The following is a 142,952-nucleotide window of genomic DNA, read 5'->3' on the forward strand; positions in this document are numbered from 1 at the left end:
GAGGATCTGATGTCACCCTGAAGGGATTTAGTGCTTCTCTAGATATGAGGAGATGCAAGGACTGAGATCATAAAATCTGTTCCTAAAAACATCCAACTATCTAAAGACCTGTCCCACCAGATTCCCTGGAGCACAGAGTGCCTCACTCTGCCCTGAGCTCCCTCAGGGAGTGTTAGGGTCGCCAGCTAGCAGCATGGGGTTCGATCTCCGTGGGGGCAGATGGCAAACGCCTTTGTTGCTGAGTCGTTGGCAATGCTCTTGGTAAGTGCCAATTTGCCGTTGACACTGGTGACATGACCTGTCTTGAATCCCCTTCTGCTGAAGACGTGTTTGTAGAGCCCTCAGCTCTTCACACACGTGCTGTACGTATGTCCACTGCCCAGGATGAAGGAAATATCTACTGTTTTAAATGGCTATTGCAGTTATTTTATATAATCTTATGTCATGTAATTCAATATTGAGATTGCTTTTTACATTTTCATTTCATTTTAAAAGCAGTTTAATTATTTAGACCATCTCTACTTAGACTGATTCAGGGCTAACAGGTTTTATAATACCATCATTTCTCATTCTTGAAAATTTTTATTTTCTCTATTTGTTGAACTGTTGACATGCCATGTCGTTAAAAAAAAAAAAAAAAATTGGAGTTCCTGGGTGGCGTCTGAGTCCTGAGTCTGGCGTTTTCTGAGCATTTATGTCTTTTCCTGCCTTTACACATGAAGAGATCTGGCTGGGTATAAATCTGATGTCTAGGTTTGTAGAGAAATCTGACAGTGGCTTGATTTTCAGCCTTTATTTGTTTCAATGTTTGTAGAAGATTTTTAAATTACAAAAAAGTCAAAATATAACTTAGAAGAATAATTTGAAGCTCAATTACTACTGCCACACATACCTCCCACATACTTTGAATCTGAATTATCACAAAATCCACTTAATGGAAATCTGAGTTACATTATGGAGGCTTAGCCCTTTAGTTAATGAGCTTCCCAGGGGACTCAGTGGTAAAGAATCTGCCTGCAATGCAAGAAACATGGGAGACACAGGTTCAATCCCTGGGCCGGGAAGATCCCCTGGAGAAGGAAATACCAACCTACTCCAGCTTTCCTGCCTGGAGAATCCAATGGACAGAGGAGTCTGGTGGACCACAGTCCATGGGGTCACAAAGAGTCGGACACAAGTGAGCACGTACTCACTTAGGTCTTTCAATTCCGTTCAGTTCAGTCACTCAGTCATGTCCAGCTCTTCGTGACTCCATAAACTGCATCACGCCAGGCCTCCCTGTCCATCACCAACTCCCAGAGTTTACCCAAACTCATGTCCATTGAGTCAGTGATGCCATCTCACCATCTCATCCTCTGTCATCCCCTTCTCCTCCTGCCTTTAATCTTTCCCAGCATCAGGGTCTTTTCAAATGAGTCAGCTCTTCGCATCAGGTGGCCAAAATATTGGAGTTTCAGCTTCAACATCACTCCTTCCAATGAACACCCAGGACTGATCTCCTTTAGGATGGACTGGTTGGATCTCCTTGCAGTCCAAGGGACTCTCAAGAGTCTTCTCCAACACCACAGTTCAAAAGCATCAATTCTTCTGTGCTCAGCTTTCTTTATAGTCCAACTCTCATATCCATACATGACCACTGGAAAAACCATAGCCTAAAGACTTCTTTAGGTAATAGAATAAGATGCTTTCCTCTTTTAAAGACATGTGCCCACAGTTCTACATGAAATTTAATATAAACAAAGTATTGCAAATAAAAAGCAGAAGTAAATACAGACATCATCGCTTCTAAAATCAGTGGAGAGCTTGTCCCTCTTTCCCCACTGAGCCTCTGCTGTGCGGGGCTCCCCTTATGCCTGGAGAAGGCCTCACACCCAGGGTGGAGGGGGGCTGCCCGGGACCCCAAGGCTCAGACAGAGGGCTGGTCCTGGCGAGGGTGGAGGACGCAGCCCGGGAAGGAATGTGTGGTTGTGTTAAAAAGCCAGCGCCTGGGGTGGAGCGCAGGTTCTGATGAATAAACTGTCTCAAGCCTTCGTGTGTGTGGTGTCTGACTGCTGGAGCTGCACCTCAGGGTGGTATGCTGACCTCAAAGGGCGGAGGCCCACAGCACACGGCAGGAGCGTGCTTAAGTGAGAAGGAACTGCCCGCAAGCCAGGTTTGTGGGGTCTCTGTTTCCACTGTTTCCTTCTCATCATAACGTCAGTGTTGGGTACCTCTGTCTTCACCCGCCGATGCTCCTGAGCCCCGAGACTGTGCAGAGACTGTGCATGGCATGACGGACCATCCACCTTCCTGACTGGAGTGCGAGTCCTGGGGAGGCAGGGGTCCGATCCATGCACACGTGTTCCCAGAGCCCCACTGCGTGCAGTGCATGTCACACATGCTGGTGACGGGAAGGAAGGACAAGCTGATGAGAACGAGTGACTAGTGGCCCTGGGAGTCACCACTTTAATATTTTGTGTTTTTAATGCCTATCATATGAATTAAGGGCAGGAGGAGAAGGGGGCAACAGAGGACGAGATGGTTGGATGACATCACTCACTCAACAGACACGAGTTTAAGTAAACTCCAGGAGTCAGTGAAGGACAGAGGAGCCTGGCGGGCTTCGGTTCATGGGGTCACAAAGAGTTGGACACAACTTAGTGACTGAACAACACTAACAATATGCATTGAGGCTTCTACATACAGTTTAGGGTTTCTGTTTTCTCCTAACATCCTAAGCATTATCTTTCATCATTTCATCATCTGTATCCAGTGGTCAAATTATATCCCAGGGAACGGCACACTGCTATCTAGTCACGGCCTCAGGGCCCAGTTTTGTCCTGTGGGCATCCTTGTGCATAACAGTTGCTTAAAACCTTTGCCCCTTTTCTTGCTTAGGGTCGACTCCTGTGAAGAAGCCGTCTTTATTCGGCCGCCCCGGGGGGCACACAGCACCTTTACTACAGGTGCGGGGTTCAGTGCCCTGACCAGGGTGGCACTCGGGCCTCCTGCACTGGAGCCGAGAGTCCTCGCCTCAGGACCGCTAGGCAAGTGCCCCAGGATACAGTCTTCAGAAGTTAAGCTGTCAAAGTTTGTGAACATTTTTAAAGTTACTGCTGTCTTTACCAAATCGTTTTCTACAAGTTTTGGGTCAATTTAATCCTATCACTCACATTCCAGGTCCTGCCTCACATGGGCAGAGTTGAACCTCATTTGTTTCACAAGTTATTGTTAAGTGTCAGGAAATAAAAATGCGTCCCTTCACTCTCTTGTGAGACTGAACAAGCTCTGTACGTTTATCAGTCATTTTCATTCGTACTTGGCTTTTTATGTAACCCGCCTACATATTTCTTGGTGTCTTGGCAGGTTTCTTACTGATTGAACCTTAGGAATACTAACTGCTGTTTATAGTTCTTGCAAATATTTTTGTTTGCCTTTTAATTTAGTTTTCGGCTTTTTTGTTTTTTTGATGTGCAGAACTTTAAAATGTTTATGTGGTAAAATGGGGCATGTTTCTTTGTACTTAGGAAGAGTTTTCTCAATTAGTGATAAAAAAATTCACCCATATATTCTTTTTTTATGGACCTATATATTCTTGTACTATCTTTTGGTTTGGATTTTTAATACGTTATTAACTGTTTTATCTTTCCGAGGTTCATATTCATCCATAACGTGAAGTACTAGCATATGTTTTTCTTTTCTGGTTTTAAAATGAACCTTTTTTTTTTTTTTCCTATTCTGAAAGGGCCCTTGAGAACCCCTGGTCGGGTGAGGTGTCTCTAGCTCCTGGATGCTGGTGGGACATGCGTGGTTCACGAGGAGCCCACAGGCACCTAGCCTCCAGAGTGGCTCAGACTTGCCCTCCCAGAGCTGTGGATGGGCAGGGCTGTGGGTGGGCCTGGCCCAGACCCTGGCCAGTGCGATGCCAGCCCAGGTCTCCAGCCCGGGCCTGGCTCGTGACCCTGGGGACAGCAAGCGTGTTCTCAGCACAGGGCGGCTGGGCTGCTGGAGGGAAACGTGGTCTGACCGTGAGGCTGGGAAACCTTTGCTTCGTTGACCTTGGCACCAAACCAGGTCCATCTGCTATTTGAGAACAGAACTGTCTTAATGAAAAGATCCTATCAAAACAAACCCAAAAATTTTCTGAGGAAGAACTCTGAAATTTCTGGACTGGTTACTTCTCATTCCACACTCGTTACTATGACAACAAGTATCTTTTGGTAAGGCAGATAGCTGGAGACAAAGCGACTACTTGAGAAAATCAGTTACTTTATTTAAATTTTTTTTTTTTTTCCTCACAGAAATAAATGCTGTCAAATGTAGTCCTAGGAAAATAAAGTGAAGGCCTATTCAGTCCTCGTCTCATCAGTCCAGGGCACCCCTGTCTGCTGACCAGGCCAGGCCGTGGGTGGGTTGGTTGCTGGGACGGCCATGTTCTCCCAGGCGCCTCAGCGCCACAGCCACCCTCCAGCCCTCCTGGGGCTGCCTGCGACCTATCCTATCACCAGGGAAATTTTTAACGAAGTCCTGAATCTCTCACAGACCTCTTTCTTAAGTTACTACATCTGTGATCAACAAGCCTAAGGAGTGCCCAGGGGCTCCATGCTCTCTCTCTGCAGCTCGTCAGCTGCCTGCCTGGGGGAAGGACCATGGTTCATGCTGGTCCCCGGGGCCTGGGGCAGGGACCTCGGGGCCCGAGTGGAGGGCGTCCTTCTGTTTCAGGTGCCGCCGCCCAGCCCCTGATCACAGGTGCTGAGACCACGTCCCGCAGCCCCGGGGGCCCCGGCTGCTCTTCTTCAGCCACCTGCTCTACTCACCGCCGTGTGCAGATGAGCAGCACCAGATGCGCCTCGACGTGATGGATCCGTAGGAGCTGGCTTGAGAATCACCTGATCTTTACTCCCTGGAGAGATCTAACACGGCAGCTCTCCAGGAATTCTAAGTTGAGGTTTTCTGCTTCCAAGCATGGAGGAAAGTCAGCAGGATAACGTCTAAGCAGTCTTTGGATGTTGCTGTCCATTGGAAGCACAGGAGACCCTCGCCCATTTGATTCTTTATGTCCAGAAAATCTGCCTCCTGAGTTCACAAGTTCCAGGGATGTGGGCCAGAGGAACGACTTCTGCCCTGGGCCAGATCCCTGCAAGGAACACTTCTGTAGGCAGCATGCCCACCTCGGCCATCACCATTAATGCGGAGTGAGTGAACAGGACCTGCTTTCTGCAGTGACGCCTCAGTCCTGGGGGGCAGAGGCGACCAAGACACCATTTGTCTTAAGAGACTTAGAGTCCAGATGAGAACCGGCACGAGCGTGTTCACGGTGAGGCTGGTGCCAAGGGAAAGGTGGTGCCTCAGGCCCCTGGGGGAGTCCTCACTCTCAGCCACAGATGGGCACCTGCCACCCACCTCAGCAAGGATTGAACCAGGCGCCGCTGCAGCTGCCGACCCTCAACACCCCCTGAAAGGAGCTCAGGGTGGGGAGAGGAACGAGGCACTCTGTGCTCCAGGAAAAACTGGCAGGTCATCAGATAGGTATTTTAGGAGCTGACTTTATGAGTCCAGTTCTTGTTATCGCCTATCTAGAACACTAAAATCCTTCACGGTGATGACTGTTCCTCGTGACTAGCAGAAACCTTCTGCACAAAAAACATATGCCTGATTGTATGTACGCCCCCTTCACTGAAATCATATGTATACTGACCTTCCCTCCTACTTCTTACGAACATTCTCAGAACTATCGGAAATGCTGTCTCCTGGGCTATAGTCCTCTTTTTGCCCCCAGTAAAACTTAACCTGCAACTCTCATGTTCTGCATTTCTGGTTAGCCCAGTCTGCCGGCAGGGAGTGCAACTGCTTTGTGGGGTGGGCTGAGAACTGGGGATCACGGTGGTGAGGGTCCCCCAGAGCACAGTGTGACCTGAAGTGCACATCAGGAAGGTCATCCTGTGGATGACTTGGGGAGAATTCGGGTGAGGAGCAGCACCAAGAGCCCAGCTAAGAAGCTGTTGGTTAACACCAACAAAATGAGGTCATAGAGGAGGGGGTGGGGGTGGCCCCCCGCTTTCCTCCAGCTTCTCCATCACAAAGTCCTAAGCCTGTCTGATGAGGAGCAACCCTCCTCAGAGGGACGGAAGAGGAGGACGCTTTGCAAAGGCCCTGGGGAGGCAGCTGGGGGTGCCTCCCCGGAAATACTCCCTGACCGGCATTCACGAGTGTGTTTTGCGTGCGCACACACACACAGAACCTGGAACTATGCTTCCAGAGATGGGCCTTCTACAGTGCCAAGAACAGAGAGTCCTTGGGTTTCAGAGCAGGCTGACAGTTTTGGGAACATGCATTGACCCAAGCCCGGGAAAGTCTGCAGGGTGACGAGTCACCTTATCACGGGGTCTTACTATATTGTGTGACTTAAACCTGAAAGGGTTGTGATTGTATGAAGATCAGAAAACCACAAATTTTGCATATTCTGGATGCATGATCGCAATGACTGAATGATTAATACGAAAGCTTGTGTCATTAGGCGTCCTGGGTTTACACGCCGCTTCTCATACTTTGTCGCCCATGGCATCCAGCACACAAGGATTTGCAAAACCCTAAATCGCCAAAGGTTTACCGCATGATTGCACTCATCTCACACGCTAGTAAAGTCATGCTCAAAATTCTCCAAGCCAGGCTTCAGTAATATGTGAAGAACTTCCAGATGTTCAAGCTGGTTTTAGAAAAGGCAGAGGAACCAGAGATCAAATTGCCAACATCCACTGGATCATCGAAAAAGCAAGAGAGTTCCAGAGAAACATCTATTTCTGCTTTATTGACTATGCCAAAGCCTTTGACTGTGTGGATCACAATAAACTGTGGAAAATTCTTCTATGGATGGGAATACCAGACCACCTGATCTGCCTCTTGAGAAACCTATATTCAGGTCAGGAAGCAACAGTTAGAACTGGACATGGAACAACAGACTGGTTCCAAATAGGAAAAGGAGTACGTCAAGGCTGTATATTGTCACCCTGCTTATTTAACTTTATGCAGAGTACATCATGAGAAATGCTAGGCTGGATGAAGCACAAGCTGGAATCAAGATTTCCGGGAGAAATACCAATAACCTCAGATATGCAGATGACACCACCCTTATGGCAGAAAGTGAAGAGGAACTCAAATGCCTCTTGATGAAAGTGAAAGTGGAGAGTGAAAAAGTTGGCTTACAGCTCAACATTCAGAAAACGAAGATCATGGCATCTGGTCCCATCACTTCATGGGAAATAGATGGGGAAACAGTGGAAACAGTGTCAGACTATTTTTTTGGGCTCCAAAATCACTGCAGATGGTGATTGCAGCCATGAAATTAAAAGACGCTTACTCCTTGGAAGAAAAGTTATGACCAACTTGGACAGCATATTCAAAAGCAGAGACATTACTTTGCCAACAAAGGTTCGTCTAGTCAAGGCTATGGTTTTTCCAGTAGTCATGTATGGATATGAGAGTTGGACTGTGAAGAAAGTTGAGCGCCGAAGAATTGATGCTTTTGATCTGTGGTGTTGGAGAAGACTCTTGAGAGTCCCTTGGACTGCAGGGAGATCCAACCAGTCCATTCTGAAGGAGATCAGTCCTGGGTGTTCATTGGAAGGACTGATGCAGAAGCTGAAACTTCAATATTTTGGCCGCCTCATGTGAAGAGTTGACTCATTGGAAAGGATGCTGATGCTGGGAGGGATTGGGGGCAGAAGGAGAAGGGGAGGCCAGAGGATGAGATGGCTGGATGGCATCATCGACTCGATGGACATGAGTTTGAGTGAATTCTGGGAGTTGGTGATGGACAGGGAAGCCTGGCGTGCTGCAATTCATGGGGTCGCGAAGAATCAGACACGACTGAGCCACTGAACTAAACTGAACTGAAATCTCCCAAGGAGAGACTGGAACTGCTCAGCCTCCTTTTTTTGTGATCATATTCCAATAGTTTGCATCCCCTGTGGTGCAGTGCCAGTGGTTGAATATAAGCAGCTTTAACAACGATACCAGTGACAGCTCTGGGTCAGTGTTGGCACTGAGGCCTGTTGTCCCGGGCTCCAGTCAGGACGCCCCGGGGGGTGGGACTGCTGTCAGGAGCAAGGGGACCTCCGGCCACCTCTGCCCACTCCCCTGTCCTCATTAAAGCTTTAGAGAGGAGAGGAAGTGACAGGCTCTTTTCCTTCCATCTTCCAAAGAGCATGCTTCTGTATAAAAGATGCCCTAAATCCTTTGTTGATGTACACAAGCTGAGCGCGCTTCTTGGAGGGCTCATGGCCAGTGATGCAAACAGGTGACAGATGCACATCGTCCACAGTCTATGCTGAGTCTCGCCCCCGTTTCCAAGAATAAACACATTAATCTGTAAACTTTCAGCAGGGCCTGAGTCAGGTAGGCCGGCCACCTGGAGCAGCGGCTGGCTCCCTGACGCCTGCATCAGTGGGTCGGGCTGAGGCTCAGGACCAAAGGAAAAGCTTTCCGTAAAGAAGAGATGCTCACCGTCCTCAAGACTGAGGACAGGCAGATTGGAGTGAAGAGAGAAGGGAAGCCCAGCGATGCGTCAACCACAGCTCGGCCAGAGCGGTACTGCTCCCACCTCTTCCTGGGCCACGCCTGCCGGGAGCCCAGCGCATGCGCAGGGCCCCCGACTTCCGGGCCGGGTGTGCGGGAGTGCTGGCGCAGACGCAGAGGCGCTCAGACGCTCATGAGCGGGGTGGGGCGGGGTGGAATAAACCTGGCGTGTGTGCAACGGAGACTCACGCAGCTGTTAGGGGTGAGTCCGCACACATCTAGACAGGCAAGATCCACACACGTCTGACCCAATGGAAAGGCAAGTTACAGAAATGTCTGTACAATATAACGTACTCTCCACGAGGAAGAGAAGAAAGAGTGTGAGAGAGGGAGAGAAGTTTGCATGGGCCCAGAAGAAAATGTCGGGAAAACACCACGCACTCATGATGGTAATATTGAGTTCCCGAGCGGTGAGAGGCAGATGGCGGATGGAATTCACAGCTTTTTCACTTTTTAGCTAATATCTGCCTCTGATGTTTGAGCTTTGGTAGCTCCTCTGAATAGCTTCTCTAGTCTGAAAATGGCACCACCGGAAAAAACTGCCGTTCTTGATACGAAAGGAAGGCGCTGGCTGTTTCCGTCTATAGAGGTGGCGTCTTCTGCAAAGTGGCCCCTGGGCACACACCCGCCCCCACGGTGTGCGTTCACTTCAGTTCCCCAAGTCTGGGACAGACCTGATGCGAGTCCTCACGAAGGTCCTTCCACCAGCAGACATCTGACAGAGTCCTGTCACCTGGAGCCTGGGGCTCTTAGAAACCACCCGAGGAGGGTCTCCGCTCGTTTCTAAGTCTTCTCTAGCTCTGCCTCTGGAGATCGCAGGTGCGATGCCTTGGCACTGTGCGATATTCCCCTTGGAATGAGGCGGTTTGACTGAGCATGGGGTTTATTAGAAATAGATTTTGTCTATCTGTGGCACAAATGCCACAGTTAGGAGTTTGCTCGCAGAAGGCACGCACACACGCACGCACACACACGAGAGCACGTGTGTGCTCAGCCCTGCCCTGGTGAGCAGGTCCCCAGGTTCCATGGAGCGGGGGTGTGTGTCTTGGGAGCGGCAGCCCCCTCCCCACGTCCAGGGGTGCCAGGAGCCCCCGCATGGACCAGGCCTGTAAGGAGCAGTCCCAACTGGTGCCAGTGTCCCGGAGGCGATGGCGTCCAGAGGCCTGAGCTGCCGTCCGCCCGCCCCCACCAGCCCACCCTCCGCCGGAGCTCCTCTTCACAGGCGGGAAGGCTTCCTCCGAACGTCCTCAGGATGTTGATGCTATCAGAGTCAGCCAGCAACAGACACGAAATGGGTTTTATTCAAGCGGCCACTCACGGCGGCTGGGGCACACTCCAGGCACACGTTTACAGCACTTTGCAATGACACGTTGGGCGCTTCGGTCACCTCTGTCCTGCTAACGGGGAGTGACAGGCAGTCTCCCCCCTGCTCCCATTGGGCCGGACCACCAGTCCTAGGCTCGTGGCCTTGGCTCCGGCAGCTGACAGACCCCCGGGTGCTCATCCAGCACCCCCGCCATACGGCGGCCCTGAGAGGCTTGCTCGCTGTCTGAGCTGGGATTCCGCTGCCGGGCCCCCCGCGGCTGCCCCAGGCTCTGGGCCAGGCTCCTCTCACCGGGGGCCGGGCACACCCCCAGGGGGCCTCTGCTGGGTGACAAGCCTCCCAGTCTTGCCCAGGCTGTCCAGCCTACTCCTCAGTCCAGCCCTGCGCCCCGGCCCCGCTGCCCAGCGCCGGCCATCCTGACGACAGGCACCCACGCTCAGGTCTGTGATGCCCCAAGACAAAGGCTCCATGGCCTTGTTGGTAAGGGGGGCCTGATGTCACAGAGCGGCTGGAGAACTGAGCGCAGCAGCAGAGAGGCGAGAGTCCCGATGTGGCGTGAGCAGGGCGGGGCCGCGGGGCACCCAGGGGTGCGAGGCAAGGGGCCCAGCTGGGCTTGCAGGAGGCTCCCTGGAAGCCTCGGAGGGGGTGGAGGCCCACATGTCCCGCACCCAGCGGGGTGGACCGCCCCTGTGACTAGGGGTGGGAGACCAGCGCTGGAGGTCATGCAGAGACGGGGTAACCACATCCCTGAGGGCCAGCGCCCCAGCTCAGGCCTGCGCCCCCCGAGAACTGGCGCTGAGATCAGAAACCCCTTCCTTCTTCCACAGTCGCTGGACCCAAGTCCTGGGTTCCACCACTGTGGTCTTTGTTAGTCTCTTTGGAAATGGGCGTGTCTGCCAAACGTGTGAAGTACAAAGTGCCCGGCTGCTGGCGTTTGACAATCGTGAGCTTTAAGTCCCGGGTGTTTTGAGGTCCCCCAGTCCCCCAGGGGCTCAGCTAGGCCCGGCTCCGGGGGGTCAGCGCCAAGTCCGCTCGGGCCCCCACTGAGGCACCCTTAGATGACCGAGGTCTCCGTCTGCAGCAGGGACGGGGCCCGGGAGCCGCGGGGGCCCTGCAGGGCGCCGTCGGAGCCGGTCCTGGAGATGGACGAGCTGTGCAGCCGGTAGTCCCGGGCGGAGGGCCGGCTGGGCCACAGGCCGCGCCACGTGCGTCTCAGCTCGCTCTGCACCTGGAGCGGGGCACGGCCGCACGGGCTCAGCGGGCGGGAGCCAGGGGCCTGCAGCCCCAGAGCAAATCTCCCCCTGTGGCCCGCTTCTGGGTGTGGAAGCTGTGATATCCGTGGACGGAGTCAGGCGGGCTTGGGAACCAGGAGGGGACAGGGACGCGGGGAGTGCCAGAGAAGAGTGCTCTGACCCGGAGCCGGAGGCAGCTGAGATGCACGGGAGGGCTGAGCAGAGAGCTATGAGCACCGGCAGTGGCATTGACCCTGGCAGGGTGACCCCCAGAAGGTGGGCCCACTCCAGATCTTTTCAAGTGAAGTCGGTCAGTTGTGTCCAACTCTTTTGTGACCCCATGGACTGTAGCTCACCAGGCTCCTCCGTCCATGGATTTTCCAGGCAAGAATACTGGAGTGGGTTGCCATGTCCTTCTCCAGGGGAGCTTCCTAACCCAGGGATCGAACCCGGGGCTCCCGCATTGGAGGTGGATTCTTTACTGTCTGAGCCCCCAGGGAAGCAGGTCCTTTAGGGGTGTTTTAAGGAATCCTCCACGAGCCGGGAGCCTATGCTTCCCTGGGAGGCCAAAGGACTCACCTCGCTGTTGAGGAAGCAGTAGAGAACCGCCACCACCAGGCCCTGAAAGGGAGAAGGTACTGGTCAGAGGCCACCAGTCCACCCCCCGCCACCCCCACCCCCGGGACTCGTGGCCCCGCCTGCCGCACCTGAAAGGATCCGAGGCACAACTCGAACAGAATCTGGTACTTGGAGGAGATGCGGATGGGAAAGACAGCGAACACCATGTAGTGGACTCCAAACAGCGGGATGAGCAGCAGGGTGGACTTGGCTAGCCTCCTGCAGCGGAGAGAGTGGTCATGCTCTGGGCAACCGAGGGCCTCCCTACGCAGCCACACCTCTGCCCATCCCAGGAGAGTGTGCAAAAGCAGGGGCAAGCACCACTCTGCCCCACAGAGCAGCAAAGCCCTCTCGGGAATCTTGGCCAATCGGAAAGGGCGGCACTGGTCTGAGCAGGTCAGACAGCCCTGTGTGTCCCTCGTTTAGAAGCAGAGACGGGCAAGCATCCCCAGCATCCAGAGGATGGGGCGAGTTTTAGTTTCAGATCCAAAGAGCAGATGCTGCAAGGCTGCCCCTGGGCACAAGTGAGACCGTGTCCCCCTGACGGCTATGGACAGGTCCTGCGGGCGACCCTGCTGTGGGGCCCAGACATCTGAGGAGTGGGAGAGCTTGGACCCTATTTCACTTCCCTGCCGGGGAGCTCTTACCCTCTTAACCAAAGAGCAGACTTTCTTCTCACTGCAGTGGTGTTGAAAGCAAGACAGCTGAACTCAGTCCTACCTGCCCCCAAGCCTGTCCCACGCCCCAACCAGGTACAGGTCATTTCCGCTAAGTCAGCATTTCCCAGGCCCCAGCACCGGCCCCGGCACCGCCCGAGGCCATGCTGAAGCGGGCCTCCTCCGACTCAGTGTCTGGGTCTCAGTGCTGAGTCCTTCTTCAAGTGCACAGAGGTGCTGCAGCTGCTGAGCGGAACCCCCTCGGAGAAACTGCTGTGAGCCAGGGACTCTCACAGCTGCACACAAGAGTCATCGGGGGGGCTCTTCAGACTTGGAATCCAAACTGCACCCCATCCAGTTACGTCAGGTCTCTTCGGGTGACCTGGCCTCTTCCCGGGGGAGTCCCCGTGGCTGTATCTGATGCAGTGACCCCACCACGGTCTGAGGGTCAGGAGCCCTGGGGTCACCGGGAGGACAGGCAGGCAGGCAGGGGCTGGGCCCCCTCATGACCCCAGCAACCAGCCACCACCCGGATGACCAGCCTCATCCTGGCAACGTGGAGGGAACCAAGGGAGGGGTGCCTCCGGCTCCTCCCCACCTGCTCTGCTGGGTTGGCACCACCCAGTACTTGGGAAGACCCTGATGCTGGGAGAGATCGAAAGCGGGAGGAGAAGGGGATGACAGAGGATGAGATGGTTGGATGGCATCACCAACTCAATGGACATGAGTTTGAGAAAACTCCAGGAGATAGTGAAGGACAGGCAGCCTGGTGTGCTGCAGTCCATGGAGTCACAAACAGTTGGACACAACTGAGTGACTGAATTGAACTGAACCGAATACTCAGAAAGAAGTCACCACTTTGCTGACGTGTTTTGAGACACCTACAGAGTTCACAAGGGGTTTCCTTGTATTGGGTGATCTGCACAAGCTCTGCTCCAGCTGCACGCGTGACCAGGGCCTCGCTGGGCGGGGAGGCCTCAGGACCCCCCAGCAGCATGTACAGGCCTGACCGTCTGACCATAGCACACGGCAGTCTCGCGGGCTTCAGCACCGCGGCCGGTGTCCACCTGGCAAGTGAGGCTGAGGTTCTGCAGGGAGCAGCCCATTAGGCAGATGTCAGAGAGACCTGCCTGGACTCCTGCAGTTGAGACTCTGCTGGTCTCTAGAAAGGGGGCTTAGAGGTGGGACTCCTGTGCCTGGGGATCTGCCACTTCTGTTATGAGATGGAGACAGAAAACACACCAAAATACAGCCAGGCGAGCATCACAGATGTGCTCTGCCTTTTTTGTTATTCTGGAAAAAGAGTAGATTCTATTATCCGCATCTTCGGGGTCTGCAATTCCCGCCCCCGTTTGCCTGAACCCAAGGCTGGACCAGCTGCACCAGCCCCTCCACACTGGACTAGTTTTAGTTACACTCGAGTCGCAGACTTTATTTTTCTTTATAAATTCTTGATAGATTTACAGAGTCTTCCAGTTCCTTTACAGAGTTCTCAGTCCTCGTTAATTAGCTGGATGAGGGTGGGTGATTACTTAAACTCTGCTCTCTTTCTAATGAGGGAGATGATATCCACCTTTCTGTTACCATTCAGGCAACAAACACCAGTTCAGTTCAGTCGCTCAGTCGTGTCCGACTCTTTGCGACCCCATGAATCACAGCACGCCAGGCTTCCCTGTCCATCACCAACGCCCGGAGTTCACTCAGACTAACATCCATCGAGTCGGTGATGCCATCCAGCCATCTCATCCTCTGGTCTCCCCTTCTCCTCCTGCCCCCAATCCCTCCCAGCATCAGAGTCTTTTCCAATGAGTCAACTCTTCACATGAGGTGGCCAAAGTACTGGAGTTTCAGCTTCAGCATCAGTCCTTCCAAAGAACACCCAGGACTGATCTCCTTTAGGATGGCCTGGTTGGATCTCCTTGCAGTCCAAGGGATTCTCAAGAGTCTTCTCCAACACCACAGTTCAAAAGCATCAATTCTTCAGCACTCAGCTTTCTTCACAGTCCAACTCTCACATCCATACATGACCACTGGAAAAATCATAGCCTTGACTAGACAGACCTTTGTTAGCAAAGTGATGTCTCTGCTTTTCAGTATGATGTCTAGGTTGGTCATAACTTTTCTTCCAAGGAGTAAGCATCTTTTAATTTCATGGCTGCAGTCACCATCTGCAGTGATTTTGGAGCCCCCCAAAATAAAGTCTGACACTGTTCCCACTGTTTCCCCACCTATTTCCCATGAAGTGATGGGACCAGATGCCATGGTCTTTGTTTTCTGAATGTTGAGCTTTAAGCCAACTTTTTCATTCTACACTTTCACTTTCATCAAGAGGCTTTTTAGTTCCTCTTCACTTTCTGCCATAAGGGTGGTGTCATTTGCATATCTGAGGTTATTGATAGTTCTCCCAGAAATCTTGATTCCAGCTTGTGCTTCTTCCAGCCCAGCCTTTCTCATGATGTACTCTGCACAGAAGTTAAATAAGCAGGGTGACAATATACAGCCTTGATGTACTCCTTTTCCTATTTGGAACCAGTCTGTTGTTCCATGTCCAGTTCTAACTGTTGCTTCCTGACCTGCATATAGGTTTCTCAAGAGGCAGGTCAGGTGGTCTGGTATTCCCATCTCTCAGAATTATCCACAGTTTATTGTGATCCACACAGTCAAAGGCTTTGGCATAGTCAATAAAGCAGAAATAGATGTTTTTCTGGAACTCTCTTGCTTTTTCGATGATCCAGCGGATGTTGGCAATTTGATCTCTGGTTCTTCTGCCTTTTCTAAAACCAGCTTGAACATTAGGAAGTTCACGGTTCACGTATCGCTGAAGCCTGGCTTGGAGAATTTTGAGCATTACTTTACTAGCATGTGAGATGAGTGCAATTGTGTGGTAGTTTGAGCATTCTTTGGCATTGCTTTTCTTTGGGATTGGAATGAAAACTGACCTTTTTCAGTCCTGTGGCCACTGCTGAGTTTTCCAAATTTGCTGGCATGTTGAGTGCAGCACTTTCACAGCATCATCTTTCAGGATTTGAAATAGCTCAACTGGAATTCCATCACCTCCACTAGCTTTGTTTGTAGTGATGCTTTCTAAGGCCCACTTGACTTCCCATTCCAGGATGTCTGGCTCTAGGTCAGTGATCACACCATCGTGATTATCTTGGTCGTGAAGATAATCTGAGTCGTTATTAAGTACAAGGCCCACATGAGGTGTTGCCTGGACCCTGTGGTCAGACAGGGAAGACAGAACCAAATATAAAATGCAAAGACGTGTGGCCAAGGAGAAAGGTCAGGGTACAAAAGAGGAGAGTGGACAGACACTTCGATACCCAGCTCTCCAGAGGCTGTGCACACTGGCGGCAAGGGAAGCACCCAGCCTGAACAATGGCCTTGGCGACGCTGCCCTTGGACAGGTCACTCCAAGTCTAGGGGTCCCTGTAAATTGGCCCAGGACACACTCCTGTGGCTAAAGGAGATGACGTGGGGTCATGTGTGGGTCCCCAGGCCCCAGTTTCTCTGCTCTGCACACACGTACTCCAAGTTGTCAGGCCGTGTGCGGCTGCTGAGGGTGGTTCGGAGCTGGCTCGAAACACATACTCACTTGTACTGTGACTGGTCGTTGCCACCGACATCTGGGGACGTCAACTTCTGCAGTAAAATTCGTATAATGCTAACAAAAAGGATGAAATTGACCTGCACAAAAAGAGATGACATTTCAGGGTGTGAAGTCCCCCTGCAAGGGAGGCGGCGAGGCCAGGATGTCTGCAGCTCAGCCTCGCCCAAAATGGGGCTCTGGGCCCCACTGGCTCAGGAGCGCCAGTGCCCTGCCCAGTCGGGTCTGCTCCCCCTGCCCGCCCCCCAGGTCAGAGCAGGGCAGTCTGTCTGTGGCGTCACCTATGTGTTGACCCCAGGCTGCAGCAGTTTAGTTGAGAACATTAAGACGTGCATTCCACAGATGGAAATCCAGTTCAGATCCAAGGCTGCACACTTTGGGGAGCTGACTGTGCCCCCCTCCAAAGGTGCATCTCCCTCTTGCCCTCCCCTTCCTCCTGACGGTGGGCCGAGCCACCTGTGGAAGAGCTCAGCCTGGGATTCTTGTCTCGAGAGGCTGAGTGGAACGGGGCCGTCTGTATTCACCACAGGGCTCTCTGCCCAAGTGCAGCCTGGTGGTAACTCAGGTTTCCACACAGAAGTCACTTACTATAATAGAAATTAAAATTGGTGTTCGTATAACCCACCAAGGAACACTGTGGTCATTGGTATCCCAGCAACTATTGAAGAAAGAGAAGGAAAATCACATTATCACGGATTCCATCTACAAACGAAGCATAGGAGGATAACACAGGCCTGTGGCTGCACCCCTTCCGAGGGGCTTGCCAAACCAGCCGGCACCCCCCCACCGCCACGATGAACCCCTGACTCACAGGTTTGTTGGGTGGTCCCTCCTGACCGCCACGCCCTGTCTCCAGGAGGAAGCTGGGACAGCAGGCTTGTACAACGCCCCCCGATTGCCTGTTAACTCACACCCCTCCCAGCAGAACAGACCCACCCTTGTTCTGGAGCCTGGCTGGTTCCGACAGGAGGGTGTGGAGTCCTGGAACTCAGTGTGGCCTGTCTAGACCTGCAGCCCCGGCCTCCCCTGCAGGTAGAGGCCCACGGCAGTGAGTGAGCAAGACTGAGCTGGAGAGCTGCCCAAAGAGCCAGGGACAGAAGCACACCAATAAACTGGACCTGTGTGAGCGCCAAGCTTGGGGTGTTTGTTACTGGCAGGGGGTGGCTGGGAGGGGGCGGCAGGTGGACCCGGGCCCGCACGAGGCACAGCAGCTGCTGGGCTCCACGGTGGGAGCTGGGGTGCCTCAGGCTAGGCACGGCCTGCCCCCATTCAGCTCCACCTGCTCCGTGGCACCTGTCCGAGGTCCCCACCCTGAGTCGCCCCCTGAGCGTCCAGAGGCTGCCTTCTGCCTAGACACAAAGCTGCCCTCCGGCTCGCCAGGCCCTCTGTCAGCGGCGCTCCCCCTCAGCCACAGGCACAGCACTCACCCCGTGTCCTCCAGCAAGAGACGAGCCACAGTCCACGCACCCGTGCAGACAGTGGGGATGCCTGCAGAGAGACACCCGGTCACCCCGGCCCGGCGCTGGCCACCTGGATCAGCCCGATAGGGACGCACACGGGAGCCTTCTTGAGCCCCCTGCCAGCGGGGACAAGGGCTTTCTGATGGACAGATTAATGGAAACTCTTCATAAATATGGAGAAGGCAATGGCACCCCACTCCAGTACTCTTGCCTGGAAAATCCCATGGACAGAGGAGCCTGGTGGGCTGCTGTCTATGGGGTTGCACAGAGTTGGACATGATTGAAGTGACTTGGTGGTGGCGGCAGCAGCTTCATAAATACACACAGGCTTACCCTCATGCCTTACTAAGCAGTGAAGATAATTAAATACGAGTTTGAAGGCTTCACAGGCCTGAAACACATGTGTTTCTGGATGTTGGTACCAACGTGCTGGAGAGGCTGTGTCCCGACTTGGCAGAGACCTGAAGGGGCGCCCCTCACTGAGAAGGTGGGGCCCGCAGCTTCACCCCTTCCCGATTCCAGCTTAGGCAGAGCCCCACTGATGAGCACGTTAGGGGGACCTCGCTGGGGACGGTCTCCCTGCTCCTTCTCCCAGGCCCCTTCTTTCTGGTTCTCCCCCGACCCCCCGCCTCGGTTGGGGTTCACCCCAGGAATGAGAGTCACAGTGATTTTAAACCAGGTTCTAGGGCTTCCCTGGTAGCTCAGCTGGTAAAGAATCCTCCTGCAATGTGGGATACCTGGGTTCAATCCCTGGGTCGGGAAGATACCCTGGAGAAGGGAAAGGCTACCCACTCCAGTAAGAATACTTAGAATTCCATGGACTGTGTAGTCCATGGGGTTGCAATGAGTCCAACACGACTGAGCAACTTTCACTTTCATTTCCTGGCTCCCAAAACATTAAGGTGTTGACTCCCTTCCTCCGGGGCAGCCCAGGGTTTTTCTGAGCGGAGAGCGTCTCTGTGGGTAGGTCCGAGCCAGGGGCACCTGGCAGGCAGGGGGAGTCCTTACCCCATCCGATCAGGAGGTAGGCCCGGAAGCGCCGGCCGGGGGCGAAGATGACGGCGAGCAGGGTGTGGAGGTAGAGCCCCTCCACCAGCAGCCAGTAGAAGTTGGCCATGATGCAGTACTGGAAGAAGACCAGGCTCAGCTTGCAGCCCACCTGCACGGGGAGGGGCCGCGTGAGCGCGCGCCACCACAGGCCCGGCTCCGGGCCCTGCTGTGCAAGGAGCGCGGAGGTGCCTCCCGGAGGCGCGAGCGTGTGCGTGTGCGCGTCCGGCGAGGCCTGCAACCTGCGGAGGGCGACACGGGCCGGGCAGACGCACACCACGCCCGAGGGGACGGTCACCCTGGGTGACGCGTGGGGCCCGGCCCCCCTCCTCCTGCCGCCTCGTCCCCACTAACCCTCCGCTCACTCCCACTTCCCTCCTCTCTCCCTCCTCACTGTGGACTCTTAACAAGAGACAAGAAGTAAAGGAAAAAACAAGAGAAACCACCAAACAAAATATTTCCTCAGGTGTTTAGAAAGGGGAAATTTAGGCTTTAGGTCACTAAGCTTATATAAATGCACCGAAAACAACCCCCCAGCACGTTTAGTATTCTGTATCTTTACAGCCTGCAGCCCAGATACATACTTGTGGACGGATGGGGTGGATACACGGAGACGTGCGGATAGACCCGCGCACGCGCACTTGGTGGGCGGGCAAGAAACGCCTGGCAGCCCTTCAGGCAGGCGCGGCTGCACATCTCCAGGCCGCTCGCTGCCGGTGCCTGGCACTAGGTTTCTCTCGCTCTGTTTCTTTCTAAGGCGGTTAAGCTTTACCAATGCCGAGTGTGGGGCGGGGGTCCGGCATGTGGAGGACAGCAGGGCTGGGCCCAGTAAGTGGAAAGAGGCACGTTAAAACCCATCGATGAGACCCCGGGACTGGCGCCCCTCGCTGGAACACTGACAGAGGCCGGCCTGGGTGTCGGGGAGAAGGAGCCCCCCATCGATGAGACCCCGGGACTGGCGCCCCTCGCTGGAACACTGACAGAGGCCGGCCTGGGTGTCGGGGAGAAGGAGCCCACGCCCGAGGGTGGAGGGGCCCACGGTGAGCCCTGCTGGCCAGGGCAGGGGCATCCTGTACACGGGGCGCCCACGGCGACCAGCTCTGCTTGTTACAACTTAAATACACGTGCCCTTCACTGCCTCCAGTCTCTCTCCAGTCCCCCCTGACCGAGTGGTGGCAGAAAGAGAAACCAAGGTGTGTCTGTTACTGGCGGGATGGTCGCACAGACTACGTCACACCTTCCAGATTCAAAGTAAGAGACCCTGGGACCCTGGTAGACTCAGAGTTTCCAAGATACACTGTTGAAGGAGGAAAAAAGACAAAGTGTGTTTAACACGATTCCAATTCCTTCTTCTTAGTAAAAGGTTTAAAATGCCATGTCTGCACTTCTTCACTGCAGCTCATAAGCCATCAACACACTCCAAGGGCAGAGGCTCTGGGGTGAGGGGCTGTCTGCTGACCTTCAGTCGTGGGAAGGCCGAGAGGCCAGCGGCCAGGACTGCACCCTGCTTGGTTCCCAGCGGGTCCTTGGCCAGTCCTGTGCCGTCTGGGAGCCTCTACCACCCACGGCAGCCAGGCGTGCAGGGCGCTGAGCCCCAGGGCCTGCAGGAGGTCCTGCTGAAGGTCAGCTTCGGGTGGCCCTCGGGTCGCTTCTTTTCTCCAGACTGCAGCCAGTTTCCACGGTTTGGATGGAACCCAAGCCAAGGAGCAGCAGCGAGGCGCCCGTGTGTGGGCTGGCCTTGGTAGGGACGGAAGCCGGGTTCTGTCTCTAGGTCCACTTTATGAGCCAGTACAGCTGGCTTCTTTGAGGGCCAACCCCTTGCAAAGGACGAGAAAACTGCACCCACGTCCATGACTGTCCAAGGCACAATCCGGGGTCACACCTGGGAACGCTTGCCTCTCGGGCCCTATGGGGACATAAGCAACTCCCTACGGTGCTGGGGAGACTTACAGCATCCACAGGTGCTAAGAGCAAGCAAACAGGAGATCTTACTTAAACGTGTGGAAGTGACGGCTGCAGGGCTGGGGAAGGAGGCTTTGTCACCTCTGCGGGCCTGAAGCCTGGAGCCGTCACTGCTCAGCAAGCAGCAGAGGTGAGGGCCACGGCCACGGCCACTTTCGTGGTTTCTGGTGTCTTGTGTGCCAGCTGCCCCACACTCGAGGACGTGGGCTCCCCCAGCACCACTCAAAGCCCCTGTCTTCAGAGCTGTCCTTCCAGGGTTGGAGCCAAACTTTCTTGATGGGACAGAATGTGAAGAGTGTGTGTGTGCCTGGGTGTGGGCACACATGGCTATGTGTCTGCATGCACGTGTGTGAGCACACACTGCCGTGTGTCTGCATGCACATCTCTGAGCACACACATGGCTGCGTGTCTGCATGCACATATGTGAGCACACACTGCTGTGTGTCTGCCTGCACGGGTGCACCTGTGTGTGTTGACAGGCTCTGCTCACTTCCCTTCCTCCTGCTCCCTCTCCCCTCTCTGCCCCTCTATTCTATCCTGGGCTGTGGAGCCCAGGACCCTCGGCAAAGTCAGGCCCCCAGCCCAACCTCCTGCCCTCCTCTCTGGGACTACCCCTGTTCAGATGTTTCAGACCTCTGAGTTTGCCCCTAATGCTCCAGGCAGGTGGGACTCGGGGCAGGGACATCCCAGTTCCCATCCCTCCATCCCCACCTCCCTCAGCCTGGAGCCGGCCAGATCCTCTGTCTACACAGCAGGACAGCATACTGCTCAGGTCAAGGGCCTGGTGTCCATGGGTCCATCAGGGTCACTACATCCTTTAATGAAGGAGGAGCTAAGTAAGGAGGGCTCCTTGGAGCAGAGTTCTGAGTAAGGCAGAGAAGCAGCAGAAGATTTCTCAGCGGGAGGAGAACTGGGTCTCCCAGCTCCTGGCCTCTGGGGGACCCCCGTCTGTGCAGAGGAGACTCCATCCCGGGACAAGAGCCCAGGGCTCGCCTTCCACCTGGGGTGGGACGTCCGGGTGGAGGGCCGTGCTGCTGATTTTACTGTTGCAGTCAGTCCACACGCCTCGCGGAGGGACTGTCCCCAGGGTATATTAACCTGCGGGCCGGGAAGCAACTACTCTAGTGTGGTAAAGGCTTTACTGTCTTAGAAAGACCCTGATTCAGACTTCTTCAGTCCAGAGGAATGGAGTCAGCAGATGGGTCCATCCATGTCGGATGCCGGTGGAAAGCCGGCTCTGGCTCCGCGTGGAAGAGCCGACCTGACCGGGTGACATGAAGAACCCGGGACGAGGGAAGCACTGGACCGCGGCACGCTCCATGAGTGCACCACACTGAGCTTCCTCCTAAAGCCCCACTAAGTCCACCGCATGCCCCGCCTGCACCGCACAAACTCCCAGTCCGGGCGATCCCTGCGCGGCCCATTCACCGCACTGTGTCCCGGGCAGGTGCCAGGGCCACGCTCCCCCAGGTGGTACCAGTCCTGCCAGCTGGAAGCATCCACCGCTCAGAATCCCGGACACAAGGGAGAAAATGGCGTCGCACGTGCCCACACGTGTCCCTTTCTTCCAGCTCCCAGCTGCTGCTGGTCCCTCCGGCGGTGCCCTCGAGCAAGTCTGGTTTTGCCTGCATCAGCGCTCAGGCCGTGACCTCCCAGCGGGCAGCGCCTGTGCCCCCACTCACGGCACCTGCCGCCCTGAGTTGCTCTGAGCACAGGCCGGACCCCACCCCACCTTGACCGGGGCCTCGGTGAAGCCGGCTCTGGACCTCATCACAGACGGAGGTCGGTGGCGGGCTGGAGTAAACAAGGCTGCCTAGAGGGCCCGGCCCCGTACAGCCTTACCCAGGAGGATGGCAGGTCCAGGCAGTGCAGCATCCCGGAGCTGGAGTACAGCACGTCGTCCTTGACCAGCACCGAGACGGCCCGCAGGATGAAGGACAAGAACAGGTTCAGGTGGATGTAGTTCCGGGTGCAGTGCAGCTTCCTGCCGAGGGGAGGTGGGGGGGCGCGTGGGGGAGGGGTGGGGGGCGAGGAGGGCGAAGGGGAGGAAGGATGGGGGGATGGGGGGATGGGGGGGTGAGGGGGTGGGAGGAGGGGTGTTGGGGGCGGGGGGCGAGGAGGGCGAAGGGGAGGAAGGATGGGGGGAGGGGGGTGGGGGGTGGGGGGAGGGGTGTGGGGGGTGGGGGTCGAGGAGGGCGAAGGGGAGGAAGGATGGGGAGGGGTGTGGGGGGGCGGGGGGCGAGGAGGGCGAAGGGGAGGAAGGATGGGGAGGGGAGGGGGGGAGGGGTGTGGGGGGGGCGGGGTCGAGGAGGGTGAAGGGGAGGATGGGGTGGGGGAATGGGAGTCATGGGAAGAGGGAGGAGATGGACAGTTAAACACTTGGACAGATGCCTGTGTGGCTTTAATCTTAAAGCTTCTTTTTTATGGAAGTGAACAATGTTGAAGACTCTTGAGAGTCCCTTGGACTGCAAGAAGATCCAACCAGTCCATCCTAAAGGAAATCAGTCTTGGGTGTTCATTGAAAGGACTGATGTTGAAGCTCCAATCCTTTGGCCACCTGATACAAAGAACTGACTCAGAAAAGACCCTGATGCTGGGAAAGATTGAAAGCGGGAGGAGAAGGGGACCACAGAGGATGAGGTGGTTGGATGGCATCACTGACGCAATAGACATGAGTTTGGGTAGACTCCAGCAGTTGGTGATGGACAGGGAGGCCTGGCATGCTGCAATTCATGGGGTTGCAAAGAGTCAGACACGACTGAGCGACTGAACTGAACTGAACTGAACAATTTAAGTATTCCTTGTGTACTTAAGATGGTTTCTGCTTTGCATTACGGTACACATTTTGGGGTATCAATATTGCCCTTTATTTCTGACTTTGCGCCTTAGAGCAGAGTCCTAGAAACAGGGCTTTGGGATAAATGTGGACAGCACAGCCACGGAGCATCTGAGCCTGCAGAAGCATGCCCCACTTCACAGATGTGAACACCATGTGTCTCTGCAGCAAACTTCCTGCAAGACCACCTCAAAGGACCTGTCTTTGAACAACTTTATGTGGTATTTGCTTCTCTAAAACATGTTAAGAACATTTTGTTTATAATCATTTTACAACACTTAAATTCTGCTTTGGAGAAGACTTAATTAGATATTTGATTTAACTCTGACTTTTAATTGTTTGGAGACAAGCTGTTCCACACAAATGAACTTCCAAGATCATTAAAACATTAACTCCTTAAGTTGAAGTAGAGTTTACAAATTTGAAGGATATTAAAAAATATATTCTAAGCAGACTTCCACCTGTGGCTCCAAAGAGAAACTTATCTGACCTCTCTCCCATGTCATCCGTGATTTAAAAAGTTGTCTACAGAGCTCTGGAGGGCAGCTGAGGCGGCTGGGATCTAAAGGACTGGGGCCCTGGTGAGGAGGGAGCATCAGGCACTGCAGCCTCCTCTCATCTCCTGGCTGAGGGTTAACCCAGGTTTTAGGGCACAGCGCTGATTACAGAGCGGAGGCCCAGAGCTTGTAACAGCGTCACCAGATGGAACGGACGACAAAAGACGTTAAGGGCTTTCAAGGCAACAGAGTGGAAAAAAGGAAGCCACAGGGAGCCTTAAATTCTGCAGGCAGTTACCTAAGAGATTTTCCTTCTCTTTTTTCCCATTTCCCAAGGTGTTCATTTGTTGGATGAGTAGAAGGATTCCTAGGTTTTCATCTGAAACCCCTAAAGGGCTGTGACTTAGGAATAATGACAAACCAGCCTTCAGAGAGCCTAAAATGCGGCCTTAGATTGACTCAGTCCCTGCCTGGCTCAGGCTTGTCTGCCCATCTTGCTAGAAAGAGTAAATCCTCTCTATGGTATGATACCATCTAAAGCCTCTATGATTTAATTATATGTAACTTCAATAATCAATTAATAAATATGCCAGAAATAGTACCAAAAGATCAAATGCAGTTAAAAATGGAAAAACAAAAATAGAATAGATAGAGATCCAGATACTGGTATTTTAAGACATGACTATAAAATGTCTCTGATTAATATATCCAAGAAAATTAGAGGATGGTGCGCTAATAAATATTTCCCTTTACTTCTGACTTAGTGCCGAAGAATTGATCTTTTGAACTGTGGTGCTGGAGAAGACTCTTGAGAGTCCCTTGCACTGCAAGATCAAACCAGTCCATCCTAAAGGAAATCAGTCCTGAATATTCATTGGAAGGACTGATGCTGCACCTGAAGCTCCAATACTTTGACCACCTGATGTGAAGAGCTGACTCACTGGAAAAGACCCTGATGCTGGGAAAGATTGAAGGCGGGAGGAGAAGGGGATGACAGAGGATGAGATGGCTGGATGGCATCACCGACTCGATGGACATGAGTTTGAGCAAGCTCCAGAAGTTGGTGAGGGACAGGGAAGCCCTGTGTGCTGCAGCCCATGCGGTCACAAAGAGTCCGACACAACTGAGTGACTGAACTGATACTGGCTAGAGGATGGAATTAATTGTAAAAATCAAATGGAAAATTGAAAATTTTAAAAAACCCATGAAATTAAGAATTAAATAGCTGGGTTTAAATATTAGATGAGACACAGTAAAATAGAGTATTATTATAAGTTGGAAAACAGATTGGTAGACTGTGTCTAAAGTCCTGCATGCATGTGCACTTAATCGTGTCTGACTCTTTGCAACCCATGGACTGCAGCCTGCCACACTCCTCTGTCGATGGGATTTTCCAGGCAGGAATACTGAGCAGGTTGCCATTTCCTCCGCCAAGGGATCTTTCCAACCCAGGCATCAAATCTGTGTCTCTCGTGTCTCCTGCACTGACAGGATTCTTTACCACTGAGCCAGCTGGGAAGCCCATGTCTAAGGTAGAGAGAAACGAATTAATGGAACATAGAAAGAAATAAGAGGAAGTATACAGGAAATGTTGAAAATATTTATCATGTGAAAATGGTGTTTCAGAAAGAAAGGAGAGAGAGAATAAAGTAGAGGAAATATTTGAAGAGCTGCTGGCCAAGAATTTTTGAAACTGATAAAATATAATAACAGATTAAAGGAATTCCACTAACCCCAAGAAGGAGAACTACACAGAAAACCACACTAAAGCCCATGACAGCAAAAGTGCTAAAAACCAAAGACAAAGAAAAACATCTTCAAAGGACCCAGAGAAAAAGACTCATCCTTCAGCAGCATTATGGTGAGACTGGAAGCTGACTTTTTCAAAAGAAATAACGATGTATATCTTCAAAGTGATGAAAAAGAGTAACTGCCAACAAAGAATTCGGTCCTCTCAAAAATATCCTCAAAAGTGAAGGCAAAATTAAGATGATTTCAGGCAATCAATAGCCATGAGAATTCATTGCTGGGAGGCCTGGTCTCCTAAAAGGAGATCTTCAGGGAGGAAGTTGACCCAGATGGAAACGTGAAGATGCAGGAAGGAAAGACAGACAGATGGGCAATTCTAAACAAATACTGCGTTTGAAAATAACAAAAATAGTGATCACGCATGTGGCATTTAAAATATGTGCACAATTAGAATACATGACAATGACGCAGAAGTCATGAGGCTGAAGGGAAGGCTTGAGTTACCTGGAAGAGATGGAAATAGTAACTGGAGGTTAATGCCTGTGAGACACGGATGCACTTTGTTAACATGAGGTGGAAACCAGAGGAAGAAGCACTGAATATACGACTAACAATCCAAAAGGGAAACACTGGAATAATAAAAACACTTGACAACTTAAAAACAAACACGAATAGAGTGCAGGGGCCACAGAACAGCTGAGACAATAGCGAAGAGATGGAGGCAGACTGAAACTGCAGCTTGCCAGCAAGCAGTCGGAATGTGAGCGGAAGACACTGTGTGCACAACTAAAAACAGACTGGAAGTAAAGAACAAATCTCAATTAAGTGGAGCTTACAGAACACGCAAATGTAAAATAGGGATGAATCTTGCAGATATCAAAGAAAAGAAAGCAGACATAGCTACACTAATGTAGACTTATTTTTAAGGCAAGGCGCGTTACTAAACACGGACAGCTTACAGGAAGACAAAACATGAAACGGGGGTGCCCCTAATAACATAACCTTGAAGTGTGTAAAGCAAACAGTGAAATAAATAAATGGAGATATAGTTAAGTCCACAATTATAGCTGGAGATTTTAATACACGTCTCTCAGTGACTATAGAACACGTGAAAGTGTTAGCTGTCCAGTCGTGTCCGCCACTCTGTGACTCCACGGACCATAGCCGCCGGGGAAGTAGTTAAGCGAAACAGTAAAATTTAGAATATTTAAATAACACGATTGATAAATGATGGAAATGATATATGTAGCACACAAACCAGTAACTGTAGGATTTGCACTGTCTTAAAATGAAAATGAAACTTTGACTAAAAAAGACCAGATTCTGAGTCACAAATCAAATCTTAACAAATTTCAGAGGATTTAATTCATGTGGTATGGTCTCTGATTACCACAAGTTAAGCCAGAAATCATTAGCAAGCTGAATAGAAAACTAATAACAGATTGGAAATTAAACTATAAAATTTTATAGTTAAAAGATAATCAAAAGAAGAGCTTAGAAAAACTATGACTAAATGATAATGAAAAACACATCTTTAAACTTGAAAGATGGGAATGAAGCAGATCTGAGAGGGAAATTTGTAGATATAAATAAAAGCAGTTTAAACAAAGGAAGGCTGAACATCTAACTTAACAAGCTAGAAAAAGAACACCAAATCGAAACCAGAGAACACAAAAGGAAGGAAGTAATGAAGATAAGAGGGCATGTCAGTAAGTTAATAAATAAGCATACAAGAGAAAAAAGTCAAAAGCTGGTTCTTGGAAAACACTGATAAAACTGATAAAACTTTATACAGTATGATTCATCAAGATACAAAGAAGGAAAATAACAACAACCAATGTTGTTCAGTGTCTGACTCTTTGCAACTCCATGAACTGCAGAACACCAGGCTTCCCTGTTCTTCACAATCTCCTGGAGTTTGCTCAAACTCATGTCCATTGAGTCGATGATGCCATCCAACCATCTCATCCTCTTCACCTCTTCTCCTCCTGCCCTCAATCTTTCTGAGCATCCGGGTGTTTAGTCAGCTGTTCTCATCAAGTGGTCAAAGTATTGGAGCATCAGCTTCAGCATCAGTCCTTCAAAAGAATATTCAGTGTTATTTCCTTTAGGATTGACTGGTTTGATCTCCGTGCAGTCCAAGGGACTCTCAAGAATCTTCTCTGACACCACAGCTCAAAAGCATCAATTCTTTGGTGCTCAGCTTTCCTTATAGTCCAACTCTCACATCCATATATGACTACTGGAAAAACCATAGCTTTGACTATACGGACCTTTGTCAGCAAAATAATGTCTCTGCTTTTTAATATGCTGTCTAGGTTTGTCATAGCTTTTCTTCCAAGCAGCAAGCATCTTTTAATTTCATGGTTTGCTGTCACCGGCCACAGTGATTTTGGAGTCCAAGAAAAGAAAACCTGTCACTGTTTCCCCATCTATTTGTCATCAAGTGATGGGACCAGATGCCATGATCTTAATTTCTTGAATGTTGAGTTTTAAGCCAGCTTTTTCACTCTCCTTTTTCACGTTCATCAAGAGGCTCTTTAGTTCCTCTTCACTTTCTACCATTAGAGTGGTATCATCTGCATATCTGAGGTTGTTGATACTTCTCCTGGCAATCTTGATTCCAGCTCGTGATTCATTCATTCCAGCATTTTGCATGATGTACTCTGCATATGAGTTAAATAAGCAGGGTGACCATCTACAGCCATGATGTACTCCTTTCCCAATTTTGAACCAGCCCATTGTTCCATGTGCATTTCTAACTGCTGCTTCTTGACCTGCATACAGGTTTCTCAGGAGGCAGGTAAGGTGGTCTGGTATTCCCATCTCTTTAAGAATTTTCCACAGTTTGTTGTGGTCCACATAGTCAAAAGCTTTATCATAGTCAATGAAGCAGAAGTAGACATTTTTCTGGAATTCTCTTGCTTTTTCTATGAGCCAACAGATGTGGGCAATTTGATGTCTAGTTCCTCTGCCTTTTCTAAATCCAGCTTATACATCTGGAAGTTCTTGGTTCACGTACTGTTGAAGCCTCATTTGAAGGATTTTGAACATTGCCTTGCTAGCATTTGAAATGAGTGAAATTGTGCAGTAGTTTGAACATTCTTTGGCATTTCCTTTCTTTGCGATTGGAATGAAAACTGACCTTTTCCAGTCCTATGGCCATTACTGAATTTTCCACATTTGCTGGCATGTTGATTGCAGCACTTTAAAAGTATCATCTTTTAGGATTTTAAATAGTTCAGCTGGAATTCCATGACCTCCACTAGCTTTGTTTGTAGTACTGACTCCCATGGCTCACTTGACTTCACATTCCAGGAGACGACTCTACACATGGACATCACCAGATTGTCAATAGCAAAATCAGATTGATTATAATCTTTGCAGCTGAAGATGGAAAAGCTCTATACAGTCAGCAAAAACAAGACCTGGAGTTGACTCTGGCTCAGATCATGAGCTCTTTATTGCAAAATTCAGGCTTAAATTGAAGAAAGTAGGGAAAACCACTAGGCCATTCAGGTATGACCTAAATCAAATCCCTTATGATTATACTGTGGAGGTGACGAATAGATTCAAGGGATTAGATCTGGTAGAGAGAGTGCCTGAAGAACTATGGACAGAGGTTTGTAACACTGTACAGGAGGGGGTGATCAAAACCACCCCCAAGAAAAAGAAATGCAAGAAGGCCAAATGGTTGTCTGAGGAGGCCTCACAAACAGCTGAAAGAAGAGAAGCTAAAGGCAAGGTAGAAGGGAATGAAATACCCAAGTGAATGCAGAGTTAAAGCCTTCTTAAGTGAGCAATGCAAAGAAATAGAGGAAAACAATAGAATGGGAAGGACTAGAGATCTCTTCAAGAAAACTGGGCATACCAAGGGAACACTTTATGCAAAGATGGGCACAACGAAGGACAGCAAGGAGCTAACAGAAGCAGAAGAGATTAAGAGGCGATGGCAAGAGTACACAGAACTATAGAAAAAAGATCTTAATGACCCAGATACCCATGATGGTGCGGTTACTCACCTATAGCCAGATATCCTGGAGTATGAAATCACGTGGGCCTTAGGAAGCATTACTACAAACTAAGATGACCAATACCAGGAATGAAAAAGGAGGTATCAGTATAGCTCTTACGCACGTGAAAATATAAGAGATATAGATGAAATGAACAGATTCCTTGAAAAATACAGTTTATAATTAACATAAAGAGAAACAGAGAATTTGAATCATCCTATGTCTGTTTTTAAAAAATTGAACCTAAAAATAAAACCTTCCCACATGACAGTCCTCCACCCAGATGGCTTTCCTGGTGAATTCCACAAACGCTACAGAGGAAGCAGCGCCTTATTCAACCTTCACTATCCCACAGAATAGGAAGGAGGGCACTTGCTCATTCACTTGTGGGCCAGCATAACCGTCAGAGCAGAGCCTGATTTTACAAGAAAGGGAGTTATAGATTAAATTCATGAGTGTAGACACAAAAGCCCTAAAGAAGACATTAGTAAACTAAACCCAGCTACATAGTAAAAGGATAGTACATAGAACAACCAAGTAGGAATGAAAGGGAGATTTAATATCAGAAAATCTCCCTATATAATTTTCACATTAAATGAACTTATGAGAAAAAATCACCTACTTATGTCAATATATGCAGAAAAATTATCACAAAATTCATAACCCATTCATGATTAAAAATTCAGAAAACTGGGAATTGAAAGGAGTGTTCTTAATCTGATAAAGAGTATCATCAAAATATCTGTAGTGAATTTCCTGCTTTACAGTGAAATACCTAAAGCTCCCACTGTGAGCTCAGAAATAAGGGCAGGGGCTCTGCTACCGTCACCTCCAGTCACCAAGACATGAGCCGCACATGGAAGAATCCAGATGGATTTACCTAATAAGTATAAAATTCATAAATTAAGCAAGGCTGCTGAAGCAAGATTAACACACAGAAATCACTTCCTTTTCTGGAAAGTTAATACACACATGTATACAAGAGCATAAACAAGGACTTTGGCGTGACTATCAAAAGACGTCCAAGGTATTTACTCAGAAGACCACAGAAGAGTACTGAAGAAATTAAGAAAGCCCAAACCAAGGGAAGGAGCTCCTAGAGTCACTGGCTGGGTGATTTAAAATGGTGAAGGTGTCCAGTCTGTCCAAGCTGATCTACAGATTCAATGCAATCCAAAATGAAATCTCATCAATTTTTTTTTAATGGCTACTGACAAACTGATCGATTATGGAAGTGCAGATGACCAACCTCTTCGTAATGAGAAACAAGAGTTGACAGGCGTACATTGCTGGAAATCAGGGCTCGTTATAAGGCACAGTGGTTACAGCCACGCAAAAATGGCAGGGGAGAGAGGAAGGGGCAGACAGGACAGTGCGCAGTCCTGCCGCCGCCGCCGCGGTGTCCTGGCGCAGGCTGGCTTTCCAGGCAATGGCCTTGGAGAAGCTGAATACACACACAGAGAAAGCACGTGAATCTCAACCCCTACCTCACACCACCCACAAAAACAAACCACTCGTGGATCATAACCCAAACACAAGAGATTAAACAATAAAATTTCTAGATGGTAACAGGCTTAGGAAGCTCTGACCATAATGACAAATAGTCAACAGACTTGATTAAAATGAAGAACTTTCACTGATCAAAAACCTCATCAGGGGAGTATAAAGTTGAACCACAGTGCTGGAGATACAATCTGTAATTCCCAGGGCTGACAAAAGGCTGCACTTCAGAACTCCTAAAAATTAACTTAAAAAAAAAGAGAGACAGCTGAATAGAAAAATGAGCAAACACTTGAAATGGTACTGCAAAAAAAAAAAAAATTAAAAAGTTTCCAAACATGATATCATGATCCACCAGGGAAATGCAAATTAAAAACACAATTCTATATTATACAGACCCAACTGCATGGCAACAGCTTTTAAAATTGGGATAACAAATGGTGTGGGAGATGGAGTAGAAGGAATCTTCACTCAGCAGGTGTGAGTGTGCAGCACCTGGAGAGAAAGAGTGTGTGCATGGCTATGATCAGGCAAGACGTATAATTATAAAACAGATGGGAATATAAGGGGAGGCGTGCACACACTCACACACCTGAAGAAGTGTGTACATGTGTGCAGGAGACGGCACATGCTGTTCACAGCAGCACTGCCTGTCGTCAAACAGCTGCCCCGAGCTCCATGAACACTGGATGAGTAAGTGAGCTGTGTTATCTTCACACAGGACAACCACACGCAACAACGCGGATCAATCTCCCTGCAAAGTGCTGAGTGAGGAGCCCCGAGACTGCGCATTCCTCCCGTGAGTTCTAAAAGAGTCAAATTAGCGCTGCAGTCAGAGCTCTGAGTCGCGATCACCTGCTGGGAAGTGGGAGCTGACGGACAGGTGGTGTCCCAAGCCCGGCTCTGGGGCTGCTCCTGCTGGGCCGCGGCCTGGGCGCTGAGCTCGTGGGGAGATGGGTCTCAGCGTGGGGAGCCCTACCCAGGCCCTGCTGCAGGCTTCACTCAGGGAAGGCTGTTCTCTGTGTAACAGACCACAGGGGCCTCAGTACTGAGGTGTGCTCTGCGTGTGCAACAGACCCATGGGGCCTCGGTTGTGAAGTCTGTTTCATGCGTGTAACACGCCCACAGGGTCTCAGTCATGAAGTCTGTTCCACATGTGTAACACGCCCGCAGGGCCTCAGTCGTGAAGTCTGTCCCACATGTGTGACACGCCTGCAGGGCCTCGGTGGTGAAGCCTGTTCTGCGTGTGTAGCACGCCCGCAGGGCCTCAGTCATGAAGTCTGTTCTGTGTGTGTAACATGACTTAGTAATGAAGCCTGTTCTGTGTGTGTAACACGCCCACAGGGCCTCAGTAGTGAAGTCTGTTTCACATGTGTGACACACCCGCAGGGCCTCGGTCGTGAAGCCTGTTCTGTGTGTGTAACACACCCGCAGGGCCTCAGTAGTGAAGCCTGTTCTGTGTGTGTAACATGACTCAGTAGTGAAGCCTATTCTGTGTGTGTAACATGACTCAGTAGTGAAGCCTGTTCTGCGTGTGTAACACGCCCGCAGGGCCTCAGTCGTGAAGTCTGTTCCCTGTGTTTGGCACGCCCGTGACTGTGTGAACAGATTCCTGAAGGTGAATGGGGTGCATGTGGCTGTGGATCCGACCCTGCCATCCCCTGTTCAGCAGCAGGGCCTCCTTCTCAAGTTGCTACAACTGGGATCAAGAGCACTCACCTGGTGGAGGTGTTGTAAGGACCAAATTATTAATAACGACCCTGATGAAACGCACAGCACGGGCTGGAGCAATCACCGCAGCTGCTCCTGGGCCCGTGAGTAAAGGCCCGTGAGCACATGCTGGACCCCGGGACAGGAGCACAGCGACCGACCGCCCACGACTCCCGCGCAGAGCTGGGCCCTGCGCCGGCTCCCAAGTCTGCACGCCCCTGGACGAACGAGACGCTCCCTCTCTGTCTGCAAAGTAAGGTCGTGGTGGCTCGGTCCTTTCTCAGCCTCTGGGCTGTTTTGGAGAACAAATGTTTGGTGACCGCAAAGAAGTCTGTTTCTTGGGTGTGATGACCAAGACAATGGGGCGTGTTATTTTTATAACGTGGGTTTTAGACTCAGCTGTCTCACAGCTCTCTGGGGGTGGCGTGACCAGGCGGACAGAAACCCAGACGGAAGGCGGAGCCCAGCCTGCAGCTGTTCCTCACTGAGCCAGCGGCGCAGTGACTGCCACTGCAGGAGTGTGCTGCCCGTAACCAAGCATCTTCTCCTGCAGAGAAGATGGTGTTTGATATGCATAAAGCCACCTGAGATCCTCCTCACGGGTCATGACCGTACTTGCAATAGTTAAATAGGCCGTGAAGGACAAACCCGAGGGAGACTGTTGATGTCAGTGTTAGTCGCTCAGTCGTGTCCGATTCTTCGTGACCCCACGGACTGTAGACCGCCAGGCTCCTCTGTCCATGGAATTCTCCAGGCAAGAAAATCAGAGTGGATAACCATGCCTTTCTCCAGGGGAATGTTCCTGACCCAGGGATTGAATTTTGCCAGCTGAGCCACCACGGAAGCCCCATACTGATATCAAGTATATGGTTTGCTCGAGATAGGAGCTCTGAGTTTTTTCTCATTCAAGTTACCCTGTGCCAGCTTACCTCCTTAAATTTTTTTTTCTGTATTAACAATTTCTATATTTTAAAATGTACAGTTAAATATAGAAGATAGCAGAGCAAATAGTAATAATATTATATCAGTTTCTTAAAAGAGTTTTTTTTATCATATACAACGACAGGTCTTCCCTACACTTTTCAAAGTGCAGTTCTGGATTAAAGGCACTGCCTCATTCTTCTTGAGAATGATCAGCCACCTGTCACACCTGAGATGCCTGAACGGAGAGAAGCACCAGCCAACAGCTGCTGGGATCTCGTCTACATGCTCCGTTGCCTCCACTCACTCATTTTCTTCCAAGAATGGATCTCCTAATTTTTAAAATTCTCCATTTGCTATGCCACTGATGTTATCTGAAGGCTGACCGACACCTGATCTACATTTTAGCAGAGAGAAAGAAGACGTGGTGTGTGGAGGAAAAGGAAAAGGAGGGAGTCTTGCCAAGAGAGCACCCACACGGGGCTGGAGGCCTGGAGGCAGTGGGCCGCCCACGTCTCAGCCGACGGAATCTGAGCTCTGACCACCTACTGTCTGACAAAGGTGCCCAGAAGGTCTGCACAGTGTCCCCGAAATCAGGCGCATGTGGGCCCCCGACCCTGAACAACTCGTCACAGTCTACGCCGTGACGACACCATTTCCCTCTGTGTCAGGGCCAGTCCCAATTCCTGCCGTCTTTAACAACCCGCGGCTTCTGCCTTTACCAGCCTCCAACTCCTTCTCCTCCCTGGAACCCTCTCAGGTTTACCCGAATCTGTGTCTCCCAAGTTGCAATTCCTAAGACCCCCAAATAAAGCTCTTTGTTGTCTACAGATTATTTTTTGACAGGTGATCAAAACCCTTTAAAATAAGCTGGAGAGCACCCATTTTACTAAGGCTAGTGATGCTTAAGACATGGATTTAACCTGAAAGTAAAAGCTTTTCTCAGGTGGAAGCGTCTACACCTCCTTCACACCCCACCACCAGCCACAAGACGTCTGGCGTTAGCTCCAGAGACAGTGAGGGTCCGGGCGCAGGGGAGGAGCAGGCTGAGTAGGGAGCGCCCCCTACATGCGGCGTGCGTCCGTCAGCCTGTGTACTTCAGAGACGCACAGAGAGAAGGCAGTCTGCTCCGCATCACGCCGCTGCTATGAGACCGGCCCGGATTTGAACCTGTCCTCCTGAACACATGACACTGTCTCTCAACAGAGCGCCCCCACAGCTTCAACCCGGGCGGTGTTCTGAGCGGGGAGGGGAAGGCCAGGCTGCGTCTGTTTTCAAAGCGTGGCATCAGTAGGGGCTTCACTGGCGGCTCAGCTGGTAAAAAATTTTGCCTGCAACGCAGATGACTCAGGTTCCATCCCTGGGTCAGGAACATTGCCCTGGAGAAGGGCATGGTTACTCACTCTGATTTTCTTGCCTGGAGAATTCCAGCACTTGAACTGCATTCTTGTCCACGGTCAGCATTGTCTCCTCAAATGAGACGTGCAGATCTCAGCGTCAGCATCCTACTGTACCTTCCAAGGGAGTCTGGCCGGCTCGGCACAGAGGAGGGCGGGGGCGTGGTCTCTGCCCCCCTCACGGGCTGAGACAGCTCAGATGGATGCTTTCCCATCTTGTTTTTGGCAGAATCACTCATTTCTGCTGCTTACCTGAAGAGGCAAAGAATTATGCTTCCTGTTGTAAGGGAGATCAGAGACACGCTGTAGCCCAGGGTGTAAATGGCCTTCACCAGAATGTAGAACGTGATCTGAAAGAGAAGGAGATGCGTCCGTGAGCCGCAGCGGGGCCTCCTCCTCGGGAGGGGCTGGGGGGCTGCTGCTGCGGGCATGACGGAGCAGTAATGTCCTGGAGCTCCACCTCCGCCCTGAGCCAGAAACGACACTCAACGCCCACCTGTTCCCTTCCATGGCACCGTGAACCACTTGGCCTGGTCTCCATAAGGCAAACCTGTCTGGAGGGTGCAGCTGGGGAACCTCAGGAAGCCAGGACGGTGGGCGGCACCTTTGGAGGTCAGCACCAGGCCTGCCCAGAGCAGTCAGCCCTCCAGACGCAGGGACCCATCTCTGCAGCTCGTGCTCGCCTCTGGGGGGAGAAGCCCACCCCGGTGGGTGCTGCGCCCAGCCCGTGGTCTTCCCCGAGGTCACCCTGCCCACGGAAATAGCCACTTTCAAGCAGAACCGGGCGGGTCTGACCCGGGAAGACCAGCCTGAGGCAGGATCCTGCCTCCATGGCGCGTGGCTCCCGGCTCCCACAGCGGACCCCTGGTGTGATCTGGGTTAAGTGAATGGGACGGCAGAGGTAAGCGTGAGAGAAACGGCAGATCCTGCCTCCAGCGACCCCGAGGCCCACGGGTCAGCGTGTGTGGGATGGTCACTCTTTGTGGCCTCGAGCTGCAAGGGAGGAAGCAGGGATGCACTGGCCTTCACAGCATCCTTGGAAACCCGCACTGGAGGTCTGCCCCCTTGTCGCCCTGATGCGGGGTCACAGGCAGGACGGGCCTGTTTGGAGCAGCTGCCACCGTGTCACCTGCAGTTACAGTGCAGGCGGGACCGTTGGAAAATGACATATTTCAAGCCCACGGAAAGCACAGAAAACGAAGTGATGAGCACACACACTTGCAAACAGACCCCAGAAGCGAAGCCACAGCTGAGTAAAACCAGGGGGCGCCCGGGACCCTCCCCAGGCGTGAGGCCCGCAGTGTACCTATAACACACGCGGTCTGTTCTCGGGTCTTGGCGGGGTCGCGGGCGGTCTCCTCTCCTGTAGCCGCCTCCCTGCTGCTCGTCCTCCGCGCCCCATCGCGCTGTTTGCAGTTGCCCCGCCTCCTTTATTATTGTTCAGTCTCTGCTGCGTTTTCCCTTCTCCGCCTTTTTCTCACGTTTCCTGACTCTCAGTGCCCCCTCTGCTTTCTGCGTCCCCGGAAGCACACTCCTCAGGCTCGTCTGATGGGTCTGTGGCCGTGGACCCATCAGGCTTGTTTTCTGGACCGTCTCTTCCCCCTGCGTTTCTGAGCGCACTCTGTGCTGGATCCCGAGGGTCCCAGGCGCGGGCAGAGGCCGCGTCCGCGCGGTCTGCGGTGGGCAGCCTGTCTCAGACTCTCAGTGGCTGGGTGCTTTCCGGGCTCACGGCAGCTGCCTGGCTGGGGATGGCCCTCTGTCCACGGTGCCTGGGTGGCGGGGTCTGTCCCTCCTGCTGGGGCTCCGATCACAGTGACACTGCCGCTCATCCCAGGACCCTCCGCGGCCTGCCCCCTCACCCCTCTGCGGTGTCCTGGCAGTTTCTTTGGACTTTTCTTCCCTGTTCCAGAAATTTCTTTTCATCTGTAACTGATTTTGCTCTTTGATGAATCTACTTGAGTTTCATTTTAAAACTGAAGTGTAATTGATTTACAGTGTTGTCTTGGTTTCAGATGTACTGCACGATGACTCAGTTACACATACATGTTCGTTTCCTTTATAGGTTATTACAGAATACTGGGCATGATTCCCCTGTTGTCTGTTTTACAGACAGTAGTGTGTGTCTTAGTTCCAAGCCTCCCCCCGTCTGCTTTGTTAACCATGTTCGCCTTCTGTGTCTGTAAGTCCGTTTCTGTTTTGTAAATAAGTCCATCTGTATCATATTTTACATTTCACATACAATTAATACCACGTGACTTTCGTCTTTTCTGACTTCACTTAGTATGATCATCTCCAGGCGCCTCCGTGTTGCTGCAAATGGCATTATTCCATGCTCTCTGAGTGGCGTTCCACTGTACGTATGCACCACCTCTTCTTAATCCGTTCACCCACCGGTGCACAAACGTGTTTCCATGCCCTGGCTACTGGAGACGGTGCTGTGATGAACACTGGGATGAATGTTTCTTTTCTAGTCAGAATTTTCTCCACATACATGCCCAGGAGTGGGATTGCTGGATCATATGGTAGCTCTATTTTGGCTTTTAAAGGAACCTCCACAGTGTTCTCCATTGTGGCCGCACCGACTTACACTCCCACCAACAATGTAGGAGGGTTGCTTTTTCCCCACACTGTCTTCAGCATTTATTTTTTGTAGAATTTTTAATGATGGCCATTCTGACCAGGGTGAAGTGATGCCTCGTTGCACTTTTGATTTCCATTTCCTTACTAATTAGCGATGTTGAGCGTGTTTTCATGTGCCTGTTGACCACCCGTATGTCTTCTTTGGAGAAATGTCTAGGTCTCTTGCTCATTTTTTTATTGGGTTGTTTGTCTTACTGTTTTTGGGTTGCATGAAGTATTTATATATTTTGGAAAGTAAGCCTATGTCAGTCTCATCGTTTGCAAATATTCTCTCCCAGCCGTAGGTCATCTTTTCATTTGGTTTATGCTTTCATTCACTGTGCAGAAGCTTATAAGCTCAAGCTCCACTTGTTTATTTTTACTTTTGTTTCTATTGCCTTGGAAGACTGATCTAAGAAAACGCTGCAATGATTTATGTCAGAATGTTTTGCCTATGTTCTCTTCTAGGAGTTTCATAGCATCCTGCCTCATATTTAAGTCTTTAAGTCATTTTGAGTTGATTCTTGTATATAGTATGAGGGAGTGTTCTAACTTCATGATTTATATGCAGCTGTCCAGTTTTCCCAATCCCACTTGCTGAAGAGACTGTTTTTTCTCTGTTGTATATCCTTGTCTCCTTTGTTGAAGATTAATTGGCCATCCATGTGTGGGTCTATTTCAGACTCTCTGCCCTGTCTCATTGATCCATGTGTCTGTCTTTGTGCCAATACCATGCTGTTTTGATTACTGTAGCTTTGTGGTATTGTCTGAAGTCTGGAATGGTTATGCCTCAAGCTTTGTTCTTATTCTTCAATACTGCTTTGGCAATTCTGGGCCATTCATGGCTCTATATAATTTTTAGGGTTATTTGTTCTAGTTCTGTGAAAAATGTCATGGGTAATTTGATAGGGATTGCATTAAATCTGTATATTGCTTTGTGCAGTATGGTCACTTTAATGATAATTTTCCAATCCAAGAGCATGTGGTTTCTTTCCATCTTTAAAATAATGTTCACTTCCTTCGTTAGTGTTTCACAGTTTTCAGCGTGTGAGTGTTTCACCTTCTGGGTCGGTCTTTGTTGCTCTTCAGTCTCTAAGTCATGAATGACTCTTTGCGGCCCCATGGACTGCAGCACACCAGGCTTCCCTGTCCTTCACCATCTCCTGGAGTTTGCTCAAAGTCATGTCCATTAAGTCAGCGATGCCATCCAACCATCTCATCCTCTGTCATCCCCTTCTCCTCTTGTCTTCAATCTTTCCCAGCACCAGGGTCTCTTCCAATGAGTCAGCTCTTTGTATCAGGTGGCCAAAGTATTGGAGCTTCAGCTTTAGAACCAATCCTTCCAGTGAATATTCAGAGTTGATTTCCTTTAGTATTGATGGTTTTAACTCCTTGGTGTCCAAGGGACTCTCATGAGTCTTCTCCAACACCACAGTTTGAAAGCATCAATTCTTTGGCACTCTGCCTTCTTTATAGTCAACTCTCACATCCATACATGACTACTGGAAAAACCATAGCTTTGACCGTATGGGCCTTTAATACACTGTGTAGGTTTGCCATAGCTTTTCTTCCAAGGAGCAAGTGTCTTTTCATTTCATGGCTGCAGTCAATTTCTGCAGTGATTTTGAAGGCCAAGAAAAGAAAATCTGTCACTGTGTCCATTGTTTTCCCATCTATTTGCCAGGAAGTGATGGAACCAGACACCAGGATCTTAGTTTTTGAATGCTGAGTTTTAAGCCAGCTTCTTCACTCCCCTCTTTCACCCTCATCAGGAGGCTCCTTAGTTCTTCTTCACTTTCTGCCATTAGAGTGGTGTCATCCTCATACCTGAGCTGTTGACATTTCTCCTGGCAATCTTGATTCCAGCTTGTGATTTATCTGGCACAGCATTTTGCATGATGTACTCTGCCTAGAAGTTAAATAAGCAGAGTGACAATACACAACCTTGACATACTCCTTTCCCAATGTGGAACCAGGCTGTTGTTCCCTGTCCGGTTCTAACTGTTGCTTCTTGTCCTGCATACAGGTTTCTCAGGAGGCAGTAAGGTGGTCTGGTATTCCCATCTCTTTAAGAATACTCCACAGTTTGCTGTGATCCTCAGAGTCAAAGGCTTTAGTGTAGTCAATGAAGCAGAAGTAGATTTTTTAGAAGAATTCCCTTGCAGTTTCTATGATCCAGCATATGTTTGCAATTTGATCTTTTGTTCCTCTGTCTTTTCTAAATCCAGTTAGTACATCCGGAAGCTCTCAGTTTACATACTGCTGGTTAGTCTTATTCCTCAATATTTTTTTTTTGATGTAATTTTAAAGAGGTCATTTAAAAAATTTCTCTTTCTGATATCAATATTTCATCGTTAGCATAAAGGAATGCAATAGATCTGTACACTTTGCTTTTCATTATTTTAGTTCTATTTTTTCCCCGTCAGAGCAGGTCCTTTTTGGAATATCTTGTCTTTGGTTATTTTCAATTTCCTCTTAAAAAAAAAAACATTTTAAAATGAACTTATTTGTATTCTGTGCTTGATGAATCCACTGTCTCCAATGCTGGGGATATGACTTCACTGTGTGTGACCTGCTGACTGGTTCACAGTGCTTTCTTCTTTGCGTGCGTGCTAAGCCACCTAGTCGTGTCCGACTCTGTGCAGCCCTATGCACTGTAGCTGCCAAACTCCTCTGTCCATGGGATTTCCCAGGTGAGAATACGGGGGTGAGTTGTCATGCTTTCTTCCAGGGGATCTTGCCAACCCAGGGGTCGAACCCGTGTCTCTTGTCTCCTGCGTTGGCAGGTGGGCTCTTCACCACTGGTGCTGCCTGGGAAGCTGCTTTGTGCAGTTTGTACATTTAGGCGTGAGCTCATCTTTGGGGTTGGTTTACGGGAATGTGGGAGGCCTGGGCAAGGATTTCCTTCAGGGAGAACCTGTGTTTGCATCTGCCAGGCCCCTCAGTGCTGCTGGTCAGGAGGGCTCTGCCTGCATGTCTCAGCTCAGAGTCTCCTTAGTGAGCAGCATAACAAGAAACCACCCTGCAGGAAGGCACAGCTGGGGTGACAGATCCCAGGGAAGACGGGCATCCAGGAAGGAGGACAGCCCAACAGCGAAGCTGGCAAAGGAATCCTATGGGGAGCCCGAGTCCACTAGGATCAACCAAGTCCAGTGGAAATAATAAGATAACTTTTTTTGTTTACAAAATTGGTGATAACTAAAAGAATATGAAAGTGCTGGTGAGGGTGTTTGCTAAATCACATCCATTTCCAGTGAAAATGCACATCAGCACATTTCAGGGAAAGCTGTTTGACAACATAATTAAAAACATCCTCTTCATACTTCACATCCTTTAACCAAGAATTTGAGATTGGCACCCAGATTTGTTTCGTTAAAGTAGTAAGATATTAGAAACAACCTAAGCTATGAACTAAACTCAGCATATTTATAAAACAGAATATCACACTCCCTTAACAATCTTGTTTTTGAAGGATGTTGACTGACTTCAGAAAATGTTCATGATATATGATACTTTGTAAAACAGAAGAAGCCGGGTGTACATTAGGTACAATGGCAACTTTGAAGTAAACACATGAGCGCCGGGAAGGCATGGGGGTGGGGACTGCCCACGCCTTCCTCCTGGAGGGCCCCTCCCTGTTCACACTGCCGCACCGTGCAGTAAGACGAGTAGAAACAGGAACGGTTGCACGCTAACCACACGCACAGCAGAGGCTGCTCGGAGGTCGGTAATGGGCCGCCAGTCTTCAGTTCCCAGCAAAACTACCGGCAAGCTCCCAAGGGAGAAAATACCTATTTTCTGTCATCTGTAACACCTATAAAGAAAGACAGTGAAGTCGCTCAGTCGTGTCTGACTCTTTGCAACCCCATAGACTGTAGCCTACTAGGCTCCTCCATCCATGGGATTTTCCAGGCAAGAGTACTCGAGTGGGGTGCCATTTCCTTCTCCAGAGGATCTTCCTGACCCAGGGATCGAACCCAGGTCTCCCGCATTGTAGGCAGACGCTCTACCATCTGAGCCACCTTTTAACACCTATAATCTGCACCGCAAACCTCATGAAACAGAGCTGAGCACAAATACTTGGGGGAAATGCAACGAGTCCAGTGCTCACCCCCCTTCTAATACCTCTGAAATTAGAAGGCCTTGCTCCCCTTCAGGGTGAGGGACCCATCTAAACGCTCCTTTGTAGTAATTTCTTGATACATAAAAGATTCATTCTACATGACTGGCTGAATTTAATATTCATCTGTGACACAGTCAGGATAATAGGATGACACCCTTTCCAAACTCATTCTTATGAACTGTGAATTTATAGAAGTCTTACAACTAGACATCTAGTCTAGTGATGTATGAAAAGGATGTTTTTAATTATATTGTCAGTTAGGACTTGTTTTCCTGAAGCCAATGAAAGGTGATAAAAGAACATGTAGGATACTCTGCAGTTCTTAACTCTTTTCTTTGTAACCCTTTGGGCATCCACTAAGCTTGTGGTCCGTGAAAAGTCAGCTCAGAGAATACACTACTTAGCTGATGTTTGATTGCATGGGGTTTGGAGTCAGACAGGCCACGTCTGGCTACACTGTTGATGAGCCTGGTAGTCTCTGCCAGCTTCTGTCTGCACACACGGCCTTTGCAGACCCTTTCAAGTGTTCAGAATTGTGTATCACCCTAACCTGCGCACTGCACACGTTTGGACCCTTGTGGTGTCATGGGCAAAAAGCCACGGAGGGCATCTGCTGCAGGTTTTGCTGTTTTCCCTGCAGTCCCAGTAAGCTTTTCACTGTCGCCTAGCAGAAAACCTTTACGTGTGACCTGCAACGGTGTTTATGCAATTTTATGCACAAGTTTATGCAATTGAGTTTCAGACTTGACATCACATCCCCTAATCTTGACCAGGGCATCTTAGGGAGGAAGGTGACCTCTGGGGCTTTCTCTGAGGCTTCTCCAAGGGGTGTTGGAGTGAATATTGGGGTGAACAGAGAAAACTCATTAAAAACAGCAGATGACCTTGCACACAAGAGCCGTGGCCTGAGCTGTCCTGTGAAGTGACCGCTCTGTTCCCCTCCATGGGCAGACGTTGCTCACCGTCTCAGGGCATCTCTCGGAGGACCGGTGAGGGGGTCAGGCTGGCCCGGCTGTGGTTCTGCTGCTGACCGTGTCCAGCACGGGGCCCCTTGGGCCCGAGGGAGGCGGGACTGCTGTCCGTCAGCATGTGGGTCAGAGGCCACTTTACCCTGAACCGTTAAAACCCTGTCATCCCGAAACAAGGGCACAAACCTAAAAACCCAGTCAGGCAGCTAATTCAGCCACAGCCCTCGGTCAAGCGGCTGCTCCGCTTTGTTTTCCCTCTGCTGAATGGATGGAGTGCATGTGCTTCTGAAACAAGGGAAGGCCTGAGTTCTGGCTGCCAGTACCGCCCTGGAACAAAGTGACCTCGCCTGGCACAGAGTGGGCGCCAGGGGCCGGGGACCCCCGCATCTCCACCAGTGATGTGACTCAGCCCAGGGAGCCCGGGAGGGCAGGCGGGTCCCTGCTGGGTCAGAGCCAGGGCCCCTCCCGAGTCAGGGTCCCGGTCCCTCCGCTGGAGCATCTCCTAGTGTGCAGACAGTAGGAAGGGAGGCCTCAATGCATCCCATTCGTATTCAATGCTGTATTGTTCTTTTCCCAGAGAGCCCTCAGATTCGCGAAGCTTGAGGCCTACAGGATGATTCCTGGGAGTGGAGAGGGGGGAGAACTTTGCTGGGGGCACCTGATCTTGAGGGGCTGAAGCTGCAAAGATGACTATCAGGGAACAGAAAGGTCAGTCCCAGTGCGGCCGAGGTGCCCCGCAGCAGGACACCCGAGGGCAGGTGGGGGCCACGTTTCCAGGGCCTCAGCATGAGCAGTACACATGTCTGCACGACTCGACCAGGGGAGATGCTCCAGTGTCACATGAAACAGGCACGAGTGTGAGACTTCGATTTACTTGGGAAAACGCTCTACAGCGTGTCACCGTCATCGCATGATCAGGCGGTGGGGGGAACACGCCAGGGAGCTTGCCCTTCTCGAAGCTTCGGGGCCTTGGCGGGGCGGGCTGCAGTGGGCAGCGGGGATGAGACCCTGCACGCTGGGCCGTCGAGGCCCTGCTGGGAGGAGATACCGCCCCTTCCCCCACCGTCACCCGGGGCGGCCTCCCGCCCCCCAAGTGCGTGGGGCCAGGTGGCGAGTGAGTCCCCCGCAGACCCCGCTGTCCATGCGCACCCGCCGCCTGGAGCTGCCGGCAGAGCCCTCCCCAAGGCGCCCCGTGGCCTGGCCTGTGTGTGCAGACGCAGAGCCCTAACTGTGCGACGCAGCCTCTGCTCGACCCGCCAGGCCTGCTGTGCATCTGCTGTCCCTGGGACTATTAATAGCTCTCGTTCTCTCCTGAGAGCCCGGGTTTGGCCAATATTTTATACAGCCACCCTATTTATAACCCAGTCGTGGGTTATGCAATCAATTCCGAAGGTGACAACCAACACTTAAAAGAAGGCAGCACGGAAAACGTGGCTTTGTGGAGTGTCTGTGTTGGCTCACAGTGTGAAACGCATTTCTAACTGTGGATGTCAATCAGCAGTCGAAAGCCCCGTGGCTGCACCAGAGACTTGATTCGGGAAACTTCTGATTACAGCCTGGCCCGGCCCATTGCCTCACCCCGCAGCTGAGGCACAAACACCCTGACGTGTTCTCTTTTGAACCTGCGGAAGCCCCGTGCTTCAGTACCTTTGTAACACAAAAGCTAATTCATTTCCGCAGACCTTTTGGTAATGATTAACCTGTGTACCTGGGGCCCTGGGAATGCAAAGGAAACCACCGTTGATACTCAGTGTCTGTCTGGGACAGGAGCCACTTGATTAGAAGGCACAACCCCTGTCTCTGGGGAACGTAGGACATACAACGTCCTGTTGGATGAACAAGACTAACACAAACCCTGAAAAATGGATGAGTAGGCGCTGACCTGCGCTTCTAGCTGCAAACTCAGACCGAGCGGCCAAGGCACAGCAGGGGCCAGAGGGGCAGGGACCCCTGGTGGCTGGCAGGCGGCAAGGGTGGGTGGGGGGCTCGAGGTGGGGGGCGTGGGGTGCTGGGGACACCGGGATGTTTCTGGATGGGGGCCGGGGCAGTCCAGGCTCCATGCAGAGGCATCAGTAGTGCACGACACTCACTCTGCTTGGCAGCTGCTCCGAACACGCCGGTCCTGCTGGGTCTCCCAGCTCCTCTGAGAAGGCACCGCAGGGACCCACGCACGCCGTCCTGTGGGGCGGCAGGTGGAGGGCGCAGTGGGCAGTGTGTGCTGCCCACGGCAGGACACAGAGTGGGCTGGCCAGCCCGGGCCTTTCTTCGTGGTGGCTTTGGCGCAGGGCAGGATTTTGGAGCCTGTGGACCAGCAGCAGGGCCAGGAGGTAGCCTCTGTCTCCCGCGCAAGGAGGTTCCTATTCTCACGTCAGAGATGGGAGCTGGGGGCTTCTTCATTTTAGAGGCCTCCAGAAACACAGCCCCGCCCGTCTTCAGGGCCTGTGGTCCAGGCTCAGTTCCAGCTCAGGATTCGCTGTGAGGCTCACTGTCACGCTGGTAACAATCTTACCGTTGAGTTTTTCTTCCTGAAGGTTGTTGGCAAATATCTTTTAAGATCCACCCATTCTGATTAGAAGATTCTAACTATAACCTAATCATGATGGTGCTTTGCAATTTACAGAATGTAGCACAGAAGTTAATTCATTCTCTCCTTCCAACGGCCTGTGAAGGAGCAGACGTGTTCTTGCCACCCTTCTCTTACTCAGGTGGGACCTGAGTCCGGGGAACAGTTGTAAAACGCGGGGCCACCGAGGTGCAGGGTTGAGACTCCACTCAGACCCTAGTGTCTTCTCCCTCCAGAGGCTCCTCCCTGAGGGCAAGTTACCCAACTGTTTCAGCTTTTTCCTTTAAGAGGAATCGGTCAGTTCTGCAGATAAGGACGTGGATGTCACCACTCTATCCAAACAAAGAGCAGAACTCTGAACACACAGGAAGTCAACGGCTCTCCTTTGGTCCACAAGAGAAGGGAGGACACAGGACAAACAGCTGTCCCAAGACTGGGGGGGACCAGGCAGCGGCAGGAGCTGGGGGCTCCCCGAACAGAACCGCGAGGCTGCGTGTTAAGCTGCAGGAATCAGACACTGGTGCGGCGGAAAGGACAGAGAAGGACGTCAGCGAGCAGGACAGAGCAGAGTCCAGTCCGCGTGATGGTCACTGGTCTTTGACAAAAACTAAAGGCAGCACCCTGGGGCAAAAGCAGTCTTTCCAACAAACGCTGCTGGGACAACTGGACATCCACATGCAAAAGAACGAGCCTAGGCACACCCATATGCTGCTGCTGCTGCTGCTGTAAGTCGCTGCAGTTGTGTCCGACTCTGTGTGACCCTATAGACAGCGGCCCACCAGGCTCCCCCGTCCCTGGGATTCTCCAGGCAAGAACACTGGAGTGGGTTGCCATTTCCTTCTCCAGGCATACCCTTATATTTTCACAAAAATTAACTCAAAATGGGCTATAGCCATAAAGAAAGTAGGAAGGCGCACAGTCCTATCTAACTCTTTGTGACCCCATGGGCCATAGCCTGCCAGGATCCTCTGTCTGTGGGATTCTCCAGGAAAGAATACTGGCGAGGGTTGCCATTTCCTCCAGGGGATCTTCCTGACCCAGGGATCAAACCCAGGTCTCCTGCATTGCAGACAGATTCTTTAGCATCTGAGCTGTCAGGGAAGCTCCTATAGATGTAAAGGTAAACTGCAAAACCATAACTCCTAGAAAATAACATAGGAGAAAACCCAGATTCCCTTGGGTTGTGATGCTTTTTAAAATACAATGCCTGTATGTATACCTATGGCTGATTCACGTTGAGGTTTGACAGAAAACAACAAAATTCTGTAAAGCAATTATCCTTCAATAAAAAAATAAATTAAAAAAAATACAGTGCCGAAGGCACCCTTCATGAAACAAATCATTGATAAGCTGGACTTGAATAAAATTAAAAAATTTTACCCTGTGAAAGAATTTCAGAGAATGAGAAGATGGGCCACAGACAGGGAGAAAATATTTGCAAAAGACATCTGATAAGGATTGTTATTCAAGACACATAAAGAACTCTTAATACTCAACAATGAGAAAACAAACAACCCAACTAAAAATGGGCCGAAGACCTTAAAAGCTGCCTCTCGAAAGAACGGATCCAGGTGGCAAACAGGCCAATGAGAAGATGCTCCCAGAAAGCACAGGTCAGGGCGTCCAGGTGGACAGAGGCCCCAGGAGCCTGCAGACTCGGTGGCGAGCAAGCGCGTGCGGACTCTGCACTCACCGGGGACCCCGGGGGTGAGCATCCCTTTGCTGTGAAGCGGTGATTAAAGGCAGAGCTCTCCCTCATGGGCTTGTTGGGGGATTTAATGAGCCAATCCATGTGAGAGCTGTAAACACTCTCAGTAAAAGCCCGAGACGTGATTTATGGCGCTTGGTTTGATTTTATAATAAAGACCGTTTTTATTAGGAAAGAGATCCTCGAGGTTGTTAATCCAGCGCCCCTAGTCCTCCTGGGTCAGGCTCCGTTTGCGCTCACTCTGCTTCACGGAGCACCTGGAAACACCCACCGCCTCCCCACGGGCAGCGTGGTCCCGCCTCCCGCACGATCACCAGCATCGTGTAGGAAGGACTGGCCGGCGCGCTCCTGCTGACCGCAGCTCCTCCTCCTGTCTGGGGGGCTCAGAGGCGCCGCACACCCAAAGGGGAGACACAGGTCCCCAGCTTTGTGCTGGGCCCCTCTGGTCTCTGCTGCAGCCTTCGGGGCCTCTGAGGAAGTGGACCTGAGCCCAGCTGGGCATCCTGACAGCACTGTCCTGGGAGGAAATGACCAGGCCCCTGTCCCGGCAAGTCGGGGTCACCTGGGGACATCACGTCGCCCCCGAGGTCACTGTCCTCCTGAGGATGAGCAGAGGCTTCAAGAAGGAGACGGGGGTCCAGACAGTCCCCACGACTAATGCCCCCTCAGCACAGGCAGACTCCCCATGGAGACTGCAACCCTGAGCGGCGGGCAGCCTGACCATGGGTCGGGGGGCAACCCTCCAGAGGCGGGGGCCCTGGGGTCCTGGGATCCTGGGGTCCTGGGGGCCCCATGGCACTCCAGAGACAAGGGTCCTGGTGTCCCGTGACCCTCCAGAGGTGGGGGTCCTGGGGTCCTGGGGTCCCTGTCTGCACAGCTGTCAAGACTGTGGCCCAGCTCCCTGTCTTCAGTCACCGCAGGGACCACTCCTTTGTTGGTATGGACTGGTTACAGGAGAATGCATTTTCTTTTAAAACCCAAATGTGACATTTCTGAGGTTAAAAAAAAAAAGTGGTAGATATTTTTGAATGTTTTCTCCCACTGACACCTATTTTGAGCACAGGGTTTATGCTAAAGAAAAGGCAACAGAAAGAGAGGTCGGGAACCTGTGCTTTGCCACCAAGCACCCTCACGCTCAGTGGGGAACCCGGACCTGACCCTAGAGACACCAGGCAAAGCCCACAGGGAGCCAGGCTGAGGGGCGAGGCCTCCAGCACGACGAGGGAAGGACAGAGAACGGCTGGGGCGGGAGAGGCTGGGTCACTCCACCAGAGCCGCCCTGGCTCCTCGGAGGGACGCGCCCTGGGCATGGGACACAGACAGCAGTCAGGGAGCAGCTTTGCAAAGACGTGCGGTGCTGGGATTACAGCAGGGCTGCTCACTCCTGAGGCAGCGCGTGTGTGTGGCCAGGGGTCTGCTGCTTGCCCCCCAGGCCTCAGAGGCTGCAGGACAACCAGCCAGCCGGGTTCCCTGAACCACTCCTGCAAGAAAGTCGCCTCCAAACAGGCCTCAGGAAATGCTCAACAGCAGGAAATTTGACGGTTGAATCTCCACTTGTCCTGACAGAGTCCGGGTGGAGGCAAATGTCACTGAGAGATGATTTGTCAAACAGCAGAAATTTGTTCTGAGGGGTCTTAAAACTATTTGAATATAGAAATAACGTATTTGCTGACTTCTGAAGAAGTAGAAAATATAACCAAACCACTAAAGGGAACACGCAGCTTCACTGTTTCCGGTCCTTCATCCACATGTTTCCGGGCGTGCAGTCTCTTGCTGCCCTTGTCCAGCTCCTGAAATGCCCACGTCCCACCCCAGTGGCGGGTGGTACCACCCTAACAGTGAGGAGGGGAGCTTCTCCGAAAGCCTGTCCTCTCTTTCTAGGTCTGTAACAGATTGCAAATACCCAGTAAAACAAACATTGCTAATTTCCATATTTTGTTCAATTATCTCTTTGGACTACAGACTTTCAGTCCTGAAATCTGTATGTCATGTGGAGAAACAGACAGGATTATCCAGCGAATATCCTGGTTGCCCCCATCCTACCCTGGAGCAGCGCCTCCCTTCCTGAGGGCCTGGTGGGTAAGGCTGGGGCTGATAGGCACCCAGCCCTGCTGGCAGGGCTCCCCATCCTGAACCCACCCCCCGCCTGCCTCACCTCCCAGACGCAGTGCCGCACCGTCATCTGATGAGCAGTCCATGCACTGAGCGTGCCCTCCCGTGCCCTGAAAAAAACCCTGGGGAGCTTCCTCCCGCCACTTGATGCAAAGTGAAGCACAGACACCACCCTTGGTGCTTGTTTGGAGGCAGAACGGGACCGGCCACCGTAACAGAGCTGAGTGTAGGCCCCCCTGCACCTTTAGGGCTCCAATCCTGGCCTCCGCCCCCTGCAGGCCATCCCTGCCAAGCCCCTCACCCCACCCCACGCGGGGACATCGTGGTCCTGCAGGGCCTAGGAGTGAGAGATGGAAGGCATCTGATGCGGAAGGACCGCGTGCTGGGGACGGGGACCCTGGGGGAGGTAGCACTAGCGGTCAGAGTGAGAGTTGCTGCGTGGTCTGAAAGCTGAGAGGAGGCCGCAGAAATATTTTTAGGAATATGGCATAACATGGAAGAAATGTGTCTGCTTGAAGCATGGGAAGGTTGAAATGCCAAACAGCTCTCTTGGCTAAATTTAGCAGAAGTGCTCTTTATTTAAGACCTATGTTAGCAAATATATAATGTGGGAGATGTATGGAGTGCCTGCCGTGGCGTGTCCACTCAGCACAGGACGCCAGCCTGTCTCTGGGACTGCTGTCCTTGGGAGGGGCCGTGGGCCAGGCACACGCAGTGACTGAGTCACACCTGGTGGCCGAGCGGGGTACAGCCCTGGGGCCCTTCACCTGGGCGGCTCTCGATAACAGGGGAAAGGAGACCTCCTGGGCCCGCAGAGACTCATCACGGCCTCTGACTACAAGCTGCTGGATGTTTTGCCAGCTCGCGGGTGGGACACTGGGCAGGAGGTGGGAACTAGAGGCAGGGAGGCTGGCCAGGACACTCTGACCAGGAGCCTCCAGATGGCCTTCAGCGGAGGAGGGAAGTCAGGAGGACAGGGTCTGCCTGACGTGCTGTGGGGGCACCCCTGGGCCACAAGAGCCCCTGGGTCTGGGGCAGGACTGGTCGGGGGCTTGGTGGGGGGGCAGGTAGGCAGGCAGATGACATGGGGTGGAGTGCCCAGTCCTGGCTGGTCCCTCCTGAGGCTGAGGCTATGGTGCAGGATGAGCTCCTCGGCTCCAGAGACCTTCAGCTCTCAGGGAAACCCTGGGCTCCCATGATAAGGGTGGGACTTCCTTAAACCTTCTTAGTGGTATTAAGCCCTTTATCCAAGGGTTAAAAGAGAAGAAGTTTAAGATGAAGATACGCAGGCCAGGCTGGAGGTGACTTTTGCTGGGAGAGGAACACAGACAGGGGAGACCTCGTTTGTGGAAGCTGGGGCACAGTGAGAGGGTGTCCCAAGATGAGCAGGGCTGGGTCAGGGTTTTGAGGCACCAGGAACGCAGGCTTAGACCACTGAGTGCCCCCCAGCCCCTCGCAGCCTCACAGTCATGGCTCCGGCTGTCATCCAAGGGCTTCTCTGGGGTCTTCAAGCCCGTGTCTCCCGCTCCCCGTTACTTTACCTCCTGATTCCCTCACCATATGTGGCTTATGTGGAGACTGTTTTTCCCCTTGAATTTAATTAACTTTGAAACCAACAAAGGTTGCACGCGTGGCACCCAGGGTGGAGTTTGGCTGCGTGACAGCAGGAAATCCAATTACAACTGTAGAACTGGGGAGAAAGATGGGCTGATGAGACGTGGAGTGATGCATTAGCAGGAGCCCATGGAAGGCCGGTGGGCTGAGGCTCTCGCTCCCCACCGGGAGGGCCCGTCCTGGCCTCGCTCGGGCAGCCCCATGCCTTGAGGCTCTCATCCTCACGGACTCGCTAAACAACCAGGCATCCAAAGCATGCGAGCGTGGGAGCTGCAACCAGGGAGAGAGTTACTCATCCTGGCTTTGTGCCATTATTTCCTTCACTTTCTCATATTAAAGTATTTTGAGTTTCTAATCCATTAGTAGGGAATATGCACTCATGATACTTGCAGAGTCTCTGAAATGTTTAACTGAGAACAAAAATAGCTTTGCACGCTGGATAGAAAGGCACTGGGAAGTCACAGGCGCCCCATCCTCGAGGGGTCTGAGCCGACGCGGTTCCCACAGGGTGTCCTCTACAGCCGTGTCAGTGCTTCGTTGCCTGAAGACAGAGGGGAATGCCGGGGTTCCCGGAACATTCACGTGTGACGTGAGCACAGGCTGTGCTTCCCCCCACGGGGTCCCGAGGCCTGGGAGGTCCACATGCTGGGCTGGCTGCAGCGGCGGGCAGGAGCTGTGGGCAATGGTAGGTGGGTGTTGGAGCCCCACCCGCCCTCCACGCTCAGGAGGCCGGGCGCTCCCCGGCTGCACCCCTGGGCTGTCTGGGAGCACGTGTGAGGTGACAGGGGCCAGGCCACTGTGGGGCTGTCCTCGCTCCTGGTCAGAACAGGGCTGGGACACTCGTCTCTACAGGGACGGTCCTCAAACTGGGGTCAATGCTACGCAGTTTAAGGCTCCCTCGTAGAACACCGACAGGACAGCTCCCAGTTTGGACACGTTACATCATAGAACAGCAGTCTGGGGCGAGTCCGGAACCTGAGATAGCTCACAGGCCTGTGAAGAGGCGGTTGGCCCGAGTTCCCTCGGTGGTCTCTGACCCGCCTGGGGGCCCGGCCTCCAGCGAGCCCACGGGCCGTGGCACCCAGCCTGTCCTGGGTGGCGGGGCTGACAGTGGAGGCGGTGAATGCCACCCAAGCCACAGGCTCAGCACCGGGGCCCCACCTTTGTGCTGCAGCCACGGGGGCCATGGGGGCCTTCCGGCCACCCCTTCTCTGTGGGGTCCCTGCAGAGCGTCCCAGGGCGCAGGTCCAGGTGGGTCTGTGGATGGGTCAGCAGCCCTGGCTTGGCTGCCCAGGTGGGTCCCAGCGCATCTGGGCAGCTGCCCTTGTGTGGGGAGCGGGGGCTCGGGAACTGCCCCCGAGGAAGGGTCAGACGGACTGACTCTCGTCAGAATGGCAGGGTCCCTGGCTATGCCACACTGTTCCTCCAAACCTCAGTTTCTCCGTCTATAAAGTAGGCTGTCACCCGGTAAATGAGGTGCGGGTGGGCAAGTGGCTGACGAGCACACACCTGCAGTGATTGGAGGAGTAGGCTCGGGGCCTCCCCAAGGCGGATGTGAGGGGCTGTGAGCCCCCACGCCCGGCGCACGCAGGAGAACCTCACACCTGTCAGCGAGGCGCACACAGCACGGATGCCCAGCCGCACCCCGGTCACCCTCCCTGACCGCCAGTCACGCCTCACCAGGCTGATCTTCCAGTTAGAGGGGTACACGCAAAAAAGGTGCTTCTTCTCCAGGGTTTCCTGATCCTACAGGAGAGGAACTGGCTTTAAATTACAGACCTTGGTGAAGAGAGCAAAGGAAGCCCCTCGGTCATCCAGGAAAACGACGGGCAGCAATGTTCCCGCGGGTCTCACCTGGGGACTGACATGGGGGACTGGCGGGAGGGGGGCCTCAGCCCACAGACAGGCTTCTGCCAAGGTTCTCTGGGCTCCTGCTTGGGTGGCAGGCAGCCCCCAGGGTCTTTAAATGAGCCCCACACCCAATGCGTGGACTGTGTGGATCACAACAGACTGTCGAAAATTCTGAAGGAGGTGGGAATACCAGAGCACCTGACCTGCCTCCTGAGAAATCTGTATGCAGGTCAGGAGGCAACAGTTAGAACTGGACATGTAACAACAGATTGGTTCCAAATAGGAAAAGGAGTACGTCAAGGCTGTATATTGTCACCCTGCTTATTTAACTTATATGCAGAGTACATCATGAGAAACGCTGGGCTGGAGGAAGCATAGGCTGGAATCAAGATTGCCAGGAGAAATATCAGTAACCTCAGATATGCAGACGACACCACCCTTATGGCAGAAAGTGAAGAAGAACTAAAGAGCCTCTTGATGAATGTGAAGGAGGAGAGTGAAAAAGGTGGCTTAAAACTCAACATTCAAAAAACTAAGATCATGGCATCTGGTCCAATCACTTCATGGCAAACAGATGGGGAAACAATGAAAACAGTGACAGACTTTATTTTCTTGGGCTCCAAAATCACTGTAGATGGTGACTGCAGCCATGAAATTAAAAGATGCTTGCTCCTTGGAGGAAAAGCTATGACCAACCTGGATAGCATATTAAAAAGCAGAGATATTACCTACAAAGGTCCATCTAGTCAAGGCTATGCTTTTTCCAGTAGTCATGTATGGATGTGAGAGTTGGACTATAAAGAAAGCTGAGGGCCGAAGAATTGATGCTTTTGAACTGTGGTGTTGGAGAAGACTCTTGAGAGTCCCTTGGACTGCAAGGAGATCCAACCAGTCCATCCTAAAGGAGATCAGTCCTGGGTGTTCACTGGAAGGACTGGTGCTGAAGCTGAAACTCCAACTTTGGCCACCTGATGCGAAGAACTGACTTACTTGAAAAGACCCTGATGCTGGGAAAGATCGAAGGTGGGAGGAAAAGGGGACGACAGAGGATGAGATGGTTGGATGGCATCACTGACTTGATAGACACGAGTCTGAGTGAACTCAGGGAGTTGGTGATGGACAGGGAGGCCTGGTGTGCTCCTGTCCAAGGGGTCGCAGAAAGTTGGACACGACTGAGTGACGGAACTGAATACCTGAAGCTGGCAGGGAGCACACGTCTGAAGCAGGCCCAGCCTGGGGCTCCTAAGGCTCATCCCTGTCCACACAAGGTCATGGCCTTAGTAGCAGGGCCCAAGGGGAGACAGTGGGCTGGTTTTGGTAGTAAACAAAACAACCCCCGTCACGGGCCACGGCTTGGTGAGTTTACAGAAGGCCCGGGGCAGGCTTCAGCAGAGCCGCGGTCGTTCCTGGAGGGGGGGCTCTTCTCGCCCCTCCCCTGCCCTGGGCCAAGTCTGGACCCAGCCTGAGAGCATCACCAGCAGGCACTGAGCTGGGGCAGCCCCGGCCAGGCACACTGGCTCTATGTCTGCAAAGATGCTCCAAGCTTGGTCCCGTCCCTGCGGCTGGCTCAAGGCTAAGAAAACCGCTTCACAGCTTCTGAAGAGCCTGTATTGTGGCGACATCTCCAAGGGAACAAGAAACCCTCACCGCAGAAAGGACACGCATTACAGCTGGGCTCAGCAAGCACCGCCACTCTGGGGTCACCTTCCAGACACAGCAGGCTGGCGAGGCCTCCCTACCCCAACCTTACAGAACCGTCATGATTCCTAAGCCCATGCAGCTGAGCTGAAATACGGGCCCAGCTGGATTTGACCGGAAGTGGAAGGAGCAGCGAACAAGGTGCTTACCTTACTCTCATCCTCAGGGTCGCTGTAGCCACACGCGTCCATGAAATCCGGGAACGTCTCTGACCACCCGTCATTGGTGCAGTTCTTGCTTATGTTTCCTGGAAAGTGAACGCCACGGGTCTGATCTGCGTGTTCACGGCGTGCACCTGCGCCTCTGGGCCTCTCGCTCCCTCTGCCGGTGAGGGTCAGGGCCTGGACCAGGGCGCTCGCTGCTCAGGGCCTCCTGACCCCTGGAACCCGGGCAGTGGTCCTGCATTTCAGGGGGCCTCGGTGGCTGGAGGGAGCAGGTTCTCAGACAAAGCACGGGCACATGATGGTCGTCACGTGGGATGCAGTTAACCATGTGCTCGGATCACCACAGAGCAGAGTGGAAGTAAACAGGGTGTATCCTGTCAAGTGAGAAGGGTCTGCAGCCAGACCCCGATCACCGTGTTCTGCTCTCCAGACCCCGATCACCCTGTCCTGCGGCTGGAGTCGGGAACAGAGAAGAGCGATGGAGGAGCAGGGTGCGGGGCTCTTTGTAACTCACGCAACCCTGACGTCTCACGAGGAGGCCCTGCGACGATCCCTTGTTGTGGACAAGAAACCTGACGCTTAACGAAGGTGGCCCACCGGCCCAAAGCTCCACAGCCGAGAGCAAGTGGCCCATTTCAGGACGGGGCAGTCAACTCCTCAAGTGCACAGCACGCTTGCGGCCCACCTGCCCTTGGGACAGTACCCTGAGGTCTGGAAGGCCAGGGGGCGGGGCGGTGAGTGGAGGGCGGAACCGCGAGGGGCAGGGCAGGGGGCGGGGCAGAGAGGGGGCGGGGCAGCAAGGGGATGGGCCGTAGTGATGCGGCGGGGCAGAGAGTGAGGGGCGGGGCAGTGGGCGAGGCAGTTGGGGAAGCAGGCGCAGAGTTAGAGGGTCTCCGCACCAGGGTCTGTGAGAACCTTGCTCTCCGGCGGCGTCAATCGCTGTGGGACCTCACCCTGCTGTGGGGCCCCCTTATCTCCAGGCTGCTCCCTACTCTGGCCGTCCTGAGTTGCGGTTCATGGCGGGGGTCTCAGTACAGTGGTGACAGGCCCCCACCATAGTCCCCCCAAAGCTGACTGCACACCCTTCATGGCTCAGAGGGCAAAGAGCCCTCCTTCTGTGCAAGAGACACAGGTTCGGTCCCTGGGTGGGGACGATCCCCCAGAGGAGGGCATGGCAGCCGGCTCCAGCATTCTTGCCTGGAGAATCCCATGGACAGAGGAGCCTGGGGGTCACTACAGTCCTTAGGCTGTAAAGGACTCAGACACGACTGAGCAACTAGCACTTTTCCCACGCTTTTCCTTGCTGCTCAGTGCATGGTTGAGCGTGACTGTCCCGTAGGGGCCATGGTCACAGCGTCTGGTCCTGAGCACTGACAGCTGGGCTCAGACCCTGCTCCGGAGGGTCCTGACTTGGGGGTGAGGCTGGAATGGTGGCGGGCTCCACAAAGAACCAGCCCCCGGGAAGAGCTCTCATCCCGGGTCACGTTCAGGCTCGAGTCAGGGACAGGTCAGAGCCCTGCAGCCCTCTAAGGACCAGCCCCGTGGCTTCTAGAGAGAAGCGGGCAGAATGCAGGGCTGGGCCCTCTTGCTGCTGGATGCAGAGTGCAGCACCTTCCCCGAAGGGGGAGACCCCCTGAGGGCCTTTGTCCATTCATCAGAACAGATCTCAGAGTCCTTGAATCTGGCCCTCCTGCACCTGGAGGTTTGACACCACTCCTTTCAAAGACCTGCCTCAGAGCAAAACCCAGCCCAGCTCCCCACCCAGAGGCAGAGTCTCCTGCGGCTCGTTCCCACCCCCATCCTAGCCCTGCTTGGGGGGACCTTCTGCAGCCCCAGGGCCCACTGGCATGGTTGCTATGACAACGTGCACCAATGTCTGGAGAGACCACCCCCCCAACAATTTCCCACCTACAACTTTTTAAAAAAATAAAAAACAGGTGTATTTCTCACACATCCGGGTTTTCACGGTCTGTGTGCAGAGCAAGCCCCAGGAAGAGGCAGCCCTTGGCCCCATGAGCGCCTCCTGCAGGTGTTCAGGGGCTGAGAACCCAGAGTCGGTCCAGGAAGGGAGACGTTTCCTGTGAGGGAGAGAGTGCGTCCTAGGCCAGCAAGGGACACCCTGGAGGACATGCTCTGAGGGCCATGGGCGCCCAGGTGAGGCAGGTGTTCCTGTTCTCCCCCTGCCTGGTGCCCGTGGCCCCTCGTCTGCACTGGACACCCATGTGCCGGGCTCCTGCTCAGGGTCTCCCGTCTGAGCCCTCCGCGTGTGCTGTGGGTGGACGGCCTGGCAGCAGGCATTCTGTCCTCCCAAGCTCTAAGGTCAGGTCAGCACAGCTGCTCCCTGACCCACCAGGTCGTGGATACCGATGCCCTGCTTCTTGTGCCTCCATGGAGAAGTCAATCCCTCTGACCAAAACCCCCAAAAAGCTAAAAAATGACACAGCGGAACAGTACCTGGTTTGCTGTAAAAATTGCTGAACAGTTTTGGACAGGGCACCGTGACGGTCTCGCCAACATCCGCGGGGCGCCAGCAAGTAATGTTGTCCCAGATGCCGCTGCAGGCTGCAGGGGAGACAGGGGTGAGCGAGGCCTGCGGCCCACCGCAGGCAGCTCCCTCCAGCCCGCACGTGGCACCCAGAGGTGGGGCCAGATCTGCTCTGAAACTTTGCAAATAGAAAGCCTATCAGTTAGATGATTATACTGCAAATCATTCTCCCGTGAAACAAACTTGCACCACGATATTATTGAGAACATGCTTGGCACGGGTTCACTGTGATCAGCTTTGCAGAAGTGAGTGAGTGGGAAGGGACGAACCTGAGGCACCCAGAGTGCACTGTGCACTTTTGAATCTCAGCAGAATCAGTACTTTTTCCTGATGCTATGCTTGCCCCTGTGACACAGTGGGCACCACCCGGTATCTGTGTAAGTCTCGGAGGTGAGGGTCCCCTGAGGCACACACCCTTGTGCTTTTATGGACTCTGACTTCAAGGACAATTTGTAAATTTAAATATTTGATAAGATTTAGTTGATTGCAGCAGTCAAGATGATATACTGGTGGTGAAATTTTAGGCTACCTTCGTGGAGTTATCTAATAACTTAATTAGCACAGTGTTAAAGCCTAAAACATTTTTCAGATCTCCTATTTTGTGTAATAGCCCCCCCATGAGGGTAATTCATGCACGCATTGCATTAATCATCTTACCAGCAAACAGCACTGAGCCTCAAACAGTGCAAGGACCTCTCACGTCAAACAAACAGAAAATGAATCCTTGAACCCAGGGATTTTTTACTACAAGTTCAAGGTGTTTCTACTACGTTTTGTGACCTCTAAAGTTTTGCATTTCAGTTAAACTTCAGTATTGGAGGAGCAGTGTGCTGGCTTCAGTTAAAACAAAGAAACAACACTTCTGCTCTCTGACATGCCATCCAGATCTGTACGATAACTGTGATATAGTTTTGGTTTGACCACAGGAATGTTTTACTTCTATGAAAACAGATAATGAAAAGTTGGCTCCAAACCAAGTTTTGCAAAAAAGTTGAAAATATCTTTCTAAAGGCTTTTATAAATAAAATGAAAATATGTGTGCTTAGTCACTCAGTCTTATCCGATTCTTTGCAACTCGATGGACTGTAGCTCACCAGGCTCCTCTGTTCGTGAAAATCTTCAGGCAAGAATACCACCCCTCATGGGGTGGCTATTACTCAAAATAAGAGATCTGAAAAATGTTTTAGGCTTTAACGTTGCACTAATTAAGTTATTAGATAACTCCATGAAGGTAGCCTAAAATTTCATCACTCATATATCATCTTGACTGCTGCAATCAACTAAATCTTATCAAATATTTAAATCTGCAAATTGTCCTTTAAGTCAGAGTCCATAAAAGCCATTTCCTTCCTTAGGGGATCTTCTTGACCCAGGGATCGACCCCAGATCTTGCATTGTGGGATGATTCTTTACCATCTAAGCTGCCAGGGAAGCCCCAAAATGAAAATACACTCATCTTACAAACTGAATTACATACCAAAGATTGAGCACAGGAACGCACACTACAGTAGCTCACACATGTAAAGAGAATGCTGCTTTCTGAAAAATTAACTAGAGTAAGTCATCAAGGACAAAGACGTCAGTAGAAACACTCTCCCAGTTGGGTGGACAGTGTGGCCTGTGGGCCTGGGGGTGTGTGGGTGAGCAGGGGGCAGTGGTGGTGGGGTTTACCTGGGCAGTGAGTCTGAGCACAAGCCACAGATAACGGGGAACATATGCGCTTCTCTCTCCACCTTCCAAACCTCATGAAAATGACAGTCGAGAAATCAGAAAGGGAAGTTCCTAGAAAACTTTATGGCAGTTCCATAAAACTTTGAAGACAGACAGCACGTGTGTTTTAAAGACTCAGGCAGAGCAAAGGGGGCACAGAAGAGCCTGCAGGAGAAGGGAAGTGGGCAGTGCCCTTGAAGGGCCCTGGACCCCAGGACCCGGGGCTCGGGCCGACTAAATTTGGAAGAATCACACTGAGTGTGAATTCTGAACTCTGGGAACTCCAGCCTCCCCCAGCCTGCCAAGTGTCTGGAAGCTCTGCTTAGGCCACCTGCTGGAGCAGTGCCCAGGGGAGGCCCCAGACAGCCAGGCCACCTGAGACAGGCGGAGTCGCTCTGAGAACTGCAGTTGGGGACCACCCAGTGTTCATCCCGAGAGAAGCTTGTCTTGTTCTGCTGCAAAGTCTGATGCTAACTGTTGAGAGATATGGGGCTTCCCAGGTGGTGTTGATGGTAAAGAGCCCACCTGCCAATGCAGGAGACATAAGAGATGCGGGTTTGGCCCCGGAAGACCCCCTGGAGGAGGGAGTGGCGACCCCCTGCAGTATCCTTGCTTGGAGAACCCCATGGAGACCGGAGCCTGGCGAGACTTTGTTTTGCAAAGCCAGATTTCCAGACATTCCCAGCCATCATTCTCACCTCTAACTCTGTGGCTGCTTAGCAACTCACTTTCCTCGTTTTTCCAAAGCACACCAATTGGTTTTCCCAGAAACAAGTGCCTTTTGGTATCTGTCAGCTTACATACTGTTTAACTAAGCCGGTGGTTGAGTAGCAGATGTGGGCGGTGACGATACATTGTAAGCTTGGCAAAGTGGTCCCAGAGGTTTCAGGGAGGAGGTGGCGGAAAGTCTTGAGCAAAGAGCTTCCCGCCAGGGTCACCAGAAAAGAAAGCATAGGAGCCTAGTGGACACTGGTGCTGGGCTTCCTAAGCTCCTCTTGGGAGGGCAGTTTAGTTCCCTGAAAGCAGCCTTCCAGCCCAAGCGGTTCAGGAAAACTGACCTGACGCAGCGTGCAGCCTCCAGACATCCCCGAAACTTCACGGCATCTCATACAGAACATACTGGAGGCACTGATGAATAGTGTAGGAAGGGCCACGATCGGAACACGTACCTATAAATATGCTGGAGCTCCAAGGGGACGGCGGCAATTCACTCGCAGACAGGAGTCTTAGGCGGGGGGTACCCACCATCACGGAGAGAACCCTAATCCCCTTGTTCCCAAAAACCCACTTTCTCTCCAAGCTATCTCCGGGCAAGTCACGCTACCACAGGTGGGGTACTGGTGTTGTTTTGAGTCCTGGATTTATTTTCTCATTATTTCAATGACATAAGCATCACTTTCCAGAAAACCACGTGAGTCTCATCACTCAGGTCCTGCGGTTCCTCTTGGCAGAGCTTTCACAGGCACCGCGTTCCCTGCCCACGGGTGCACACAGGGCGGTCGGCGCCAGAACCCCATCTGGCCACCACCGCCCCGACCCCTGAAGGCCATGTCCTCACTGGTGGTTTGTGGTCGGAGCCCTGGACACAGAGCCAGAGGTGCGTCCGAGTCCAGGTGAGCATGTGGACAGAGGACGGCCCTGGGCACTCGCCCGGGGGCTGAGGGCTGAAGTCTCAGGTAGGCTCTGACCACACGGACACGGCTGCCCTCTCTGGGTGAGGCTCCTGGGGCGTTCCCAGCAGAGGCCGGGCTCTGCTCCGTCCTTGTTGTCACTGGGAGAGGAATCCATTACCCAGCCAACACCAAGGCAGAGAGAGAGAGCACAGCAGTGGGACCGCGGGTACCCAGGGACCCTGGCAGACCGGAGATGCCCATGCAGCAGGGAGGTGCCCAGCGGGCAGGCAGGCACGGGGTGATGGAGGAGCATCCCAGACCCACCGGGAGCTCCAGGGAGTGGCTACACTCCTGCAGCCTGGCAGACCAGCAGGGGGCAGAGGGCCCAGCACCCCAGCACCCCCGGGTCAGCTTGCTCCAGACGGGGTATGGGGCAGGAGCTGCAGGAGCAGGGACGTGGGAAAAGAAAACGCAACACACCCATTCCAGCACAAAGGCGCGAGGTCTGGCAGCAGCTGGCAGCGCCAGCACCACCTTCCATTTGTAAGTTTAAAGTTGAAGTTGCGAGCGGCCGGAATCAGATGCTGCAGGCATGTGCTGGACGTGCCCCCGGGCTCTGAGGCTGGAGCTGAGCTGGTCGCTGGACCCCAGCCCACAGACGGCAGGGCCCACGAGGCCTGGGGCGTCCCCACGATGCGCTGATCTTGCTCAGGAGAAGCCAGAGAAATGGCAGCCTTGCTCTCTGGCCAGGCCTTGTGTGCAATATACACACGCCTTGCGTGGGACATACTGTGGCCAGAATGACAAGGTCTCCAAGGCTCGCCTGGCCGCCCAGGGAGGAGGCTGCAGCTCTGGGGCTGCCCTGCATGTGCCCACGGATAACACCATCAGAGGGCAGGTCTCCCCTCGGTCAAGGCTGGCAGTGGGGCGGCCGAGGGGCAGTGACAGCATGCCAGGTCCTTCCCAACTCCCCACCCCCACCCACCCCCTGCCCTGGGACCCGCTGTTAATGCCCACACCCAGGGTCCTGCTTTGATTCTCCCTCTGGCGCGGCTCAATTTTTAAGTTTCCTGGAGGTTCTCACAAGTACCCAGGGCTCAGACCCACTGTCTTGCAGGGCAGGCGCCAGGAGGGACCTTGAGGTCATTAGTGTGGGTGTTGATGAAGGTGCTGGGGCTGCTGTCCCTGGGAACTTGTCAGAAAGTTCTTGGGTCCCATCCTAGGCCACCAAGCCAGAGACCCAGGGTGGCCCTGCAGTCCCGAGCTGGTGCTGAGCAGTTCAGGGGCTGAGGCGGCCCCATTCCCGCCCAGCACAGGAAGGGGGTGGGTGTGGAACTCCTGCAGCTCAGCAAGCCTGGTTTCCGCTGTAAACGGTGGGGCGGCGGCAGGCTGGGGGGTGAAGGGGGGAGCCCTGGTGTGCCCACGTGGCAGGTGCCAGGGTCTGTGTGGCCCAGGGAGCCCAGAGTGGCCATGGGGCGCCTCCTGGGGTGACAGCAGTGCTGGAGGGCCATCCCTGCTCCCCAACTTGATGGCCCCCAACACCTCCACAGACCTGGGGGCTGTGCCTGATGACCACCCCCTCACATGAGCCCGCTGGGGAAAGGGCTGCTCAGGAGGAGTTGTGAGAGCAACAGGGGGCAGGATGCCACCCCCAGGGGCCAGCTCTGCCCTCAGGAGCTCATTTTATCCCCAGACCCAGGCAGCAGGGCGGGGGTGGCTCCCCAGTCCCAGCTCATGGATATGGACGTGCAGGCCAACATCTGCTGGATCATCGAAAAAGCAAGAGAGTTCCAGAAAAACATCTACTTCTGCTTTACTGACTATGCCAAAGCCTTTGTGTGGATCACAACAAACTGTGGAAAATCCTTCAAGAAATGGGAATACCAGACCACCTCACCTGCCTCTTGAGAAATCTGTATGCAGGTCAGGAAGCAACAGTTAGAATCGGACATGGAACAACAGACTGGTTCCAAGATGGGAAAGGAGTACGTCAAGGCTGTATATTGTCACCCTGCAGGGCTCCAAAATCACTGCAGATAGTGACTGCAGCCATGAAATTAAAAGACGCTTACTCCTTGGAAGAAAAGTTATGACCAACCTAGACAGCACATTAAAAAGCAGAGACATTACTTTGCCAACAAAAGTCCGTCTAGTCAAAACTTTGGTTTTCCCAGTAGTTATGTATGGATATGGGAGTTGGACTATAAAGAAAGCTGAGCAACGAAGAATTGATGCTTTTGAACTGTGGTGTTGGAGAAGACTCTTGAGCGTCCCTTGGACTGCAAGGAGATCCAACCAGTCCATCCTAAAGGGGATCAGTCCTGAATATTCATTGGAAAGACTGATGCTGAGGCTGAAACTCCAATGCTTTGGCCACCTGATGGGAAGAACTGACTCATTTGAAAAGACCCTGATGTGGGGAAAGACTGAGGGCAGGAGGAGAAGGGGACCACAGAAGATGAGACCATTAGATGGCATCACCAACTCAATGGACATGAGTTTGAGTAAGCTTTGGTAGTTGGTGATGGACAGGGAGGCCTGGCGTGCTGTGGTTCATGGGGTCGCAGAGATTCGGACACGACTAAGTGACTGGACTGAGTGATGTGGCGGGGCCCCCCGGCCCTGCCTGCAGTGCTTCTATGTGACCTGTCTGGGGTGGGGCAGGGTAGACACCCAGCAGGCGTCCAGCTCGGTGAGGCTGCTTTTTCCCTGGCGGTCAGTGGCAGCACCGGGCTGGTGGTCTTAGCCTGGGCCAGATGGAGGGTCGCTGACCCACCTGGGCCTCCTGGGTGGCGAATGGCCCCCAGGGCCCCCGACCCTGGCACTCCTGTGGGGCCACCCCCATGAAGGCCACAAGCCCACCGCCGGGCCGAGGACGGGAGACCGGCAGGCTGGTCGGTGCCGCAAGATGGCTCTGGTGTCGGGGCCCTCTCCTCCCCTGAGTTCTGGTCTGGGTGATTCAGGCCGCACTAATTACTAGACCCCTCCCAGCGGGAACAAAGCACGTTGAGAATGACTGCCACGATTCCTCACTGTGCCTGCCATTCTCCTCGTGAGCCTTTGAAAATCAGTGCCAGGGCTCTGCCTGGAGAACAAGGACTGTGGGGCAGGGCCAGCTGGGGCTCACTAAGGGGACCCGAGGACATCAGAGCTGGGAGGACCTGCTGACCCCTGGAGGCCCTCTGCCTCACACCCGGGGGTCCACGCCTAGAGTCTCAGGAGCTTTGAGGCCCACGGGACGCAGGCCACTTCCCATGACGCCAGCCTCTGTCCACTCAGAACGTCTCAGCCATTCATGGAGACGCCCTTACAATCCTACAAAACCTTCCAGGTGTGCAATCTTAAGCTACGGGCGCTGCACATGTGCTGGGTGTGTGTTTGCACGGGCGTCAGTCCAGGTGCGGGGAGATGTGCGCGGCGCTGGGAGGCCATGCCTGCTCCGGTTAGTTCCTGGCTGACGGCACGTCACGGCCCCCATGGCCCCTGCTCCAAGGTGTGGCCTGGTTCCTAGTGGACGCGCCTCCCTGACCCCGGCGTACTTCAGGCCAGTGGCCCAGCGTGTGGGGCCACTCTGCTGGCGGTGCTCTTCTGGGCTCCCCTTAGGATCCAGCACCTCCACTTCCCACAGCCCAGAGGCTCCTCACCCCAAGTGCTGGCACTGACCCCTCCTGGACCCTGCTCTGGGGGCCGTCCTCCCCGGCAGAGGACGGTTACAGACCCAGAAGACCTCCCTGCCACCTGCAGCGGGGCAGCTGCCACTCACCTCTCATCCCCACGTCCCCTGGGACTGGGGGCCCTCCCTTCCCTCCACAGTGGGGCAGAAATCACAGGGTATTCCAAGGTCTCTCCCCAAAGACACCCGATCCCCAAACAGTCCTGCTCTTTTGCTTCTGTGCTGTGGGTGTTGAGGAAACACCCCTCTGAGTGGCCTCCTCCTGGCCACTCATGGGCACCTGGTTCTGGCTCTCTTTGGGGCCTGAGAACATCCTATACATCGGCCTATACATCCTATACAACAGCCTGTACAACACCCTGTACAACACCCTATGCTGCTGCTGCTGCTAAGTCGCTTCAGTCGTGTCCGACTCTGTGCGACCCCATAGACGGCAGCCCACCAGGCTCCCCCATCCCTGGGATTCTCCAGGCAAGAATGCTGGAGTGGGGTGCCATTGCCTTCTCCAATACAACACCCTATACGACACCCTGTACACCCTATACAACACCCTACACATCCTATACAACGTCCTGTACTCTGCACCACGGACACAGAGACGTGACATGCTTTTCTTTCAGAAAAACAGGACGCCCTGTATGCTGTCTTCTTTGCTTTCTCAACAAAACACGTCTCATATTTTCCTGTTCTTTCTGCGGTGCGCCGCGTTTTTAATGGCTGGCTAATAGTTCAACATCCACTTACTTGTGACACACAAGGAGTGGTGACCCAAGTGTCTGATTGGAACTCTAGGTAGTAAGGCCTTAGTAGGTGCCCCCCAGGTGACTGGACTTGTTTCCTGTTCTTTTAGAAGGAACTGCAGTTCTTCCCCAAATGATGAGGAAAAGCTCTTCTTTACAGAGAATGCTAATTGATACGTGCAAAGAATGGTTAGAACTTTAAAAGCTGACATTTTGGACCCTGAGACAGACTGATTCGAGTGTGAATCAGGAACAGGGTGGGGAGAAGGCTGGGAAAGAGGAGCAGCTCCAAAGACCACCAGCCAACTGCAGGGAAAAAGAACTTGGTGTTCAAGATCTGGAGGCCACTTATACTCAAGTGGCCGGACAGCATAATGGGATACTGAGGGACATATCGATCACCAGTGTGGGGACCCCACAGAGCACACACGTGACCTGCATCCGCTCTTCCCAGAGGGTCTGATCTGAGTCTCCTCAAGCCTTCATGTCCAAGCTGCTGTAAGGAGACATGGGCTGGAAGGACACACCGAAACGCACCCGGAATATGGGACACTCTGTGAGGTGACTGATCTGCTGCTTACTGTCTGGGGGTGCAGGCGGAAGCACCCCCAGGGTCAGGGCCCACAGCTCTGTGGACATGTCCACGGAATGTGTCCTGCACAAGTCGGCCCAGCAAGTGCAGAAGTACTGACAGCTGCTGAACACCCAATGCCTCCTCTGCAGCACCTGACTACATGGATGTTCAGTCACACAGAAAGGGCAGCCTCGCTGCGGGAAAACTGCTCATGAAGACAGTAGGGGAAAGCCACGGTCCCTTGGCCTGCAGAGCGAGGTCCGGCCCTGGAGTAGCTGGGGCAACGTGGGATCCTGGGCCCTGGCTGGAGAGAGGCGGCCAGGATGCCCTGTGGGGGAGGCCGTGCCAGGCCTGGTGCGCCTGCCACTGAGCCCACGAGCAGAGTGCACAGGGACAGAGGTTAGCTACAGCTAAGCCTCCAGGAGAGGCCTCTGGGTGCTCTCACGGGAGCAGTCTCAGAGCCGGGAAGTGCAGCCGGCTCTGGTGTAGCTTACTTATTCTTATTCCTTGAAGGTGAGGACTCTGCATTCCCACAGGAAAAGAGAAACTGCCAGACAAACCCTTCTGGGGTGGCAGCACAGATGTGGTCACCGCCGGCTGGGCTGACGGTGAGACCGCCCTGTAAAAACAGGACTGCAGCCGCCCTGTGCAGACGCAGCTTTGCAGCACACGCTGCAGGGGGCTGTGCCGACCCAGGAGGTTTGCCAGGGGTCCTCTGTGCTCTGAAACTCTGATTTAACAGTTTTAAAGAAAGGAGTTATCTTCATTTTAGCCCTCAGAGCCACTGATCTGCTTCTGGCTCCCAGCAACCCCCGTCTATTATCAGTGTAAATAATTGAAAGCTAGATGGATCGTCTCACCAACTGAAGTTGGGAAAAATCCTTTTTAAAGTGGGTTGGCCAAAATGTTCATCTGGGTGCCCCCCTGGCCAGCTTTAACTTGAATGAAATTCTTGGCCAACCCAAATAAAAGGGTTTGTGCTTCCCTGTGAACCTGCTCACCTGTTCTGACCTGAATTACCGAATAGGCCGCTTCCCACTTGCCTGCCGCCCGAGGGCCCCACTCTGGGTGCAGGGTGAGCGCCTGATTTGCTACTTTCTGCAGGTAAATCCAGGCCAGCCTTGAGACCCCCGGGGTCCGGATGACTCTGACCAAAGGGCTTCCCCAGGCCAGTGGGCACCCAGGATTCGAAAGAGGCCACAGAGGCAGCTGGGGTGGCCCAGAGCCTCCCACCTCTCCCAGGGCACGGAGCATAGCGCTGCCAGACGTGGCCATCCACGGGGCCTCTGTCTCTGGTCAAATCTGCTGTGTGCCCACGACCAAACCTCCATGGAGGCTCCAGGCTCAGCCCTGGTTGAGCCTGGCCCCTTCCCAGGGCAGCTGCAGTCACGACCAGCAGAAACATCCCCACATCCTCACTGCCGCCTCACCTTGACTGCCTGCCGAGACCACCTCTCAGAACGCTCCCACCCTAGACTCTCAGGCCACACAGCACAGGAAGGACCCCAGGGTCTGCCTCCTGAATGCAGGGTGTGCAAGGCTGAGATGCGGAAGGTACCCCCAGGGAAGCAGCCTGGAATGCCCCATGTTTCAGCCCCTACGCCCAGCGGTCTTAGCGTGCACCGAGGGAGTGGATGTGATGCTGAGTGGGTTCAGACCCCCAGCCCCGCAGATGGTGACGCGATCCCTGGGGATCCCGTGCACTGGACCTGGAGGCTCTGAGACACTGGCCTGCCAGCCCCTCCCTCAGTTTCGGAGTCACCCTTTGGGCATATTCAGTGCGACCTGTCCAGGTGTCCAACTACAAATGCCCTGTTTCCCGACGTCCTGCAGAGAACCCAGTTACCCTGAACACTAACAGTGGTGACCAAGCTCTCCCAGATGGAGGCCTCCTCCTTCTGTTGTTCTAAGGATGCATATTTACACCCTTTGTTCTCAAAATACTTGCAGTGGCGTAAGGAGCGCTATTTCCACGCATTTCCTCAGCTGGACACTGGGCCAAATGTCATTTTAGAAATGCTGTCATCAGGGATGACAACAGTACTTGCCAAGGGTGGACACAGAGAGGAGAGGCGCCTTCAGAGGGGACAGCCCCTCAGAGCAAATAACAGCCATGTTGGGAGGTGCACTTCTCAGACATGTCATTGACATTGACACTGAAGTCGCTCAGTCATGTCCGACTCTTTGTGACCCCATGGACTGCAGCCTTCCAGGACCCTCTGTCCATGGAATTTTCCAGGCAAGAATACTGAAGCGGGTTTCCATTTCCTTCTCCAGGAGATCTTCCCGACCCAGGGATTGAACCCGGGTCTCCAGCATTGTAGGCAGACGCTCTACCATCTGAACCACCAGGGAAGTCTCAGACATGTCAGTGCAGGTGAAATCAGCCACGTGCTGGGAGCGGGCCGCTCCAGTCAGGACTCGGAAGGCACTCACAGCACAGGCTCAGGGCAAGACGACAGCCCCTGCTCGTGCACGCGGAGATGTAGCATTCATCTTCCACAAACGGACTGGACCTTCTTCATGACTCAGCACAGCTCTGGGACCAATGCAGCCTCGGACCCTTCACACCTGTAGTGATGAGTGTTCATGTCCCCCCAAAAAAATATTCACTGAGGGTCACTGGTCCTGAGGCTGCCCGAGGGGCCTGATGGAGGCGCTGGGCCAGGAGGGTCTCTCCAGGACTTCCTGAAGCAGGAACACCACAGATTCACAAGCCAACAAAGGCAGCAGCTTGGGGCTGGCTCTTCCGAGTCCACATTGCAGGCCAAGCCTTCGGGCCCAGAGAGAAACCATCGGGCGGGTGTGGACCATGACCCAGAGCCACGCTGCTTCCTAGGCCACCTGTGCAGGAGCCTGGACTTTATACAGGAGCAAACCCAGGCTCCACAACAGTGCTCCAGCTCTAAACGCGTTTCCAGGGCTGCAAGGAATGTTTTACGGGGAACTCATTCTTCAGACACCTCCTGGATATCCCAATAGTCAGTATAATTAGGGTGCTACAATGACCCCAACCTTGGTAATTTGGAGGCAAACCAGAAACCAAGGGCTGGGAAATGCCATTTTGGGCGACAGTGCCACCAGATGGTGTCTTGATCCAATCACTTTGGAATTTCGAATATGGAAGTGGCAAAGTTTCATTTCAGTTCAGGTGGATTCCATAGTTGGGAGTCATATTCTGGGACCTGAACTAATGCTAAACAAAGATTCAAAACCCGGAACTAATCAAAGCTGTTAACTGAACAAAGCGATTTTTTTTTTTTAAAGAAATGTACAGAAGCCCACTTTGAAACTATTTTAAAAATATGCTGAATCCAATCAACCCCAAATATCAAAATGTCCCCCACACTGAGCTGAGCAAATGCGGTGCCTGTGGTGGGTGTCCCAGCAGGCACGCCTGCCTGAGGGCTGACTGGAAATCCCCCTGAGGCAGGCGTCTCCCCACAGTACCAGGACCGGACTGTCGGGAGACCCGTGAGGCCCCGCAGCGAGTCAGCTCAGAACTGATGGAGAGCTAAGCTTGTGCAGACGCCACACCTTCACCTGCCGTCCTCTGTACAAATCCTCAAGAACCTTCCCTCCGAGGGCAGTGACCCCTTGGGACGTTGTTGGTGCCGCACAAGCTCCCGGGTGGGCAGAGTCAAGCCTCATGGCACGGGAGGCCGGACTCAGCTGACGGGCTGGGGCTGGAGGATGGTGGATCCTGCCATGTTACTCCCAGGGCGATCTTCCGTGGATTTACGAGCAGCACTTGGGCGCTGTCCCGGGATGGTCCCGGGACATCCATCTCGCAGTGTTATGACAAGACATCTTCACACGGGCCAGCAGCCGCTCATCCGAGCGTGCCCCCGGGGGCTGGACACCCGGCTGCGCAGACCAGCCTCCCGCGGGGCCGTCCTCCTGGCTGTGAGCGTGGCCGGGGCCAGGGGCGTGGCCGGGCGCCTCGTGCGTCCACAGGCCGCTGCCCGGGTGCACATCCTGTTGACCTCGCAGCCCGGGAGCCCCCTCTCCCTGCCCTCCTCCTTCTGGGTCACACCCTTCGGGCCGGCCCTCGGTCACTCCTCCTGTCTCTGGGGCCCATGGCCCCGCACGATCCCACCTGGTGGGCAGCCTCCAGCCTTCCTCCCGTCCCGTCCTCTCTCTCTACCTGGCCTCCGGGATCCCCGCTGCCCCCCAGGGAGGGGCTGGATCCTCTCACCCTGCCGGTCTGCAGCTTCAGGCCTTGCGGTGCCTCTGCCTTCCCCACTCCACCCGCTCACTCCACTCGCTCCACGGCGGCGTCCCCAGCGAAGTGGCCTCTCTGGCGGTCCGCCCAGCTCTCCAAGCTCGGGAACAAGCCTGACGCCTACCTGCCTGCCACCTGCCTGGCGACCTTTGGTGCTTCACGCAAGGCGGGTCAGGAGCAGAGGGACAGCAGGGGACGCGTGCTGTCCTTGTCACGGGGCGGCAGGCCCCTGGGCAGCCTGGCCTCACCCTCCGCGTCCACTCAGACCAGCCTCAGTCCTTTCCTCTCAGGGAAGGAAGGAACTGTAAGAAGTCACAGATGACTTGAGAAGCGGGAGCAACCCTTCCCTGGGGTGGGAAAGAGGCGACTTGTCGGTCAGTTCTCGGGCTGTGGGAGCCCCTCACAGCTCACAGCCAGGGTGGTGTCCAAGGGTAGGCATCTGGGCTGCCCTGGGCCCCGGTTCAGTGCCTGCGCTGTGGGGTCTCCGCCTGCAGCTGAACCCCAGTGGCCTCCAATGGCCCCTGTGGACACGCAGAGAACCGGGCATGTAGTGAGGACAGCCAGCCAGGAAGGACTCACCAAATCCACACACTGCCCTCAAACCCCAGCAGAGCGATGTCACTGTGAGTGGCCAGGGAGGGTCCTCCATCCCAAGGGGGTGCCTGAGCAGAGGTGCAGATAATAGATGAACAGAGGCAGCTGTGGGGGTTCAGAGGGAGGCCCCTCAGCTTTGAAGCAGGCTTGGGAGGGAAGAAAACTCTGGTCTAAAACACACCTCGCTCACTACGGTGCCAAGTACAGTTTTATGAAAAGAGCACTGGATTCAGGGTCCAGGGAGCCAGGCTCTGCCACCAGCTTGGGCGAGAGACTGGGGGTCCTCTCTTGTGTCCTCACTTCGGGAAGGTGGCTGAGGGCACCTTCAAGCATCAAGACCGGAAAGCCCTGTGCCTCCTGGGTGGACGTCGCCCTCCCTTGTCCAGAGAGAGGACGTTCAGGGCCTTCCGTCTGCCCGCCAGGTGGGGTCTGCAGGTCTGCTTCTGGGTCAGCAGACGGGATGGCCCTTGGCAGACGCCTTGGTGCTGGGAGGCTGGGGGTGTGCAGACAGGGCCCGCCCCGGAACAGCAGAGGGTGCACCTGGCCACCCCCAGGAGGGTGGCAACACCAAGTGCTGGGCAGGACCTGTGGCCGCAGGGACAGCGGACAGCGCAGCAGAGGGGCCAGCAGCCCACGTGGGAGCCACTGCTGGAGGCCGCGGATGGCCACCCTGCGGGGAGTCGCCCCTGAGCTGGGGACAGGCGTGGGCGCCTCAGGAGGGGCACGGACAGCCATGCCCCAGACCCTCCCTGAGGACAAGTGCAGGGCAGCGAGCTTGGCAGTCGGTGCATGGCCTCAGGGCTGATCGCCATAATGAGAGGGTGTCTCTCGTGGGGCGGAGGACAGGCGGGCAGACCAGTGTCTCCCGCGAACCTGGGGTTCCCCAGCTCAGGGCTCCTGAGGCAGGACACACTGCCCCAGGCCTTCCTCCGCGGCTCGTGGGGGTGAGGGCAAAGGGCACCCATGGGAGTGAGAGCATGTTGCCCACAGCCTGCTCTGCCTGGAGCAGTCACCTACAACGACCAACCTGCCAGGGCCTCAGGATGAGCCAGGACCTCCCGCTAGCTCGAAGGGGCGCAAACCCAAACCCGCCGTGGCTCTCGATGGGTGAATCAAAATCAGTCCAGTATCCTTAGAAAAGTCGAACAGCGGGAAGCTTGCTGGTCCAGCACCTCCTGGGGACCTGGTTTAAGCTACTGCTTGTTATCAAAGCCTCCATAGCCAGGAACCTTCTTGACACGGCTCAGACTGTGGAGCTGCCCCATCCCCTCTCCCAGAATTAGGGCAAAAATGATGCAAAGTCACGGGGAAGGTCCCAGGTGCCACGGGCACAGGCGGGGACACAGGCAGAGAGGAGCGTTGACTCAGGGCCTCCCACCGTGGTCGGCGGTGCAGGCAGGGACAGAGCTGCTGTGAGCTTACTTCCAGGCATCCGTGGCCTGAGCCTCACGGGCGGGACTAGGTCAGTCTTAGTGCTGAATCAATATTAAGTCACAAAGCTCTAAATATCTCTAAACACCTCCTAAACTTTTCTGTTTTACAAAGTGAATCCGTTAAAGAGCTTTAGAACTGAAGTTGGCTTTTCTCTAGATTTCTGTGTTGGTTTGTTTGTGTTTGTTTTAGATCCAACATGTAATAAAAAGGATTCCTTGTTAGACTTACACAAATTACCTCACCAGAATTGAAAGCTAGTGTTTTTTTTTTTTTTTGCCATTTCGGGTGCTGTCTCACGCTGCTTTCTCGCAGCTCCTACAGACCCTGTGTCTCCTGACGTTCACTGTGGATATGGGAATCCGTCTCATCTCACTCGGCGAGAAGGCCTTCGCTCAGCTCCCGGTTTACCTCGTCTGTAGTATCTTTATTCTGGTAACTCATTACTATTTATATCCTTGGTATTCAAGCCACACACATTTCAAAGAGCAACAAGGAAAAGATGGGAATTCAGAACACAAGCTGCTTCTCTCTGCAGAAAGCGGGGGTGCCCGGCAGGCTACCTGGCCGGCCTCCCTCCTTGGGGGCGGAGCGCTGCCCACAGGCTCTTCCTGTGAGTCAGGGTGAAAGGGCTCCGGCAGGTGTTTTTGCTGTTGAGCTAACAGTGAAATAAGAGCCTTTGATACAAGGAAACACTGAAGGACTGACGCTTGTCATTGCAGAAAGACCGAGTGACACCTTCCCCCGGCTCCTCTAACTCTCCCACATCCTCTCTGCTCCTGCCGACGCCAAGTCTGCACAGGCTGTGCCGTCCATGCTCCCGGCAGCATGTCCAGCGGGCCCTGTGAGGTCACTCTGAGGAATGCGGAGCCAGACAGCAGAGCCTAAGACGGCTGAGCCCTGAGGAGTGCTTTAAACATCCTGGCCCATCTCTGCACCACGAGCAGCTCTCCGAGGAGGCCGGCCTGGCTTGCGGTCCCTGCAGAGCAGCCTGGCAGCTCAGGCAGCGTCTGCACGGCAGCTCTGCCTGCTCCCATGGAATGTTTTAAAAAATACTGGTTGCAGACTTTTAAGAATTGGAGTGAGTTTGAGCAAACTCCATGGAGTTTGGACTCCATGGACTCCATGGACGTGAGTTTGAGCAAACTCCAGGAGACGGTGAAGGATAGGGAGGCCTGGTGTGCTGCAGTCCATGGGGTCAGTCGGACACGACTGAGCGACTGAACAACAGGGACCTAGAGTTTGCTTTTCTAATGTTTGGTGCCCGCATTTCTTCATAGCAACAAGCGGGTGGAGAGGGACATTCCCCAAGGCCCCGTGGCCAAATGTTACCCTGTCCAGCGGCATGGCCCCGGCTCACACTCGTGAGCTGTTGGCCAGGGACCAGGGACAGACTCGAGCCTTTGGAACGAGAAGCACGAAAGGACAAGCCTTCACACTGCTTAAGGCCACACTCCATCCACCTGGGCCTACCAGAGGTGAAGAGTCTCTTTATGAAAGAGAGCCAACTGAGGACCGTGCCTCCTGCCCCACAGTGGACGCGCTCACACCGCTCTCCTGGTCCTGTGTCCGTCAGGGTGATCACGGGCACAGACCTGCAGGCACCCCTCCTGACGCCCAGTGACCCTGGCCAGCTGGGAGGGGTCTCCACGAGGGAAAGTCACGGCCAAAGCCCCTCTCCTGAAAGTAAATGCTCCCTGCCTCCTGTTGGGTCGGCTTCCTCCTGTTAGCAAAATGCTCTTGGTGAGTGTGGGGGATGAAGAGTGTTAAGGAGGAAGCACGAGGCCGGCGCTTCAGGAGCCGTCCCCGAACAGAGGGGACAGCGAGGGGTGGGAGGGGCCGCCCCGGGTGACTGCCAGGCAGGCTGGGGCAGAGGCTTTATCCATGGTGAAAAACTGACTCCAGTTCAGTCTGCCCCTGTGTCAGGGGTCGCGTCCTCCCCGTTCCCGCGTCGGGAGTGCCTGCTGTATCAGGCCTGTGGCGGGGGCCTGCCAGCGGTGAGGGCTGCAGGACCTGGAGGCATCGGCCTGCCCTCTGAATGCTGGCCGATGCCCGCGTGAAGAAGGGGTTCTGTTCACAGCTGTCCCCGGTCAGTGCCAGGGAGTGGACGCCATCTGGGAGTAGCCTCAGAGCCCAGCAACCTGATGGCCCAGTGATGACGGCATGAGGGGGCAAAGGCCCACCCCACGGAGCCCGCCCACGCTCCCCACGAGGGAGGCCTGGACCGAGCGCCGTGCTGGCCAGACCTGCTCCTGCCGTGACTAGATGCTTCTAGGGTTTCGGCTCGCCTCCTATCCGCGTTTAGCTCCCCTAAGTCTCTTAATTTCCACCAAAAGGACAGAGCTCAGTGGCTGTGGCAGCTGTCTTGTCCTGAGGCTGACATGACTGGCAAGACCCAGCCTCATGGATCCTAGTAGCTGGCTAGCGGTCACATGTGGCTTTTACAGGACAACTCCTGAGTTCATGTTTGAGCCACCTGTTTTGCCTTCCTCCAGACAGAGCTTGACCAGACCTTTTGGAAGACATGGCTCTCAGGACGCTGTGTGCACTGCAGAACCACAGATCTCAAAAGCTGCAAGGAGCCCTTGGACCAGAGTCCTTGTTTTTTCAGCTGAGGAAGGGGAGGGTCCAGGGAGACAGGAAGGGGCCCGGGAGAGCTATTTTAGAACTGGTATAGAGCCCCTCTGGCTGCAGACCACCTGTGAATACCTGAAATGTGTGGTCCAAATTGTGACGCACTCTAAGTGTGAAATGCATATTGGGTTTCCAAGACAATATACAAAAAAAGCAAAATCTCTCCTCAATATTTTATATTGATCACAAGTTGAAAAAATAGTGGTTTGGGTATATTTGGATAAACAAAACCATTGTCAAAGTCCTAAGTTTCTTTTCGCTTATTTTAACATGGCCACTGGAAAACTCAAGCTGCCCATAAGGCTCGCATCCCGCTTCTACTGGGAGGTACTGGTCTAGAGCAGCACCCACACCTGGGGCTTCCCACTCGCGGTCCTCTGCAGGGCACCAGGCTCTTAACACATGGCTGTACTTTGACTTTAATTTTTTCTTGAATAGACTAAAATGATGACACAGAACAGAGAAAAAGAAGAAAGCTGAAGGACGAGAGGTTTTTGCCACTGTTTATGATCTGGGTGTTATCCCAGAACCTTCCGAGTTTACAAACAGGAAACGGTACCCAGGGTGGGAGCTCATCATCCCAGCTTTGCTTCTGGGAGAAATAAAGTCAGTAAGCTCACTGTCCTCATAACTGGTCTGTTCTTCAAGAAAGCAGAAGTCTCAATTTCCTGTTTGATTTCTGATAAATTCCCACCGTTCTTAACTGGATCTAAATCATCTGTGATGTAACTAAGGATTTAAAATGCAAGAAATCAGATAAATAGTCATGGGAAAAGGAGTTGCCTTTGCAAAGTGTAACAACCGTCATAAATTATTTTAATAACTGTTGCTATTGTCTCAAACCATGGAAACTATTACGTAATAGTTTGTGAAGGACCCCCTTCCCCTCTGCCTTTCCCAACACACATACCCCACTGCCCATTACCCACAATGCTATAGGATTTTTGCCAGCAGTTCATTAAAAAACATTGGAAGCAGACTTTTTTTAAAAAAAGACACAAATGACTGTAAACACCAGTTTTCTGAGTGAGGTGCAAGCTACTTGCAAGTCCGCCTGTCCATCCCAGGGACAGTCTCACCAAGCATCATCTGCCTTACCTTTGTGTTTTTCTGTTTGAGTGCTCAGAAGCTCTGCACATCTCGTTTCTTCCTCCTGAATTTCCAGATGAAATCGGCATTCTGGGTGAACACTGCTCACCTAGTCGTGGTTAAAAGAAAGGGAAAATTCCACTGTAATAGGAAAGGCAAGCAAAAACTACGTAAAAGCCCCTAAACCTCACAGTTCTAAACTGCTTCCAAACTAACACTCATTTAAAAGCAATAACCTTCATATTTTGGTGTGGCTATTTTTTAAAAAACCTCACTATTTACTTTGTAAAGGAATTAGTAAACAAATAAGAAACTTGATATAATTTTTTTTTTTTCTGGGCAGGAAAGCAAACTAACGCAATACATCGTATGTTATCAGCACTAATTTGGCAGCAATAAAGCTCTTTAATCCAATAATCTTTCAATATTCGAGTCCTCCATTTCATAGCCCTTGATTTAATCAAAGTAAATACATGTTTACTCATCAGCCCGTTCTTAATGGCTGCACACAACCCCAGACGCCAGTGTGCTTCATCTAAGGCCAGCCTCCGCCTTCACTGGAAAGCCCTAATAGAATAACTTTATTTTTAGAGGCTGCAGGTCACATTCAAAACTGAACTTTGGAATCTGGTATGAACGAACTTTTCAAAAAGATGAGGGGTGAGCAGGGAGAGGCCCCGGGCAGAGTCACAGCAACCGAGGCAGTGGGGGCCTTCTCGTAGGCTTGATTACGGGAACCAAAGATGTGATGAGCACTGTCTGTCAATGTGTGCAAAAGACAAAGCTGAACACCGCTTGAGTCTTAGAAGGTAATATTCTCTGGTCTTTATTTTCACAAAGGTCCAGAATTCTCTTTTTTTTATTACCATCTCCAACCCCTGATAAGTAGTCACACGGTAGGCTGGAGCTGTGAGGCCCACTCTCATGTCTGAACAAAACTTTTGTTTTACTGAAGAGAATCATACTCTTGCATATATTATGGCCATCTATATTTAATTGGGCTTCCCTGGTGGCTGAGGAGTAAAGAATCTGCCTGCAATGCAGGAGACAGGTTTGGTCTCTGGGTAGGGAAGATCCTCTGGAGGAGGGCATGGCAACCCACTCCAGTATTCTTGCCTGGAGAATCCCCATGGACAGAAGATCCTGGCAGGCTACAGTCCACAGGGCTGCAAAGAATCCTACCACTGAAATAAGTCAATAGAATTCTAACCAGAAATAACATTTCCCAACAGTGTTAAGGGGCTTCCCAGGTGGCTCAGTGGTAAAGAATCTGCCTGCCAAGGCAGGAGATGCAGGAGACTCAGGGTCCATCCCTGGGTTTGGAAGATCCCCTGAAGGAGGAAGCGGCAACCCACTCCCATCTCAGGTCTCCAAGAATGCCTGGGAAATCCCATGGACAGAGGAGCCTGGTGGTCTAGAGTCCACAGGGCCACAAAGAGTGGGGCACAACTGAGCATGTATGCAACAGTGTTAAGAGCAGAAACTTAATGCTGAATGCTTTCGCCACATTTACCCTCATTTTGGGCTTCCCTGGTGGCTCAGAGGGTAAAGCGTCTGCCTGCAGTGCAGGAGACCTGGGTTCGATCCCTGGGTCAGGAAGATCCCCTGGAGAAGGAAATGGCAACCCACTCCAGTACTCTTGCCTGGAAAACCCCATGGACAGAGAAGCCTGGTAGACTACAGTCCATGGGATCTCAAAGAGTCGGACACAACTTAGTGACTTCACCCTCACTTAAAAAAATAAGATGTGAAGCATGGTCTTTTTTTTTTTTTTTCCCTCCCCATGGCTCATCACGGGGCAACAACCACTGTACGAGCTCCTGGTTTCAACCAGGTTGTATTTTTCGTACATGAACAAGTCAATACCTTAAATGTCAGAATTAGGAAAATTGTATTGACTTAAAAAATGGATTTTTGATAAGGTACTAAAAGACATCACAATACCAGACTTTCTTGGAATATGCACAGTGATGCCTTATTTTGGGATACCCTAGAAGTTAAAGCAGCATTAAGCGTAACAATTTCTGCAGCTATTTCATGCACTGAAATGATCAGGCAGGCTCTTATCCCCACAGCATTCCTCTGAGGGAGGAAGGCATCCTTCGCCTTCACTCTGAGGAGGGGTTGGCCCCTCTGAGGGGTGGGCTAGGTGCAGAGGAGAAACACCCTCAGCACAGACGACTTTCCCTAAATAGCTCCATCCCTGGCTTCGCAACCTTAAGAGGGGATATGAGTCAATAGAGACGGTGATCTGGCCGCGGTGTGAAGTGCGTAAGCTCGCACACCCAAACTGGGTCCAGGCTGCGGGAGGGAAGCAGGAAATGGGGCTTACGGTTTAAGTGTCTTCGCATAAGAGGAAGAATTAAATAGTCTATAAATGCATTCATTCAACAAACTTCCACCCAGCATATGACTTCCTCCGGTGCTCTTAAATAATGGTAACAAATCAAAGCAGTCTATTTCCAAAGGAAACTTTGGTTAGCCACATCACGTCTCCCTGACACACACTAAAACAAACAAAAAGCATAACCGGTACTAGCAGGTGGAAAGGAAAGTGTTTTATGATAAGGCAAACTCCAATTTCCCTCTGAAAGGAGAAGCCTGCGCAGGTGACCGCAGCCCAGTCCCCAACTCCAGAGGGGGCGCCAGGGCCCCGGACCCGCTCCGCTACGAAGGGCGTCGAGCAAGGCACTGGGTTCCGGTCCCAGCAAACCCGGGACGCCGGAGCAGACCGTGCGAACGCATCTTCCCAGCCGGGTCTTACACCGGGCCGGGCTGGGGCTTCGGTTCTTCGCGCTCTGCGGGGGGATCCAGAGTCCCCGGCAGGCTTGTGCCCTCCAGCGAGCTCGGAGGGCGGGTGGAACCCCCGGGCCAGCCGCGATCCCCGCGCCCCCGGGACCAGCCCGATCCCCGAACCCCCGGGACCAGCCCCGATCCCCGAGCCCAGATCCCCGAGCCCCGGGACCAGCCCCGATCCCCGCGGCCCCGGGACCAGCCCCGATCCCCGAGCCCCGGGACCAGCCCCGATCCCCGCGGCCCCGGGACCAGACCAGCCCCGATCTCCGCGGCCCCGGGACCAGCCCCGATCCCCGTGCCCCCGGGACCAGCTCGATCCCCGCGCTCCCGGGACCAGCGCCGATCTCCGCGCCTCGGCCCAGCCCCGCGCGGGACCCGGAGGTGCAATAAAGCCGGGCGCCCGGGGCGCTCCCTCCAGGGACGGTCGGCGCGGCGGGGCGTGAGGGCGCGGGTCCGAGCGCACTCACCGGGGCGAGCAGCCAGCCGCAGCAGGTCAGCAGCGCGGGCGGCAGCAGCGCGGGCGCCCTCATCCCGGCTCCGCGGCGCGGACATGGGCCGGGCCGCCCGTGCGCAGCGACGCGGCCCCAGGGTCGGCTCCGCGCTCCGAGGTCGGTGCGCGGCGCCCGGCAGCGGTCTCCGGGTCGGCGGTCCGCCGAGGTTGCGCCCGGCGCCCCGGCTCCGCCCCCGCTCCTTCCCCCAACTCCGTCCCCACCCCGCGCCCCCCGCCCCCGCCTCTCCGTCTCTCCCCTCCCCTCGCACTGGCTTCGCCGCCTGGGTCTCCGCCCCACGTTCCGCAACCGGCCCCCGCCACCCGCACTCCTTTCGGCCGCCCGCCCCCAGGCGCTTGTACCCACTTCCCCGCGCCCCTGCCTCTCCCTGGCGACCCCCAGCCTTCGCTCCCTCCACCGCCTCTAATCCGCGGGTGACGGGTGCGCACAGGTGGAGTCCCTCTGCGGCCCAGCTCCCAGCGGAGATGCCAGAGGAGCCACTCCGGAGCGACCCACCTTATCGGAGACCCGGGCTCCCGGCCTTTGCACCTACTGTGTCCTCCCTGTTAAACAAGACCCTCGAGAAGTTGGCAGAAAGGGCAAGTGGGTTGGTTGAGGCAACTGAAAAATCAGAAGGCATTTGGAGGGCGTCCTGATGCGGGGAGACCCGCGTCAAGCTGGGTGGGTCATTCTTTGCCCCCTCCCGCCGGCCGCCTCCCCTCAGCTGCTGGGGCCGCAGAGTTGGACGCTTGGCAGGAGCGGCCGGGGCCTGAGATCCCCCGCCTCATCCCACACCTGTCTCAGAACTTCGCCAGGAGCAGCCGAGCCTAAGAGCTGGTTGTTACTCAGCAAATGGAAAAGCGCTAGATATGAAAAATGAAGCCGGGAATTTTCTTTTTTTCTGTCCTCCACCTATCATCTATCAATCGTCGTCTGTTGGTCATTATCACCTACTGTCTGTCCTTCTGTCTGTGGGGGGTGGGGGGATCAGTAGTAGAGACAGGATCTGGACTCGGGGTATGCAGCTTGGGATCTGGAAACGTAACCGTTCTGGATCCAACTTGACAGACATTTTTTTACTCACTATTTGAAGCTGGACAAGCCGTGAACTTTGGACCAAGTGCCCTTGTAAATGAGAAAGCTGACACCTGCCCCTCACCTAGAGGGTTGCTGAGAATGTAGACCATTTATGCGAATGTAAATACCATGCTGTAAACATTAACTGCTTCTGGTGCAAGCAAGACACACGGTCTCCCTCTGCAGGAGTTTGTGGTCCAGAGAAGGGGGGTTGATGTGGAGAAAAAGTGTGATAAGTACAAGATGCAGACAAATGGGAGGAGGAGGGGCCCAGAGAAGTGAATGTGAAAATGAAACACAGTGGAGAGTGAGAGACAGGGATGGTGGGGCAGGCATCTCCATCGCAGGCAGCGCCTGGGCAGAAGCCTGAGGCCCAGGGCTGTGTAAGGAAGAGGGTCACCTTGGGAGGCCTGAAGGCCTGAAAAACAGTCTTCAGTCCGTGGAGAGTAAAACCTGAATCACACAGGACTGAAAATGTTAACACGTTGCGAACGCACAGCACTAGGTTCTTTATATTCTGACTTACTGTTCCTGTTCAAAACTGATGTTGGGATGGGTGGTACTTACATGTGTCAGTTGAAGGTTACTCTGTTTCTCCTGGGTGAATGCCCATTCTTTCAGGAATTTTCTCACTTCCCCTTGCAGGGGGAGGTCTGTGTGTCCTCAGGGCTGGTGGGCAGAGGGGCCCCTCTGTGGGTGTCTGATGCGGTGGGGTGGGTGGTCCTGTCTCTAGACCCCTGGCACTGGCGCCCTGAGGCGTGGCAGCCCCCTGGCGGGGCTATGCTGATGCCCATGGTCTCCTGGGCCCTGGTTTCCAGGACCTGACCCATGCCTCCCGACTTGGACCACGTGGCTCAGAGCCCCGGCACCTGCTTGCCTGTGTTCTGAGGCCCCAGGAGGGGCCAGGCCAGTGAGACCGTTTTCAGTTGCCTTCCCCACCCTCCTGCCTGGACACCTTTGCCTGTCACCACTCCCACTCTGCTGCGTCCTTGGGTGTCCAGGCTGAGCTTTGTCTGTTGGTGGAAGCTAGCTGGCTCCTGGTGTGCCAGCCTGCACGCCAGAAGCCTGGAAACCTACTTTTTCAGTGAGGGAAGCTGCAGGCCTTTGCAATCAGGAGCAAGTGGAGTTGCTTCAGAAATATGTGCCACGCTGTTACCTTATATTTTGTTCAAAGGGGGGCAGAAGCTTCGCAACCACGTGACTCTCTGAGGCCGCCTGGTCCTTCTGTTCCATCTAGATCTGCTTGGGGGGAGGGGACACGCCCCCACCCCCAGGTGCATTTTTAACTTGTACCTACAAAGAAATGTAGGGGTCACCTGTGTCCCTCTTTTTCCGTCCTTTGAAAGCTGGGAGACTAGACTTCAGTAAAAAGTTTACTTCTTCCTCCTGCTAAAAAAGCCAGGGGAGTCGAAGATGCTGCTGGCTGGAAGTCTCTGATCAAGGTGGCAGGGAGCACTCTCCGGAGCTTGGACCCTGGCCCATGCCTCCTGGTTTCCTGGAAGCAGACTTAGAGCATGTTTCTTTGCTGCGTCCTGGTTCCCGTAGGCATAGGGCACCCCGGCTCCCGGGTGCCACAGCAGCACGGCTGCCTGCAGCACAGAACGGGTGCCGCATGTGTGCTTATAATGTCAGACTGAGTTAGATCCCCAGGCTGTGGTGGAATTCCTAATATGTGCTCAGCCTACTTCTCAAAATGCTGGTGAAGATAAAATCAAATACCAGCCCGGGAAAGCCTTCACACACATTTCCCAAGTATATAGATGTGACGTGCTGCCTCGGGGGTGTGCCCCTGTGACCCTGTGGGGGCTCTCTGCTGCCCAGGCCAACACTGGCAGTCTGCTCTCAGGCCTCAGGACAGCTCAGGGACCTGCTTGACCGGCTCATTTGCCCCGGGTGGTTTCCAGCCCCTCCTGTTTTCAACCATAACGGACTTGTCCTGTGAGGGGATTAATTAGGCCAAGCTCCCTTACAAGTGCACCCCTGCCCCGATGTCTGCAGTCCTGGGCCCTTTGCTGGTGATGCTTTCCTTTCCAGCTTTGAAAAAGCCCAGCACTTGGATGGCAAAGCGCCCCACTTTCTTTAGATTCAAAAGTCTCTCCTGCAGCCCGGTTCTGGATCAGGCCCCGAGCCTGAGGTTAGGGAGCTTTGTCCTCTGTCGGTGGAAGGGAAGGCTCTGAGTCTGGAGGAGGGCCAGAACGCAGACAGAGCGCTAGGCAGCAGTGGGCACGGTTGGGGCGGGCGGTGTCCTTTCTTTCCTGCTTCACCTCTGCCCATTTTGAGGCTTGGGGGTCCCCCAGGCTCAGAGGGCGGGTGGGGGGTCAGGCAGCCCCACTTCCTGGCAGAGCTGGGGCCCCTCCTGACCGGCGCCCCCGTCGGCCGGGAGTGAGGCCGCCTCTCAGGACGCCTACTACTCCCAGAGGCTGTCCTTTGGTTGGGATCAGCCTCCCTCCCTAGACGGTCCTCTCAGGCAGGAGACTCTCAGATGGTCCTCCTCAGGCTAATGAGGACACAAGCCCATCCTGTGCTTTGCCAAACGGGGAAGCGGCGGCTGCCAGGAGAGCGTCCTCCGGGGACTCTGCGGGCGGGCGGCCAGGCTCAGCTGGCCTGCCCCCGCGGAGGACGAGGGCTGAGCTCCGCTCGGTTTGCGGTGCGGAAGCGCTCCGGAGTCCGTCCTGGAGAAGGGGGTGCTGAACCCCGGGCCCCTCACCTCTGAGAATGCCTCCCTCGGGCCCTGCTGCGACTCAGCCCGGAGCTGGGACTTGCACGGGCCTCGGGGTCACACACCCTGCAGATGGTCCAGCCCCTCGATTTAAACACGGGGACTTGATCAGAGCTGTGTTGGTCTTTGGGCTCACACACTGACGTGATGAGCTGAGCTGTCTCCGATGTCTGACATCACTCTCAGCCCTGTGGCCAGGGGGCCTTTAGAAACATCTGGGGAGAGACCTGCCCTCGGGTGTTCCCCTGGAAGGTTGTGGTCTTGTAAACAGACTTTATTTTTTAGAGCCGCGCATGTTCATAGGGAAGTACAGAGTTGCTATATGCGTCGCGCTTCCACACACTTCCCTGTGTTAACATCTCGTTTCACGGTGGCACGTTGTTAAAACTGAGGAGCCCATGTCATTGTTCACTGACGTTCGTGGCTCACTGTCATCAGAGTTTCGCCTTTCCCAGAATGGCATGAAGTTGACTCAAAGAGTTTGCAGCCTCTTCAGATTGGCTACTTTCACTTAAAAACATGCATCTAAGGTTCCTCCATGTCTTTTGGAGGCTTGACCGCTCATTTATTTTTAGAGCTGAACAATTCCCAGTATCTGTACCACAGCTTACTTCTCCACTCACCTACTGAAGGACGTCCAAGTTTCTTCCCATCGTGAACAAACCTGCTAAAACAGCAGTCCTACTGTGTGGCACAGGAAACTACAATGAATAGAATTGTAATAAATTATAAGGAGAAAGATAAGAAAAAGAATATATGTATGTATGTATAACTGACTCATTTTGCTGTACACCAGAAGCTAATACAACAATGTGATTAACTATACTGCAAAAAAACAAAAACCTGCTAAAAGCATTGCTGAGCATGTTTTTATGTGGACATAAGTTTTCCCCTTATTTGGATAAATACTGAGGGGGGTAGCTGCTGAATTGTATGGCAAGTCTATATTTGCTTTTATAAGAAACTGCCAAGTTCTTCCAAAGTGGCTGCACCATTTTGCATTCTTGCCAGCAATGAATGAGAGTTTCTGCTGCTTCACGTCCTCGCCAATGTTCAGTGAGGTCAGTGCTCTGGATTTTGGACATTTTAATGTTTGAATGGGCTTCCCAAATGGCTCAGAGGTAAACAATCTGCCTGCTTATGCATAAGATGTAGGTTTGATCCCTGGGTTGGGAAGATCCCCTGGAGAATGAAATGGCTACCCACTCCAGTATTCTTGCCTGGAAAATCCTGTGGACAGAGGAGCATGGTTGGCTACAGTCTATTAGGTCAGTAGAGTCAGACACAGCAACTAAACAACAACAACATTTGTATAGTAGTATCAGAAAGGGAAGAGGAACTCAAAAGCCTCTTGATGACAGTGAAAGAGGAGAGTGAAAAAGTTGGCTTAAAGCTCAATATTCAGAAAACAAAGATCATGGCATCCGGTCCCATCACTTCATGGGAAATAGATGGGGAAACAGTGGAAACAGTGTCAGACTTTATTTTTCTGGGCTCCAAAATCACTGCAGATGGTGACTGCAGCCATGAAATTAAAAGACGCTTACTCCTTGGAAGGAAAGTTATGACCAACCTAGATAGCATATTCAACAGCAGAGACATTACTTTGCCAACAAAGGTCCGTCTAGTCAAGGCTATGGTTTTTCCAGTGGTCATGTATGGATGTGAGAGTTGGACTGTGAAGAAGGCTGAGCGCCGAAGAATTGATGCTTTTGAACTGTAGTGTTGGAGAAGACTCCTGAGAGTCCCTTGGACTGCAAGGAGATCCAACCAATCCATTCTGAAGGAGATCAGCCCTGGGATTTCTTTGGAAGGAATGATGCTAAAGCTGAAACTCCAGTACTTTGGCCACCTCATGCAAAGAATTGACTCATTGGAAAAGACTCTGATGCTGGGAGGGATTGAGGGCAAGAGGAGAAGGGGACGACAGAGGATGAGATGGCTGGATGGCATCACTGACTTGATGGATGTGAGTCTGAGTGAACTCCGGGAGTTGGTGATGGACAGGGAGGCCTGGCGTGCTGCGATTCATGGGGTCGCAAAGAGTCGGACACGACTGAGTGACTGATCTGATCTGATCTCGTTTTTTTAATGAATAAAGCCTGTGGAGGTGATGGGTTTCCAGCTGAGCTATTTAAAATCCTAAAAGATGGTGCTATTAAAGTGCTGCAGTCAACATGCCAGCAAATTTGGAAAACTCAGCAGTGGCCACAGGACAGGAAAAGGTCAGTTTTCATTCCAATCCCAAAGAAGAGCAATATTAAAGAATGTTGAAACTACCATATGATTGCAGTCATTTCACATGCTCATAAGGTTATGCTCAAAATCTTTCAAGCCAGGTTTTAGCAGTATGTGAACTGAGAACTTCCAGATGTACAAGTTGGATTTAAAAAGGCAGAAGAAGAACCAGAGATCAAATTGCTGACATTCGTTGGATCATAGAGAAAGCAAGGTAATTCCAGAGAAACATCTACTTCTGCTTCATTGACTATGCTAAAGCCTTTGACTGTGTGGATCACAATAAACTGTGGAAAATTCTCAAAGAGATGAAAATGCCAGACCACGTTACCTGCCTCCTGAGAAATCTATATGCAGGTCAAGAAGCAACAATTAGGACATGGAACAACTGACTGGTTCAAAATTGGGAAAGAAATACAACAAAGCTCTATATTGTCACCCTGCTTATTTAACTTCTGTACAGAGTACACCATGTGAAATGCTGGGCTGGATGAATCACAAGCTGGAATCAAGATTGCCAGGAGAAATATCAACAGCTTCAGATATGCAGATGATACCACTCTAATGGCAGAAAGTGAAGAGGAACTGAAGAGCCTCTTCATTAGAGTGAAAGAGGAGAGTGAAAAAGTTGGCTTGAAACTCAACATTAAAAAAAAACTAAGATCATGACATCCGGTCTCATCACTTCCTGGCAAATGGAAGGAGAAAAAGTGGAAACAGTGGCAGATTTTATCTTCTTGGATCCCAAAATCACGGCAGGTGGTGACTGCAGCCACAAAATTAAAAGACGCTTTCTCCTGGAAGAAAAGCTATGACAAACCTAAACAATGCATTACAAAGCAGGGGCATCACTTTGCTGACAAAGATCCATATCGTCAAAGCTGTGGTTTTTCCATGTATGGATATGAGGGTTGGACCACAAAAAGAAGGCTGAGAGCCGAAGAATTGATACTTTCAAATCGTGGTGCTGGATAAGACTCTTGAGAGTCCCTTGGACTGCAAGGAGATCAAACCAGTCAATCCTACGGGAAATCAACCCTGAATATTCATTGGAAGGACTGATGCTGAAGCTGAAGTTCCAATACTTTGGCCACCTGGTGAGAAGAGATAACTCATTGGGAAAGACCCTGATACTGGGAAAGATTGAGGGCAGGAGGAGAAAGGGGTAGGAGAGCATCAGATGGTTATAGAGCATTACTAACTCAATGGACATGAATCTGGACAAACTCTGGGAGATAGTGGAGGACAGGGGAGCCTGGTGCACTGCAGTCCATGAGGTCACAAAAGGTCTGACATGACTTAGAGACTGGACAGCAATAATTTCGTTCTTTTAATTTGCATTTCCCTGATGACATAAGAGGTGAAATATTTTTTCACATGCTTATTTGTTATCTGTCTAATTAAACTTGGTGAAGTGCTTATTGCTATCTTTTATTGCTTTTTAAAAATTGCTTCATTTGTTTTCTTATGGTGAATTTTAAGAACCTTTTGTAAATTTTAGATTCTAGTCTTTTATCAGATAAGTGGTTTGCAAATATTGTCTCCCAGTCTTCTCATTTTCCTATCTTCTCATTTTCTTAACAGTGTCTTTCTCAGACCAGAAGTTTTTAATTTTAATAAAAACTCACTTATCAAAATTTTCCTTTCTTGATTTATGCTTTTGGTGTTATGTCTAAACTGAAGGTTACCAAGATTTTCTCCTATTTATCTCCTAGAAGTTTTATAGTTTTGCATTTTTCATTTACATCTATGATCCATTTTGAGTTAATTTTTGTGAAAGGTGTAAGATTAGCATCCAGACTCACTTTTTTGCCTGTGGATAGTCAGTTGTTCCAGCAACATTTGCTGAAAAGACTAATATGAATTGCTTTTGCTCCTCAACTGTCAAAGATCAGTTGACTGTATTTATGAGGGTCTATTTCTGGGTTCTCTGTTTTGTTTCACTGATCGATTAGTCTATTTCTTTGCCAATATCATGTGGTCTTGATTACTGTAGATGTCTAGTAAGTTGTGAAGTCTGGTGGTATTAGTTCTCTGATCTGCTTCTTCTTTTTCAATATTGTGTGGGCTATTCTGCATCTTTTGTTTCTCCATATACAGATCTTATAATCAATTTGTCCACATCCAGATAATAATTTGATGAGATTTAAATTGGGATTGCAGTGAATCCATAGGTTAATTGGGAAAGAACTGACATCTTGACTTTATCAAGTATTCCTATCCATGGACATAGGATATCTCTCCATTTATTTAGTTCGCCTTTGGTTTCATTCATCAGACTTCAGTAGCTTTCCTCATACAGATCTTGTATATATTTTGTTTTGATTTATAGATTTACATCTAGTAGTTTATGGGTTTTTTGTGCTAATGTTAGTGGTATTTTGTGTTTTTATTTTTCAGTCTCAATTGTTTGTTGCTGGTATATAAGAAAACAATTGAGTTTTGTATACTAAGCTTGTTTCCTGTAACTTTGCTGTAATCACTTATTGGTTTCAAGAGATCTTTTGTTGTTGTTGATTCTTTGGGATTTTCTACATAGGCAATGATGTCATTTGTGAAAAAGACAGCTTCATTTATTCATTCCGAATCTGTGTTCCTTTTCTTTCCTTGTCTTGTTGCATTAGCTAGGACTTCCAATATGATGCTAAATAGGAGTGGTGAGAGGTGACATCCTTACCTTGTTTCTGATCTTAGCAGTAAAGCACCTAGTTTCTGACCAATAAGTATAATACTGGCTGTAGGTTTCTTCCCCCCAGGTTTTCTTTATTAAATTAGGAAGGTCTCCTGCATTCCTACTTTGTTGAGAGTTTTTATCATGAATGGGAGTTGGGTTTTATTAAATACGTTTTCTGCATCTACTTTATGTGAGAATGTAGTTTTTCTTCTTCAGCCTGTTGATGTGATTTGTTGTTATTGTTTAGTTGCCAGGTTGTGTCCAAGTCTTTTGTGATCCCATGGACTGTAGGCTGCCAGGCTCCTCCACCCGTAGGATTTCCCAGGCAAGAATACTGGAGTGGGTTGCCATTTCTTTCTCCAGGGGATCTTCCCAACCCAGGGGCTGAACCCACGTTTCCTGCAAGACAGGTGGATTTTTGCCTCTGAGTCATTGGGGAAGACCATTGATGTGATAAGTTACATTGACTTATTTTCAAATGTTGAACAAGCTTTGTATACCTGGAATAAATGTCACTTTTTTGAAGTGCATAATCTTTTTATATACTGTTGACTTTCATTTGCTAATATTTTGTTGAATATTTCTGCATCTGTGTTCATGAGTGATCTTAGTCTAATTTTCTTTACTTACAATGTCTTTATCTAGTTTTGGTATTAAGGAAATAAATGAGTTAGGAATATTTACTTTACTTCTATTTTCTGGAAGAGATTGTAGAGAATTTGTAAACTTTCTTTCTTAAATGATACAATTTACCAGGCAACCCATTTGGACCTGGTGCTTTTTTGTATTAGAAGAGTATTAATTATTGATTCAGCTTATTTAACAGATATAGGACTATTTAGATTATATGTTTCTCTTTATGTGAGTTTTGATAGATTGTGTGTTTCAAGAAATTGGTTCATCTCATCTAAGCTATCAGACTTGTGGGCACAGAATTGCTCCTAGTATTTGTTATCCTTTTAATGTCCATGGAATCAATAGTGATGTCCCCTCTTTCTCTTCTGATATTAGTAATTTGTGTTTTCTCTCTTTAGTTAAGTCTGAGAGTTAACTTTCCCTGAAGTTTATCAATTTTATTGATTTTTGCAAAAAAAAACAGCTTTGGGGTTTCTTTGATTTTTTTCTATTAATTTCCTATGTTCCATATCATTGATTTTTGCTCTGATTTTTTAAAATTAATTTTTATTGAAGGATAATTGCTTTACAGAATTTTGCTGTTTTGTGTCAAACCTCAACACGAATCAGCCATAGGTATACATATAACCCCTCCCTTTGGAAACTCCCTCCCATCTCCCTCCCATCCCACCCCTCTAGGTTGATACAGAGCCTCTGTTTGAGTTTCCTGAGACATACAGCAGATTCCCATTGGCTGTCTATTTTACATATGGTAATGTAAGTTTCCATGTTACTCTTTCCATACATCTCACCCTCTCCTCCCTTTTCCCCATGTCCATAAGTCTATTCTCTATGTCTATCTCTCCATTGTTGCCCTGGTAATAAATTCTTCAGTACCATTTTTCTAGATTCCACATATATGCATTAGAATACAGTATTTATCTTTCTCTTTCTGACTCACTTCACTCTGCAGAATGGGTTCTAGGTCATCCACCTCATTAGAACTGACTCAGAGGTGTTCCTTTGTATGGCGGAGTAGTGTTCTGTGTGTATGTGGACCACCACTGCTTTATCCATTCATCTGCTGATGTTCTGGCTATGCTAGATGTTTCCATGTTCTAGCCGTTGTAAATAGTGCTGCAATGAACAATGGGATCCATGTGTCTCTTTCAATTTTGGTTTCCTCAGGGTATATGCCTAGGAGTGGGATTGATGGTCATATGGTGGTTTTAGTCCTAGTTTTTAAAGGAATCTCCATACTGTCTTCCATAGTGGCTGTATCAATTTACATTCACACCAACAGTGCAAGAGTGTTCCCTTTTCTCCACACCCTCTCCAGCATTTATTATTTGTAGACTTTTCGATGAGGGCCATTCTGACTGCTGTGAAGTGACATCTCATTGTAGTTTTGATTTGCATTTCTCTAATAATGAGTGATGTTGAGCATCTTTGCATGTGTTTGTTAGCCATCAGTATGTCTTCTTTGGAGAAATGTCTGTTTAGGTCTTTTCCCCACTTTTTGATTGGGCTGTTTGTTTTTCTGGTATTGAGTTGTATGAGCTGCTTCTATATTTTGGAAATTAATCCTTTGTCCGTTGTTTCATTTGCTGTTATTTTCTCCCATTCTGAGGGTTGTCTTTACACCTTGTTTATAGTTTCCTTTGCTGTGCAAAAGCTTTAGTTATCAACAGGCAGTATATTTTATATATTGTTATAAATACATAATATAAATATATTTACCTAATTACAGTTTGCCTAATTAGGTATGGGTATAAATAAAATATAATTAAGTATACCTGATTCTGTTTATATATCTATACTTAATTAATTTGTATATAAGTTAATATGTATACTATATATGCATATTATATATATACTGTATAATTAAATATATATTGCAGCAATATAATGTGTGTGTGGCTGATATTAATTGGTGTGGATTGATGTGCTGTGATGATATATGTTCTATATACTGTATAATTATATTATATATGTGTGACATGTATTATTGCAGTACATTGGTTTGTGTTGGTTGGTATTAGCTGTGTATGTGTTGTATTGCTGTAATATATATTAATTAATATTTTAATTATAAAGATTAATTCAAGTATATTGATTTATATATATTATATGTCAATAAGTTTATACTTGTTGCCATATATAAATACATATATAAATAAAATTTGCATTTATGTATATCTGTATACCAAAATGAGATAAGGAGGTTATACATTTATTATTTAAATTTATACAGAGACATAAACTAAACATTAGACCTAAATTACCATATGCCTAAATTTATGTTGTTAAAATGTAAATTTTAAAAATTAAATTGACAACTACTTGACAATTCCTTTGCCATAAAACCCCCATAGGTGTAATTGGGGTAGCCAGACAAAAAATTGGTTTTATGGCAAAACGGCCCCCTAAAATGGGTCCATGTCCCCACCCAAGCTAAAAAAGTAGCGGCTTCTTTTCCAGGATTGATAGCTACTTTGATATTAAAGGAAAAAAGCGGACCATTGAATTATTTGGTAAAGAGCCATCAGAAATTGTAATTCCATATAATAAGGAACAACTTGATGCTCTTCTAATGTTTGATGAAAATTGACAGATTGCTATAGAAAACTGTTGTGGTCAAATTTTTGCATCATTTACCCTCCAATGTTTTGTTAAATTTTATATCTAGACACCCAGTTATTTTCCCTGTTAGATACAAACAGTTCCCTATTCCAGATGCCAAAAATTTTGTATAAAATTTCAAATAAAACATAACACGGGCATCCCTTATTATCCCCAGGGACAAGCTATAGTAGATAGAGCACACCAAACATTAAAAATACAAATTAAAAAGTTAAAGGAAGGGGAATTTAAGTATAGTTCCCCCCATCAGATCTTACAACATGCTCTTTGTAATAAATAAACTAAATGCTGATTCATCTGAAACAACAAGATACAAAGCCATTGGTGAAATGGAAGGATCTCCTCTCTGGACAATGGAAGGATCCTGACCCATTATTAACTAGTGGTGGAGGATGTGCTTGTATTTTTCCACAGGACGCAGATTCTCCAATTTAGATCCCGCACAGGCTGATTCGCCATGTTGCTGTCCCCCAGACATCCGGTTCCCCTATTGCTTTGGTCACAAAAGAGGAGGGGCCCCTGCCCTCGGAGCACACGGAACAGCCGCACGTGGGGAGCCGCGGGCAGGACCAGCCTGGCTGCCGGGGCCCAGCGCACAGCCCTCGCAGCTGGTAGCCCCGCCAGCGTCTGTCTGCACTCGCTTGGCCGCCGCTGAGCCCTAGGCCAGTTCAGCGAGGGAGCGGGGGCGGTGCCCGCCGGCAGGGGTGGCAAGATAAACATCAAGATCCCAGCTAGACTGATGGGGCTGCTGCAGCGCGGACTCCAACCAGAAAATAATTCTACTGATTATGTTTTAGCTTGTCTAACCTCGCCTTATGTTTTTCTTTTTACTAATGACTCCAAGAAACTCAATGTACGTATGAATTATTCAGGTGGATCTAATGTAGTGACTTGTGAACAATGCATGCTCTCATCTTGTTTAAACCCTCAATATAATGTTTGCTCCTTTGTAGTGTTACAACGTCCACCTTATCTTATGATGTAACCACTTATTGATATGATAATTTTGATCTTGCTGTATAACAACAACTGCAGGATTTAATGTGATCGCGAGGGTTTGTGGGCTTGCTTATCCTGGGAATAGCAGCTTTAATAGCAGCAATTACTTCTGTTACTGTGGCAGCAATGTCATTGACTCAACAAGTGCATACTGCCCAATATGTTGATACCATGTCTAAAAATGTTTCTCTAACTCTAGCAACACAGGAAGCTATAGATAAAAAGTTGGAGATGAGGGTAGATGCCTTGGAAGAGGCAATAATGCATATTGGGACTGAGTTACAGGCTTTAAAAGTGAAAATGGCTCTGTCATGCCACGCTGATTACCAGTGGATATGCGTGACATCTTTGAAGGTAAACGAGACAGATTATGAATGGGAGAAAATTAAAAATCACACTTCAGGTGTTTGGAACAGCTCTGACATTGGCCTGGACTTAAGGAAACTTCATAATCAAATACAGACCTTGGAACACTCTCAACTGGATTTTACTGCTGCTGGAGCAGCTATTGACTTTCTTCACACCTTCTCTAACTTTATTTCTGGAAAAAAACATTCTGTCTAATCTTCTCATAATCATTCTTTCTTGTATTGTCAGGATTCTTTGGCAGAACATTCAGAAGCTCGTGACTGAGCTGCATCTGGCTGTTTTAAGAAATAAAAAAGAAGGACATGCAGAGAGCCAGAGTGAGGAACTCCGCCCATGGCAAAGGTCATGAGGAAGGATGCTGGGCATACGCAAAGGCGGGATCGAGCCTCAGGAGTCCCCCTGGAAATTCTCGAGCATCTACCCCCAAAACCAGAGTCTGCCTACTTTACTGCTTTGTGCTCTCACCTACACCTCTGACTTTACGGGGGGCTGTCCCCCACCACCTCTCTCTGAAAAAGAGTTAAATTACAGCTCCAGTTAATAAAGTTCCTGGGCGTGATGAGAGTGTTTTAGTTCACAACCGTGAGAGGCATGAGATGTTCTAAACTGTTTGAATACAGATTCCTTTTAGCAGTTAAAAGATTGATTAGAAATTGTATTGGTGAAGGGTTTTTCACTTGTTGGGCCAATGTTTGCTAAGTTTCCATATCCCTTACTTGCTGTGTCCCTGGCAGTGTATTGATTAATATAATTGGTGTATAGGAATGTAAATAGTAGCTTTAATGTTTGTAACCTTGGACCCTTGAGTTAATTCTTTTTCTTGTTATAGCCCACCACACCTTTGCCCTATAGGAATGCAACTTTATCTAATGCTTTCAGAGGGTGGCGCCTGACTTTAGAATAATCACCTTTAGAGAAAAATAAGTTTTCTGAAGAAAGGATCTTAAAATGTTAACAGGCCTCCTGGCATCATCATTCGGCATCCGCAAATGCGGGATCGAGCCTCAGGAGTCCACGCGGATATTCTCGAGCATCTCCCCCCCCAAAAAAAACAGAGTCTGCCTACTTTATTGCTTTGTGCTCTCACCTCTGATTTCACTGGGGGCTGTCCCCCATCTCCTTGCAGAAGATGATGCAAATCACCTAAACTTTTGCATATGGTAAGTTTGCAGGAAGAAAGCCTGGCTTACTGCTGACTCTACCCCTTCCCCCATTATCCTCTATGCATAACTTAAGGTATAAAAACTACTTTGGAAAAAAAAAAGTGCGGGCCTTGTTCACAGAAGCTTGGTCTCCCCATGTCGTTCTTTCTCTCACCTTCCGGCTAAATTCCCATCTTGGACGTGGAGGCTCGTCAAGCCTACTAATTATGCCTGGGCTTCTAAGATCTGACCGGGGAGGCCTTAGTGTCTCATCTCCTTCAGGAGAATGGGAGGACGCCTGCAGCCTACGTAGGTGACACAAATTCCTTATTTTAGAATTTTATTAGCTTTCCATGTAAACCAAGTTATTCAGCCTCTTTTCTCCACTAAATTTTCTCACTGAGCTATCCTTATTTAACCACTCTTTATATCCTTAATTAACGTTTAATTAAGCAATTGTTTCCTGATCCTTGCCGACGCCGTCCCTGCTTCGAATTCCCTGGATCCACTGGGGCCGGACCCCGGCAGGTCCCATTTGTTTGCTTTTGTTTTTATTTTCATTACCCTAGGAGGTGGGTCATAGAGGATTTTGCTTTGATTTATGTCATCAAGTGTTCTGCCTATGTTTTCCTTTAAGAGTTTTATAGTTTTATAGTTTAGATCTTTAAGCCACTTTGAATTTATCTTTGTGAATGGTGTTAGGAAGTGTTCTAATTTTATTCTTTTACATGTAGCTGTACAGTTTTCCCAGCACCATTTATTGAAGAGGCTGTCTTTGCCCCATTGTATATCCTTGCCTCCTTTGTCAAAAATAAGGTAGCCATAGGTGCATGGGGTTATTTCTGGGCTTTCTTTCTATCTGGTTCCATTGGTGTGTATATCAGCATGGTACAGCAGTAGCATACTGTCTTGACGACTGTGGCTTTGTGGTATAACCTGAAGTCAGGAAGGTTGATTCTTCCAGCTCCATTCTTCTTTTCTCATAGCTTTTTTCGAGTAGCTTTGGCTATTTGGGGTCTTTTGTGTTTTCATAAGAACTGTGAAATTTATTGTTCTAGTTCTGTGAAAAATTCCATTGGTAATTTGATAGGGATCACATTAAATCTGTAGATTGCACTTGGTAGTATAGTCATTTTCACAGTATTGATTCTTTCTACCCAGCAATATGGAACATCCCTCCATCTGTTTATGTCTTGATTTCTTTCATAACAGACATATAAGGAGAAATTCATAGTAACACAATAATAGTAGGAGACTCTAACACCCCACTCACACCAATGGACAGATCATCAAGATGGAAAATTAGTAAGGAAACACATGTCTTAAATGATACATTAGATAAGACAGATCTCACTGATATCTTCAGGACACTCCATCCAAATGCAGAAGAATACACCATCTTCTCAAGTGCACAAGGAACATTCTCCAGGATAGACCACATCTTGGATCACAAATCAAACCTCAGAAAATTTAAGAAAATTGAAATCATATCAGGTATCTTCTCTGACCACAATGCTATAAGACTAGGTATCAATTACAAGAAAAAAGTGTAAGAAACACAAAAACATGGAGACCAAACAAGCTGTTTCTAAATAACCAACAGGTTGCTGAAGAAATCAGAAGGAAAATAGAAAAATTTCTGGAAACAAATGACAATGAAAACATGACAACTCAAATCCTATGGGATGCAGTGAAAAGCAGCCCTAAGAGAGAAGTTTATGGCAATACAATCCTACCTCAAGAAACAATAAAAACATTGAATAGACAACCTAACTTTACACCTAAAACAACTGGAAAAAGAAGAACACCCCCCCAATTAGTAGAAGGAAAGAAATCATAAAGATCCAAGCAGAAATTAATGAAAAAGAAATGAAAGAAACAATAGTAAAGATGAATAAAACTAAAAGCTGGTTCTTCAAGAAGATAAACAAAATTGACAAAGCTTTAGCCAGACTCATCAAGAAAAAAAGAGAGAAGAATCAAATCAACAAAATTAGAAATGAAAAAGGAGAGGTTTCCACAGACAGTGCAGAAATACAAAGGATTATAAGAGACTGTCATGAACAGCTATATGGCAATAAAATAGATACCCTGGAAGAAATGGACAGATTCTTAGAAAAGCTCAATCTTCCAAGACTGAACCAGGAAGAAATAGAAATTATGAACAACCCAATTACAAGCACTGAAATTGAAGCTGTGATCAAAAATCTCCCCCAAAATCAAAAGCCCAGGACCAGATGGCTTCACAGGAGAATTCCATCAAACATTTAGAGAAGAACTAATGCCTATCCTTCTAAAACTCTTTCAAAAAATTGCAGAGGAAGGGACACTTCCAAATTCATTCTACAAGGCCACCATCACCCTGATATCAAAACCAGACAAAGATAACACACAAAAAAGAGAACTACAGGCCAATATCACTGAAGAACATAGATGCAAAAATCCTCAACAAAACTTTAGCAAACAGAATTCAGCAACACATCAAAAAGCTCATGCACCATGATCAAGTTGGGTTTATTTCAGGGATGCAAGGATTCTTCAATATACACAAATCAATCAATGTGATACACCATATTAACAAATTGAAAGATAAAAAGCATATGATAATAGAAGCAGAAAAAGCCTTGACAAAATTCAGCACCCATTTATGATTAAAACTCTTCCAAAAAATAGGCATAGAAGAAACCTACCTCAACATAGTAAAGGCCATATATGATAAATCTACAGCAAACATTATTCTCAATGGTGAAAAACTGAAAGCATTCCCCCTAAGATCAGGAGCACGACAAGGGTGTCCACTTTCACCAGTATTATTCAACATAGTTCTGGAAGCCCTAGCTACAGCAATCAGAGAAGAAAAAGAAATAAAAGGAATCCAGATCAGAAAAGAAGTAAAGTTCTCACCGTTTGCAGATTCCATGATACTGTACACAGAAAATCCTAAAGATACTATCAGAAAATTACTAGAGCTAATCAGTGACTTCAGCAAAGTTGCAGGATACAAAATCAATACACAGAAAGCACTTGCATTTCTATATACTAACAATGAAAAATCAGAAAGAGAAATTAAGGAATCAATCCCATTCACCATTGCAACAAAACGAATTAAATATCTAGGAATAAACTTACCTATGGAGACAAAAGAACTGTACACAGAAGATTTTTGCTCTAATTTTCATATTTTCTTCTTGTGCTTATTTTGGGTTTAATTTGTCCTTCCTTTTCCAGTTTCTTAAAGTGGAAGCTTGGATGACTGGTTTTAGATCTTTCTTCTTTCCTAATGTATGCATTCAATGCTATAAATTTCCATTAAGCACCATTTTCCCTATATCTTGAAAATTTGTTTAGTTGGATTTTACGTTCACTTAGGTCAAAATATTTTTAAATTTCTCACAAGACTTCTGTTAGATCCACAAATTATTTAGAAGTATGCTGTTTAACCTCCCAGGATTTGGGGGTTTTCCAACTCTCTTTTGTTACAGATCCCTAGTTTACTTTCTCTGTGAGGTGAGAACGCACACTGTATGATTTCTATTGTTTTAAATCTGCTAAAGTGTGCTTCGTGGCCCAGAATGTGGTCTGTCTTGGTGAATGTTCCTGGTAAGGCTGAGAAGAGCTCTGCTGTTGCTGAAGGGCGCAGTCCATAGACGTCAATTAGATCCAGTTGGTGGATGGTGCTGTTCAGCTCAGCTATCTACTAATCACCTGCCTGGTAGATCTGCCAGCTGCTCACTGAGGAGTGTTGAAGTCCAGCAGAAATAGCAGATTCAGGCTATTTCTCATGCAGTTCTATCAGCTTCTGCCTGATGCATTTTGGGGCTTTGCTGCTTTGCACATACACAGTCATGATTGTTGTATATTTTTGAGAATGTACCATTTAATGATTATGTGGTGCCCCTCTTTATTCTCGATAGTTTCCCATGTTATAAAGTCTGCATTGTCTGAAATTAAACTAACTACTCACACTTTCTTCTGATTCCTGTTAGCATGAGATATATTTCTTATTTCCTTCCTCTTTAATCTAGCTGTGTCTTCATTTAAGGTGAGTTTTTTTGTAGACATCATATAGTTAGGCCTTGTTTCTAATCAACTCTGACAGTTTTGCCTTATAACTGGTGTATATTAAGATCATTGATATTTAAAGTGGTTACTGATATAATTGGATTAATCTACAATTTTTGTTACTGTTTTCTATTCATTGCCCTTTATGGGTATTTTTTTCTTGTTTGTTTTTTCATCGTCCTGCTCGTCTTTCTTCTCTGGTTTTAGTTTATCTTTTTATGTGATTTAATTTTATCATCTCTAAGCATATTAATTGTATTTCTTTAAAATGACTTTTTTTTAGTGGTAGCCCTTGAGTTTGTAATATACATTTAAGACCAATTCATGTCCACTTTCAAAGGAAACCTCCCTGCAAAGATGTAACCACAAGACAGGCAGAACACAAGGAAAAAGAAAGCACTGAAGTCAAGAGCTTTGGGTTTGCATCTGAAGACTGGCATTCCTGGGGTCCCTTCTGCTCAGGCCTTGGCGTCTTCATCTGTAAAATGGTAAAGCTGGCTGAGACAGTCTCTCAAGCCTGACTCTGTTTCCAACACTTTGAAATTTTAACAAGTCTTTAGGGGAATATGTTGAAGTATAAAGTGTCCTTTTGAGTAAGTTTTATTTCGCAAAGTTAAAAAAAAAAATAACAAAACCAACACTAAACCACTAGTAACATAAGTACCTTATAACAGAGTACCCCGATAAATCCTAATGTTCTTTATGTCATTCAATGTATTCATCCATCAGCTATAAAAAATGTACCATTTCTTTTACTATTTTGAGCAAAGTGTCATGTGTTAGATCAATTAGAAATAAAAATTAAAAAAAATTATTTTACCTTCAGTTATACCTTCCTTAACACTCTTTTTCATAGAGATACAGATTTCTAATCTATGGCATATTTCTTTTTTCTGAAGAGTTTATTTTAACATTTCTTGCAAGGCAGAACTATTTGCAACAAACACCCTCAGTTTTGCTTGTCTGAGAAAGCCTTGGATATTGGAGGCTAAAATTTCTCATGTTCGTGGTTTTCCTCCTCTGTTGTCTCGGTTTTCTCTAGAGATGACTTCTTTTTCTTGTTTAAAGCTTTGAGGTGCGCAGGTCTTGCAGTTTATTTCCTTGTTGTGTCCAGGAGCCCTACTGATGTGGCAGAGGGGAATGTGGGGAGGGGGTTCTATAACCTGTGAGAGGCCTCAGCCTTGAGGCCTGTGTCCTTGGACTGAACTTGCCAAGTGCTTCCCAGGTTTTTCTTCCCCTTAAGCAGACGGATGGCCTGGGGTGCTGGACTTGAGTATTTCCCTGCCCCCAGTAGGTCAGGCGATTGTCAATCAGCTCCCCCAGAGACAGGCCTCAATAGGAACAGAGCACTCTGGAGTGTTTCAGTTCAGTTCAGTATAGTCACTCAGTCGTGTCCGACTCTTTGTGACCCCATGAACCGCAGCACGCCAGGCCTCCCTGTCCATCACCAACTCCCGGAGTCCACCCAAACCCATGTCCATCGAGTCAGTGATGACATCCAACCATCATCCTCTGTCGTTCCCTTCTCCTCCTGCCCTCAATCTTTCCCAGCATCAGGGTCTTTTCAAATGAGTCAGCTCTTCTCATCAGGTGGCCAAAGTATTGGAGTTTCAGCTTCAATATCAGTCCCTCCAATGAACACCCAGGACTGAGCTCCTTTAGGATGGACTGGTTGGATCTCCTTGCAGTCCAAGGGACCCTCAAGAGTCTTCTCCAACACCACAGTTCAAAAGCATCAATCTTTGGCATTCAGCCTTCTTTATAGTCCAACTCTCACATCCATACATGACCACTGGAAAAACCATAGCCTTGACTAGATGGACCTTTGTTGGCAAAGTAATGCCTCTGCTTTTTAATATGCTGTCTAGGTTGGTCATAACTCTCCTTCCAAGGAGCAAGCGTCTTTTAATTTCATGGCTGCAGTCACCATTTGCAGTGATTTTTGGAGCCCAGAAAAATAAAGTCAGCCACTGTGTCCACTGTTTCTCCATCTTTTTGCCATGAAGTGATGGGACTGGATGCCATGATCTTAGTTTTCTGAATGTTGAGCTTTAAGCCAACTTTTTTCACTCTCCTCTTTCACTTTCATCAAGAGGCTCTTTAGTTCTTCTTCACTTTCTGCCATAAGGGTGGTGTCATCTGCATATCTGAGGTTATTGATATTTCTCCCAGCAATCTTGATTCCAGCTTGTGCTTCCTCCAGCCCAGTGTTTCTCATGATGTACTCCACATAGAAGTTAAATAAGCAAGGTGACAATGTACAGCCTTGACGAACTCCTTTTCCTATTTGGAACCAGTCTGTTGTTCGATGTCCAGTTCTAACTGTTGCTTTCTGACCTGCATATAGATTTCTCAAGAGGCAGGTCAGGTGGTCTGGTATTCCCGTCTGCTTCAGAATTTTCCACAGTTTATTGTGATCCACAAAGTCAAAGGCTTTGGCATAGTCAATAAAGCAGAAGTAGATGTTTTTTTTCTGGAACTCTCTTGCTTTTTTGATGATCCAGTGGATGTTGGCAATTTGATCTCTGGTTCCTCTGCCTTTTCTAAAACCAGCTTGACGTGTTTAAAAATGATTTTTTCTCTCCACCCCTGTTGCAAGCACAAAGGGATTTTCACTGAGAACCTGGTCACTCCTGGAGGTAAAAGTCATGAAAATGTGAAGCCATCTGGGTTCCCCTTGGAGTTTTTAACTCTTGAATTTGTCCACAATGAACCTCCATCAATTAATAATTACAAATTAGGTGTTCCAGCCCTAGGCCTGGTTCCCACAATGGTCTCGGCTTCTGGTCTTTTGTCTGGAAAGCTGTGGTTCTCTGCAACAGTTGTCTGTCTCTCCAGTTTGGGGGGAATGGTTTTCCCTCTGAACTCAATTTTCTGATATGTCTAAGTGAGTTTTTGGTCTCCAGGTTGTTCAGCTTTTTCTTGCTGTGAAGACAAGACTGATGGCTTCCAAGCTCCCCATGTCCTGAATTAGTAACTAGACGCCTAAGGGAAGTCAGGGGTGAGGTAGAATATAGCGTGATACTTCTGTAAATATACTGGATTACTTTTTAAAGGACTTGCCAGATTATAAATCAGATGGACTCCAACATTTACCCAATGTTTGGTAAAATCCAGGGAAAACAGATCAAATGATTAACCGATCAGCAGATTAAGTGATAAAACAAGATTTTATGTACTTTTTGAAGATCAGGAAAGCCTTGTAGTTGTAGCTTTAATGTTTCAAATGGCAGGCTGACTTCCCAGAGTGGATAAACTCAAAACAAAAAGCTGGAGATTATCAGCCTGGAGAGCGTAATGACCTTGACAGAATGGGTTGAATCCTCATTCCCAGAAGAGGGAAAGGGGGAAAAGAGAGCAAACCTTCCAACACACCTAACTCTGTTTGGTTCCCTGACCCGTGCTCTGCAATCTGAGCTGCTCTACTTGCCTCTTGATGAAACCATCCCTGCACGGTGGGTGCTGTGACTGGCCCCTGCAGACGCCTGCTTGGTCCGAGCTGACATCAGGCTGGCAGCCTCTAGCGGGACCCTGGGAGCTCAGAGGGCCTTTCCTGCTCCTGCCTTCCAGGTCACTGCCACACAAAGCAGCTACTTCCCCACTGAGCTGGAATCTCCTCAGCTTTTCTTTCAAAAACCTCACCAGTGACATCTAGTGTTTTTGATGCCCAAGTCACAGGTATTTCTGTTTCTGTGACTGAGCATGCACACACACACACACACACACACACACACAAAGGTACCAAAGCAGCCAGCAAGGATTCAGGGCTGCTTCTGCTCAGGTTGCTGGGTCCAGGGGGCAGGACCAGCCTTTGGGATGCTGATGTCCTTACAGGTAGAGCTTGTCCTGCACACCTGCCCTCCCCCAACAGTCTTCCTCACCCCAAGCTCAAGGGTCCACCCTGGGAGGCAGACTCTGCTTCCTACTGGCTGCCTCCATCACCAACTGACTGTGAGTGTAGGAGGCGTGAAACCGGCCCCAGACTACCAGCAGTCTCAGGTGGAGCTGTCCCTCCTGGGGTTTGTGGAGCAAAGAAGGGGCTTGTGAACATCAGTGAGGCCAGGTGCACAGCATTCTGAGATGTAGGCAGCTGTTCCTCACCTTAAAGATCCACCCTCCAGACCTGTCAACAAAGCCACCTGAGAGGCACAGCCTTAGGTGGAACCTCACAATCAGCTTAGAAAGATGAGATCTAGTCATGTGGGGATTTCCCCCAAAACCATTGTAAGATGTAGGGGACTGACGGTGTGGTCCAAGGAAGGCATTATGCAGGGCACACCCGTGGTCAGGGCCATGGAACAGGAGCGTGGGGTGAGCCCAAAGTCCCTGCAGAGCTCAAGGACAGCCCTGATGATGAGTTCCTTGCAGTGACAGGGATGGAGGGTCAGGGTATGCCACAGATACAGGCTCTGTTGAACAACCACCAAACCCGCTTTTAAAACGCAGTGACCATGACACCTCCCTGCCCAGAACCCTCCTATGGCTTCCGCTTATACACCTTTCAGCATCACGCCGAGTCCGCCATCTGCTTCACCCACCACCCCAGCAAGGCTATCACCAGTGTTCTTGCATTCCACCTGCAATGCAGGAGACCCCGTTCAATTCCTGGGTTGGGAGGATCCCCTGGAGAAGGGATAGGCTACCCACTCCAGTATTCTTTGGCTTCCCTGGTGGCTCAGCTGGTAAATAATCTGCCTGCAGTGTGGGAGACCTGGGTTTACTCCCTGGGTTGGGAAGATCTCCTGGAGAAGGGAAAGGCTACCCACTCCAGTATTCTGGAGAATTCCATGGACTGTATAGTCCATGGGGTGGCAAGAGTCAGACACAACTGAGTGACTCTCACTTTCACTTGCATTCTCAGACCTGTCCTGGTTTGGACCTTTTCCATGGTCACCCTACACTTGAGGCCACAGGTGATCTGACCCCTCCTTACCCCCTTCTCTCACCACTTGCCTGAGTTTGTAGTGAGCAAAACTTGTTGTCGCTCCCAACTGGACAACTCGAGATTCTACAAGCCTAAGGTGGACACTCTCACCTTTGGCCCATCTCCAGAAGCATCTTGTTTTCCTTGCTAAGGGAAACATGGAGACCCTCCACCCATCTAAGTAGAGTTTAGTGCCAGGCCAGGCCGGGGTTCTCACCCAACAGAGCCAGGAGCTGGGCTTGAGCAGGCCCCGGGGAGAGCAGCCTGGGGGCTAGGGCTCCCTCCCCAGGCTGGGCGGAACCAACAGAAACAAATCCAACAGCTCTCAGGAGGAGAAGCTTGTCTTCTAAACCAGGCCCCAGCTTTGGGGCGCAGGTGACAGGTTTTAAATCATGCACGTTTAACACGAACTGGTACCTCAGACCGTTCATCTTTGAGAAAAGTCTGGGCAGAGAGTGCCTTGCAGTGGGCCTGGGGAGGAGGGGCAGTGGGGAAGGAGGGAGGTGTGGCAGGATGATCCTTGCTCCCTCAGATCCTCCTCCAAAGTAGACCCAGCCTTGCAGTTGTCATGCGCCCAATTCTTGCAAGACCAGGGTCCTTCCCTCAGAGCTGGCTGGTGGAGGAGGCAGGCTGGGGTGCTCAGAGGACGCTGAGGGGGTGACTGGTCCACAGAGGAGGAGAATCGGGGGTAGAAGGGAGAGAGCCAGAGGGCAGAGATGCAGAGGCCTTGGGGCTGGGGCTGAACGCCCCGGTGGAGCATGGGACAGGGACGGGGGACTGATGTGGAGGGCCCAGGGTGGAGGGACGGTATCTGCTGAGCCCCGTTGCACAAGGGGCCATTAACAGTTTTGAGAAGGGTCCCATCCGGTGTTTCTTTCACAGGGCAGCCCTGACCAGTGGCGTGGACAGACATCACACACAGAGGGTCCGAAAGACCCTTTTCAATGTCTTGTTTCTGTTTTTTTTTTTTTTTTAGGGAGAAGAGAAGAAAATGAACAAGTTTAAAGGAAAGCAAGATAAAGAACAGTTGTAAACCTCATGTTCAGCGGTCCAACGCGGTTAGTCACCAGTCGGCACCCAGAGCGTGTGGGGCCGCGCTGGACCTTTGAGGACCAGAGCCTTGCCCCGGCCTCCGGGGCGCAGCGCCTGCAGGGAGCCCGCCTCGGCGATGACGGGAAAAGCTGTGTTGTCATCAGTGCTTTGTTCTGATAGACTCAGCCGGCTGATCACAGAGAACGCAGAGATGATTACACATGAAATAAACAGTGAGCTTTAGCTCAAATGCCTTTATGAGTCAACATAAAGTAAACACGTGGAGCTGGACGTGATGTGACTGCACAAGAGAACGCTCCCTCAGGCCCACGTGCGTCCTGAGGCTGTGCCTGGCTGTAACCGAGAGCACTTCGCTGATCCCTTTAGGGTGCTCATCTCCCGAACACTCACTTCCTGCTTGGATTCTCTGCGCCGGCAGCTCTCCCTGCAGCTTGTAAAACACGAGACCTGAGGAGCCGGAACCGGAATGGAAGTGGGAGAGGAAACCGGAAGAGGACATGGAGGCTCGGTGTGGGCAGCATGGACAACCTGCCGGCCTCCGAGCAGGAGTGGGGGTCGGCGCTGTGAGTGGGGGGCTGTGGCTGGACTGTGTGGGCAGGCAGGTGTCATGAGGTCTGACGCCCTCACCTGGGCACGGTCCCTGGGAATCTGCAGCTTGGATCCCGACCCCCAATCCCGCCCTCCCCGCCCCCGCACTGCCAGGTGCTCACAGCCCCACTCTGCACCCCAGGCAGGGGTCACATTTTCTTCCCTTTGAATAATAATATTAATATAAAAAATGTTTCTTTTAATTTTCCCATTTTCCGTATGGTTCTGTTTATGAAATGGTCTTTTGAAAATGCAATTTTAATGCCATCTTCTTAGAATTTAATTTCTAAGAAGATAGAAAAATAAAGTGCTGCATCTCCGATTGGAGACCAACACTCGGGACTCAGGAGATGGGTGTGGTGAAGACGAAGCAACGGAACTGGGGAGCCCTGCTGGCTCTTGCTCAGATGTTTACCCAAAGCAGTGTCCCTCAGCGCCAAGAGCTGCCTTCTTTCTTCTCCTAGTTTCTCCACCAAAAGACACATTTTTGTTGCCTGCCCACTCAAACACTTTGCTCAGTCCAAATAAAAGCAGTGTATTCGCACAACTCTCTGGAGCCATTTCCCATACTGGGATTCCTTCTTCACTGTCCCTTCTTTAGTAATACTCAAGACCACCCCATCATGAACAAGCCCACCTGGCAGTCACTTCTGCTCTTGTCCACCCTATGTATCCCAGGCACTTATAGCCCAGAGAAGTGACCCATTAAGCCAGGTCGAATGAGCTCAGTAAAGCTCCATGCAATAAGAAATTATTTAGCAGTAAATTTAGAAACCAATGAAATTGTAACATTTTTGAAGTTAAAGTTCATGATGTTATAAGTTATAAGATGGCAGTTATAAGATGGCAGAGTAGAAGTACATGTGCTCATCTTCTGCAAGAACTCCAAAACTGCAGCTAGCTGCTGAACATTCATCAACAGGAGAACGTTGGATTCCACCAAAAAAAGGTACTCCACACCCAAGGGCAGAGGAGAAGCCCCAACAAGACAGTAGGAGGGGCAAAATTGCATTTAGAATCAAACCCCATACCCACCAGAGATGCTTAGAGGACTCAAATAAAACCTTGTGCACACCAGGACCCAGAGACCCCACAAAAGACTATGCCAGACCTGCCTTTGAATGTTTGAGTGTCTCCTGTGGAGGCACGGATCAGCTGTGGCTTGCTGCAGGGACAGGGGCTCTGGCTGCACCAGACCTGGGACCTGTGCCATATGGCATAAATCCTCTTGGAGAAGGTTGCTATTAGCCCCACCAAAGAAAACCAAGTAGACAAGCCACAAAACTGGAGAACAATGATATCAAAGAAGTTCTCACACTGTTGCAAACTTCTAGGGCCCACAACAGATTCCCCAACCTGGGCATCGACAGAGGGGCTGAGACTCTCCAGGGAATTTGACTTTGAAGGTCAGTGGGATTTGATTACAGAGTTTCCATAAGACTGGGGAAACAGACTCTTGGAGGGCACAAACAAAACCATGTGTGCACCAGGAGAAACGAGCTGTGACCCCACAAGAGATGAGCCAGACTTGCCTGTGAGTGTCCAGGAGTCTCTGGCAGAGGCATGGGTCAACACTGGCCTGCAATGGGGACAGGGGCACTGACTACAGCAGTCCTGGGAGCTACGGGGCATGCTGGCATAAGTCCTTTTGAAGGATGTCCCCATTACCACCATTACCCCTACCATAGTTTGGTCCAAGGCCAAACTACAGAGAGGGGACACAGCCCCACCCTTCAACAGAAAACTGGATGAAAGATTTACTGAGCATGGCCCACCTATCAGAGCAAGACCCAGACTCCCCTACAGCCAGTCCCTCCCATCAGGAAGTTTCCACAGGCTTCTTTTTCTTATCCATCAGAGGGCAGACAGAATGAAAAACACAGTCACAGAAAACTAACCAAACTGATCACATGGATCACAGCCTTGTCTAACTCAGTGAAACTAGGAGCCAGGCCATGTAGGGCCACCCAAGGTAGACGGGTCATGGTGGAGAGTTCTGCCAAATCGTGGTTCACTGTAGAAGGGAGTGGCAAACCACTTCAGTACTCCTGCCTTGCGAACCCCATGAACAGTATGAAAAGGCAAGAAAATACGATGCTGAAAGATGAACTCCCCAGGTGCCAATATGCTATTGGAGAAGAGTGGAGAAATAGTTCCAGAAAGAATGAAGAGAGAGAGTCAAAGAGAAAACAACGCCCAGTCATGGACGTGACTGGTGATAGAAGTAAAGTCTGATGCTGTAAAGAGCAATATTGCATTGCTAAGGGTCCTCCATTCCAGGACCTAACCTGGAATGTTAGGTCCATGAATCAAGGTAAATTGGAAGTGGTCAAACAGGAGATGGCATGAGTGAACACTGACATTTTAGGAATCAGTGAACTAAAATGGACCAGGATGGGTGAATTTAAATCAGATAACCATTATATCTACTACTGTGGGCAAGAATCCCTTAGAAGAAATAGAATAGCCCTCATAGTCAACAAAAGAGTCCAAAATTGCACAGTACTTCTGTGCAATCTCAAAAATGACAGAATGATCTCTGTTTGTTTCCAAGGCAAACCATTCAACATCACAGTAATCCAAGTCTATGCCCCAACCAACCACTAATGCAGAAAACGCTGAAGTTGAACGGTTCTATGAAGACCTACAACAGCTTCTAGAACTAACACTGAAAAAATATGTCCTCTTCATCATAGGGGACTGAAATGAAACAGTAGGAAGATGAGACACCTGGAGGCACAAGCAAGTTTGGCCTTGCAGTACAAAGTGAAGGAGGGTAACAGAATCGGTTAGCAGAATTTTGCCAAGAGAATGTACTGGTCATAGCAAACACCCTCTTCAACAACACAAGAGGCAATTATACACATGGACATCACCAGATGGTCAATATTGAAATCAGATTGATTATATTCTTTGCAGCCAAAGATGGAGAAGCTCTATATGGTCAGCAAAAACAAGACCAGGAGCTGACTGTGGCTCAGATCTTGAACTCTGTATTGCAAAATTCAGACTTATATTGAAGAAAGTAGGGAAAACCACTAGACCATTCAGGTATGACCTAAATCAAATCCCTTATGATTATACAGTGGAAGTGACAACAAGATTCAAGGGATTAGATCTGATAAACAGAGTGCCTGAAGAACCATGAACAAAAGTTCGTAACATTGTACAGGAGGCCATGATCAGAACCATCTCTGAGAAAAAGAAACACAAAAAGGCAAAATGGTTGCCTGAGGAGGCCTTACAAATAGCTGAGAAAAGAAGAGAAGTGAAAGGCAAAGGAGAAAAGGAAATATACAACCATCTGAATACAAAGTTCCAACGAATAGCAAGGAGAGAAGGATCTCCTAGTTTCACTGAGTTAGACAAGGCTGTGATCCATGTGATCAGTGTTGGCTTCATTGACTACACTAAAGTCTTTAACTGTGTGGATCACAACAAACTGTGGAAAATTCTTCAAGAGATGGCAATCAGTCAGTTCAGTTCAGTCGCTCAGTCGTGTCTGACTCTTTGCGACCCCATGAATCGCAGCACGCCAGGCCTCCCTGTCCCTCACCAACTCCCGGAGTGCACTCAGACTCACGTCCATCGAGTCAGTGATGCCATCCAGCCATCTCATCCTCTGTCGTCTCCTTCTCCTCCTGCCCCCAATTCCTCCCAGCATCAGAGTCTTTTCCAATGAGTCAACTCTTCACATGAGGTGGCCAAAGTACTGGAGTTTCAGCTTTAGCATCATTCCTTCCAAAGAAATCCCAGGGCTGATCTCCTTCAGAATGGACTGGTTGGATCTCCTTGCAGTCCAAGGGACTCTCAAGAGTCTTCTCCAACACCACAGTTCAAAAGCATCAATTCTTCGGCACTCAGCTTTCTTCACAGTCCAACTCTCACATCCATACATGACCACTGGAAAAACCATAGCCTTGACTAGACGGACCTTTGTTGGCAAAGTAATGTCTCTGCTTTTGAACATGCTATCTAGGTTGGTCATAACTTTCCTTCCAAGGGGTACAAGACTGCTTTACCTGCCTCCTGAGAAATCTGTATGCAGGTCAAGAAGCAACAGTTAGAACTGGACATGGAAGAACAGAGTGGTTCCAAATTGGGAAAGGAGTATGTCAAGGCTGTATATTGTCACCCTGCTTATTTAACTTATATGCAGAGTACTTCATGTGAAATCCCAGACTGGATGAAGTACAAGCTGGAATCAAGATTGCTGGGAGAATTATCAATGAGCTCAAATATGCAGATGACACCACCTTTACGGCAGAAAGCAAAGAGGAACTGATGAGCTTCTTGATGAAAGTGAAAGAGGAGAATGAAAAATCTGGCTTAAAACTCAAGTTCAAAAAACTAAGATCATGGCATCTGGTCCCATAACTTCATGGCAAATATATGGGGAAACAATGAAAACAGTGACAGAGTTTATTTTTGGGGGGCTCCAAAATCACTGCAGATGGTGACTGCAGCCATGAAATTAAAAGATGCTTGTTCCTTGGAAGAAAAGCTATGACCAATCTAGAAAGCAGGTTAAAAAGCAGAGACATTGTTTTACCAACAAAGGTTTGGCTAGTCAAAGCTATGTTTTTTCCAGAAGTCATGTATGGATGTGGGAGTTGGACCATAAAGAAAACTGAGAGCTGAAGAATTGATGCTTTTGAGCTGTGGTGTTGAGAAGACTCTTGAGAGTCTTCTAAGGAGATCAAACTAGTCCATCCTAAAGGAAATCAGTCATGAATATTCATCGGAAGAATTGATGCTAATGCTGAAGCTCTAATACTGATGTGGCCACCTGATGCAAAGAGCTGACTCACTGGAAAAGACCCTGATGCTGGGAAAGATGGAAGGTGGGAGGAGAAGGGGATGACAGAGGATGAGATGGCTGGATGGCATCACTGACTTGATGAACATCAGTTTGAGCAAACTCTGGGAGTGGGTGATGGACAGGGAAGTCTGTCCATGGGGTCGCAAGAAGTCGGACACAACCAAGTGACTGAACTGAATGGTAAGTTCATGAAATAATTTTGCTCTTTAAATTTTTATTCACTGTATTTTTATACTGTCTGCCAATTTGTCCTTAAAAATCAACTCTGACTTTTTAATGTTTAAGATCTGGGTTACCATGGTTTCCACCTGGTTCTCCTGGGACACTCCACTGGGGAGCCGACAGAGGCCATGTGAGGAGTTACCCTGAGCCATCCGCAATGATTTGGGCCTCTGTTCCACACCCAGAGAAATCCCAGGAGTAAGCTCTCAATGGGCATCTGGCTCCAGGGCCTGTCGGTGGCCAAAATTGGCCTTCTCTGTCCACCGAACGAGAATGAAAAATACAGGGACAGAGTTTGGAGGAAATAGAAAGGTGGCTTTAGTTCTCAGTGGACTGAGAGGGGAACCCAGTAGGCGCGTGCCTCAAGAACTGTGCCCCCCCACCCCCCATGAGGAGTCCAGGGGCTTATAGAAGGCAGGGCTCGCAGGCAGGAATCAGTGATGAGGAACAAAGGGGATAGGATCTTTATTTCTGCCTCTTGCATTGTTTCAAAGAGTCATAGGCTGTCAGTAGTAAGCCGTCGTTGGGTCTGGAAGTTTGGTGGCTCTGCACCTTCTTTCTGGTATGTAACTCCAGGAGGCAGAGTGGTGTAAGGGTGAACACCAGGTAGGGGACGCACTTAGCACAGAGTCAAAGGAAAGTAGGTGCAAAGTGCAGCTTCTGCAGAGCTGGGGGCAGAAAAGCAAATTTAGTTATAGACATACAGCGTTAGGTGCAGTTAAAGTGAAAAAAGTAGGAACATTCAGGCCTACTCACTGTTCTCTTTATATTCTTTGTTCTCAGGAAAGGGAAAGAGAAAAACTCATTCCTCTTTTTTCCTTTTCATTACACACACACACACACACACAGAAGTTGCTCAGTTGTGTCTGACTCTTTGTGACCCCATGGATTGTAGCCCACCAGGCTCCTCGGTCCATGGGATTTTCCAGGCATGAATACTGGAGTGGGTTGCCATTTCCTACAGGCCCCCAAATAACTGTGGCCTCAGCTGCCAATGGGGATAACTACATTAAAGACCCTAAGTGAAAGGTGCTCAGCCGTGCTCCTACCAAATTCCTGCCCCCAGCTCTGTGTAAAAGCAACATCAAGCGCTTGTTTGAAGCCCTAAGGTTTGAAGTAATTTGTTCTGCAAAAGCAGCTAAATCTTCGTGATGTTGAACATCTTGCAGCTGCAAAAGAAATTTGACAGATGATGTCTTTCCTCCTCTGACCCTCCGGGAGGGGTCCTGCTAGGGCTACAGACACAGAGCCTCCAGGTGAGCAGGGACCCAGCACCTTCATCGGGTCAGCCTCTGATTCAAATACAGCCCAGAAGATGTCATCCTCATGCCTCAAGCTAGAAGTCATTAAAAAGAAGACTCGCCTGTAAGTAGACCCATTGGTTGCCAGGATGTCATTGATCAAGGCCTTCACTGCACACGTGTATCACAGTCTCTAAGGGGAAGCTGAAAACCTCGGTCTTCACTTTGCTGGAGGAGCTGATGGAGCCCACAGCTGTCCGATCGGAGGCCCTGCTCAGCTCCCACGATGCCCACTCCTGAGGCTTATGTCACTTATCACAGGAGGAGCACAGGTGGTAGGATGTCACTGAGCCCCAGGCGGAGATCTTAATGCCTCTTCTGAGATGAAACCAGTGGTTAGGTGTCTGTTCCCTGCTGTATTCTGCATTCAGAAAATCATGTGGGTGGACAGCGCCCCACCCCACCACAGCATGTTCTGGTTATTTACTGCTCTGTAACAAACCACCACAAAAGTCAGGGCATTAACACCGCTGTTTTCTCTTGCATATGGCTCCAGGTCAGATGTGCAGAAGGACAGGCTGCTGTCTGACCCTCTTGGCTAAGGCCAGAGGAGCCACCACTAACACGGCTTCTCACCCATGCGTCCGGCCTCTCTGTCTCTCTTGGGGTCTCTTCTGCTCACGGCCTCTTCGAGCCCTTGAGCTGGGGGTGGGTAATGCTGAAAGTCTTGCCTGGAGGAATGGGTCCACCTGGTGCTGCCTGGGGCAGAGAGGAGGGAGGCCAAGATGCTTCCCCCAAAGCTGCTGGAGTTAGAGATGCATGGACCTTTCTACAGCCCATCACACATGCCCTTCAGGTTCACATCGGCCAGGAGCCTGCTCTTTGTTTCTCTTTGCTTCACTGAGGGGATAATCCACGTCAGGCCTGTCACCTGTCCCAGAGGTCACTGCAGGAATACACTGCATCACAGGGAGGTTGTGTCTGGACAGCAAGGTGCTCTGGAAATTGGAACAGAAGCCGTTTTCTGAGAGACAGGTGAGGCGGGAGGGAAGCAGAGGCCCCATGTCTGTAAGTCAAGTGCGGCAGCCACAAGCTGTGAACTCCTCCACAAGAGAGTCCCTGCGCCCTGCACACCCACGTGATCTACCACAGTCACGTGCTGACAGGACCGCAGACGACTGGAGCGAAGGCTGTGCTGTCAGACCAGGCTGAGCCATTCCCAGGCAAGCTCTCAAGGGTGGGTTTCAGCGGCTCAGCATTTATGATCACTCGGACACAGGACGGCTCACTGTCAGGTTATTAGCCTAAGAATTTTCAGGGTGACATTCTTGAGCAAGGAAATTCATTTTTGAAACTTTCAGGTAAATTTTGAAAATGAGATGTGTTTGACATCTATTATTTTTCATGGACCATTTTTGTTGAGGGCATAATGATACCACTTTAAAGGCAGAATGTGAAGAGGAACTAAAGAGCCTGTTGATGAAGGTGAAAGAGGAGAGAGAAAAAGCTGGCTTAAAACTCAACATTCAAAAAACTAAGATCATGCCATCTGGTCCCATCACTTCATGGCAAATACATAGGGAAGAAGTGGAAACAGTGTCAGATTTCATTTTCTTGGGCTTTAAAATCAATGCAGACAGTGACTGCAGACATGAAATTAAAAGACGCTTGCTCCTCAGAAGAAAGGCTGTGAGAAACCGAGACTACTGCAAAAGCCACATCTTTGCTGGCAAAGTGATGTCTCTGCTGTTTTGCATTGTGTAGCTTGTCATAGCTTTTCTGCCAAGGAGCAAGCATCTTTTAATTTCATGAAGTGATCTGAGACAAGATGGACATGAGTTTGAGCAAAATCTGGGAGATGGTAAAGGAAATGGAAGCCCGGCATGCCACGGCCCATGGGGTCACAAAGAGTCAGACACGACTTAGCGACTGAACACAGCATAATGTAATATAATACTATTTTATTTAGAATTAAAGCCACGTGTTCTTCACTTGCTTTCAAAAGAGGATACCCAAGTGGCTAATACGCATATGGAAATGTGATTAAACTACTTACTTATCACTATTTATCAAAGAAATGTTCTATATACTCAAAGAAATGGCTGAAATTAAAAACACCAACAGAACCGAGTCCTAGCAAGGAGGTGGGGTAGGGAACTCACGTTGTTTGTTGGTAAGAGTGTATGTTGGTACAAGCCACTTGGAAAACCACTTGGAGAGGCTACTGAAGACCAAAACCACGTCTGTGGGTAACGCACTGGCTCCATCCACGGTGGCACCCGAGATGAGTGTGTGTGCGTGTGTCCACCGTGGCACATGGACTCTTAGCGGCCTTTTAATAGCATCCCCAGATTAAAAGCAATCTCATATGCATGAAGAATAGGAGAGAGAGGTAGCCTGTGCTGTTGTTGGCCCTGGGATAATCTACAGCAGCAAAGAGGAGAGATGGCTGACATACACGATGTGACGAACGGGGAGGAAACCAGGCCCCAGACTGCCCACCGAGGACGAGCCCAGAGACACCAGGTGTGAGAACAGACGATGCTCACTGTGGCAGCAGGGGTCAGAGCTGAGGCCTCTGAGGGTCGGGAATCTCAGAAAGGATCTGTGTGTTGATCTGGTAGTTGGATCCAGGGGGATGTGTGTGTGTAAAATTCACTGAGTCATATACTTAAGATTTGCTCAACTTATGTGCGTCAGTTTTCCCCATAAGTTTGAAGCAGGGATTTTTTTTTTTTTTGCCACACAAAAGTGGCTTCATCTCCCAGACCATGGGGTCCCTCAAGGCCACCTGGAGAAGGACTGAGAACTCTAACATTTAACTTCTTGAATACTTTTTGGTCAGTTAATTGGATTTTTAGAATATGTTTATGTTTTATATATTCTTGGTGGCTCAGATGGTAAAGCATCTGCCTACAATACGGGAGACCCAGGTTCAATCCCTGGGTCGGGGAGATCCCCTGGAGAAGGAAATGGCAACCCCCTCCAGTACTCTTGCCTGGAAAATCCCAGGGACGGAGGAGCCTCGTGGGCTACAGTCCATGGGGTCGCACAGAGTCGGACACGACTGAGCGACTTCGCTTTCACTTTCATACATTCACATGGCTTTGAGTGACAGTGAAAATGCTACAAAAGCCAATTAAAAAATAGTTGGTACTGATGAAGCTATTTGAAGGGCAGGAGTAGAGACACAGACATACAGAGCAGACTGCGGACACGGCAGGCGAAGGAGAGGGTGAGCTGGATTGTGAGAACAGTGTTGACAGACACACACCACCGTGTGTAAAGGAGACAGCCAGCGGGAGGCTGCCCTGTAGACACAGAGCTCAACTCAGCTCTGCGACAACCTGGAGATGTGAGGCTGGGGGAGGTCCAACGGGGAGGGAGCATGTACACTCAAGGCTCATTCGTGCTGTTGCACGGCAGAAGCCAACACAGTAGTGTAAAGCAATTATCCTCCAATTAAAAATAAGTTTTTTTAAAAATTAAAAGCTTTGGGTTAAAAAAAAAACCAAAACAGTCCTTGAAGAAAATAGCAGGCACTGTTTCTTAACAACACCTTTCTTGGTTCATCAGTAGGAAATTATAGCTTTTTCTCTCTGTCACAAATAACTCTGCAGCTAACTCTGAGCAGCCAGTTTGTTTGGGAGGTGGCCCCGGAGTTGTTGATGGGGTCACAGGGAGGAGACACGGGGAAGAGAAGGTCATTAAGAAGCAGATTATTGTGGTGAATGTCTGGGGTGTGCCCCAGAATTGCCCCATCCCAGGGGCATGAAAGCCAAGGCCTCCATCCTTCAGTTCTCCTGTGCTGCTGGGGCCGCCTTGAGGTCTCCGGTGGAGGCTTGGAGTTGCCTGGGGTGGGCGTATCCAGGGAGAGGCGCTGAGGTCACAGGAGCGCTTCCGATGCACCTGTGCTCAGACACCAGCTGGTCACCCAGATTGACTCCTTTCTCTTCATCATTTTTTCTTTAGTCACAGATTAGGTGTTTGAAACTAAAACGAAATGAAGATAGTTACTCAGGTATTTCAGGCACTATTTCTCTATCCCTGATGTAAAAAAGAGTTTGGTGCAAATGAAGCCCTTTCCTGGACATCTCACTCACTGGGGGTGGTAGGGGGTCTTCTTCCCCCTTGGGGTCTTCCTTCCACTCAGAGTTCCCAGTGCCTCGCACAACAAGGGGAAACCATTAAGGCTCAGTGAAGACCTTCTCCCAGGCTCGAGTTTTATTTATTTCCAGGAGAGGGAAACATTTTGAAAATTAAAAAGAATTTCTTTCTGTTTGCTCTTACAACCAGAACTCAGCTCAGGCTGCACGCCCCCGCCGCGTGTAGAGCACGGCCCCATTGCGGGACGCCTGGCAGGGATGGAGGCCAGGACCGCCAGCGCTGCCAAGCTTCCCTCTCTCAGGCCAGTTTCCAGAAGGTGTCTGAGGGGCTGGAGACTGCAGGGAGGCAGCTGTTGGCACGCTGCCTGCTCCCAAACGGACATCACGTCCTGGGATCAACTTAGAGGGAGCACACAAAGCTCCCTTCCATCCCTAAATGAAACCAAGGATCTGATGCTAAGCCTGGTACTTAAGTCTATTTTCCTAGCGATCGAGATGGATTTGCACGTGGCTTTTCTTATAGCATTGGCTGTGACTTGGCTGTGAGTTTCAGTGTCATTGAGAGCCATTAATAAAGATTTTCGCCTGGGAGATGATAGTCTGAGGAGTTGGCACTGGGGAGAATCATTGCATTTGCCTGCCTTGGCGATGGAGTGGAGCATGCCTTTTGGCCCAGAACATAACCTGAGTTTATCCAATAATATCTGGTCCCTGTGCTTTGCCATGTACAAGGCAGAGGTCCTGGGCTGCAGAATGAAAGACAACAATAACATCATTGACACAGGCTGCTGTGAAGGTTAAACAAAATGAAGCATAAGTAAGAACGGTCTAGCACAGAGCAAGGACCAGCGGGAGTCAGCAGCTGCGGACGCGGGTCTGGCTCCTGTTGACAGCCCTGCTCTGTCTCCCTACCTGCATCCTCGCTACCTGCTCCAGGACTTCTCCCTGGATCTTCCTTATGCTGAGCCTTTCCCAAGCATCCCTCAACTGGGCAAGCTTCAATCCAACAAAATCTTTAACATCAAGCTCTTAACGGTGGTCACAGTTTAATACCAGCTTTCAAGGCTTTAACCTAGAGCAGTGAGTTTTAAAACTTAAAGTCCGAGCAGGCAAGTACGGTAGTCTTGCTCACATGTTAAGCTTCAAGATTTCACTCTGATCTTAAACCTCCTCCCAACCAGCCTGGCTGAGTCCGACAGTCTCTGCTGCAGGGCAGATGTGAGTCGACACGGTCTCTGCTGCAGGGCAACTGTCTCGGCTTTCAGGCCTGTTGGCCGAGTTGCGCTTGTGGGATGCAGTGCCCTCCGGCTCCTCATCTATCAGATAAAACGACCAGAGCTGGACAGGCCCGCACGCCTGGAGGATCACAGAAAATTATTTCACCTCTCTGGGCCTTGTCAACAGAGCAAAGGACTTGGCTTTTCTGGAAGCCTCACCTAAGCCAGACACTGCTACACACCAAGCCAAAGAGAGTGCTTCTGAACTTCCTTTGGGTGAACTGACATGCACAACCAGGATTTATGATTTTATTTTCCAGACAGAAGAAATTCTAGTTTCATGACATTTGCAGATTTTTCATCCAAGAAAGCAGGAGACTCTTGATTTATTGGAGTCAGTCATGGGCGCACTTTTGAGCAGGTCATCATGACTTATGGCTCTGTGCCTTTCTTCTCAGAGCTGCCTGGGACCCCTGTGTGGGCTGAGCCGCCTGGGGCCTCGGGGTGTCCCCAGGGGAAGCCCACCCTGCCCTGCATGTTCCCTCTCGTCTCTCCGGGGTCCCGTCAAAGCTCTCGCCTCCTTAGGAAATTGAGGAAATTGAAACTAGGCTACTAAAAATTAGAGCGGAGTCGCTTAGTCATGTGCGACTCTTTGCGACCCCATGGACTGTAGCCTGCGAGGTTCCTCCATCCATGGAGTTTTCCAGGCAACAGTACTGGAGTGGGTTGCTGTTTCCTTCTCCAGGGGATCTTCCTGACCCAGGGATCGAGCCCCAGTTTCCAGCATTGCAAACAGACGATTTTACCATCTGAGCCTCCAGGCAAACTCCTGGTGAGGAAACTGGGACTAGTGTACTAAAGCTCTGCAAAAGCACGCGTTGCCGAGACATAAGTGTCTGTAGTGGCTTCCCGTCATGATTCTGACTGAGCCTCACCGGGCATCGGCCAGAGTGACTTACAGTTTCTCTGCCTGCTTCTTACCATGTTAACGTAAGGACATTTGAACCATGAGCAGGCGGATCACTCTCGGTCCTCAGGCCCTGTCTTGCAGAGGCTGCGTCCTTGGCAGGGGCAGCCGACCACACAGGCGCCCTCGCCCCCACTTCTCAGGCAGGGCTGTGTTTCCCTCCCTGGGAGGACGAGCTGCCCTCGCCGGCAACTCCTCCTGCACCACATTGCAGAAGCCTCTCCCCCTCGGCTCCCACCTGGAGGAGGGAAGCCTTCCCCGGCACAGCAGGCTGAGCCTGGGGTCCACACCCCAGCTCCCTCATTCCCCTCGGGGCTCCCACTTGCAGAGCGTGCGTGACGCTGCAGGAAGAGAGGTCGGCTCTCCACCCCTGCGCTGGTGCAGCGGGACTGGCGGAAGGCAGGGCACGATGCACAGGAGTCCCGCCCGCGGGGCACAGGAGCCTGGAGGGCCCCTTGCCAAAGCGGAGTCAGTAGCCATGGGGGTCTGGGCAGGGGGAAGCTACCAGGGGGCTGGTAGCACCACAGTGTGAGCAAGGCGGCAGAGCCTCCAGAAGCTTCTCAGATGACCTGGAGGGAAGGGGCGAGGCTGGGTGCCGGCAAGCAGCCCGTGTCGCGAGCAGCAGACATGAACGCATTTCCCGGCCACACACAGACCATCACCAGGGCAGCAGTCACACCGGGATGCGGGCCTTGTGACCAAAACTGACCAAGTTGCTCTGACCCAGGGGTAACTCCTGGGCAGCCCGGCCTGTGAGGAACATCAAGGCAGGCCTGATGGCCTGGAAGACCGTTCAGGCCCCCACCGTGTCCCCCAGGAGAGGTCAGCAAGGAAAGGCACAGGCTGCTGCTCTCTGGATGAACAGGAGGCAGAAAAGGTGAGCTTAGCGAGCTGCGTTAGCTGCCTCCGAGCCCCAGTCATGTAACGTGTTAAAGGGTGAAAAATGTCACTGACTTAAACACAGCCGTTGACCAGAAGGTGACCTGGGCTGACCCAGAGGGGAAACTTAGGCAGCCAGACTAGAAGATGGCGGAAATCTGGTTGGAGATACTAGGGGTTGCACTCGATGTTCAGGGGCAAGCTGGTGGGGAGACAGACTTTAGGGAACTGGCTCAGCCAAGAACAAGACAAACCACCAAGCAAACACCACCCGGAGGTGAGTCAGTGTGCGGTTGCTACAGTGTATTATCTGAGATCCTCTGTTTTTAACCAAAAATTCTGAGATATGCAACAGACAGGAAAGTGTGGTCCATACACAGGGCAAGAGAAGAAAAGCAGGCAAGAGAAACTGCCTTTGAGGCGCCCAGAGTGTAGACTTAGAGACTTCAATGCAGCTGCAAGAAAGATGTCCAAAGAACCAAATGGAACCCTGCCTAAGAAACTCAAGCAGGATGACAATGTCTCATTAAACAGAGAACATGAATCAAGAGAAGTCATTGAAAAGAATAAAGTGAAAATATTGCAGATGAAAGTGATAATAACCAAACGAGAATGTCCCTGAAGGCTCACCGGTAGGTCTGCACTGGCGGAAGGAAGATCAGGAGCGATCATGCAGAGCGGGGATGCAGAGGCGTTTGAGGCTTGGCTAGGCGCATAGCATAAGTGCAATGGAAACAGTAGAGGAGAAGAGGGAGAAAGTGGGATATTGTTCAGAGAGAGAACTAATAGCTTCCCAAACATGATGAAAAATATTGATCTACCTGTCAGAAAAATTAAAGGCAAAGAAAGGATAAAGACCAAGAAATACACGTGTAGCTATATCACAGCCAAGATGTTGGCAGCCCAAGACAGCCTCAAACTTGAAAGCAGCCTTAGAAAGTCTGCTGCTGCTGCTGCTGCTGCTGCGTCACTTCAGTTGTGTCCGACTCTGTGCGACCCCATAGACGGCAGCCCACCAGGCTCCCCCATCCCTGGGATTCTCCAGGCAAGAACACTGGAGTGGGTTGCCATCGCCTTCTCCGTCAGAAAGTCTACTCACCCTAAAACATTCAGATAATGCTAACATCTCTTCAGAAACAGTTGAGGCCAGAGGAGGCAAAATGACACATTCAAAGTATGGAAACTAAAAGAAGTTCAGCAAAACTAGCTTTAAAATGAAGTCAGGATATAGACCTTGTTAGATAAAGAAAAATAGGCAGAATAAGACCTGAATAAGACTTTTCTCCAAAAGAACATACAGATGGCCAGTAGGCGCTTGCAAAGCAGTTCAACCTTGCTAGTTATTAGAGAAATGCAGAACAGAACTGCACCGACACGTCACCTCACACCGGTCAGAAGGGCTTTCATCAAAAAAGCCACGAACAACAAGTACTGGAGAGGGTGCAGAGAGAAGGAGACCCTCCCGCACTGTTGGTGGGAATGCAGACTGGACAGCCGCTCTGGAGAATGGTGTGGGAACACAAAAGCTGCTGGTTTCTCAAGAGGACTGTTCTGTCTTCCCCTTTCCTTATCTGCCCTTTCTCATGCTCTTAAGATAGATACCTTGGCTGACACATCGCCTCAGCAGATGCTCTGCATACAGAACAGACTTCCTTATCTTCAAAGCTTTACTATTGCTTTGCTGAGCTCCGTTACTGAATGTCAGATAAGTTCTCAGTAAGTCCGCACTCAGCATTTTCTCAGGGAGTTGCTCTTTCACGAGTTCTCCCTGAGCTGTCTCTCATAATGCTGTGTGTTTGTGAGAATTAAGTCAGGGTGACGTGGCCACAGAACAGTAAGGAGATTCCTTGAAAAATGAAAAGTGGAGCTACCATATGACCCTATAATTCAACTCCTGGGCATCTATCCGGAGAAAAACATGATCCAAAAGGATACATGCACTCCAGTGTTCAGTGCAGCACTGTTTACAGTAGCTAAGACATGGGAGCCACCTGAATGTCCATCAACAGAGGACTGGATAAAGAAGATGTGGTATACATTTATGACAGAATGTTACTCAGCTGTTAACAAGAATAAAATGATTTCATTTGTAGCTACATGGATGGACCTGGAAAGCGTCACTGAGTGAAGTGAGTCAGACAGAGGAGGCCGCTGCATGACTCCCTTATACAGAGGACGGCCACTGCATGACATCCCTTACACATGGAGTCTAAGCGGAAACGATACAAATGAACTGACTTATAAAACAGCAAGACTCCAAGACTTAGAGAATGAACTTAGGATTGCCAAGGGGAAGGGATAGTTAGGAGACTGGTAAGGTCGTGTACACACAGCTAAATTCAAAATGGGTAACCAGCAAGGACCCATCAACACTGTGTGCCAGCCTGGATGGGAGCGGGCTTCGAGGGGGACTGGATGCACATATGTGTGTGGCCGAGACCCTTCCATGCTAACCTGAGACCACCACAACAATGTCAATTGGCTATTGTTGTTGTTCAGTTGTTAAGTCACGTCCGACTCTTTGCAACTCCATGGACTGCAGCATGCCAGGCTTCCCTGTCCTTCACCCTTCTCAGAGTTTGTTCAAACTCATGCCCATTGACTCTGTGATGCCATCCGACTGTCTCATCCTCTGTCACCCCCTTCTCCTCCTGCCTTCAATCTTTCCCAACATCAACTTCTTTTCCAATGAGTCAGCTCCTCACATCAGGTGGCCAAAATATTGGAGCTTCAGCTTCAGCATCAGTCCTTCCAGTGAGTATTCAGTGTTGATTTCCCTTAGGGTTGACTGGTTTGATCTCCTCGCAGTCCAAGGGACTCTCAAGAGTCTTCTCCAGCACCGCATTTCAAAAGCCTCAATTCTTTGGCACTCGGCCTTTTTTATGGTCCAACTCTCACATCCATACATGACCACTGGAAAAACCACAGCTTCAACTACGTGGACTGTACGCCAATACAGTAAAAAGGTTTAAAGCTTGGAAAAAGTTTAGATTTAAGAATATAAAAGAAAGCTAAAACTAATTTATGTGTTGCTGCTGACTTTAATCTGAAAAAATTTAAAGACAGAGAAGGATAGAAATTCCTGTTGAGTTGAAAAAAATACCATATAAAATTTAAAAATTTTATTGTGGTAAGAATACTTAGATAATAGGTCCCTGTGGCTCAGACAGTAAAGCGCCTGCCTGCAATGTGGGAGACCTGGGTTCAATCCCTGGGTCAGGAAGATCCCCTGGAGAAGGAAATGGTAACCTACTCCAGTATTCTTGCCTGGAAAATCCCATGGACAGAGGAGCCTGGTGGGCTACAGTCCATGGGCTCACAATAAGTCGGACATGACTCAGTGACTTTAAGAATACTTAACATCTGTCCTCTTAAGACAGTTTTCAGTGCACTTACGTTATCTTTGACTACACACGCAATGTTGTATAGCAAACAGAAAGCACTTTTTTTCTGAAAGGAAAACTTACTATATGGCTGAATCAGAAAATAGGGACATTGTTAACATAAAACCAAAGAGACAAGTGGTCCTAATATAATATTTTGTTTTGTTAAACCAGGACCTCTTGTTCTCCAGTCATTTAAGGGAAACAACCCATAAAACCTGACTGAAGAGCAGCTTAGAGACCCCTCAATAGGAATCCCCTCTCTCACCTGGACAGCAGTTGAAGACTCCAAGGTGAGACCACCCAAGGAATCGCTCAGCAATGAACTCCGTCTAGAACAGACATACTCTGATCACCAGTACGTTTTCACTTGGATAAAAATAGAATTCATTTAGCTGGAAATGTAGAAGAGAAGCAAAACTCACCTATTTAAAGCATACGGGCTGAAATAAAATGAGAACAGACAACCACAAATCTGTCAGGAAAACTGAATGAAATACAAGGGCTGCTCAGCCAACCAGACCTGGTTGTTGTCGAGACCCTGCCGTTCCTTCCGCACCAGCTTCGCCCTGTCTTCAGACCACGCTGCCCCTGCTCTGTCGAAGCTTTGCGGCAGAGGGTGCCCAAGCCTCCTTCCTCTAACAAGGAACACACAGAGCAAGTATTGGTTTGGTTTTGAAAGAGGAAGATTTTCACAAAGGCCTCATTTGCTTTTGAATTTTTCCAGCCAAAACAGATTAATACATGAACTGCTCTTTCGTATCTATGTGAACCCATTCCATCTCATGAGCAACGGTAAACTTGAAAGAGGTCACAGATACCAGACTTGAAGGGACAGCAATTGTTACAGCTTTTTCCACTTTCCATTTTCCTACTCTTACAATTCTCCAAGGGGCTGTAAACACCCAGGATTTCAAGTTGGCCGATGAGCGAGTCTCTCAGAGGACCATGGAGGGCGGGGGGCACGTGAGCTCAGCTGAGCATCTTGACTCCTCCTTACCTTCCCTCCCTGCTGGCTCCCTTCCCTCCTCTTCTGTGGGTTCACTCATCTCTCCTGAGGCTTCAGCATTCTTTCACTGTTCGCTGTTACCTCAGGCTGTTAACATGTTCAAATGATTTACATCCGGGGGATAAATAGGAAGTCAAATGCATGTGAAACACTCTCAACTGTCCTCTCAGCCTGGTTGCTTTCTACCCTTTCTCGCTGCTTCTCAGCAGAGCTCCCCAGAGGAACGAAACTGTCTCTTCCCCTTGTCACACGTGTGTTTCCTCCAAAGTTTTTCCTGTGGTTTTCTTGCCAACAAGCCCCCTAGACAGCCTTGTAGGTTCCTCTGTGACCTCCACGCGGTCCGTCCGCAATGCTCAGATGTGGTCAGCTTAGCTTTGCGGGCGCCTGGCCTGGGGGCACCACTGCCCTCCCCACCACATTGGTTCCTTTTCTTGCTGCAACAACAAACCCTGGGCTCGGTGGCTTAACAACACACATTTGTGTCTTACAGGTCTGAACGCTGACGTGTCTGGCGAGGACCTGCTTCCTGGCTTGCAGAGGCATCTTCCCTGTGTCCTCATGTGGAGGCAGGAGCCAGGAGCTCTTGGGTCCTTCTGGAAGGCACCGTTCCCACCACGAGGCTCTGTCCTCCTGGGCTAGTCGGTCCCACACGCCGTCCCAACGAGGGTGAGATTTCCACAGTCGGATGAGGAGGGGGACAGACATTCTGCAGCAGCTCTTTGCCCTTCGTGCCTGAGCCTCACCCTCCTCCTGGGCTGGTTCTCACTCATCCCAAGGATTCCTTCCCTGCTGGTGTCTCCTCAAGGGTCCATGTTTCCGGGCTTCTCTTTGCAACCCCCTTCTTCCTCTAAATTAGTTCCCTACACGTTCTTTCTCCCTATGCTTCTTTTAATCGTGTACATATTTCCTGAACTACTTACTGTAAGGTCATTTTCCCCAATTAAGCCACTTGATCTGAGCTACTTGAGGGGAGGCTCTGTGCCTTGTCCCTGGGTCTCCAGGGGACCGGACATGTAGGAATTCACTTGGGACCCCTGTGACTTCAGTGGCGGTTTGTAGCTCAGGGATGTTGAAGTCTGCACCGCAGTTCAGACTTCTCACGGGCAGCAGACTGCACCCTGTGCTGCTCAGCAGAGAGGTGAAGTGTGTGCCGATCGAGGGCGAGACCGCCCTCAGAGCCCGTGTTCACGCTGCAGTTCCGCGAGGACCCATCCCCCGCCTCGGTTTTGACCTGAAACCAGGGTGGAAGAGCACCGGGTGGGGCCGGGCTGTGGCGCTGAAGGACGCAGGGCACTCAGAGTGCAGCCTGTATGGACCAGCTGGCACTTGCTGTCACTCTGATTCTCCCTGGGATGTCTCGGCCCCAACTCATCCAAGGATGATTCCTCACCTGCGTTCTGGGCACCAGGACTCCAGCCTGCCCACCCCGTCTCCCATCACGCACAAGTGTTGCCAGCCCCGCCTGTCTGTCCTCATGGTCTCAGCCTTGCCGCAGGGACCCTCGGCTCTCATCTCCCTAGACTCTGAGAGCAGAGCTCCCTGCCTGGTTTTCAGGTTCTAAACCATTCCCCACTCTGCACCTGGATGTGCTTCCCAAAGCAAAGCCCTTGTCCTCCCTTCTTCAACTTAAGTCCTACAGCGGCTTAAGTCACCTTCAGGATAAAATCCAAGCTCAGCGGCACATGTGAGGACCTGCCTTTCTCTGAGCCTCAGTCTCAGCTGAGCCCAGGATTCACAACTTTCACAACAGGAATGGGTTCCTCGCCTGCCAAGCGAACACCTCCTCCTCTTTCAAAACCTATATGCTAAGGACTACAGCCTGAGGAGTCCATGAGCTCACCCCACCCAAGACAGACTGGGTCACTCCTCTCCTTGAACCGCTCTTTCCTTGGAATGAACCATCTTCATTACTATTTTGAGGTCAGATCTGTACAGAAATCGTCTTTTTATATCCAGTGTTCAACATCAGACCTAGCACAGCGGTCCCCAACCTCTGGGATCTAATGCCCGATGACCCGAGTTGGAGCTGATGTAACAATAACAGAAATAAAACGCATAATGCGTGCAATGCCCTTGAGCCATCCTGAAGCCACCCCCACCAACCCAGTTCGTGGGAAAACTGTCTCCCTCAAAACCAGCTCCTGGTGCCAAAAAGGTTGGGGAGCACTGATGTAAAACATAGCAGGTACTTACGACTGAAAAAAATTATTATGAAAATAACTAATATTAGTAATGCTTAGTAACTGAAGCCATTTTCTACTGCGTTAGGCCCGATTTAGCCCTCCTCTCCATTTCAGTCTCCAGGCTCTCCCCCGTTATAACTCTGGAAACTCCCATGTATCCAGGGAAAAGCCTACAGCGACTGGAGGGTGGGCTCTGGGTTAAGCCCAGGGCCTCCTTCCATGAGGGGTCGGGGGAGTCCTGCTCCCACCACACACTAAGCTCCTAGGGCCTCAGAGCCTGGAAGGACAAACGGCAGTTAAATGAGGCGGGGCTCAGACAGGGGGAAGCCTGGAGCCTTTGTTCCCGCAGCCACTGGACTAGCTGCCCGGGGGCGGGGCGGGGCGGACGAAGCCCCAGGCCGGTGTCTGCATCACCTCTGCTGCCCGCACCAGCCCCAGCTGCGCGCGCAGGCCCACTGGGCAGCCGTGTGCTCGGTTAACCTCTGGAGTAAGAGAAGGGGAGGGTTCTGGGGGAAATGGGCTCTGTCTCAAGTTACTTTGGCTGGCTTTATTGAAGAAGTTGACAGTAAATTTAAGATAGGGTATTAATGTCTACCTACAAAGGCAGTGCTTTTCACAACAAAGTTCAAAATTGCGTCCCTTCATCGCCCAACGAGCATTTTCGTATTTTGGTGTGCTTGTCAAAAACTCCATGAAAACAACTGTTGCGTCTGTTCTCGTCCTTCACGCAGATTCCACGACACACAAACCCCGCAGGCTGTGTGTACAACCGAAGGCAGTCACCGAGGAGAAAGAGGAGAAGCTAATCAGTTGAGATGACAGCATTGTCTGTGTGCTGATAATTTCCAAAATAGGCCATTTCACACGTACCAGCGTTTTTTCATATTTTTTTGTGACAACAAACATTCCACTTTTTCCTAGTCATTTTTTTTTTTAAATGTCTGCAAGAGACTTTTCTGTGGAAAAGCTTCAGCATATTTTATATGGAGAGTTGGCTTTCTTCTGGCCCCTTTTCCACAGTTACCTCTAGTAATGGGAAATTATGCTTCAGAGTAAAATTTATAAGCTGAGCATTTTCTGCCTGCATCTCTCAAGCCAGGTTTCCCTTCATGAAGTTTTCTTCCTGGAAAAAATGCAAACTTTTCTAACAGATACTTTCCCCATCTGGCAATGTAATGATAAAACCTGTTGGAAGGGTACAAAAAATGTTTAAATCATAATTTTCCTCTGCATCAAACACTTTGGTTTGGTTTCTGACTTCCCAATGGCAAAGATTCCACTGACTGTTTTTCTTGTTTTCCAGTTTTCCAGTTCTGTTTTCCAGTTCTGAGGGATTTTTTTGAGTGATTTTCCACACCATGATCTGGAAATCCTTCATCTCAGTTCTCAAACTCTTGACAAGTGTGTTAATGCAGAGCACACTAGAATAAGCTGACTCAGGTGGCAACTCACGGCTTGGATCAGTCCTTGGATGACTTCAATTATCAGAATAATTAAATACTTACCATTCTTTGTAGGGTCTTCTCTGATAGCTCAGTTGGTAAAGAATCCGCCTGCAATGCAGGAGATCCTGGTTCTATTCCTGGGTCAGGAAGATCCGCCAGAGAAGGGATAGGCTACCCTTCCAGTGTTCTCAGGATTCCCTTGTGGCTCAACTGGTAAAGAATCCACCTGCACTATGGGAGACCTGGGTTCAATCCCTGGGTTAGGAAGATCCCTTGAAGAAGGAAAAGGCTACCCATTCAATTATCTGACTTCAATTATCAGAATAATTAAATGTTTATCAGGTTCATTCTTTGTAAGTTTTCAGCAACTAGAATCCAGTCGTTTTGCCTTCTTTTCAAGGGCGTGTCCAGTCACATACCAACAAAGTCTTCCAGCCACATTCCCCCGCTGGTCCTCAGCTAGAATCCTGCTGCTTGTTCTACCACTTTGGTCAGATACCTGGTCGTGAATATATCTTTAATCTGCTCATTGCTTCATTCCCTCTTTTTTTTTTGCATATGTAAATCCTATCCCTCATTCAAGGTGAAGCTGAAATTCTTCATCTCTCACTAAAACTTCAAGTAACTCACAGGCCCCTAATTGCCTCCTGTGAATTTTAATATTACTTATGATTTATGTCACTTATTTGGTAATCACCAAGTCCCATCTTTTGTTAGATATTCTTTTAATTAATGCATGTAGATAACCTCCCTGGGGCATTTTAGGCACAAGTTACAGAAATCAAGAGAGGCTTAAGTAAGACAGCTCTTTACTGCTCTGCAACATCCCAGGAGTCCAGAAGTGGACAACTGAACGTTGCCACGATGGTCACAGGGACACGGAGCCAGGCGCCTCTCATTCTGCTGTGCTGTCCTGGAGGACTCCACTGCCAAGGCCACTCCAGAGTCTAAGGTGGCTGAAAGGAGCTCCAGCCATTGCTTCTCCAGTCAGATAGTAGCACAGAAGCAGAAATGGAAAAGTATGTGTCCTTTCCTTTCAGGACACTGCCTGGAAATCACACACATGTCCCATTTACCAAACAGTACTCAAGCACACCTACCTCTGGGAAAGACTTGAAAAATTAGGTTATGTTTTAGGTGGCCATATAACCATCAAAAGAGACAGATGTTCTATCCATGGAAATTAAAGGGCAAATGAATATTGATTGTCTCTGTCACAAAGGGCAAAAGTTGTATTTTTTCAACACTGCAATGTGGCTAATTCAGAATCTTATAACTAATATAATAACAATGCAATACATTTGGAAGTTTCCCGAGTTACATTTAAAAGTTATTTTGGGGGAATTCCACTTTTGTTAGTGGTAGGCTAGGTGATAATGAAAAGCCTCCTGACAACAACTAGAAAATCTGGACAAAGATAAAAATACTTGCTTGACTTCCACTTATTTTTACAGTAAATTAGAAAAAAAAAAAAATACTTGCTTGAAAGCCTCAGAGAGCCAAAGATATGGGGCCAAGGCTGGGAAAAAGGAGGTAATCCAGTGATGCTTTTTCTATAGGAATATTTTCCTGATTCTGAGACGGCAAAGGCAAATGAAAGACTTTGAAGCTTAGCAGAGCCTTTAAGGGAAAGAGGGGTGAAAACTGGAATATAGTGTCTGCCAAGAAAATGAGAGAAAAAGGGCTGAGGACAGATTCAAATCCTCTCAATCCTTAGAAATACATTAAGGTGCTCTGGAATTGTTACAGCTTTTAATCTAGCTGACTGCTAAAAATAAAGAAAAATTCTCCCAAGATATGTTTCATCCTATATGTTTTTTTCCCATATAAAATACACATCCATAAAAAATAAACTTGTTTCAAAAAAAATAATAATCTTGTCTCAAGGAGACAAATAATGTGATTGAAAAAATAAAAGAGATAATACACAATAACTAGAGATGCACGACTTTAAAACAGCCACCTCATAATAAAATGATAATAAAAGACAAGGTTGATATTTTGGCAGAGAAATGGAAATAAGACATAACCAAAAGGAAATTCTAGAACTAAAAAGTACTATAACCCAAACTAAGAAATTAATGGATGAGATTATTAATAATAAAGACAGAGCTAAAGAGACAATTATGGAATTGAGAGACATTTTAGAAAAAATAAATAGAATGAACAAAAAAAATATGGAATATAGAAAAAAGATTAAGAGTCATAAGGGAAATAATAACAACAATAAAATCTAACATGGCTATAATTGTAATTGTGGAAGGAGAGTGGAGAGAGAATGAAGCAAAAAGAGAATCTAGAAAATATTGCTAAGAATTTTCAAAATATGTTCAGTTCAATTTAGTTCAGTCTCTCAGTCGTGTCCAACTCTTTGTGACCCCATGGACCGCAACATGCCAGGCCTCCCCGTCCATCACCAACTTCCGGAGTTTACTCAAACTCATGTCCATTGAGTCGATGATGCCATCCAACCATCGCATCTTCTGTCATCCTCTTCTCCTCCTGCCTTCAATCTTTCCCAGCATCAGGGTCTTTTCAGATGAGTCAGTTCTTCCCATCGGTGGCCAAAGGATTGGAGTTTCAGCTTCAGCATCAGTCCTTCCAATGAACATTCAGGACTGATTTCCTTTAGGATGGACTGGTTGGATCTCCTTGCAGTCCAAGGGACTCTCAAGAGTTTTCTCCAACACCACAGTTCAAAAGCATCAATTCTTTAGTGCTCAGCTTTCTTTATAGTCCAACTCTCACATCCATATATAACTACTGGAAAAACCACAGCTTTGACTAGTCAAACCTTTGTTGGCAAAGTAATGTCTCTGCTTTTTAATACGCTGTCTATGTTGGTCATAACTTTTCTTCCAAGGAGTAAGCATCTTTTAATTTCATGGCTGCAGTCACCATCTGCAGTGATTTTGGAGCCTAAAAAAATGAAGTCTGCCACTGTTTCCACTGTTTCCCCATCTATTTGCCATGAAGTGATGGGACCAGATACCATGATCTTAGTTTTCTGAATGTTGAGCTGTAAGCCAATTTTTTCACTCTCCTCTTTCACTTTCATCAAGAGGCTCTTTTGTTCTTCTTCACTTTCTGCCTTAAGGATGGTGTCATCTGCTCATCTGAGGTTATTGATATTTCTCCTGGAAATCTTGATTCCAGCTTGTGCTTCTTCCAGCCCAGCATTTCTCGTGATGTACTCTGCGTATAAGTTAAATAAGCAGGGTGACAATATACAGCCTTGACATACTCCTTTTCCTATTTGGAACCAGCCTGCTGTTCCATGTCCAGTTCTAACTGTTGCTGCCTGATCTGCATACAGATTTCTCAGGAGGAAGGTAAGGTGGTCTGGTATTTCCATCTCTTTAAGAATTTCCCCCAGTTTGTTGTGATCCACACAGTCAAAGGCTTTGGCATAGTCAATGAAGCAAAAATAGATGTTTTTCTGGAACTCTCTTGCTTTTTCGATGATCCAGCAGATCATCGAAACTAATGTTAAGAAAAAAGTCTCCAGTATTCTTTCTGGGAAAATTTCATAGACAGAAGAGCCTGGCCAGCTGCAGTCCTTAGGGTCACACGACTGAGCACTCATGCATAAGAGAGATGATGGGAGGTGGGTTGGTAGCAACAAACAGAGCAACAGCAAAAAGTCTTTCAAGCAGTCAACTACTGAGACAATATTAAATGGAATGATAATTAGAAGATACTTTATCTCTCAGGGGAAAAAAAAGTCCAGAGCAAAATAGAATGTTATTGCTAAATGTGAAAAGAAATAAAAATACCAAGCTGAAATTTTATATTCAGCAAAATATTATTTAATAATAAAGAAACTTAAATATTAAAACTTCTTTGACAAACAAATTTGAGAGATTTTTTACAAGAAGAGCTAATTCTCTAAAGGAAATATATAAAGTCTGTTTAAATATTTCAAGTAGAAGTACAGTGATACTAGCTAATAGCATCTCAGAACTTCAGGGAAGAATAGAGAACAGTGAAAAAGAGTGTATATGTGTGGTAAATCTGCATGAGGATGATTTTAAAAATAACAACAACAGCAATAATGTATGGAGAGTTTCAAAAAATATATGATATCAAGAGCATATGATTTGTGAGATGGCAAATGAAGTAAAATTATTCAAAATTCCTTCAAATTTTAAGAGGAAATATACTAATTTAAATTTGAATTTTCTAACTAAAAGATGCTGGTGGTAGTCTCAAGTGTAATCAGAAAGAGAATTGTAGTAGAATCTATAATTACTAATAGTTAAAAGGATAAAGGTAAAGAGCAAAAAATAATCTTATGGAACATGAATAGAGAAAAAGAAGAATATAAATCATATGTGACAAGTTGAAAGCAATTAATAAGTCAAATAAAATGTATCAATAATTACATTACATGTAAATAGAACAAATATTTAATTATAAAATAAAGTTAAAACCCCAAACTTACATGCTTCTCCCAAGAGACATATACAAAATGTAAAGATAATGCAGGTTGAAAGTGACAGGATAGGGAAGAATTTGATGCAAACCTAAACCAAAAGAAAGATTATGTAGCTGTATATCAATGCGGACTTTACGGAAAAATGCATTTCTTGAGATAAAGAGATGGACTTCTTTCTTAAATCACTTTATTTGTTTATTCATCTCTTCACTTTTGGCTGTGCTGGGTCTTGGTTGCTGCACAGGCTTTTCTCTAGCAGCGGTGAGGTGGCTGCTCTTCACTGCGCTGCTCGGGCGTCTCCTGTGGTGGTTCCCTTGCAGCAGAGCATGGGGCTGCAGGGCCCACGAGTTGCGGTAGTTGCGGCTTCTGGGCTGAGAGTGCAGTACCTGTGGCGAATGGGCTTGGCTGCTCTGTGGCATGTGGGAGTTTCCCGGATCTGGGATGGAGTGCACGTTTCCAGCACCGGCAGGTGGATTCTTTACCACAGAGCCACCAGGAAGCCCTAGACCTCTTATGTAAAAATATAGTTCACTGGTTCACTCTAGTAATTACAAATATGAATGCCCCAAATAACATAGATTCAAAATATATAAGGAAAAACTACAGAACTACAAAAGAAAAAGCCCAAAAACCTGTAATAATATTAGTAAGTTTTCAAGTACCTCTCTCAGTTCCTGATAGAAGAAGCAACCTAAAAATATTAGAATATAGTTCAATAAGCTAAGCTTAATTAACATATTTTAATTGGAAAATATTTTGAACTAAATGAAAATAAAAATAAGACATGTAAAAACTTATAGGATCTGGCTAAAGTGAGTGCTAGAGGGAAATTTTCCAGCATTAAATATCTATATATATATTTAACATCTTATTAGAAAAATAGAAAAAATTCATCTAGGAAAAAAGAACATTAAACACAAAGGAAGACAAAGGAAAAATATGAAAACAAAAATCAGTAATATTGAAAACAAAAACAATACAGAAAATCACTGAACTCAAAAGCTTATACTTTGCAAAAGGTCACTGCAATAGATAAACCTCTAGCTGGACTGTTCCACAAATAATAAGACAAGACACAAATCATCATTATCAAAACTTAATAAAAGGATATTTCTAAAGAACCTAAAGACATTAAAAGGAAAATAAGGGACTACTATAAACATCTCTATGCCGATACATTTGACAATTAGGCTAAATAGACCAATTTCTTAAAAGATACAAACTACCAAAGCTCATTGGAGAAGCAGCAGACAGTCCGTCAACTTGGACTGCCACGTTCAACAGTCTGAAGGATTTGCGTTGTTCGTCCTTCCCTCCTGAACGGTTACTTGCATAACGGGCTGAAGCTCCTTTGAGGCAAGGACTAAGGAAATCAGAACCATGTTCTCCTGCGACAGTGTATCCGATTCTTTCCTACTGGAGGACTGGTGACTCCTTCTTATAGTGGGGTTTGCCGTCCCCAAACTGTGGTTCAAAAGTGTTCACTGGGGGCATGGACATGCTTGACTTAAATTCACAGTGCCTCTGCTTAGCGCCTTTGCTGACTGTCCGTCTATTTTGCGCGTGAGGACCCTCCTCTGCCACAATCCCACTGTGAGTCGGGCTCCCCCGACTGCCCCTCTGGCTCGCAGATTCCGAGCGCTGCCCTTGGCTCCTGAGGGTGGCATAAGCCTCCTGGCCTGCAGTATTCAGGGTCCGGTGACCCCACTGCTGTCGGAGAGCCCAGTTCAGCTGTGTCTGCTCTCGTCAGCCCAGCCTGCTCGGAGGGCCACCACTCTCCCTTCCACCAGCAAATTCCTCTGAGCTTTGGTCAGTGGGGTGTCTTTGGGTGCTTTTCCATTCGAGCGAGCCCAGCTCTCCTAGCCCACGCATCCCTCCTTCACCATCTCTAAGGCAGTTAGGGCGTTTGCACCTCCTCTATGGCAGGAGCGGGCAGAAGGCAAATCTGAGCTGGGACACAGTCTCAAGAGGCCTCAGCTGACCACACAGAAGCCGCTGTGGCTGGGGTGGCCCTTTGCAGCGGCCCCTCGTGTGGGACTTTTACCCCCATCTGGATCCATCAGGGGTTGTGAGGTGCCCCGGGTGTTCCAGGCCAGCCCTGTGCAGATCATGGCTGTGGGCCCTCTGCCGACAGCACTCCCAGAGGCTGGGAGAGTCGAAGCAGGAAGGACATCTGAGTGGATCATCACAGCACACGCTAGTCAGGCCGGCCAAGAAGCCAGACCCAAAGGAGTGCACGGGGTCCGTTCCACAGGGTTAGCAGCCAGGCAACGCTGCACTGGTGCTCTCGGACCAGGGAGCAGCTGCCTTGAGGGAACAGGGCAGGGGCAGTCGCGGGGGCAAGGATGGGGCAACCGCCTGGTTTCCGCGTGGGGGATGCTTGCCTGAACGGCACATCTGTGTTTTGTACACTTTTCCATTTGTGCTCTACTTCAAACAACGTGAAATTACTTGGGAGAGGAGGAATGTTTCTGAGATCTGGCAAGCACGGTTGTTTGAACTGCTGCTTGCCTCTTGTAGATATTGACACAGCCTGGAATTTCCTGGTTTGCTGGTTGAGGAATACTTTTTCCAGGTGCAACACATCTGCTCTCACTTTCCAGTCGTTGAATTTGGATGATTCAGATGCTAAATTGGACTCTTTTCCTTTATTTTACTTTATTTTTTTCTGGTTGACATGAGTAAAGCAATGTGTGTGTTGTTTTTAGAATGGAAAGCTTTGGCTAACTGAAACCAAAATTATCCCTTTTAAATCACAGGGCAAATTGCTTGCATGCTGTAATAAACTTACTATAAAAGTTTGGGTATGCATTTATGTAGAGTAATTTTGCTTTGGGATGAATCAATATAATGCCTTGTTTCTGATATTTTAGAAAGCTCTTCATAGCAAGAAGGAATTTGCTGACTTTGGCATGTGAGCAGTGAGGGTAAGATGTTTCAAAATTATTCAGTTTTAGTAATTCTAAGAAGAAGGTTTCTAGTACAAGGGAAACAAAGCCCATGTCAAGTGTTCCCAAGACACCATGGGAGCCTGAGTTCCTGTGCGTTTCGAGAATGCCGGTTCTAAGGATCAGTCTCATTCCCCAAGCAGACAGAAGAGTGTTGCAAGGAGCCCCTTGACACACAGCCTCACCCTAGACTTGATGCCTCAAACCACACGATCTGATCCAGACCTTTCATTCCACACTTAGGAAAAATGCTTTAAAAGCCAGTGACCTTGGCCAAGCTAACATGTCAGTTGCTTCTGTGCACAACTTGAAAGATAACTGAAACTGTGCATGCGACGGTGCTGCTCGTTTTCACGGAAAAAGTGAAAAAGCAGGGTGGCACCAGTAGAGAATGTAGATGAGCATCTCCCAGACTGGACATCTGGGGCGTCATCCTGCACATCCAGCAAGAGAGTTCTCAAATAAGCCCAGAAGTGTTGTTGAGAACAGCAACTCAAGTTACCTTAAGGACATTGAAAACATCATACAATGGAGCAGATATGTGGATCATATAATCAACAAAGGATCAGTATCTGGAATTCCAAGAACTGCTTTTTTTTTTTTAATTTTATCCTCTCCCTTCTCTTGTGAGTTTACTCACCAGCACAGAGCAGGACTCTGAGAAGCCACACCTTGGAACTACATCTACACCCGGAGAGGGAGTGACCACCCCTTCTCAGAAGTGGAAACCCAGTGGCTCAAACACTGTTTTAAATCAATAAGCAAAGGACTAGTTATGTCCAAAAGCAGCAGCACGTCACAGAAATGTACACAAAAGACATGAATGGGAATGCTTAATGTGATAGCAGAAATCTGCAATGACCACCAACAGGAGAGTAGGTAAATTGTCATATATCCCAACCGTGAATTATTTTTAACACCCTAAATTAGGCAAAATGCTGGGCTGGATGAAGCACAAGCTGGAATCAAGATTGCTGGGAGAAATATCAATAACCTCAGATACACAGATGACACCACCCTAAAGGCAGAACGTGAAGAAAAACTGAAGAACCTCTTGATGAAAGTGAAAGAGGAGAGTGAAAAAGTTGGCTTAAAACTCAACATTCAAAAAACGAAGAACATGGCCTCTGGTCCTATCTCTTCATGGCAAATAGATGGGGAAACAATGGAAACAGTGACAGACTTTATTTTCTTGGGCTCCAAAATCACTGCAGATGGTGACCGCAGCCATGAAATTAAAAGATGCTTACTCCTTGGAAGAAAAGCTATGACAAACCTAGATAGCATATTAAAAAGCAGAGACATCATTTTGCCAACAAAGGTCCATCTACTCAAAGCTATGGTTTTTCCAGCTTTCATGTATGGATGTGAGAGTTGGACTATAAAGAAAGCTGAGAGCTGAAGAATTGATGCTTTTGAACTGTGGTGTTGGAGAAGACTCTTGAGAGTCCCTTGAACAGCAAGGAGATCCAATCAGTCAATCCTAAAAAATCCATCCTGAATATTCATTGCAAGGACTGATGCTGAAGCTGAAGCTCCAATACTTCGGCCCTGTGATGCGAAGAACTGACTCACTGGAAAAGACCCTGATGCTGGAAAAGATTGAAGGTGGGAGGAGAAGGGGACGACAGAGGATGAGATGGTTGGACGGCATCATCTACTCGATGGACATAAGTTTGAGCAAGCTCCGGGAGTTGGTGATGGACAGGGAAGCCTGGCATGCTGCAGTCCATGGGGTCACAAAAGTCGGACACAACTGAATGACTGAAATGGACTGAAATTAGGAACCGCAGATGTATGAATTTCAGCAATTTGGTTTTGAGTGCTAAATGAAAATCCCCAAAGAATTAAAAACAAGTAAAACCAAAGCCACATGTATGTAGGCTAGAAATACATGCACAGAAAGGAAGTAGCACCAGATGACATCTAAGGGGAGAGTGGACTGGGGGCTGTTAAGGCTGAGGTAGTGTGTTATCAAGTCTGCATTTTTATTTTGGGTAGTACTTTTCTGGACGTTTGCTAAATTATTTAAGTAAATTAATTTTAAAAAGTAGGCATTGCATAAACAATAACGAGAATATGTTAGAAACTGAAGGTTCAATTAGAAGGAAAAAAAAAACAGGAAAAGCTGACCGTGTGATTGAAGTAGTCAAGCAGGGCAAAGTTCACTGAAACGTGGGAAAACAGTGAAGACCAGAAAAGTGAGCAGGACAGTGTGAGGTGAGTATAAAGCTGGCTTGGCTGTTTTGCTGAGGACCAGCCCTGAGACACATGCTCACTCTGGTCAAATTCCAGAGAAGCTGTTTTTCTAAACAACTTTATCTCCTTTTGGGAGGGCTTGAAGTTGCAGGTTGCACCTGCAGAGACACGAGTTCTCTGCTTGCTCCTCGGGGTGTAGGTGGCTATGAAATCCTTGAAGAGGTTAAAGGTTTTCATCTTGGCTGCTTGCCCAGGGTTCGCTGTAACGGGATTAGGAAATGGTACTTTCACAGTGTATTTCTGGAAACTTTCATAAGGTAATAAATCAGCAGAAAAATTCACACAGCCTGCTCCCTCATAGCACTTCTGTGATAGACAGGGGTTTCCATGAATAGTTCATGTGGAAATTTTAGTCTAAACATGACACTCTCGAGTATTCTACAGAGAAATGACCTGTCACTAACGGTGGTGGTTTAGTCTCTAAGTCACACGGACAGAGGAAGGCAGAAGCTGGGCGAAGGCTTCGGATCCCGTGACTGTGGGCCCCCCCGTCTCAGCCCACCTCCTTGGCCAGGTGGGGACCGCCGGACGCGGCTCCAAGCGGCAGGGCCTCAACTCGGCCCGTGGCGTCAGCCTCGTGTGGACCGTGTGGAGAGCAGCAGGTTTGCAGAGGGTGTGGCCTGCTTTGCTGTGGGTAGGTTAGGAGGAACAGCCTGGGCCTGCTGGGACGATCTGGAGAAGGAGATGGCAACCCACTCCAGTGTTTTTCCTGGAGAATCCCAGGGACGGGGAGCCTGGTGGGCTGCCTTCCACAGGGTCGCACAGAGTTGGACACGACTGATGAGACTTAGCAGCAGCAGCAGCTGGGATGATCTGTGTCTCTTCCTGCACCATCCACACCCCTGTCAGCTGCTTCAGTGTTTCTAAAGGCCAAGCTCGACGGCAGTTAGGGTGTTCACTTCCCGCATTCGTGTCTCCGTGTTTAGGTTAGATAAACAAGGCAAGAAGCCTTTTTATTCACGTGAAAGGCTTTAAATGTTGGTGTTGCAGCATCCTTTCCAAGCATGCTCATGGACAATTGCTTTTTCATAAATTTTTGTTTAGCTCTGGTTGTGAGATGACAGAGAGTTGTACGTGTATAAGTGCATCCACTTTGCAATGAACTACTTGTATATTTTTGGTAGTTTATCTACACTATACTTTCTCTGATTAGGTTGATTGCAATATTACTTTATGCCCCTTCTAGCTAATAAAAACCTGGACTTGCTTGTGTATGCTTTTGATTTTTCTGGTAATTTGTTTTCATTGTCTTTTATAACAGTGTTGCTCTGAATGTCTTGGAAACTAAGAATATAATTAAGTCTCCCACAGGTTGGTTGGGAAGCACTTGGGGGTCCCCATGGCGAGCCCTGAGCCCTGAGCACATATCCGGGTCAACAGTCCTGTGAGGTGAGCAGGTCCACAATCTGGACCTCTTGATGCAAGACTTAAGAACTTGGAAAATATCCTTTGGGTGCCAGTAAGGGAGCCAGGCCTAATATCTAACAACTTAGCTATAAAACAATTCAGGGAACTTCTGGCTTATGAGTCCAGCCACACAGAACTTTATTTTAAAGGAATGAGGTTTACCTGACTTTTAAGAGAGAGGCAGATGACATGAAAATAAACTGCTTGCTGAGAATTACCAGAGATGTAAGAAGAAGAGTTTCGGCACCTGACTTATGCTGACTGACTAGAGCCTCGCTAAAACACTTCACGGTGTATTTCTTGACAGGCCAGTGGCTGGAGGACCCAGCCGGGGTGGCCACAGCCCCTTCAGAGTCAGCAGGATAGGCCAAGGTCACAGTGCTCAGGTCTCTGGTGGAGAGGGGGCAGATGAGAGTGGTGAAGGGGACCCAGAGTGGCTGCAGAGAGCCTGTGCCACAGAGGAGCAGCTGGGCCAGGCGAGGCAGGAGGGCTGCCAGGGGTCCGGGAGGGCCGTGTGAGAGGGGGAGAAGCCCCTTCACCATTGATGTAAATTCTACACGAATTTCAAGTTCACACCACTGTGTCCATTATACAGTCAGTTCAATGACTCAGTTGTGTCCGACTCTTTGTGACCCCATGGACTGCAGCACACCAGGCCTCCCTGTCCATCACCAACTCCCGGAGTTTACCCAAACTCATGTCCATTGAGTCAGTGATGCCATCCAACCATCTCATCCTCTGTCATCCCTTTCTCCTCCTGCCTTCAATCTTTCCCAACATCAGGGTCTTTTCCAATGAGGCAGCTCTTCACATCAGGTGACCTAAGTATTGGAGCTTCAGCTTCAGCATCAGTCCTTTCAATGAATATTCAGGACTGATTTCCTTTAGGATGGACTGGTTGGATATTGCTGTTCAAGGGACTCTCAAGAGTCTTCTCTAACACCACAGTTCAAAAGCATCAGTTCTTTAATGCTCAGCTTTCTTTATGGTCCAACTCTCACATTCATATGACTACTGGAAAAACCATAGCCTTGACTAGATAGACCTTTGTCAGCAAAGTGGTGTCTCTGCTTTTTAATATGCTGTCTAGGTTTGTCATAGCTTTTCTTCCAAGAAGCAAGGGTCTTTTAATATCATGGCTGCAGTCACCATCTGCAGTGATTTTGCAGCCCAAGAAAATAAAGTCTGTCACTATTTTCATTGTTTCCCCATATATTTACCATGAAGTGATGGGACTGGATGCCATGATCTTAGTTTTCTGAATGTTGAGTTTTATGCCAACTTTTCCACTCTCCTCTTTCACTTGCATCAAGAGGCTTTTTAGCTCTTCCTCACTTTCTGCCATAAGGGTGGTGTCATCTGTGTACAAGCATTAAGTAATATTATTCATAAATCTGACCTTTGAGAGGGCTGGCAATCATTTAGTCCTGCAAACAAGCTCATCAAATACTACAGGAAGAAACACAGAAGCATCTGTGCTGAAGATGGGGGCAGGCACAGCTGCATCACAAGATCAAGAACTCCTGTAACTCCCTGTTGTGCCCTGGAGACCGGCTCCATACCCTCCTACCAACACACCCCGGAAGAAAGCCTGGGAGGCTGGAGGGAGCTGGGATGATCTGAGGGTTATTTTATCCCTCCTAAATGCTTGTTTTGCAGTGAACTACAAAACTGGAACAAGAATCTGTAATTAGACCTTCAGCAATGTCAGGATTTGGATCTGGCTTTTATGTGTGTTCAAAGGTGATAGGCAAGAAGGAAGGTAAAGAAGCACACTTAATGTAAGAGTTTTAAAAGAATAGTTCTAGAATTCTTGTGTATGGAGGGCGGGAAAGACTGCCTCTTTTTTTTAGAGCTGGGAGGTGCCTTGGTGAGAGCAAGCCTCCTTCTTGCACAGGTTTGGGGACAGAGAGGCCGAGAAACTTTCTAATGTCACACAACCTGTGTCAAAGCAGGGGCCAGCAGCCAGGCCAGAATTTTCTCCATTGAACTGCACTGGTTTAGACATCTGCTTTTTAAAAATGACAGTTTGAAAGCAGCCCCCACACCCATTCCAACAAGTTCACTAATGTCCCTTCTCTGAGTGCCTCTTCTCATAAAGTGCTCGACCAGCAGCACATTTCTCCTTGGATGTCCTCGGGAACCAGGCCTAGGGACAAACTGTGTGGAGTTCATCCTCAGCCGCCCGCTGGCTGGGATGTATGTGCTGCGCTCACGTCCGCTAACGGGGAGGCCACCAGGGCTCCCAGCCCTCAGGGCCGCGAGCCACGCATGACCGCACCACCGATAGCAGACGGGCCACATTCGCACATAAAGACCTCAGAGCACTTGCAGAGGGTCACCTGTCCAGCCAGGGATGCTGGCATCCCCGGCCTGTTGTACAGAAAGATGATGCAAAGTGAAGGCTCCAGGGAGCTGGGCACGGGCCACTGCTCCTGTGGGTTTATGATAAATTTTCTCTCTTTAAGGGACTTCCTTACAGAGTATCTTTAAGGCACTTCCAGTCAGACCATCATCTCTGAGGGACTGGGTTCAATTCCAATTTTCTTACTAATTTCTTTCTTTAAGAGTTACGGGGATTCTGACATGCAGTGACTTGAGGGAATCCAGAGTAAAAGATTTGTGCTCCCAGGCCTTTCAATGCTCCCTGGAGTCCTGGAGGTGCCGCCGGCTACCCAGACGCCATCTGATGGTCTGTGTATCTGGATGGAACAAGGACGGAGCCACACAGGCACGCACTTGCCCAGGGCCACGTCAGACAATTGCAAACACTCGTGTTTCTCCTGTATTTAATCCCCAAAGAGCCTCTGAAATTTGAATCTATACTACAAATCCTTTCATGAGAATACAGACACCAGCTAAATTCTCAAAGGGCTTGCAGTTAATCAGGGAGGATAAATAGCAAACTCAGGACCTGGGGTCTGGGGAAAGCCTTCTAGAAGAGCCAGCATTAAGCTGAGACCCAAGCGACGATAGGGACTTAGACAAGATTGTTGCAGACAGCAGCAGGACCCTGCTGCAGCCTGGAGGAGGAGGGGGCATCTGAGAGCTGGAAGCAGCCGTGATGCTGGGACGTGGCTGAGGGGGAGAAGGCGGGAGGGGCCTGGGGACAGGACCAAGAATGTGGACTCTGTGCAGGGAAATAGGGGCCCTGGGGAAGGGGAACCAGATGGGACCATGCAGCCGTCCCGGCGAGAAGACGGTGCTGTCAGGGCTGGGAAGAAACAGCCAGGTGAGAGTAGCATCCCAGGTTGCACGCAGCGGAATGGGTGACGAACTGCAATTCTGGAACCAGCGAGTGGGCTCTGTCACTGAAGTAGGGTCAGGAAAGAGGCCGGGCAGCACTGCCTGAGGCGGCGCTTCTCCGAGGGTCCTGCATTCCTGACGTCCGGAACCCTGGGGATGCTCGTGAAGATGCTGATTTTTCTGCTCTAAAGCGGGAAGAGGTGACAGTGGAGACCCGGAGTCCTGGTCAGGCAAGTGGTGAGCACACCAGCAGTGTGCGGGCTGTGGAAGCTGCCAGGAGTTCATTCACCCCGGAGACTGAGGTGTGTCCACTGGATTTGCCAGCATGAAACCGTCCTCCACGTCCCTGGCAAGGTCAGACTCAAAGGAGGGGTACAAACACAGGCCAGGCCGGCCGGTCCGGGAGGTGCATTCAAGATGCCGTAATGCAGACCGAGTCTGGAGGATGTTTTCATGACCCTTGGCGGGAGTATCAGCAGCTGGAGGAGACGCGAGGCCTGAGCAACATCAGGGTTTGGGTTTCTGTTTGTTTTTAGGGTGAGAGAAACTTGAATCGTGGTGGGAAGGAGCTCATAGAGAAACAGAGGTTGGAGCTGGTTGGCCAAGTAAGTCCTTTAGAAGGACAGGGTCCCCCCGCACAGGGGGAGAACAGTTTCATACAGCAGAGGAATCAGAATTGCTCAGTGCTCATCAGGTTCCTCTTGAACACTTCTGTGCCAAGAAAGACCTGATGCCTTTCAACCAAAGGTGACCCTTTTGATAGTTCTGAGTGAGCCAAAATTCCTTCTTGAATTTTCTCTTACCGGTCCTAATTTAACCCTGGGGCCTCTAGAATAGACACAGTCCTCCTTCTGCATTGTGGAAATTCAAATACTGTATTTCCCCACACCTTCCCTTTAATGCCCTAAATCCCTTTACTGCTGGCCGTTCTGTGCCCTCACTGGGCACCCAGAGCTCAGCGTCCCGCTGAGTCTCACTGGCTTCTTCACGACAAAGCTAGCACTCCTGACCTCTCCCTGGAGAGCTGCGTTGTCTCTGCTTCTGCATGTGTAACTCCAAATGTCAGCTTAATATTTGATCACTATAAAACAGTGAACAAAAGCAAGGAAGATTAGGGCCTCCGCTCCAAAATTTGAATGGTATAAAGAGAATTCAGTGACTCTGGACTCACTCAGATTAAATTTTCCAAGCTTGTTTACTTAGTTTTTCAGAATGTAAGTGAATGTAAGTGATATTAAGATTAAACTATATACTATGATTTGGCAGCAAAGCATTGTTGATAGAAAAAGCTTTATTCTAAGTATGTGTTTTAAAAGACATCAAAAGGGGCTACAAGTGAACTTTAACAGTCCACCTCTCAGTTTTTGCATATTTCCAGATGTTGATCCCAGAAGAGAAGATTAATTAATTTGGCCCCAAGAAAGTATGGTTAGTTTGGTTTAAATCTACTTTACAGATGGGCCAGGGTAGAAAAACCAGAGGCTGGAAGGGACAGGAGACTGGGGAGGCTTGTGATTTGGCTTCTCCCTCTACTTGCAGTCTACAGGAAACCATGAAGAACAAGTATCTCCCTCTTCTCTGAAATCTCCAACGCCCTCCGGACCTTAAGCACGTGGCTCTTTGTCTGATGCCTGAGCTGACACCACTGGTAACTGTATTCGCCACAGGGACCACTTTTCCTGTTGTGGGCATTCTCTTATTTTTGACTGTCCAGCATTCATCCCTTTCGAGGGTGTCAGACCCTGACTGTCTTTGGGAAAACATCTATTCTCTGCATTTTCCAGGACTGAGGGGACCCAGCCCTTGCCATTCAAGAGTTGCATCCCCCTGGCTGGGGGCACGTGGTGCTGGGGGACCCTGGAGACCTCCCTCCTGGCTCTGCACTGGCCCACAGGCCAGGGGACACTCCTAGTTTCTGGCACAGGTGTTCAGAGAGCATCTGTGAGCCTGAGCTGAGGGTGGAGCTAAGACAGCAGAAGAGAACGGGGGACAGACAGACTGAGTCTTGATTTCGTCGTCACCCACAATCTCTCACGCTGCCAGACTTCTCAGCTCTGTGCATCTCAATCTCAGCTCTGGTCAACTGGATTTAGCTTGATCGCTATCATCTGCTGCAGAAGCGTCTGGACTGAGCATTCTGCTCTGCGTTCGTGCCGTGGGTCTGGGCTCCAAGCTCCCCCACGTACACGTCCCCCGGCCCCTGGACGTCATGGCAGGCGATGCTCTTCTGATGTCAACCTTGGCTACTCCTCAGCCTACAGCTTGTATCCCTGTTGGCCTCCGTCTAATTCTGGCTGCTCTGGGTAACAATCAACATGATCCAAGTTTAGCTGGTGTTACTGCTCTGTTGCCCGGGGAACTACAGGCAGACAGAGAAAGTTCACAGCTGCCTTGAGCAAAGTATTCTCATGTCTCTCAGAACCAACAGAAATTCCTTCTAATTTCTTAACTAAAATAATCATGGATGGAGACATGCAAACGTCAGTTAAAGGCAGCTATTCTGAACAAGTGTTTTCTACAGGCTGACCACGTTCTCGTTGTGCGTTAGCCTCTCTTAGATCCGGCCTCTGTATTCGCCATCCCAGGCCCTCGGCTCCAGTCTACTTAAGTCAGGGGTCAGTGCCGCATCGTTGAGAAATCAAGAATTATTCTATCTGCATGCCACACTCCTGCTCAAGAGATCTGAATGTGCCCAGTAAGGGCCAAGTTGAGCTGAGGTCTGCTGGGTTAGGAGGTTATGCTTGGGTTCACAGCTTCTGCCTGAGTTCAGGGGTCCTGCTGGACTTGAAGGTCCTTCACACCTGCCTCTATCCTCAGTTTCCACCTTTCCTCTATCCCCAGCTTTTGTTGGATGGTCTCCCCCACTATTTTCACCTCTCACCCCCAACCACACCCTTGAAAACTGGATAAAATTGGTTTCTTCCCATTTCCTCAAATGCAGCTGGAACCGACATGCGCCTTGAAGAATAGACCCTAAAATCCTTGTGCTGAACATGACTGCCTAGTTTTAGGAATTAGAACTAGGGGTGCAGAAAGGAGAGGCAGTGACTCCAGATGGTGGGCCTGGAGACCCCCTGCCTCGGGAAGACTGAGGGGACTCTCCAGGAGTCAGTGGATTTACCTGGCCAGAGGGAGCCAGGTGGCAGTGACAGGACTTGGGCCACACTTCGTGGGGCCTTGAATGGACAGGGTGCAGGCAAGAAGTGGTTTCAACACAGGATTTGTATCAGTGTGTGTGAGGAAAGTGTCATCTTTTGGTGACGTAATTCCTATCTGCACGGGCGTGTGCAGTGTGGGGCTCAGATCCACCATGAGATAATATTTAATATACAACTTAAATTGCCATTCTTGTCCCCAGGGGTCTGTTTTCAATCTAAAGATTAGGTTGATCTTGAGATACTTTCTTGAACCAGTTAACGGAAAGCGAGAAAGATGATACCTGGCCGTCAAGTATGGCCTTGAA

At 49.8% G+C, this 142,952-nt stretch overlaps 1 protein-coding gene and 1 long non-coding RNA gene across 4 annotated transcripts; both read right to left on the reverse strand.

Annotated features, from left to right (window-relative positions):
* Window positions 1–9,832: 9,832 nt before the first annotated feature.
* Window positions 9,833–78,825, reverse strand: VIPR2 (vasoactive intestinal peptide receptor 2). 2 transcript variants are annotated; one of them, XM_061415359.1, is made up of 13 exons: window positions 78,594–78,814; window positions 75,340–75,439; window positions 56,957–57,064; window positions 54,488–54,585; window positions 35,335–35,432; window positions 22,302–22,443; window positions 18,459–18,609; window positions 17,418–17,478; window positions 16,579–16,648; window positions 15,979–16,070; window positions 11,817–11,946; window positions 11,689–11,730; window positions 9,833–11,105 (listed from the first exon to the last, which is right to left on the reverse strand). In XM_061415359.1, exons 1-13 carry the CDS (start codon window positions 78,654–78,656, stop codon window positions 10,932–10,934), a joined length of 1,329 nt encoding a protein of 442 aa, XP_061271343.1. In that variant the 5' UTR covers window positions 78,657–78,814; the 3' UTR covers window positions 9,833–10,931. The 2 variants fall into 2 exon arrangements, with proteins under 2 accessions (XP_061271343.1, XP_061271344.1); XM_061415360.1 differs by lacking the exons at window positions 9,833–11,105; window positions 11,689–11,730; window positions 11,817–11,946 and adding an exon at window positions 13,789–15,601 and having other exon boundaries at window positions 78,594–78,825.
* A 29,200-nt stretch (window positions 78,826–108,025) lies between these two features.
* On the reverse strand, window positions 108,026–122,565 carry LOC133246721 (uncharacterized). Of its 2 annotated transcripts, none has more exons than XR_009736129.1 (3): window positions 121,555–122,565; window positions 120,823–121,192; window positions 108,026–109,429 (listed from the first exon to the last, which is right to left on the reverse strand). It is a non-coding gene; the product is annotated as an uncharacterized LOC133246721 (long non-coding RNA). The 2 variants fall into 2 exon arrangements; XR_009736130.1 differs by lacking the exon at window positions 108,026–109,429 and adding an exon at window positions 113,363–113,995.
* Between the last annotated feature and the right edge of the window lie 20,387 nt (window positions 122,566–142,952).

The sequence above is a fragment of the Bos javanicus genome, chromosome 4, assembly GCF_032452875.1.
Source record: "Bos javanicus breed banteng chromosome 4, ARS-OSU_banteng_1.0, whole genome shotgun sequence".
Classification (NCBI taxonomy): Eukaryota; Metazoa; Chordata; class Mammalia; order Artiodactyla; family Bovidae; genus Bos; species Bos javanicus.

Bases quoted from the DNA above. Each gene is read 5' to 3' on its own strand.
- VIPR2 (XM_061415359.1), bottom strand. From the start codon at position 78,656: ATGAGGGCGCCCGCGCTGCTGCCGCCCGCGCTGCTGACCTGCTGCGGC. The intron at 16,649-17,417 runs GTGAGTGCTGTG...TTTCTTCAATAG, and splicing joins CTCTTGCTGGAGGACACGGG to TTGCTGGGATACCAATGACC. The intron at 16,071-16,578 runs GTAAGTGACTTC...CTTTTTGTGCAG, and splicing joins CAATTTTAATTTCTATTATA to GTCAATTTCATCCTTTTTGT.